Source organism: Larus michahellis, chromosome 1 (genome assembly GCF_964199755.1).
Source record: "Larus michahellis chromosome 1, bLarMic1.1, whole genome shotgun sequence".
Classification (NCBI taxonomy): domain Eukaryota; kingdom Metazoa; phylum Chordata; class Aves; order Charadriiformes; family Laridae; genus Larus; species Larus michahellis.
The window spans coordinates 56,018,822-56,134,598 of NC_133896.1; the positions used below are offsets into that span (position 1 = coordinate 56,018,822).

General features: G+C 42.6%; 1 protein-coding gene across 5 annotated transcripts; it reads right to left on the reverse strand.

The window, feature by feature from the left end:
• Window positions 1-857: 857 nt before the first annotated feature.
• Window positions 858-113,231, reverse strand: GRAP2 (GRB2 related adaptor protein 2). Of its 5 annotated transcripts, XM_074578451.1 has the most exons (9): window positions 43,468-43,524; window positions 42,350-43,150; window positions 16,726-16,828; window positions 13,474-13,565; window positions 10,987-11,106; window positions 9,070-9,238; window positions 7,361-7,492; window positions 5,846-5,965; window positions 858-2,081 (listed from the first exon to the last, which is right to left on the reverse strand). In XM_074578451.1, exons 3-9 carry the CDS (start codon window positions 16,801-16,803, stop codon window positions 1,902-1,904), a joined length of 891 nt encoding a protein of 296 aa, XP_074434552.1. In that variant the 5' UTR covers window positions 16,804-16,828; window positions 42,350-43,150; window positions 43,468-43,524; the 3' UTR covers window positions 858-1,901. The 5 variants fall into 5 exon arrangements, with proteins under 5 accessions (XP_074434552.1, XP_074434534.1, XP_074434559.1 ...); XM_074578433.1 differs by lacking the exons at window positions 42,350-43,150; window positions 43,468-43,524 and adding an exon at window positions 112,778-113,231; XM_074578458.1 differs by lacking the exons at window positions 42,350-43,150; window positions 43,468-43,524 and adding an exon at window positions 35,161-35,205.
• Between the last annotated feature and the right edge of the window lie 2,546 nt (window positions 113,232-115,777).

Below are 115,777 nucleotides of genomic sequence, written 5' to 3' on the forward strand. Positions count from 1 at the left end.
ATTAACCCTCTCTCTTCCGAATTTTATATTACCTTACCAAAAAAAAAAAAAAGTTAAAAAAGAGCGAATCACAACAAAACACTCTTCAAACTGTGGAGTCACTGAGGTTACACCCTCACACCAACCCAATAAAATAAGACAGCTTGTTCCAAAATAAGTCTCATGGACTTCACTTCAAAGGGAGATGGTAAAGGCCCAGAACAGAGCTCTTGCAAGAGAACAGAGCCAAGTCCAGCCCAGGAGGTCATATGGTATCTCTCCATTTCCTGAACCACCCTGGTAGCCAATGGAGATAAGCTCTTAATGTGTCTTTCAAAGTTTTCTATTCTATTTAGAGCTTATATGCCTTATTAATTATTCTCATTTTACTTCAGCCATTAATAATCTGCTTTTGGTGGAGTTTTCTCAAAAATTTGACAATGCTATTACTCTGTCTAGCTGGCAGCTTTATTTAGGCCAGCTACATTGAATTGGTCTTTATTGAGAACCTATTTCCTGGATTATCTTTCTCCCACTGGGACTAACAAAAGATAAGAACATTTTTCTTGCTGGACCTGATTTGTTTTTAGAGTTTTTTCACTTGCCTTTTCTTTCTTTCCCAAGAATGATAAATCATCATTTCCTCGCTGACTGCCGAGGTCCCACATGTTGTGAAAAATTCAGACAGCTTGTTTAGTATCAACTTGCCTGAGCAGCGGTTATGCAGCAGTGTCTCCTTCACAGGGTCTGGATCATTTTTTAATGTGCATTTGGAGTATATTTGTATCGCATCTGGACATTCACTCAGCAATGATTTGAAAACCTATTCATTTATCTTATTTCATCCAAAGGAAACTGGAACAGAGAACAGACTATTTGATGGCCGCAACTTTATTCTCTGCATACTGTGAAGTAATAGCTTAACCTGTTGGATGAGGCATTCACTAGCAAGTCAGCGTTGTGTACACAGTGATCCCGAACACCCCAGTTTCTCAGAGAAAGAACTTCTGCCACCAAACCAGAAAAACCTCTTCTCTTCAACCCCTCCCCAATTCATTTTTATAAAAGGAAGCAGTGAGGAATATCCATGGTTATCTGATCCAGTGGATATTAATTTAGCTGAAGGGCCAGAACTGTTTTAACCAGGATTTCTAACAGAAGTGTAAGTATCTCAGAGAGCAGCTTGAAAATGAGACAAGTTGTTGTTATGGGGTGCAGAAAGAAGAGCAGGAATATCAGAAGAAGCAAAGAAAGTAGCTTCTCACCCTCCCATACCTTCACCACTGGTTTGTTTGTAGAAAAGCTTACAGCATCTTTTCCCTTCGTCTGGTATGTTCATACAGTCCATACCCACAGAAAGTACTAGAGGGGTAAGCCAGAAACTATTCAGAAAAGCCAAGGTTGCCTTGTACTTCAATCTAAAGCCCCCTCACTTTCCTTCCTTACATGAAGGATTAATGTGATTACCAACAATCATTTAATTCACCTGGGTGTTGCTCCTACCTCTGAAAGAAAGGTGAAATACAGCCTGAAGAGACCGTGCTACCAGATCCAAAAGGAATGGGTATGGCTACCTGAATACTGAAGCCTGACTTATCTGAGGTGCATTTCCACAGAACAAACCTAATTGCAGGAAGTTATCCATACTTAGCCAAAGAAGAGACAGGGCAGGGAGGATCCAGCAAGGTCTCAATGAACAGTCCATGATTTTTGCTTCATAGATGTGAAAAATAGGGGAAAAAATTCCTATCCCTTCTAAGGGTTCCCTTTCATACCAACATTTCGAAAGATCAATTGCCAATAAATTAAGACAAAAACAAAAACACCGTATGTCCTGGGGGCAAGGGAAGATGCACTCCCTCTCTGTCCCTGTCACGTCAGAAGAGCAGCTCCAATATGGCCTTCTGGGGCATATGGTGCCCTCACAGAGGCACCGGTGTGACATAGTTGGCAGGGAAGAGACCCAGTTCCCCACGCAGGCGTCCTTTCCACCATGATGGGTTGGAGCTGTCCAGGACCTCTAAGATGTCTCCGCTGCGGAAGCCCAGCTCATCATGCTCCATAGCATCAAAGTCGTATAAGGCACGGACCCATAGCGTTCGCTGGAAAGGAGATAGAAGCAATCAGAGAACAATGAGCCACAAATCTTCCTCCTCTCACCCCTCTTATGCCCCAGTATGTTCACTAAGAGAGGTCAAGCAATGCTGAAATTGAGACAATCTTGCAATTAAACCAGGAAGTGGCCAAGATGCCAGGAAGGAGAGACCAATTTACTGGGACACCCAAGGGATGGTGCTTGGGCTCTCAGCAGCCTCAGTATGTTCATGGGTATTCACACCACAAGGTGAAAAGTCAGACTGAGAGCAGGGCCTTAAGAAATAGCGTTCACATGGCTCTGTCTCCTCCACTCTGTAAGATCAACTGTGATAGCCATGTTTGAGGCCAGTTATGGGAGCACATATGGGAGCACTCCTGCCTGAGCTCCTGCCGGGCTGTACGCTATAAGTGAATGGCTCTATGAAGGTGAGCTGGTGCTGATACAGGTATAGAAATGTGTCCTTGGCCAGCAGGGCACTGAGGGATACATAGAATCATAAAACAGTTTGGGTTGGAAAGGACCTTTAAAGGTCATCTAGTCCAATTCCCCCTGCAATGAGCAGGGACATCTTCAATGAGATCAGGTTGCTCAGAGCTCCGACCAACCTGAAGTTGAACGTTTCCAGGAATGGGGCGTCTACCACCTCCGTGGGCAACCTGTTCCAGTGTTCCACCACCCTCATAATGAAAAATGTCTTCCTTATATCTAGTCTAAATCTACCCTCTTTTACTTAAAAACCATTACCCCTTGTCCTGTTGGTGCAGACCCTACTAAAAAGTTTGTCCTCATCTTTCTTATAAGCCCCCTTTAAGTACTGAAAGGCCACAATAAGGTCCGACTCAGAGCCTTTTCTTCTCCAGGCTGAACAACCCCAACTCTCTCAGCCTTTCTTCATAGGAGAGGTGTTCCATCCATCTGATCATTTTCATAGCCCTCCTATGGACCTGCTCGAACAGGTCCATGTCTTTCCTGTGCTGAGGACTCCAGACCTGGATGCAGTACTCTAGGTGGGGTCTCACCAGAGCGGAGTAGAGGGGCAGAATCACCTCCATCGACCTGCTTCTTTTGCTACAGTCCAGGGTATGGTTGGCTTTCTGGGCTGCAAGTGCACACTGCCAGCTCATGTCCAGCTTCTCATCCATCAGTACCCCCAAGTCCTTCTTGGCAGGGCTGCTCTCAATCCCTTCATCCCCCAGCCTGTATTGATACCAAAGGTTGCCTCAACCCAGATGCAGGACCTTGCACTTGGCTTTGTTGGACGTTGAGGTTCACACGGGCCCAGTTCTCAAGCTTGTCCAGGTCCCTCTGGATGGCATCCCATCCCTCAGGTGTGTCAACTGCAACTCGATACCGCTATGTCACTGATGAAGATATCAAACAGTACTGGTCCCAGTATAGAGCCCCGAGGGACACCAGATGTGGAGGGATCTCCATCTGGACACTGAACTGCTAGACCACTACCCTCTGGATGCGACCATCTAACCAATTCCTCAGCCGCTGAACAGTTCATCCATCAAATCCATATCTCTCCAATTTAGAGAGAAGGATGTTGTGGGGGACCATGTCAAAGGCCTTACAGAAGTCCAGATAGATGACATCCATAGCTCTTCCCCTGTCCACTGATGTAGTCACTCCATCCTAGAAGGCCACTAGGTTGGTCAGGCAGGACTTGCCCTTGGTGAAGCCATGCTGGCTGTCTTGAATCACCTCCCTGTCCTCCGTGTGCCTTAGCGTAGCTGCTGGAAGGATCTGTTCCATGATCTTCCCAGACACAGTAATGAGGCTGACGGGTCAGTAGTTCCTAGGGTCCTCCTTTCTACCCTTTTTAAAAATGGTTACGTTTCCCTTTTTCCAGTCACTACGGACTTCACCTGACTGCCATGACTTTTCAAGTATCATGGAGACTGGCTTGGCAACTGCATCAGCCAGTTCTGTCAGGACTCTGGGATGCATCTCATCAGGTCCCATAGACTTATGTATGTTCACATTCCTCAGGTGGTCATGAACCTTATCTTCTCTTACAGTGGGAAGGACTTTGCTCCCCCAGAGAGCCAGCACACAAGCAAGTCTAGTAAAGATCGTAAAGAATGATATTTGCTCTTTCAGGAACTTCTTTGGACTCTCCCCAAGGTCAGACCCCTAATATCAAAAGGATTTAGGAAATGTTTGGGTTTATCAGTTTATTTTGGGTTTGCACTTTAATGAGCGCTATGGTCCAGTTTTTTTTCTTATGAGAACTTCATTATAAGAGACTTTGCAGTCAATCCCCCATTTTGACTAGAAATCAGATTTTAAAGGACAAAGTATGGGCTTCTTTTCTGGGAAATTGTTGGTACCCACACCATGGGTCATATACAATTTGGGAAGTATGTTTTGTGGGCACAGATGGAGAGGTCTGTTTGAAGACAGACTAACATTTGTTAAATCTTCCATTCAGGGCCCTGATTAGACACGGCTCCTAGTTATTTGGGTGGACATATAGACCTTCCTATAATTGGATTTGGTGGCTTCTAGATCACTCAGAGGGTGTGTCAGGCAAAGGCATGTTTTATTCATTGCCACAGCCCTCTGAGGGATAAAAGCCATTGTATTTTGATCTGGATTATAATAAAGATTTGGGGCTTTTGCCCAAAGGAGACATGACCCCATTTCCCAGTTTGTTCCAAATTTCTTAATCCAATCTGTCCTCTTTCTCTCACACTTGATAAAGTCCTGCTGTCCTTCCCTTCTCTCCTTGGATCTTGGTTCTGTGGTGATTCTGGGCTAAGATGTACATCTCCTCAAGGAAGAGGTGCATGCCTGAGGTCACACTCATAGGAGCTGATAGAGAAATACTTTGGAGTTGTCAGTGGAATCACGGGCTGAGGCAGAGAAAGATACCGTGCTCTATGCAGACATTCACATAGTGGGAATTTGCTGAACAGGTGGGTACTTAAGGTCAACTGCCAGGTATGGATCCAGGTAGGGGAGCAGTCTGACATGTCTGCAGAGACATACCTGGATCCTACCCGCATACACTGTGCTAAGAAGTTCTGACAGATATGGGTGACAGGTAGGTGAGTCCCACTTTGATGGCATAGTGGGTCTGAGAGAATGTGCTAGGTGCAGACAAGTAGAACTGAGTGATGACAGGTCTTCTCAGGACTGAAGCAAAAGGTAGCGGAAGAGACAATGCGACTACAAGTGCATTACAAGACAGACGGAACACTGTAGAATGGCACAGTATTACAAGGCAACTCTCCATAGGACTTAAAAAGAGTACTGTACATCTAGCTGCTGTGCTTAGGAAGGCCTGTCTGTGGTGTCAAAGATACTTGACAGTCCCTTTCATCAGTGGATGTGAAGCCCTTCCAGTTAAAGATCATTAGGTTTTCAGAAATGTCTTCTGCTGGACTGGACCCATGCTTGATCCAAACCCATGGGTGAACTTGGGCTCATTCACAGTGTTCCAGATGCCTATTGTGTTGAGCTCATGCTACATTCCCTCTTCTACTAAGTCTGCATGTTAACCAAGACTGGCATTGAGCACAGTCCTAGAGCTATGCTCATATAACACCATAGTCCGACCCTGAGAGTGCCCCAGAAGCAGATGCAAGTGGCTGGAATAGAGTCTTGAGATTCAGAAATATCTTCCAAGATATGTCCCAACAGGCTTAACATACTATTCCTCATGCAACCTCTGTGCAGGTAACATTGCCCAGAGTGCTTGACCATTTCTAAGAGACCTATTGAGTAGCACAGATGAGGACTTTCAGGTACATCACCTACCGGTGTCTGCTGGTGCAGTGGGTCTGTATGTCTCCGTTGCATAGCTGCTGCACTTCCTTGGCTGTGATCCCTTAGTCCATACAGCCCATCTTTCCTGTCCAGACTCCCACCGTATCTATCCTAGAAAGACAACAGCAAGAGAAAAGTCATGAATATGCCGAGATGTATAAATGAGGGGCTTTAGGAGCCAGTGGTGGCCAGTGAGTCAGGTTTCAACCTTGAAGTAAATAATTTTAGATGTGTGCTTCCAATACAGTCCCTAAGCTGCAGTCCTGCAAGCAATGCCCCTCATGGAAGAAGCGTTAGACTGTTCTATTTTGGATTTTTCTTCTTAGAAGTGGGAAGTTGACTGTCTTCAGCTGTGTTCCACAGCTAGCAAAAGTGGTCAGAGAGGGGCTTTTTTGGCCTCTGGGACTTTGGGAGGAAAAAACTAAGGCTGTTCTAACTCACAGATGAAAAGCCATGCTTGCCAAGGGCAGTTTTGCCTGTCTGGAGTTACTACACCCCAGTGCTGCCCACTCTTTGCTCTTCCTCTGTCCCTGGGGGAATGGCAGTGATGCTAATGCAGTTGACTGTGTACGTGGGGACTCATGACTTCAATTTTTATTTGGGCTGTTCCATGCTGTAAAGGGCAGGGGGTAATTCTGAGAATCCAGTAGTATGATTAACCAAAGAGGAAAGAGACAAAAGCAGGTTCAAAGAAAAGAAGCTGTATGCATCTGAAATCATATCAACACAAATCAGCCCAGACAGAGAGAGGAAACAGCAACATCCAGGGAGCAAGTTCTCGTTTGTCTGCACAGCTGAGAGGTGCTGAGTGTCTTCATCCCTCCAGGCCTTTAGTGCATGCACTAAGCTTTTTTATGATAACGGTGTGACAGAATCTGTTATCATGTTAGCTCAGGTTGGAGCAATGCTTCAGTAACACAGGGTCTGATCAGCTGTGTCAACAAAGGGGAGGAAGAACAACAGCTTGTACTTGCTGTTGCTTGTAAACAGCTCTTGTCCTCTCCGTCTTGCTGCTTCCTTTATTGCACCCACTCTTCCAAAAGCTCCTTTGGTCTCACTTGTGCTTTTGTCAGCCTAAAAGGTTGCTGAGGCTGCCTGAGACTGGAGCACAATTTGCACCTCACCTGTCCTTGCCAGAAAGTGAGTGAACTCAATCTGGCTTTGCAGCTGGAAGACTTACTACATGGACCTACACTCCTATGAGTGTTTCTGCTCCGTATCAAAGCCACTGTACACTGACTTTTGTTTTTTGCTGGTTTGTCAATCAGTCACGGATCACAGAACTAAGTAAAAGCTCACATATTTATTGCACATTGAAAGTGCTCCCCAGGCTGACACCGTCATCGCTGCTACTCCCATACCAAGACCTAACTGACTCTGCCTCCTAAAGCAGGTTCAGGGTGGCAGATTTTTGACAAAGTGACTGCTCACTTGCTACCAAGCAATTAAGGCAAATGGTTTCACGTGCCTGGGCTTGATGTCCCAGCCCCTTGTTCCTGGTAGTACCTGTTGCTGCTGCAGTATGGGGATAGGATGCTCTACATATCTCTTGGATATAGAAGAATGATCTTCTCCAGCTGCTCCACTCAGGTGGAATCCTTCACGGGCCATCCGTTCCAGGCTCCCACCACGCCTCTCCTGATGGAAGAAAGATCACAAAAGTGAAGTCAGGTTTTGCTTCCCACCACATCCTTGACTGAAGCTTAGCAATTGTTGCACACGGATCACTACCACTACCCTTTACCTGGGAGGCTTTTCCAAAGGAAAGCTCTTGCCCCTCTAAACAGAATGACAAATCAGGAATCCCGTTATTTTAGATCTTTGTTATAGCCATTCCTCATCTGAAGAGTGGGTAGTAAGGGGAACTCCTGGGCTGGTGTGAGGACTATCACAGGAGCCAAGCTCTTTTTGGAAATACTGCCCTTAGACTTCATTTGTCTCTGCACTGAAATCTGTATATTACTATCATTCTATCATATGGCTGTAGCATCTAGAAATTTGAATTGTGAACAGAAACCCCGCTGCGATGAGTGCTAAACATACCCTGCTGAGCCCATCACCATAACAAATGTACAAAGTGTTTGCCAAAGCAAACTTGACTCCTGTTCTTTCATTTGCCTGTCTGCATCTTGGAGCAAATGCTGTTCCCTTTCCCTTCCTGCTCACAGTCAGACCAAACAGGTTGTTTTACTGATATACATGCATACAGTCTTCCTTTCTCCTTCCCCAGACAATTCTTTGCTGTGATCTCTCGCAATAGGTCACATAGCCTCTATTTTATACCTTACTAATGCATTTTTAAAGCTCTGCATAAGTGGTCTAGAATGAGACAACAACACAAGACCCTTTTTCAGACTGAAAAATAAATCATCTCTCCTTTGAAACCAGCAAGAATGACCCACATGCAGCCTATAAAACTACTGCTGCAGTGAGCAAGTCACATGTCTTCTGCCTTGCCTCTACCTGCACATCCTGGTAATTTAATACCAGAATCCGTTTCCCAGTAAAGCAGGACTTTTGTTAGTGCAGTGACCAGGCACGTTCACTCCAAGCACTGCGTGTGCAATGCATAGCAGTCTCTATTATGTTATTTGCTTGTTCCCCTGGCACAAAACCAGGGATTCATTGGACTGGGATTCGCCTGCCTTCTCAAACATCTACTACATCTTCCCTCAATGCACAGCTTGTTCCCATATCTGCTATGTTCTTCTCAGCAGTACTTCTCAGTTCCTACCAGTCACTGCTCCTGGTTCTGCTCTTGGTTCCTCCACACTCCTTACTGTCTTTGCTAGGTAACAGAAGACAGACAATTCTGAGCAGACAAACTTTCAACTGTAATAAGTTGTCTCAGACACAACCTACCAGTCAGCTGTGTACCTGCCCTCATGAAATTTAGGCATTTCAATAAGGATGTGCAAGGCATCTTAGAATTGCAGCTCTGGGGCCTTAGCACACCTTTAGCAAAGCATGTCTATGCAGATTTGCAGCACTGCCTATTGCTTTCCAAAACAGAATCAGAAAATTCTGCTCAATTATATAAGTGTACATACCACTGAATCCAATAAAAATCTATGTTGCAGGGCCCACCAGTGTAGCGATGTGACTGGGTTTCCAAGGACAGACTCTCCCCCCAACCCGAAGTCATTCTCATGGGCTAAATTCCTTCCATAGAGAGGATTATTATTGAGAAACTCCTAAGGATAGTTTGTGTTTACCTTCTCCTCTCGGCTGTTGTCCCTCAGGAAGATCTGCTTCTGCCTGGAGATGGAAGCTGTCTTGTAGTAGTCCACCAGCTTGTTTAGCGAGTGGAATTTCTCTGTCCACAAGTAATAGTTACCCTTTGAATCTCTCATCACTTTGAAGTGTTGCACATCATCTTCATGCCTGGATCCAATTGGAAAAGTAAGAGATCATCAACCAGATCACACTTTTACCTTTTTTAAAAAAGTCTTTTCCAGAGGGGTACCAAAGTTTCTTGCTTGGCCAAATCCAGACATCTGGAAAGTAAAGCAGTGGCAGTCCTTCTGTGTACTGGACCTAGGTATGGCTTTGTGTTTCAAAAGACTCATCAACTTAGAAATATGGAGCATCGCAGGGCTCCCCAGTCACAAGGCACTACCAGAATGAAGCACAGGGTTCTAAAGCCTCTCCTTCGAAATAAAGGCCAGAGGAGCTTTCAGGGCCACTAACAGGTGGAGAGCTAATAGCTTTATTCTATAATTTCTATTAGAGACAAAGGTGCAGTTGTAGTCTACCCACTAGCCTCTGCAGGTTCCTGTTAACATCCAGTCTGCATTGACTATAAGAGATGTATTATACCTTTTCACACCACATGCATCACCACTACATACAGACATAGTCACATGAAGCCATACATGAGATTTATAACTGTATAATATCTAGCGTAATAGCATTACTACTGGTCATTATCCCTACACAAAAGAAAAAAAAAAAAGGAAAGAAAAGGAATTACTAGTTGCTGTTGCAAGCCAAATTAACAGTCTCGACCTTCTGCCCCTGCTTGCACCCTGCAACTCCCCTCGCCTTACCTCTTGTCTGATTGGACAATTTCTCTTTGCACCAGATGTGATCTGGTTTTGGTACCCCCCTCCTTGCTCTGTGCAAACCCAGGAACTCAAAACGCTTGTCTTGGAGGCTACATCTGCACAAATAAACTAAACAGGGACCAGGCAGGGACTGAGTGCTATAATCACACAAGCTGTTAAGGTGTTAGCATGGCTTTGGTCTAAACCAAAAAGCCCTTCCCTAGGTAGTGCTGGGCCATGGTTAGGGGGACAGAGCGGACCAGGAACTGTTTGCAGTGAGCTGCTTGAAAACAGCTGTTCTGTTCTGTGGGGTGAAGAAGCTTCAGCCATATGGATCTGAGCTCTGCCACATTGCTTGATCTTAGGGCCAGAGAAGGAACATAACTGTATTTAGTTTATTGGCGTAGATGTAGCCAGAATGTTTTCCTGCATTCCTCTCAGATACTTTTTGAACTCCCTGAATCAGAAAGCGCACACTGCTTGGAAAAGACATTGCCAAGCACTGCTCTAATTTAAAACTGGTTATCAATTATTTGACTGAAAATTGTGAAACCAACCATAATTTAAACAGCTCTGCTTTGAAGCAAACTCTCTGAGAAGGGCTGGGCTACAATAAGTTGCAGCTGGGCTGCAAGCAACTAAAAGCCATTCCTGTCCAATGGCTGTTTAGTGACCTGTGGGAAATAAGTTAACAATGTAATAGTCATCTCTTAATGGGCAGTAGTAGAATTCTTCAGTTCAGTAACCAGAGCTGTCAGGGAAATAAAACAAATAGAAGGCACATGTTTTGTACTGTGGGAGATGTCCCATGTACCACTCTGCTTTGCTGCAGCTCTTTCAGAGAAGCAGGTCACCAAGGAATGCAGCTTTGGAACGGGGCATTCACTGTGTCACTTGAAAAGAGGCAGACACATTTGGGAAGCAGATGCCTTATTTGTTCTTATTCACAACATAGCAGCACTGCCAGTGACTGGCAGCATGCAAACTTCCCAAGAGGCTACGTCACATTAGGAATCCTGTCAAGATGAGGCTAGGGACACCATTAAACAGGAAAAGAAGCAAGAAAATGCTGTGAGAAGCAGATACCTGACAGAGATAGAGAAGTCACCGTGAGAGTTCTGACTGGCTCGGACGATGAAGGAGCCAACTCCTTTGCTCATGAGGATGTTCTCTGCTTCGTGGCGGGATATCCTCTCATCAAACCAGCTGTCAAGTGGGAAAAGTCACGGACGTGAATAAGGAAGGTGAATTAAGGTAAGGAACAAAAAAGTTGAGGGTAGGCAGAACGTGAATAAGCAGGGTGGAGGAAAGACAAAACAAAAGGACCAGAGGAGCCCACATGACTACTCCAAGTGGCCACATACATGCTAAGGTACAGGGTTTTGATGGGTGCAGACCATTTTCTTTGAGCAGTAAAAGCATGTAGATGCAAAGAAAACAATGTAAGTTTTGGCCTGCTGAGAAGCAACACTCATCTGAAACTGTAATTACAGGCATAGTACAGTAAGGTGTTAGTCAATGAAATTTTAAATTACAAATGTGCATGTATATATACATAATTCTCTGACATATATATGAAATTGCTTTTGATAAACTGATTGAAAATTACTGGACTGTGATGGATATATTGCAAGGGACACACATAAATTTTTAGCAGAAGCAAGCCATGAAAGTTTTAGTACTAATAAATTGTTTCCTGCAAGAGTTATAATACCACAAAATTGCAGAAACACAGAATACATAAGCACACTTATGTAAATTTAGCCAGGCATAACAAACAACACTATAAGGCACTGGACAAATAATGAGAAAGTCACCATAAATAGTAAAATAATACAGTGTCAATAAGAATTTTTCAGTAGAGAAAAAAAATCGTGTATACTCATACACATCCACTCCACAGCTAATAAGATCTACAGTCTGCAGTCTTCTGCCTTTACGTAATGCTCAATTGCCTGTACTGCATTATAACTAAGGACCGATAGTTTCACAAGCTCGCTCATTTCCACTTTCGAGTTTTGTTATACTTTTCCTTACCATCATCACATGCACATCACATGCTAATGATACATCACCTATGTGTCATTAGCAAAGGGAAATCAGACTTTAATCAGCATTGATAACCAGTCTCAACAATCACTGTACAAGACAAAGATGGGAAAAAAAGGCCCATCAAAAATAGGAGACAGCTTTTTTCCCTGCATCTGGTTTTAGTATCTGGCCTGAACTGCTTCAAAGTGCAGACCTACTACTTAAAAAAGCGTCAAAGCAGAAATATTTCTTCACAACTCTTGCACAGACAAAGCATGATGAGAAAAATGTGTGTGAAAAAAGAAGCTGCTAGTGTCCCTGCATGATGCCACAGCCCTGTGAAAGAACAAACGAGAACAACTACCTGGGAGATCTCATCCCCCTGAGGCCCAAAAGTACAAGCCCTTATTTGCAGAGCAAACTAATAATGTCCTTCAGCTCAGCCAAGCAGGTTGGTTTATGTCCAAAAAGTCTGGTAAGTGCCACCTTCACAGGGGACAGTGGCATTTATTTGTACCCTCAAAATCCCTATACGCTCCCAGTTTGCCTGCTTAGGGCACCAGTGCGTTACAGCTAGCAGTACTGGGCTTGGTGCATGCTCTGCCTGTTCTCTCCTTGAAAGCTGCAGCGCTTTTTCAAAAGAGAAGACTCAGAGGGGCTTCAGGGAGCATTTCTGCCAACTGAATAGAAAGGCTGTAAAAATGCCGTGCATTGTCATATTTATGGCACGGAGCTGGACAGCACATTTAACATGCATTTTAACACCCATCAATCCTTTCTGAAAGTGCAATGCCATCTAACTCGGTGGGAAGAGAGAAACGAAGGTATGCCTGTCCTCTGACAGATCTATGTTTGGGTGTGCAGTCACGAAACATGGAGAAGGGTGAGCGTGTGTGTGTGTGCCTGCATGTGTGTGGGAGCAGGGCGGCATGTCTGGTCTATCATCTCTGTCAATCCATGAGTAACACAAGCTGTCACGTTTCGCGTAGCATTGCACTGACCTCTAGCGCACCGAGAGGAACTCACACACACTTTGACGGGGGAGGGAACACGGATGGCAGGCTCAGGAAAAGGGAGTTACTGTACTTAAGAGTCGGGGGGCGGGGGGAGGGAATTACATTTTTATAATTCATTTTCAGAGAGATCTCTTGCTCTTCCTTTCGTGCTCAGCCTGTGTCTCTGTTGCCAAGACTTCACATCATGACTATTCTCCTTCTGTCTGAGGAGATCCAAATGCAGTTCCTGCCACATCCCAGCAACATCCCTCTGAGCAACAGTAACAAAGGAGTCACTTGGGAGTGGTAGACAGCACTGAGAACCATTCAGCTCTGAAAGAACAGAGGATGCTTCAGGGTAGAAATAAGGTGCGCTGGCAGAACTTTGTACAGCATTATGGCAATCCTTGCCAGCCTTAAACTGTAGTATGTTATAACCAGTGCTTCCTCTGTCATGTCTTCCTTTATGCGTGCACGCATGCATGCTCTTGCCAGCACTCTGTGGAAACGTGCAATGGTGGCGGCACACAGTTTCTGTGACACTTACGGGGGAACGTGAAAATCAATGAAGTTCTTCGGAACGTAGCCCTCTTGACTTCTGAGTTCAGCCTTGTACCACTCTTCCTGGGAGCTCAAAACCTGCAATGGAGAGATGGATGGAATAAATTTGTCTCCTGAGAAAGGCAAAAGTAGCCAAGATTCTAGAATTTCTTGTAAGAATAGAAGAGAACTCCACACATGCTCTACTTCCCACCCACCGTGCAGCAAGCTTAGTGGCTGATGACCACTTTAGAGCAAACAAAGCAGCAAAGAAGGCCGAGCAGAATTAGAGGGATTGCCTGTTGACTTTATGCCTTCATCTGAATGCCTGTCCAGGTGGCTGGGGATGCCATCTGCATGTCTCTGATGCCTGTGAAATGGAGAAATTCAGCTCTAAAGGACTTAATATGGGTTTAAGGAGTTCTCTGCGCTGCTTTTAATAGTTGGTACTGGAAAAATCTCAGTTTCACAAGGGAGGAAAAAAAAAACATCTGTGAAAACTCCTCTGACAGGTATGGGTATGGAGGGATATACAGCTATATCTCTGTGTGTGTGCGCGTTATGACTGCACAGATGTTACCATGCACTGTCATTTCGCAAGAGATTATTTAGTGGGTTAAGTCTTCAGCTGCCCTGAGCTTTGCCAAGGTAGATAAAAGAAGGAGGCAAAAAGTATTTTAAAGCCACTAATACACTTCAGAGACTATAGGATAGCAGAAAGCCAGCCCACAGCACACACTGGAGCAGCTTCAACTGTGCTCACATTAATGTTGACTGTAATCGTCCTTAGGAACTGCACTGCTGACCAGAGACTGCACTGCTGACCAGGGACTGGCCAAATTCACTGCTCCCTGGCTGACGGCCCCTAATACAGCCCTAAGCTAGAGGAGAGAGGACAGGGATACAACCACATTGTGATTTTACTGCAAATGCTGCCGTCTTTGGTGTTTTGTTTGACATTCCAACTCCTGGGACAGAATTCCGCTTTATGAAATAGTACATGTTTCTGTTCCCTCTGGTTCTGGAGAGGAGCCTGAAAGCACGAGGCATGACAGTTTTAAAAGGAGAAGGCAAGTGGAAAAGACTTAATTTAAAATCTATTGTTAACAATAATAATAGTTGTTTTGTAAGCCAATCTCATATTTTTGGGGGCCTAACACACATTCTAACTGCTTGGTGTCAGCAACAGGATGCTACTGTCTCTGGGGCTGATTCTCCATTGCCTTACCTGCCATGTAGGCCTTTTTTATGCATTTAGATACAGAATGGTTGGGGAACAGAAAGCTGTGGAGTTCCCTGCTTGATAGTCACTGCTTCCCCTATCCCTGGGCGCCCAATTAAGGCTCTTTTTTGCTGCTGTGGACAACCAAAGGGGATGATAACTACACCCTGCTCAGGCTCAGGCCCTGCTCTGTTGGCAGCAAGGTTTCCAGAAAGACCCACCTGCTGGTTCTCAGTGCAGGGCTGGCAGGTTTCTCTCAGTGTGTCATCCTCTCAAAGAAGGATGTAGCGGGGGGGTGAGAGGGTGGATTTCCTCCTGTCACTGCTGGTTGAGGGCCTCATGTTTCCTGTTTTCTAATCTCTACATCAATACTGTTCATCTTATCTCCTTTATAAATCAGAAAAGACAGCCAGCAGGTTGTGCAAGCAGCAGGAGGGGGCTCATGACAGGGTATGAATGTATGTGTGCGTATGCCAGAAGTGAGATGTTACTCAGGTTAATGTACTGTTACTACAGCTTGAGCAGCTAAGGTGTTATTTTGTTTACCTCAAGGACGTTAAAGCAAGAGGCAGTCTGACTTTTCTGGTAGTGAAGTCTCTGTGACAACTAATAATAATACCAATGTGTAGTGTTATTTGACACTTTTCATCAGTAGCTTCCAACGTGCTTTGAAGGAAGCTCTAGCTTAAAACGCTTTTACAGGAAGGGAAATTAAGGAACACAAGGAAAAGTGATCTGGCCAACACCATCACCCCAGCCAGGGACTTGATGAAACCACAGTCTCTTGAGGAAGAAGATATCAGGTAAAGATCATGGGCAGTAAGGGCATGGGGACTACTTGTGACCTAAGGAAGAATTAGGAATGAGAGTGTTCACCTACACTGAAGAGAGGCAGTAATTTCTCCAGAACCTTCTCATAGCTCTCCAGAAAAAAATGGTATTTGGTCTTAATGAGTTCTGGATGCTGTCAGCTGTGTCTAAGCTTCAAGAATTAAAAGACCAATAAAATAAAAAATGGTGGTGATGGAATAGGCAAGGACAAGACCTTGGCTGAGACCTAATAATTGAGTTATTAACTGGAATAGCTGGGACTGTACAGGGAGGCAACGAAGGCTCCCCGGCCAAACAAGGGTTTAGATCCTATTGTTGTACATCATCCCTTTGGACGGTGGAAGAGTTAAGGCCTTAAAGAGGAGTTATACTCAGGCATTTTCAACTGAAACAGAACAGCTATACTAGGGGCTGAGAAGTGGAAAAATAATTAGGGTAGAGCAGCGTGTGACTTCATCTATGGGACTTTGGTAGGGTTAACAAGAACTGTTCTACCATAACACATGCAAATCAACTGTGGTATTGTATACGATCAATGCTCCTTCTGCCGTTCCCCCACTGCTAAATTCCTGCAAGGGTGTATATAATGTTATTAGCCCAAGACCTCTTAAGCGCTTATATTATGGGTGTAACGGACTGTCTCATGGACTTTTCCTCTTCTATTTGCAATTGCCTAAAACCCCTGCAGCAACTAACAGTAATTACTTACAGTGAAAGTTAGATATAAGTTCTATAACGCATGATAACTATCTTTTAAACAGTTTAAGAGCTTGAAATAAGCAAGACAGCAATCTCTCCGTACCACAGTCATCCTGCCTGCCTTTAGACACATCCTAAATGTAGTCACCCTAGACTTCCTATACAGTCAATGAAAACTGACAGGACCCTCAAAATCTGTCCACTGAAGAACTGGATCTCTGTCTCAGCAAAGGTACTTATCCTTCCCTGCTGACTACTGGAGGACTGTAGGACAACTAAATCCATAGTTTATGGACCTAAAATCAAGTGAAGTGGACAGAGACTCAAACAACTTGGAAATTGTTAGTTGACCTATAGCAAGCCCCATGGGAGACGAGTAACCTGCATTTGTATCCTAGTTTCTAGGCATCTGTCTTCATCAGTTTTTTATCAAGGCAAATGGGAGTACAGAAAGATCTGGCAGCACTCTCAGAAACGCTGTTTAGTCAAGCCTGGGCCTGTACTTACCTTCAGCATATCCCCAGCCTGGAAGCTCAACTCATCCTCTCCAGAAGCACTGAAATCAAACTTGGCGATGGCTTCCATATTGTGTCTTGGTGGAAGAGCAAAGCTGGAAGAAATATATGCTTGTCAACGTCTATGAGCTGCTGGGAATGCTGAGTCTAGCCTCTAGAAAGCTTATAAGCAATGCTGTGATTTGTACATGGATGAGCATGCACCAACTACTGGTAGACATTAGTTACTAGACATGGAAAGACATTAGCAGGTAGAAGAGATGGCATGGCCAAGAGGCTATAATTAGCTCAAGTCACCAGTTCGAACAACCCATTGGGCATGCATATTCCAACAGATCTTCTCTGCAGCAATCTCATGGAGAAGTTTGCACATATCACCCAAATACGCTGCTAGCAGGGAAAAAAATTCTGTATAGACCAACCACTACTCTGTCACAGTTCCCAATAAAGCAAGTGACTCTGTCATGCAATAAAAGAATGCATTTGCCCTCTGCAATGACTTACTCTTTATCTCAAGAGCGAGACAAATGGCGGACAAAACAAACAGCCTGCAATAAATATAATTGTTTCTTGGACAGGGGCCACAATGCTGAAGGTTGAAAGAGTCTTTTCTCTGTGATGGCTTAGCATGGGTGACCACAACTTTCAGCTAGGAGAAACTGTTTGCAGAAAGGCTATATTCCCTATTTTGGAGCAGGTAGGGAGTGAAACTGTAGCATTGACAAATTTAAGGCCTGCACTTACCCTACCTCAGTGTGGTAACCCAGGAGCCTGAAACATACCAGACAGCCTGCAAACCAAAGCCTGCTTTTCATCAGCACAGCAGATGTGGCAGGGGAAGTAGCAACATGAGCTTCACTTCTTCACCACTTCCTGCTCATGTAAGTCAGATGTACCCCACCAGGACCACTTCTATAATCAAGAGAGTTACTCATTTCCCATGGCTGGCTCCATGGACCCTGTAGCCCAATGGTGAGGCTGCCCGTGACAAGACAATAGCTAGGCGGTGCCACATTAAGTGCACTGCTGGTAGATGCTCTTGCAGCCCAGCTTGTGAAGACATTCAGACAGCTCCAATATAGAAGAAATTTTTATGGTTACTAAGCTAGGTTCATATGGGAACAATGATCCTGAAGCCAAATGTTCCACTACCTAACTTCACCTCTCACAAATACACCCAGATTTTACAGCTTGAGAAAAACTAGAAAGCCCCAGAAAGAAACCATATGAACAACCCTAGTTAGGGGGCTATTTCTTGTCTCCTGTTAGAACTGAGACAAGAACCCCAAAATATAAAGTGCTGATACTGAGAAAGCTCCAAAATTATGCCACTTCAAAAGCAACAGACTACTGTAACCCTTATTCTCTGCAATACTTGCAAAGCTTCCTCCTTTGACACACAACCCAGGTATTTAACTACCTGTGTAACAAGGATCCAGGACTCAGCTGTGACACAGTGCAACTTGACTCAAACTGCTGAGAATGAGCTGGAAGAAAGACTACAGGGCAAAAATCATAGACAGAGGTAGGGCTGTTGAGACAGCACCAGCGGTAGCCCAGGGATTCAAGAGGAAAAACATCAACATGTAAAGATATAAGATCTCAGAGGGAAAACAAAACTGCAGAAGGTTTAGCTGGAATAGTCAGTCTAGCTGAGGACCAGTCACGAATCATTGGGATCACTGAGTTGAGTTGTCAGTACCATCAGTCCTGACCCAGCTGATGGCAAATGGCAACCGTGGAGGCCAACTCTTCACTCATGACTGATGCCTGCCTCACCAGCAAAGATTATTCGGGTGCCTTTTACACAGGTGAGGAGTATGCTAATCCTTAGCCTAATATTTCATTAAATCCTAGCTAGCCTCCATGTGTGTTAACTGTATAAAGCAGTTATTTATTGGCTAAATTGTGTATTTCCTGCTTGGAGAGTCCCTTTGCACTTGACCAAAGATGCCCGGATAAAGTGATCCGCAAGAGGGGCATCACTGGAGATTAGTTCTGAGATTTGTTACATCTCATTTCTAAGTATAAAAAGATCTTCACATGCTTCCTATTGGATTCTGTTAGCACCCTCTTTTTTTTGATTCTTATAGGTGAATTTGTATTCACGTGACTGACGTCAGCTAGGCAGCACCAAAGTAAATTTTTTAGCAGTCCACAGACATCTCTGCTCATTCAGCATGAACCTGTCCTACAGCAACTGGGGTGGTTTCAGTGCTGGGGCCTCCCATGTAGGCTGGAGTACATAGCTCAGTTGTGATCTCCTATGCACCTGCTCTACCAGCCTGCTGCCTTAGGGTTTTGCCAATATACATCAATACTGAACTATAACATCCTGTGTTTTACCAATGTGCTTCGTTCTCAGTCTTCAGCTTTTCAGCTATTCCAAACATTTTTACCCCCTTTTCTCTCTGCCAACTTACCAATTCTCTTTAATTCTTACTTTGGATACCCTTTGCAGATGCGACTCAGGCCCGATCCGAGAACTGTCCTTTATTCTTGCACTGACATTTTTGGAGCTTCAGTCTATAACCTCCCACAGACAGTGTGAGTCCCTTGCATGCTAACAGAGTGTAGGGGTACTAAATCAGAGGGGAAATTAACCATTGAGGGAACTAGATAAACAACGATACTCTTTCATGGAAGAGAACTGAAGAAAAAGACTACAGGAGAGTTACTTTAATAAGGGATGTTTTTCAGTGTTTTATCTTGCAGCGGTGGGCTGCTGTGGAGACATCAGAGCCAACAGTGCACGCGAATCCTGGAATTCCTAAGTGCAGAGCATTAATCCCAGCTTGAGGAAAAAAACCCCACACTTAAAAACAATAAACTGTTTATATACAAATCCTGTCTTTGATTTTTGTCCCTTAATCACAGAAGGGACAGTGGGGTTCTCTCTGCAGGGGGCAAAGGGGGAGAGAGACTTTCATTTTTCAACATCCGAAATGTTAAAGATGCTATTGGAGATGTGACCCCCTTAAAAGGAGAAGTGTTTGTGAAACAGTTAAAATCTCCTCTCACCTCCTTTTCAATTTCAGCAATCCCAACCTCAGGGAGAGACCAGGAGACAGATACCTCTTCAAACAATCTAACACATGGATTAAATGTGCTTTTCATTGCCAGCGGCTGGATTTAGAAGTGACTCAAATACCATACACAGTGCTGGCTGTGTTGATAGATCAGCAATGCAGTAATGCTGTGGCCTTAAGCTCTTCCCCCACCAACTACTAAAGCAACACCAGCCAATAATCCTGTCTTTGAACTCCAGCCTACCACTTTTCATCACCTGAACTTCAAACCAGTTCTGTTTTTCTGATCCTGTTCCTCCCACCATCTGTAACTCGAGAATCCTCACTCCGCATGGGTCAGTGCTGGGCCCTCATGAAAACTCCCCTGCCAGGGGCCCATTCTTTACCTCTCTGCATGTGCGTGACTTCGAGCACCACCCCACGACACAGAGAGACACGAATTTTTTCATTATTGTCATAACTCACATTTCTCAAGCACCTTTTATCCCAAAGGACAGCGCAGCACTTTGCAGAGAGCCAGATTCCGCTTTTAACTGCCTGGTGCAACTCCCTTAAGCTTTCGAGTAACCGAGGACAATTTTAGACTGTGCATAATGTTCAGTGTGAGAATCACCTTTGTACAGAGTTTAGCATGAAGCCTATGCAATGCTCAAAGGAGGATTTTTCACTTGTGAGTGCGAGTTGACCAGTACCCTCCATTTTGTGCTGGCTCTCTGCATGGAGGTGAATTTTCTCTGTGGTTCCCCATTGTAACGAGGTGTATCCACGGGGCATAAGGCTACTGCAATTCTGTGGGATCGATGCAGCAGAAGATTCATAAAAGGAGAAGTGAAGAGCAGTGGGGCTTTGAGAACACTAGGTAGGTATTTTAGTTTGGCAGAATGCCATTCCCTGAGCAAGAACATCAGCATCTCTCTGTTAATGAAAAGAGCCAAAGCCTAAATCATGTCAGCAAGCAACGTAGTCTGACAGCAGCGTCCCAAAGAGTTTAACATTGTTACCCTACACCAAGTTGGGTCAACATTCAGTAATAACAATGCCAGGGAAATTCACTACCTATGAAGAGTCTACCACTCAGGGACTGCCCAGGCTCAGCCCTGCTCAATCTCACGTATTAACATCACAGAAGGAGGGCATAGTTGCAACAATGTGCCTGCTTAAAGGAGCCATATGAGCAAAAGTTTTTATTTTTATGCCCACAACACGCACAACTCCGGCCTGCAGCTCCATCCAGTGAGGTTTTGCACCAAGATACACAGCGCGAGCTACTGTGTCTTTCTTTGGCTCCGCAAGAACAATCTACCAGATTGACGAGCAACCAGGGACAGAATTCAACCCTGATCATCTGTACAAAAACTCCAGATCACATTTAATCAGAAACAATGGAGAAGGGACCCGTTATCTAGAAGAGCTGTGACAGATAAAAGCTGTGTTTTCACCAGCTAAGCTACATACAAGTGGCATGGGAATATTTCGTTCCAGAAACACAAACCTCTTGCTATGGAGTTAACGGCGCAGTTACACTGACTGTCAGTGATAAGAAGGTAAAATTTATAAGGGAGAACAAGTCACTATAACACTCAGCACTGTCGCATTTAAGTCTTGGCTATCCTGCCATCCAGAGCAATGCATAGCTTGGGCTGAGCCTCTGTGCACAGACTAAATAAGCTTCCTAGGAACCGGATTCACAAATAAACTCTCAGGACTCTATAACCACCAGTTGTTAAGAAACGCCCCAGACTAGGATGGTGCTTAATGTCCCCAGGGAACCTGGGTCTTCTGTGCTACTTCCAGCCATGACAGAGTAGAGCTGTGCAGCACCATGGTAAGCCCGTGCAACAGCAGCCCCAAAGAGAGTAGCACAATACTGCACGATATTGTGAGAGTATAAAATCATGAATCTTTGCTGTGCTGGAAGGGTTGGTGTGGAGGACTACGGTGGGAGGTAAGCACCTCCTTCTGTTTGTCCACCTCCTCCCTCAGTTTCCAGCTGGTGAGATTTGGCTGAGGCACAGGGATTTGTCCTGCAAAAGCACTGCCCTATTGTGGAAGCTGATGAACAAGATGGCACTGGGATCCCATGCTCTTCCCCTACCGCGCAGCACTTGACCTCTCCTTCCAAAACCCCACTTTCCTCCTTAGTACCTTTCCCACACAGCTCCCCCCACTCAAGTCTCAGAGCCACGCTCGCGCCATACCTTGTAGCAGCTCTCCTCTCCTCTGGCACTTTGCTAGAAGGCAGGAGGCGCGTTAACCATCTAAAGGAAGGAAGAGAAGGAAAGCGCAGCCTGTATCAGGCTCCTCCCTGCAGTGACACTGTGCCACATCAGTAACGGGTCCACGTGTGTGGACGAGGACCGTCAGGAGTGGGCATGGGGGACAGAGGCAGAGGCACAGTGTCTGTCACAGGACAGAGTGGGGCACCGACAATTTCCAGTCTCTAATGTTGGAAATATTTGGTACGCTGCATATTTAAAATGGTGGTGTCAGTTCAAAAGGACCTGCCCTTTCCTGCTGCCTCAGCCCAGGCTGGTTTAACAGCTGAATAAAGGAGGGTACTATCCCTCAAAAAGTGCAAGTTCTACCCAAATAAGGAAAACAGAAAAAAACACAGATCTGGTAAGTTAAATGAGAAACCATAATAAGTCCGTTGAAAAGCATATCTTGAGGAACAAGTAGTTGAAGACATAAAAACATGTAATAAAATTATTTTCAAAGACAACAGAAGCAGGAAGCCTGCCAGAGTGTCCGCAGGGCTGACAGATGATTGAGATGTAAAAAGAGTGCTCAAAGAAGATAAGGATGAAGCACAAAAGCTAAATGAATTCTCTGCATCCGTGCATCTTCCGTAGGGATGTAAGGAGGTCCCCATACTGAGGTTTTCTTTGCAGAGAAGAGACAGGGGAACTGTCTCAGGCTGAAGAATTGGAAGAAGAGGTTTTAGGACTGATCAGTAAATGAACAGAGTAAATCTAAGGATTTGATATTTTATAAATCTCAACTGAAATCTAAACTGAAGATGAAATAGTAAAGGCCGAGCAATTAAGCTGTGGCATACAATGTAAGACATAACCCAGCCTTGGTACTAGGAGAAAAAAGCAGCAAACACAATGACAAGGTTTGAAAAGTGTTCTGAGGTGATGCAAGGGGCAGGAGGTTTAACTTCTGTATTCCTGAAATTGGTATAAAGAATAATAATGAAAAAAAAAAAAAGAATTACTGAGCATAAGAGAGAAATGACATAGCAATTGCCCCTCACATAGCTTTTGTAGAAGGAAGTCATACTGCACAAATCTGAGTTCTCTGAAGGAGCTGATGAGCACGTGGATATCGGTGATCACTTGATATAAAACTTGCATTTCTAAATCCTTTCTGATGAAGTTTCTCATCAAAGACTGTTAAAAAACATCCTAAACTCTCAAAGAATGAGAGGGAAGGTCCTATAGAGGATTAATGACTGATAAAAAGTTAGGAAATGATTTGAATGAGCTGTTCAACATACTCATAAATGATCTGGAAAAAAATGAAGACAAAGCTTACTGAAGAGGAAAAAAAATACATCAGGGTAATACAAATTGATCACAAATACTTGCAGATGATTTTCCAAATACTGTTGAAATGCAAGATGAATCTCAGTGATGATGACTGCAAAGTAACGGTCATGGGACTAAACAACCATATGAACACAGCAATGAACTTAAAATTAGCAATTACCACTCAGGAAAGACGCCTTTGAGTTGCTGTGGATAGTTCTATAAAAGTGTCAGTTCAGTGGAAGTCAAAAAGGCAGGTTAGGAAATGACAGGAAAGCAACAGAGAACAAAACAGAAAGCAACATCATGTCACTGTACAAATCCCTAGGCCACCTGTTTTGAGTATTTGCAACTTGAATATGGCAGCTAGTTCTCATCCCTCCATCTCAAAAATGGAGACAGCAGCATTAGAAATATTAAAAAGAAAGTAATTAAGGATGATGAAAGGAATGGAAAGTTTCTGAGCAAGGGAGGACCAAGTTAAACAGACTAGGATCCTTCACCCTAGGAAAAAAGATTACAGAGGGATAAATGCAAAAGCAATGTAGAAAATAATCATGGAAAACGCAAACAGGAATTTTTTATCCATAACATAAGCACTAGGAGCTCATTCTCAAGAGGCCCTAGTGAAAGAAGTTTTGCAGTGTACTTGCCCTGTTCTTACCTTCCTTCCTCAAACTGCTGTTGCTGGGCACAGCACCATGGGCTGCGTGGAACTGTAACCTGACCCGATTCATCCTTTCTTATGAGCCATGGTACTTCACAAAAAATACCACAACGTGCTAGTCTAAGGTAATCACTCCAGCAGCAGGCAGTGGCAGTCCCCCCACACATCACCCTTTGGGTAGGCAATAATCTCCCTGGAATTTAGTTAAAACAGAGGTAGGCTGCAAATTATGAAGTACTCAAACCAGTAGGGGTACAAACAATGAGAATTTCCTCTGAAGAGAATAATCTCCAATATATTTTGCTGAAAAAATAGACAGGTACAGAAAGCAGGGGGCCATAAGAAGAGTACAGCAGCTAGCTCTTGTCACGTTGTGAGAAGTTTTACCTGTGGCTATCACTGTACACATCAGGAATATAAACTTCTGCACAGGCAGGTGAGACATCAATCCTCACCGTCATCTTGGTTTTAAGCTATGTTCATTCTCATGCTCTGTGAATGGCCTGACAGATTACATTACGTTACACATTAGAACGACCTATTTTCTCTGTTTCTACCAAGATGTGGTCTAATGGGCCCCCCAGCAAGAATGCTGCTGTGAACTGTCACTCATGGTTGCTGCCTTACAATGCTACAGAACACTGTCTGGATTCCTGTTAAGTATCCAGAACTATTCCATGATAATATTAAATCTATTTAATGTCAAGCCATAAAAGATGTGGTTTTCTGTACCATAAACAAAATACTCAATAGTGGCAAGCCCCCGACAATGAGAAAGGATAGGAAAAAACTCTCTTTTCTTTCTTTGCCATTTCTATGTACTCCTCCCTTGTCACAGTTATGGTAGCGTGTTAACCTCTTCACCGTGTAGGACACATGCATCACAGCTACATTGAAAAATATGAAGAAACATCCAGATACTTCAGCCATAATTAATGGGAAAAAACCTTATGGGAAGGGTGTTAGACTCTATGCTTCCCTGTTTTAGCCAATCTCTATTAGACAACTGGATAAAGCCCCACCCAGGCAGACAGGTTATTCCACAACTACCTGCTGCAAACTTCTTATGTCATCATCTACTACTGGCACAATCCAGATGGGACAGCTGAACCATGGCTATGATACCGTCTGGGAAGACTGGGATTTAAAAAGCTTGATGCAGATAAACTTACACCTGCTTTTACACTCAGGTGAATGACCCAAAATAGACGTGTCTGCAAACATGTCTGAAAACTGCCTAAGAAAACATTGTCCCACAGAAATTTTAGTGACTTCTTGCTGGGCAAGAAAAAAAACTTTTTCAGGAGAAAAAAAACTTTTTCCATGGCATTTTATTCACTTTAGTTTCTGTCTGAAAAGCATGGGAGCAGCCAGAAAGAAAAGAAAACAAAAGGGAAAGAAAAAAAGGGGGAAAAAAAAAGAAAAGGAAAAAAAGGTTATTTCCAATAAAATGTATAAATCAAATATTTTGCCTACTCTGAATTGTTTGAGATGGTAATATATGAAATATTATGTAGCTAGGTTTTATTTATCCTCAGTGTAAACTACTTCCTCATGTCCTTAATTAGTTTGCCTCCAGAAAGTAACATTGCCAACAAGGGAAACAGAAGTCAAAGTGTGGAAACAAGGGAGATTTCAATTACTACATTTTGCTATAAGTAATAACTCAGCATCTGTGGATTCAGGAGCATCAGGGCTGTAAATCCACATAAAGCTGAATGTTATGAATGGAAGCTGTCTGGTCTTTCCCGATCTCCCATCTATTCCTGTCCCCACATTCAGATATGCTCCACACACTGCAATTCATCCTCTCTCCCCGCTTTGCTTTCTGCAAACAGCTGCTCAGGCTGTCCACACTGACAGGTCATTAGTGGGCAGTTATTTTTTTCAGGACTGAGTGCACAGGAGTGGCAGTGCTATAAAAGCTCTGCAGAGCTCCATGAACTGATCTAGGCAGAGCTCTGTCCCAATTTGCTATGCTTCCTGTTAGCAAAGATTGTCTTGAAAGCTCTGCACCTTGTTGCTCACCTGCAGCAGTCGTGTTTGATCATGTTCTAGGATTTTCAAACAGCTCAGTCAACGGCATCAGCTGCATAGCTATTGCTATACTAGTACTGGTCTTTTCACCGTCACCCCCATAAACCACATTCAGTTTAGCTGGTATGACAACGGCCCACTGTTCTTGCACATGCAGTACAATTATTTCAATTAAAGGTGTGAAGCCATTTCTCTTACAGGAATAAGCTTTAACTGTAAGAGTACCGTTCTAATTCTAGTTGTGCACGCAGTAGGAGAGTGTGCAACTTTAACTGCCCGGTACCATCAATGTAGCACCATTTATTGCAAGGAGATGTGCCTTTAATCCTAAAAAACAGTGTTATTTTGCTATTTGATTCATGGACTCCTTCCCATCATTCTACTAATACATATCCAAAGACACCCCCTACCATTTCAGCTGATGAGCATCTCTGCACTTCTGAGAGATTTTTCTTTGGGACTATATTGCTACGATCCTCTAATTTCCTAAAAAGACTTGATAGTAAATATTTTCTTCAAATCCCTCCAAACCAGCCAACTTTCTCTTCTACATTCCCCACCCCGTAACTCCTGATTACCGAATTATTAGTGTCCCACTAGCAGCTTTTTGTATCTAATCAGTTGGGTTCTCCACCTTCTGCATTTGTAGGGTGATTACACTGAGCCACGTTCATGACATCCCAGATTATCATTTTGACAGCAATTACAAGATCACAAGAACTGAACTGTCACAGAACTGACTGGATTAGCGGAGGAGGAAGGAACAGATTACAACGGAGACAGGGAATTTTTGACTTCTTTTCCTTTACTGCCAAACAATTCTCCTGGATTTCGATATATTTCCTTTAACTGCTGCATTGCTGCCCAAGAGCCCAGACAGAAGTAACTGCTTTATAGCTTTTGCGTTGCCAGCTGCTCTGAGGACACACAGCCAAAGCATGCCTGCTGTGTTGTGTAGTGTTCTGCATCAGATGTTTTCAGCTTGGGCCCATGAACTACTTTTTAAGGATCGGCAGATGAGACAAAAGGAAGATCCATCTCACAGCAATTTGTACCTTCACTGGGAAATCTGGATGAATCTGCAGGACCAAAGAAGGTTGGAGACCACTAGAAAAGATGAGCAGCATGTGCTCCTCATAACAGCACTTTTTCCAAGCCTGTCCTACATTTATCTCACCTAAGAGCTGAAGAGGACCAGTTACTCAGGGCACAAAACCATGGATCCTGCAGCCTGACCTCCTACACCCCCAACAAAGTTGGCACATCTGACTTTATAATACATTGGGCTAATTCTTCTTTACAGTGTTCAAATCCGAAAAAACCAGCCTGGTTAAGACAGAGAGAGAAGCGCTGCTATCGATAGAAAAAGAAGCCTCTTCCCAGTCTTTACAAGTTGTTAGTGTTCTGAATGGATGATAATAAACAAGTAGCAAAATAAGTCCTAGAGGCTATTGCAATGGTATCCTGTGTGTCCCTGAAAGATAAACGACAAAAATACAGGATTCAGACATCTAGGCCATCATGACGATAGCTAATTTTGTCATCCCATTATTAGAATTTGAACTACAGGTAAGCTAAGAAGGGGCTGCATGCCTATCAAGCCAAAATCAACATGGGCTGCGTGAGCTGCTAATTTTCTTCTTTGCTGCGTGCAAGCAGTAGAGGGAGAAAGGAAGCGAGAGAAAGAAAAAGAGACTCTTCTTCAGTGATTTGAAGCCAGTGCTGGAGTGTTCAACAAAACATTCCTTTCCAGGATTTAAATTCTCCCTTTGATAAGCACCTAGTGACTCAGTGGGATTTGCTAAATTTCCATTTGAAGCTAGAGAAAAGTAATCTCACTCTATTTCTTCCCCCTCCCCGCACTACACCCCTCTAATCATGATAAATATATCTAAACATGCCTGATTAAGCCAGAGAGACAATGTGCCCCTAATATGAACTGATCAGGGCTCTGGAGCTGCCGAAGTGAACCTTCTGTCTCTCTATCAGACAGAGCAATAAGGGGTCGGTAATGCAGCTCCATTAACTGCCTCTCACAGAATGAATTTTCCCTGACTGCTCCTAAAGAGCAGACACTTGAGGAATGCCGCCTGATGGGAAGTTGCTTCGAATGGTCTCTTTTGGCACAATTGTCGAGCAGCTCCTTCTCGAGCCCTCCAGACAAACAACTAAAGTATGAAAAATGTAGCCGCTTCCTTCTATGCTACTTTTTAAAAAATCTCCTCATACCTTATCTAGCTAACTGCCTCTCAGTTTTTCTCATCTTTTCTTGGTAAGCTTCAGCACTGGCTGATACGTGTTGTACTGCAAGTGTGTGGTTATCAATCAGAATAACAATCCTGTTCCTGCAGTGCATGTGCATATGTATGCAAGGGGTCTGCTTTTGTGTGCAGGTGGAGCTTGCACTTTGTGGATTCACAGAATTTAGGGCTGTGACAGACCACTATATCAGTATACCATACCAATATATGAACATACCGTATGCATTTAGCATATATGCACTAATATTGGAGGTTTACTGAAGGATAAATTTGATATAAATCAGAACAAGTGCAAGAATGTACATCTCTGAATTTGTTCTGGAATCTATGCATGTTTACATACTTCTCCTTTCATGCAGGTGTAGCCCTCTGTGATCTTTATCCTCTGAGAAGATCTACTCCTAGTAAAAGACTGCAGTCGAGAGGGATCAAGGGGGAGTCAGACCATGTTTAGGCTCTGTGAAATCCTGGGACTACTTATCCCTAAACTGGTCTTTGGTATAACTACAAGTACTTTCAAAGCCTCTGAATCACACCAGCTGTGAACAGCTCCAGAGAACCATTCTGCTAGTAGCCAAGTCGGATGGAGAATTATAGTTCTCAAATTGATCACACAAGAGACTGGGGTGAGGAGTGATGTTACATTTCAGACATGTTTTCTGTCAGGATGGACTTTACAAAAGTCACTTCCAAAGCAAAAGAATCAAAACAGAATCAAGAATCTTATACTATGAGACATGATTAAAAACAACCAACCAACCAACCACAGACCATAAAACCCACTTACAATTAGATCCAGAAACTCCAAGGTGCTTTCCTTGTATTTGGTTATCTAAATATGTGAAAGAATACTCAAGATTCATTATCTCCAGCTTTGACCGTCAGAGAGAGATTTACAAAAAACGTACAGTATCCAACACACTGTTCTGTAAATCTGAGCTCTTGTACTGTAACAAAGAGCAGAGCAATTCTGGTGTTCATGCAGGTCTGCGTAAGAATACACACAGGATGTGCATGAGAATGGTAAATTCTCTTTGTCTATGCGCGATCATGCATTTCACAATGTGAAATGTAAATGTAGAAAATAAATCTGTAAATATTTGTGCTAAAGTAAAAGTAAGTTCACCTTATGTCTTTGGTTCATTTCCATAGCAGTTAAGAAACTCTTCTTTTCATATATAAAACATGAAGGATGCAAGAGAAGGCTATCATTTCTTTATTTCTGGGCACAGCACAACCCAGAGAATTCATTACATTAAGGCATTAATCCAAGCTGGTAAAAATAGTTTTTAATCTTATATTGGACTCTAGTGTATATCAATACATTTGAGTGGGAACAAAATGGTATGAAAATCTGTTAGTATATATTGCTGGGTACATAATATTATGTTTCCAATCAGCTATTGCATGTTTCTTTTGACCGGGCCAGCTGATAAAATTTTGTGTAAAACAGGAAGAAGAGCAAGTGATGAAAATGCTATTTTCCTTGGTATTTTTTTATGTAAGATTAATCCTATCAGCACAGATAATTGTGCAAAATCTGGAACTCTATTACTGAAATTACTTTGTGTGCCAACAGATATGATTTTGCACAGACGTAGAACTACAGTTAGCTCAGTAAGAAAAGGTAATGTTTCTTTGTCCTTTTAACCATAAATGTATTTTTGTACAAAATCGCATCTGACTGAACAAGTTGTGTTTTTTTTCACTGAAAGTTTTGCCTCACTTGTTTTTCCTTATGCATATTTCCTCTCCTCTTGTTCTTTTATGAAAGAATAAAATATAAAAGTCTAGTTCAACATACATTTAAGATATGATAATCTAAACACAAACATGGAAATCTGATAATTAGGTTCTTAGAGCCCTCTTATGTTGGACATGTTATACATAATTTCAGCTCACAGCCACCTGTGTTCTGAGAAGAATATCTGATACATTTTATATACAAAGCTTCACATTTAAGTATGGACAGAGAAATTGAAATGCTGCAACTGGTATCTGCCATGTGATATAATGAGCACTGCTGTGGTACCTTCATTGCATAATGTCACCACTTGCATATTTACCTTCTGAGCCTCTGTGTTGTATTAACTATGTTTTTTTTTCTGCTTAATGGATCTTCACGGCTCAACTTCCATTTAAACACAGAACCCCCTTTACAAGGCCTAAGTGCTACAAAACAGCCTTTCTATAAATTAAAGTCAGCCCATGTGCATCTGCATTTGGGAATGCTTCTGAAAGGGTTTTGAAAGCCATCAATTACAATAATTCATACATTTAAAGATGCAACTCCAACAGTCAATCCAACTTCTCTTCTCGTTATAAGGTAAATGTGAGTGCCAGCTTGTTACTATTCCTAGGGTTTATCTCTGCACAGCAATCGTACCATTTTAAGTAGAAGTGTGGAACATATTTCATGTTTGTCTATGCATTTTTTAATTCACTTGGATTATGATACCTTTGAAATTAAAGTGTAGCAGCAGTTCCTCAATGATTTAACATGTAGACATTTTTACTCTGAAGTAGGAACAACTTGTTCCTGTTTATTTCAATCCAAAATTGTGTTATATCGAATTGGAATGGGTTCTCATCATCTGGAATAAAAATACCCAGGTCATACCCTGAGGTAGGAATATCAGTTACTGAACTAACATGCAGACTAAAACTTAATCAAACACATAAAGTTCCCTATAGGTAGATCAGGCTTGACATCCTACGTTTCCTGTTCTTACAGCGTGGGCACTTGCGTGGCAACGAGGCTAACTGGAACACTGCATCACTGCACAACCTCTGTACACCCTGCAAAAATAATCACAGTCCCACTCCTTCACTGAGCAAGCGATCGATTGCTGCTCTGCAGCAGAGAACTGCACAGCCTTCAGACTATTCAATAGATTGCATGTGGCAAGAAGGGAACACTCTGCAAAGGGTGTGAATGAGTCATTCGACATTTCAGGTTGACTGAAGTCATTCTGCTACATTTATTTCTAATCTTGATGTGCTATCCACGTTTGCATGTTAAGCAGGATGGGAAGAAAGAGATTTAAATTATTTGCTACGATACACACGTGGAAAACAGCAGACTCGGCATGTGTGTGAGAATATGGGATTACATGCATGACTGGGTGAACACCGCATCATGTGAAGTGCCATTTCTACCCTTGTACAGGAGTAGGCATTCTGCATGCAAGTCTGAACACATTTGAGCAAAAGTATGTTTGAACACGTATATCTCTAGGGATCTGATTATAAATGAAAGATGTTCATTTACGGTATGCCTTGATGGAGGAACAGAGGTCCCATGAGCATACTTCAGGTGATGTGCGTGCTGTGTTTTCTTTGGCAAATACAAATCCAAGCAACTGTGAGTGAGGTGGTCTGTGTACACTCGGAGGGTAGGTATGTGTGTTGTATGCATGTGGGTGACAAGGAGCAGCCGGGGGCAGGTGTCAGTTGAAGCTGGAATTTATACATTAGTCAAACATCATCAACAGTGAACACCTACTTAAAGATTTCCATGGAAAGAATACATGGCAACCTCTCAAAGTATGATCTGACCTAACACTATGTTGCTTCACTCTTGGTCATACTTCCAGTTTAAAGCGCAAGTTTATGAAGAGTCTGACTTCTTAAAGCTCACCCTGAAGTCTGTTTGATCCATCCATATTTAGCAACTTTAAGCATTAAGCGATTTTAAAGTACACTCTCCCTCTGAGACTTAGGAGTCTCTGTTCAAGCACTTGGGTTTGAAATTCTGGACGAAGACACTAATTTAGCTCTCATTGCAGAAAAAAACCCAGCTATCAGTATGGAGACAAAGATCCTGGTGAAATGCCACACAGGAAATATTTTCCATGGGTGAAGAGGCAAACATAAAAGATACTTCATGAGATACTCAAGGCTATGTCACAAAGACTCAGTGCTTTACACTGAAGACGGAGAATCTCACTGTGAATATGGAATCAGTGGGCCACACACAAACTAATTCTTGAGGAGATGAAATATCAGTTGGGTGGGGCAAGCAGAGCTCTGCTATCTCGCCTCAAGCTAAAACCAGTCAGGTTTGGTTTTGCATATTGCTAACAATGTGGTTGCATCCAGAGCAACAGACGCGCAGCATATCGCATAGGTAAAAGGCACTACCAAAAAAATAAAAACAATAACACAGATCTTGGCAATGTCCAAATTATTAGGGTTTGCTTAAAGCACTGCAGATCCTCCCCCCCCTTCCACCCCTACCTCTATTCTGCAAGTTATTGATACTCAATTAACCTTGGTGAGTGAATACAGGATGGACATTGTCTCTCCCAGTTTCAGTCATTTTTGCGCAGTGCCACAGTTCGCATACAAACCACTGAATGGCGGTACTTAAATCTCCAAGTAAAATTGCTTTAATGGAAACAAAAGTGCACATTCATGACATTTATATTCATATTAAGTCTCATATGCTTCATTATCTGAAAGCCTAAACATTGGGCCTAGTCTACGCAGATTCTGTCCTAAATAAAGAAGTGAGTGCAATTCTAGTTCGAAAAGTTTAGAGAAAATGTATTCTTACATTTCTTTGGGTGGCAACTGCAGGCATATTATTGCAATTCCAATTTACCCACTGTGCTTGTATTGGCTTTGTACAGAAGATAAAAAGGAATGAGGTGGAAATCCAATTTTTATTAGTGAGTGTACTCCAAGGCACACTTACTGAGGTACATAAAGGTCTAGCAGCCATTGGAAATGGTGATGAGATGAGGGGAGACTCCACACAAAAGGACTCTGTACAACCCATAAGGGTCTTGAGTAGCAGTAGGAACTCTGGATGTGCTGAGGATACCATAGCATAGGTAATCAGGGCAGAGGCACAACATGATCTACAACAGCTACAAATGAGTTCACAGATCCCCTGAGTACTGGCTTTGGTCCCGCCAGCTCACTTAACGGTGAGAGCACAATCGTTTTACCTCGACTTTGTTCTCAGGCTGAGAAATGAGGGTGTACATATTTAAAGAAGCCAGCTGTTGCATTCAACATTACATTATGGTTTATGAGGGGAGGACAACATGCTATTTCTTCCACAACACAGTAAAACATCATGCACAGTTGTTCCTACAGTTATGCTCCAGAATACAGCACTGTCATCTAAGAATCATCTAATGCAAAAGATCTGAAAGCAAAAAAATAAAATAAAATCAGGGAACTGACATCATATTGACAGTCTGTTGGACTGGTTGTTGTGTTTCTATGTTACATCTCTTTTCCTTACCCTTTTATCGTTTTTCCTATTCATAAGGCAAACTACTTGAAGCAAATGCTATTCTTCCATACAGTGCGACTTAACAAAAAACAACAGGTCACAGCTGTTTATACAATCATACAATAATTAGATTAAAAGGGATCTGTGAAGATGATCCAGTTCAAGCCCCTGCTCACAGCAGGGTTAACTTTGAAATTATACAAGATGAGAATGTAACCTGATTTTTCTACAGTGACTACTCTAATGGAACACCACTATTCATTCAGGCAATGATATAAATTATGTGCCTGTCTACATCAAAGACATATGGAAAATCATTTGGGTAGAAGATCTGCATTAAATGATTTGAGATTTCCTTTCAATATGCATTCGTAAGATGATATTGACTTCAGTTCTAGACTCCAGTTACACAGTTGCATATTATCAAAACACACACTAAAATGAGGCTGGCATTACAATAATTTCCTGACTTCTGTGGGCTTAATACCCTCATTACATAACTTTAAAAAAATAATTACTCATAGACTGAATTTAGGAAAAAAAAAAAGGCAAAAGAGGAAAGAAGGAGAAAATTCCAGAATATAAAAAAAAAAAAATTATTTGGTTAGGCACAATGGAAAAAAATTACTAGGCTAGACACTGCAAAATGCTGTATGCCATGTACCTCATGCAGCCTTCAAGAAGATGCTCCTCTTCTACAGTCTGCAGAAGAAAGTTTTGAGAGCTGCAAACTGTAAGAACCGTGCAGTTCTCACCCTTCAAGCTGCATCATGAATGTGGTAAGGGCTCTGCAGTGAGAAACCTACCAATGGCAAGACTTACTTGTCACAAGACTTAAACAAGGCCTGTGCACTGCCACAAGGAGATTTAACCCTTCAAAATAGAGATCAGTGTGATTACTTCTATGATGAATGGGGTGAATTTTATCCAAACTGCATACATCTAAAAACATTTTCAACACTGCAATTCTGCTTCCATATGAAAAAACCAAAACCCTATGCTCACTGCACTTCCACTTTCTATTCCACTATCAGTTTCTTCTACTCCTATCTACTTTACTTGCTATCAGATTTAAGGAACTGCAATGTTCAGACTCATTACTATTGCATATCTTGCTGTATTTGATAATGGTAGGCTGTCTGTCTCTTTTGTCTTGAACATGAGCTTTCCTTATTAGTTCAGCTTTAAAAATATAGTTCTGTTTAATGAAGTGATCATCTTTGCCGAAGAAGCTAATCCCCAGATATCCCCAAAGCGTTCGCTGAATTTTGGGATACTGTTTTCTTGGTTGCTGTGTCTGAAAGTGGTTGGACGTTGCTCATCTCTGCAGCTGGTGAAGGAAGAGGTAGACGCTCAGCCCTTCCAAATCTCAAGTCAATTAGGCGTCTGAGATCGCATAGCAGAAGTTGATACATTCAAAACCACCCCCTTAAAAAATGTCATGCCAGGATTGTTTAGACTGAACAGGAGAACAACGTTTCAAAAGAACATCCTGCTCAAAAGCTAAAAAACCATTTCAAACAAAACAGTGAAACTAAACATACCAAACAGAAACTGTTCAAAACAGCAGTAATTCATTAAGAAAATAACCACTGCTCACCCCAAGAGATTCCCAACATATTTCACAAATCATGAATTAAATTTAGACTCACTTTGTATTTATGGTATCCTGATAGCCGTCATCAGAAGGGGATGCAGGAGCGTTGGGCAGGGGGCACACACTGCTGTAGTTTCTCCCTGGTGTGTTTTAAAGGATTACAGCTGTTCCTTTGGCTTCTCTTTCTAAGACTAACCAGCACTTTAATTAAGAAGCCCTATTATGAGCTCTTTTTTTGCCACAGCTTCCTGAGATTAACACTTCTCTGGACACTTCTGGTACGGGTTAGCTGAGCTGCTAAACCTAAATGTTAAAATACAATGACTGTATCCTTTGACCCCAGCTTTACTCTGGAGAGTACCTCCAGTTGGGCTGCTGCTTTCCCTGAATCTGTATCTATCCCTTCACCAAACAATGAAATCCATCCTCCAGTGCTTTTCAGCAGTGCACAGCAGGTTAGGAGCAGAAGCAACAACTGCCCAATTAAAATCAAAATGTCAGATGGGCAGAAGGCAAACTGAAATCTGCCTGGGCAATCAGGGCAAACACCTTTACGCTTATGCAATTAGCTGAAGGATAACTGATGACCACAGGCAATCAATCTACAGTTGCAAGTCTCACGTGCAAGAAATGTGCTAGGGCATATCATTCAGTATTGACTCAGACAAAAGGGTTTGATTCTCTCTGAGTCACTAACACCGTCTCCTGAAATGCTGAGGGTTTCCTTAGAAATCTCCCCTAAATTACCAGATGAAATAACAAGGTGCTTAGAAGACTCAAAGCAGTAGCTACAAGTATGCTACCATTTCCAGTTTCTCTGCAAGTTATGGTATAGAAAGAACAGTAAAAGCTCTTCAGCTGGCTGGGGAGAGGAAAGGAATCCTTCATTTTAGAGCAGTACCCCTGATGATTTATTACAGGAAGACGGTAATAATACAGATAAAAGCAGGGGTGGGGAGGTCTGAGGCACTACCAAAAAGATAGAAATCAAGCCAGAAAGAGGAACTCTTATGCTAAGTACCAATGGCTACCTGAAGAACCGTACTGAAACAACTGCCCTGGTACAACACCACTGGGAGAACTTCTCATTCAAGCAAGCCTTCATCTTTCCTCCCTTGTACTTCCCACTGTTGATTTACCTTTCTCCTTAGAATGAGAGCCTGCTGAGGCCTGGGTTTTCTTCTGCTATGACTTTGCCTTTACCTCAAGAACTGATGTAGTTTGGTTGTTGGGGTTTTTTTTGTTTGTTTTTCCTTTCTTTTTTAATCAAGACAGCTACCACATAGCAAATTCCCAATGGAATACTATCTTGATGTAGCTGTTTGAGGTACCTTCCAGGCAGGTGTATTATATTTACCACAGCTAGCCACATTGCCATAAAATCACCTGTACTTTCAGTTTCCTGAGATGCCACACTGAGGAATATACCCAGAGTAAACCACTTGAATATTAACGCACTGCTTGTTTTTGGCAATGAAGACATAACCTCCGTCAGTGCAGAGCATCCAGTGTCAACAGTGCCTGAAAGTCAGTTGAAGCCTTTCTGTAAAAGAACTAATTAATAATAAAGCTCAGGATGCTTAAAAAGACGACCCTCAAAAGCCCGGGAGATTTAAGAAAATATTTCTAAACCCATTCTGCAGTTGCAGTTATTAAGGAATGATTAATTTTTACAGACATCATCTTGTGGTTGCTTCAACCCTGTTTCCCACAGTGACCTCAACAGTCAAGGGGAGCAAATCAGAACAGTGTTGAAAAACAGTTAAAAAATCAAAATAAAATTAATTAGTATACACTGTGGAGGTACTTGTCACATCTGTGTACTTACAGCTGATCTGAGTTTTGCATTTAAAATAAGGATTCGGTGGTTTGGCTAGGCTATGTATGAGAAGCATGGCGTACATTAAGAATTACAGCACTAACTGTAAGGGCACATACTGAATTTCCTGAGAAGTTACAAGTAAACCTATTAACTAGTTTGTTAAGTAAAAATATTCTTAAATATGGGTTCTTTAAGAAACTTGACACTTTGGGTTTGATCTTTTTCTTGTTTCTATAGCCTTGATAATGAATTAATTCAGATTTTCATGCTACTTAAGGTTCACAAAAACCTTGCATTGGCAACATATGAAGATTTTTCCAAGTTTTTTTACCTCTACGATATTTCTTACAAAAACCCTTCCTTTCAAAAAAACCCTGGTGTTCAATTTATTCTTTCACACCAGGATTCTTGGTAGACAGCAGAGCCTCCACCATCTTTCAACAGGGACACTCGGCTTCACTTCTGTTGGAAACAGAGGGAAGCAGCTGCTGCTCTGAATGATGAAACTCTAACTGTGAGCAGCAGTATCAGCCCCACTGAGAACTGCCTTGTTGTGATGTCGTGGGAAAGGAAAAATATTTTCTTGAACATCGTTTAAAGCTAATCTGACAACACAAACATTCAGAGGCTTTGATTATTGAATGGGCTTATTACAGCAAAAGGAGATGATAGCATTTAAACCATTTAGGCATGTGGTACAGGTGTAATTACTTAGGATACAGGAGACAGCAATATATGCTATATCAAATCAGTTGGCAAAGGATGCAACTGCTGTACATGGCCCCTGCTGAAGGTAATGACATGATTATGACACCTATATAATTTTCAGCAATGTAATATTGCATGTCTATTCATCCCCTTCTACTAAGAATGTCAAAGTACTTGATGACTTCAATGAATTAAGATTCACCTTCTGTTCAAGATGAGAAAGTATTTTCAGACTAGATTCAGTTCTCTTCGGCAATAGAGTAAACCAGGAGAATTTTTGTTTGGTTTGATGGATTTCATCTCAGAGATCTGTTACATTATTAGGATTATCAAGAAAGTAGAATCCAAGCACATAATGCTTCAATGATGGCATTATTTCTGTCTGTCAGTGTACTGATAATACAGTTTGAAACTTGATAATACAACTTGAAACTGTAAACTAATCATCCCGTTAGAGTTAGAAAGTGCTTGTTCGATCTCTGCATAGAGCTCTGCACGCTTGGTTGACAGATTGTGAGGACACCTTTGTCAGAATTATTATGTTTTGACCATTATGGTTTTTTGTATTTGTAGCGTACTGGAGACAGACTGATAGTCTGATCTAGTACAGCAAATCCCATGTACAGTCAGAGAGAAGGCCTCCAGTATTTTATCTTTATATGCTAAACGCTTCTGCATGAAAAACAATTACCAGCGCACATTCATGCACAGAGACAATTTTAGAAGTTTGTCCACATCCTAAAATAATCCCTGTTTAGATTGCAGGGTTATGGAGTCTTTTTCCTGTGCCAGAACTCAGCTGTACCTTGGAGTGGCTACAACCTGGAAACATGATATTATTTAGGTAGAATAGTTTTTAAAAAATAAACAGGGAATGCCAGAGCTCTAAGGGTTAAAGTATGTACTCTTAAGGATTACTGGGGGATTTGTGATGATGAGATAATAAAAAAAATTGGGGAACTAGAAAGGAAAGTCTAGAGAACACGAGGCATACAGTCAGTGCCTCAGGGAAAAGAATGGCGTGTAATTAGTACCGTACACTGCTCTGAAAAGATAAAGCCATATATAAAAAAGGTTACCGAGTCGGGGAGAGGGAGGGAGGATGAACTTGGAGCTCCAAGAGCGTGGAAAAAAGAGTTTCAGTATGTATTGGTGTATACTGTTCATTTAGGCATTCCAGACATTTTTTGTCTCCTAATATTTTGCAGTACTGACCTGTGATCTTAGTACCAGGATAACGTGTCCATTCTTAGCAAGCTAATTCCTCAAAGGTTAGTATCCCCTGCTTAGATGTTATTTAAATGGTTCTTTAGCATGATTCTCTAATCAGCAGAACAATTAAAAAAATTTAAGGCTACAGGAAGAACTCAGACCTTTCCAAGATCACTTTTTGCATTCTCATTTATTTGAAATCATTCTAGAAACAGCGACTACGCTTCAGAGACAGCTTCCTGGGCTAAAGCTAAAAGAAAAATAAGATGCCTTTTCTCTCATCCAGATTACCCAGCTGGGTAAGCCTGATGGCTGTGGGACAGTAATGACCAAACATCAGAAGTATCTGAGTAAAAGCATCAACTGACTAGAACGGCTATTATCACGGGAATCAGTTTGTACCTTGAAGCATGAAGACTATAGTACATACACCTGTCAGCCTAGCTAATATCACAAAATTCTCTCCACGTTTGTGCAAGTCTCTCCCACCTCTCTCTTTTTAAAAAAGTGCTTATTGGAAATCGTATTTAAAATTAAACTGTCACTATAAAATGCAGAAACAAGACAGCCTTGCCCAGTGATAAAGAAACAAGATCAAGAATCCAGTTTCTAAGTCCAGCTCAGCTAAAGATTTGCTGTGCATCCCTGGGCAAGTCACTTCACCTCTCTGTACTGTAGGATACATCTGAAAAATACAGTGTAGCCGTACATGGAGATATGTAAATGGAATGGGGTACTGAAAGCCATACACCTGCATTCTCGGAAGGCCAGTTCATTTTTGCAGATTGTCAAGTTAGTCAAGCTAGTACAGCTTTAGTGCTTCTGTCATCCCAATGTCCTTACATTCATGTACATGGGCCTGATTAGTTATAAAGCGAGAGCATTCATACTCACCTATCTTAAGGGCAAAATGCCCATCAACAGGCAAAAATGTGTGTACATGTTAAGATGAAATGCTTATATAAGAAACGCAAAGTTACTGTCATATAACCCCTCACGGTAATATAATTCCTTTGCTGCTGCCCAAATGTACAGTGAATGGTGGAAAACTAAGCTGAAAAGACTAAAAAGTCTCCTTCAAGGGAGCTGCAAAATAAAGATTTTTAATAGATATCAAGGGATTTATGGATACCATTTGTGTTGACTGGAATATGGCTTGCAGCCAGCCCTGAGCTTCAGATCAAGTGTGTGATGGTCATTATATTGTGTATAGTGATTTGAGGAACTGAAAGAAGTCAAAATAACTACGCTCCTCTTAAACCAAAACCAGACTCTGGAGAGAAGGGAGAAAAGTAGAGGAAGATGGGGTCTTCTTATATTGTAAAAATTAAAGAAACTAAAATGAGCCCCAAAGACATAGGCATATCAAGTACTGACAGCGATACTTCATTACTGGTAAAACATATGGTATTTTCTCAGTCACAGTAGGTAGGTCATTCTGATTAATACCAGAGACTGAACTTGCCAGTGAGTGTACTTTATGGTATGTATCTTACAGCTTCACTAAGAGGACAATTTCAAGTGAAAATACTGTTAAGGGAAGAAACATAGTGAAGGGAATGAAGATCATTTTCATTATGCCAGGCAGTAAAAATAAACCAAAAGAGACTGCCTACAGCAGTAGTTCCAGACCTGTGGCTTAATAGCAACCTCTTGCCTGCCAAACTTTCAGATATTGCTTGTGGCCACAGAGAGCTGCTGTCAAGCTGCAAATTGATGGGGAGGGCAAAGTATAACATTGTACGGAGGGCATTACACCTTCACTGCTCAAGCCTTTGAATCAGCAAAAATGGAGGGCACTGGTGTACGGTTGCAAGAGTAGAAGGCAAGTGTGGGGGAAAAAGAACAAATTCTGTGTGATTAGGTAAAGGAAGACAAAGTTTGAAGAGAAAAGTGATATATTTTATTAGAGTAATGATTATAACTTATAAAAACCAGACAAGCTTGCAGACATGCTATACCTTCTGCAAACTAATGTAAGAAGGTATAAGAAAGAGAGCAGGACAGACAGCTAACTTGAGCAGCAGAGCCCTGGTTTGCTGGGAGTGGTGCAGAATTATATCTTGTGAAAGACCAATTTTTGTTTTGCCCAGGCAGATCCCTCAGTTGTAACAATTTCAGGAGATGTGTGCGGAAGGTAGAGATGAAAACAACTTCAAAATCCAGACAACAAAACTAAGCTAAGTTTAGATGTGTACATTTCACATTGCCCATCCATCCACTTCCAGGTTATTCTGCTTTCGTGATAAAAATGGGAATGACAGACAGCGCTACATTGTATTTTATCTCTTATTTGTGGGATTGTCAAGTTTGGAAGCAAGAAAGAAACAGAAGTAAGTATCACTAGATAAGAAAGTAAGGGGAATTGCTTCACTCTGACACCAAAAGAATTTTTTCACCAAGCCACTACTAAGGGAACATGTTTTCTCCATGTTTGCCACGGGTCATTTCACCATCGCGTAAAAGCCAGGGTTTATGTCATATTCAGAGACCTGGGTGCACAGGCTAAAGCACAGGCCTCTCTCTCCTTCCGCTTAGAAGTGGATGACCAGCATTGCTAGCTGAATCAGCTAGTCTTCCATGCCAAAACATAGCTGGGCAACTCTTTCTTATCCCAAAACCCTGCTCCTCCTGCCATGCTCATTTGCTAAAAACTCAGTCATTATAAACCGTTCCTCTCCAGACAAATATAAATGTGACAGCTTCTCCCATTGCTACTGAAGACAGTTTAGATTATTATTTTTTCTAAGAAAGTTTTGTGATGACAGCATACTTCTAAATCATGTCTTGGAGACCGATGCCGTTTTTGCTCACAGGTTAACTGCAAGACAAGTCAAGCTTTATGAACTTTCTCTATGTACACAAACACACATGAAACACACGCAGACCTTGCCATACAGCTCTGTAGCACTCCATTATAAAGAAATGTCTTCTAACTATACTGCATATTACAGTTACAATGCATCAAAAAGCTTTACAAGAACATTAAAAAGCAACTGAGGAAAAATTACATTCATGCCTGGCCCCTCGAGACCCCACCACATTCCACAACAGACACTAAAAGGAGGGTGAACGATGCCAGATCTACAGTTGTCAGAAGCATTTTTCTTTCTAGACATCTTGCCCCCATCGGTACAATCACACTCAGTGTCTCAGAGCCACAATACTCTGATCTCTGTCAGAGCAACCTTAAATTTTCTGGAAAATCTGGGTATCTCTTTGCTTTGTGCTTCTGACTGAAAAAAAAAAAATAATTCCCCATTCATTATTTTCTTTGCTCTGTTCCAATAAATACCCTCCTTCTGAGCACAGTCCTGATCCCCCATTGACAAGGAGAAAAACTTGATGGACCTGCAGTGGAAATGAAGACACATTAAATCTTGAGCCTTGCAGCTAAGACCTTACTTGTTTAACTCTACAGAAAATGTGATGCTAATTTAGCCAACACATCTAGCCTTAAAACTTCATAGTGAAAGAAGCAAGCAGTGGAGGAGATCTGTACCTTTGAGGCAGGTGGCTGCACTCTGCTGTTTCAGGATCTGTGTTGAGAAAAAGCAGTGGGGAATAGCACGAGTCTCATAACAAGATTAACGAACTCGCCTCCTGTCTTCAGCACAAGTGCTTAGCAAGGGACGAAGTCTGTGGAGCCATGCGGGATGCGTAAGTCTTCACTGCGGCATCTTCGCCTCTCCCTTGCAAAGCGCAGCCAATCAAGCTGGCAGGGTGCAAACCACAAACCACACAGGGAACTCACAGGCACGGTAGTTTACCGAGCTGGGTGTGGGACTCAGCTTACTGTGGTTTTAGTCTCTTACTGTGAGGGTTACAGCTACTCTAGAACAGTTTCTCTGAATGCACAGCTGTTTGCTGCTCCAGCTGCATGTCATGTGCTGGGGCACCCCATAACCTGCTTAATGCTCAGGTATTTAATGTATCTATCTGGAAAGCACTGGCCCCTTTGGACACAAGTAGGGATCCCCAGGAGCAAGCTGTCAAATGTCTCCTAAAACGTGCCGTCTTCTCTAATACAGAGTGACAGTGGTGGTCATAAGCTATCCGCATTTGAACTTGTGGAGCACCTCTGCTGCCACACATCCCATTTGACATGGCAGAGTCCATGGGTTCATACACACAGTGCACCCACATGTGAAGATGTGCTCGTATCTCTGTGTCCTGGTTCAGGTAGAATACAAAGACCTCCTTGTGCCTGGGTAGGCACAGGCCAAGAGGGAGCTGATGTGAGAAAGAGTCCAGGATTTTACCAGATTCTGCAATTGGTGTGAACCAGAGGTCTGTCTTCAAGCTGTGAGAAAAGAGGTATGAAAATCTGATTATTGTAAGAACACAGAAAAGGCAGATTTGCCTATTTAGTTGTTGCATCAGTTTAGTCACTACCAGGGGTGCATCGCGGGAGGCCGGTGGCCTGGACAGACTGACTGATCTACCCAAAGCAGCGACAATTTGTCTGGCCAACAGCTCTTTCAGAGGGCAAAATATTTATGGGCCACATAAATGCCATAAAAATTTAAAAAAAACCCCTATAATTACGGCTTTCTCCTCAGGTGAGCAAAGGCTGAAAAGCCACTGCTGGGTCACCGCACCAAGCTGTCCCCCTCGTACCTCAGCCGGTGCCTCTTCCCGCCAGCCCCACAGAAAATGGCAGGGGTCTCCCGTCCCCCACGGCAGGGGCTGGCGAGAAAGCTGATTGGGCAATAAGAGGAAGTGGTGGGCTTAGGAAGGTGATTGACAGCAGCCCCTCAGGGACGAGGAAGGCTTGGAAGCAGGGAGGGATGGGGCTTGAAAAGATGATTGACAGCTCCTTTTTGAATGCAAGGACCCTATGGGGGAAGGGAGGGCTGGTTGATAGCATTCTGATTGGAGTAGGAGAGAACGGGGGCGGGTGTTTGCAGGTGACTGGCAGCTGTTTGAATCACCCGGGGAAAAGGTTACACAACAGTCACGGCTGTTCCGGCTTCCTGAGGTAACGGGGAGGAGCGAGAGGGGCCGCGTGAGTCCGCCCGTGTGCCCTCACCTACGTCAACCCCATTGGTAATTAACTCCATACATTAATTACACTGGGGCAAGAGTTACCCGCGCCCCGTGCTCGTCCTGTGCCTGTTTGGGGTCTGGCCCCCCTGAAAGGCTGTTTTCCTGCTGTCTTCCCTGCCCTCAGAGCTCCGGTCCCTCCTCCTGCCTGAGGGCTGCCAGGTGCCAGCAGGGCCCCTGTGGGAGAAGGGACATGGGTGACTGGAAAACTGGTTGCTACTGGAGAGCAAAGGGCCCCTTAGGAAATGGAGCCCTTTGCCCTGGCCCACGGGCTGCCTGGTGCTGTGCCTGCAGCCGTTAGCACCAGGCATTTCAGAGAAAAGTAAAAAGGAGTTGACATCAAGTGAAATTTCTCCCTGCAGCCATCACTCTAAGACCACTTAAAATCATAGCCTAAAAACATAATCTAAATTCTGTCTGGTAGGCGGTAAGCCAGGAAGGGACCATTTGCTGCAGCTGAAATAGATTCATAAATTATCAAGTTCTTGAGTCAGTGAGATCCACACCACCCTGATTTCTTGAAGCCACTTTTCTTGACTTTGTACCAGTTTGAGGATCTGGATGGGATTCCATTTCCTTCAGTGTGGTTCAAATGGTTCGTGCTTTTTCCCTGCTGCTCAAAAGCAGCAGAAAAAAAGTGTTTTAAGTCCTATGTATTGTTGACTTTGAAGGACAAACAGCCAGGTTGCTCAGGTTCAATATGTGTCCCTCAAAAGAGCACAGGTGTTACAAACAGAAATGGCCAAATTTTATTGATAATATTGAAATCTCTAGTATTGATAACAAGTATTCTTAATAATTATTTAGTCCAAAAAGTTACAGAGAAGGATTACTTTGTTTTGTGAATTTCTACTAAATTACTCTCTTGCCATTTTTAATCGTTTAAATACTTCCAATATGAAATGTTCTGATTTTCAGTTTAAAACGGCTCTTTATCTCAAAATTTACTTTGATTTGAATAAAAAGGTAAAACCATCTTAAATAAAAAAAAAAATATTTTGGGGCAAAACACAAGTTTCCATTTGGCCTAAGATAAAATACTCTCAACTATTCAGCCAAAGATATTTTTTGTTTTGCATTAGAGGCATCAATCTTGCAAGTAAACTAAAAATCAGTTATATATGCAGCATTGTAGCACTAATCACACAGAGTTGGCTCAAGAACAGAGGCACAGAATGGAAGAATCAAATGTTAATGTCTTGTCTACTAACACTAAGACCTAAACAGTGTTCAGCTTCATTTATATGACATGATTTGTCTGACATTAACTGACAAACAAAACAAAAGACAGGAAATTAATGCATGGCTATATCCAGGCTTCAGGCCTTCATAGTCTCAATGGCTCAATTTGAATATTATTTAAATGCAAACATCTACCAATTTTATATCCCAGGGTGGGATTTTTTGGTCCTTTTTTGTTTGTTTGTTTGTTTGTTTTTTTCCAGAGGAGAATCTTTTAGGCTAATAGCTTGTTTTGGTGGTGAGTCAATCATATTGTCATATTTTTATCCCTAGCACATCCTAGCTTTTTAGTGTCTTAGGGTACTAGATAAATAACTACATCTGAGCATTTAGAGTATATGATTTGTCAATGTAGAAATCCTGTGTGGTATTACCTACAAAATACTTGTACTGTAATGCCATGTCACTGTAGTACATTCTTTTTACATCTCTGAAATATTCCTGACCTCCTGGAGTGAGTGAGAAGTGTATTGTTCATGTTGTTCTTTTTGTATGTGTATAGAACATCAAGCTGTCACTCTTGAACTTTTCACCATTTACTAAACCCAAAGAAACAGAAGAAAGCACGACATGCCCTGCTTGTTGAGAATGCGCCTCATCAAAATCCTAGACCTACAGAAATCAAACTGAGTGGGGACCCAGCTAAGGAAACCATGGGTACTAAGTTTTCTGTTAAAGCAAATTAGGATTGCAAGAGGTTTTTCTAATCGACTTGTAAAAACAAAGCAAATCATTGCATGCTGCCATATAACCAATGTCACAGTGCAACTCTGACAGAGAGAAACATACAAAGGCAAAAGAGGAATCTCATGATTCAAGTTTTTAATAGCTTCATTGAAACATATGATAAAATCAGTTTCTCTCAGCAGGAGAGAGACAGATAAAAATGGACTCCATTTGAAGTGCAAACAAGAAAGAGACACAGGGAGTTGTAAAACATACAGCACCCTCCTCATAAAGATCCCACTTTCTCTCAGTTCCAAGTGTTTGCAACTGTCTCTCCCTGTGAAATCTTAATTAAACCAATATATTTCCCATCTAAGTCATTTGAAGATGTGAGTAGTTTGATAAAAAGGTTAATTAGCTCTATTCTTAAAAAAAATTAAAAAGGTACCGTTTTGATCTTTTGCTTGAAATTCACGCCTATCCTTGCATTAAAAATATCCCTCAATCTGGTAGCTAGCAGACAGGAGAAGCATGCTCGTAAGTGGGGCTGTGTGGAGGGGGCTCAGATGGAAAACAAACATTTGTTATGAATTTTAATATTTTTACCTTTTTTTTTCTCATAATGTGTATTACAGATTAGCTCCTTTCTTGAGGCTGGGTGTTTGTCAGGGCTTAAAATCAAATTGATACATGATGAAGGCGGTCCCTTCTGTGGTGACTCAGCTGGGAATTGCACAGAAATCTACACAGCCTGATGCTAACTAATAAAAGGAAGAGAGAGGAACAGGAACATCTCATAAAGCTGTGAAATGACAATTCTCAAGCATCATTTAAATCATTTGGAGGCTGCATTCCCTTTTTATGCTATTACTGCATTGACTAAAATGCACCTCCTATGGAGTATACCAGCTGTGAAAGCTGACAGATCCAAGCGGATGAGTCTAGAAACACTGTTGTTACAGTTTAGCAGAGCAATTCACAGACAAATGGAAGCTCTTGTTTTAATTTCTTCACCTCTCTGCTCTTGTTTAGAGCCCTTTGACAATTCTGTAGACAGAAGGGTTGCAATAGATTGACATGAGCCATTTCCTTCCCTTCTCCCTGGTTGAAGATACTGTCCTTTTGCTGTAATGTAACTTTCACTGGGTCTGACATTTGCATTTGGATCTTGTTATAGGTGTGATCAAAATGCTAGCTACGGTAGCACCATAAGTCAACTGAAGCTGTGGTTTAATAATAGAAGATGTTAGGCTATGTTTAAACAAGCCTACTGGAAAAGAAAATCATCCATTTCTGCAGTGTTCTTGGTAGACTTTACATTGAGAAACACCTGAATATAGTGTTTTCAACCTCTAAACATCAAAACACTTAATTATTATGGCATACATTACTGAGTAAAACCAAGCCTTCTAGTTTGGTGTCAAATTGTAGTCTCTCCAAAAGGAGAGGCTAGGCTTGTTCTCTGTATTTTCTCCTTGGGTCTGTCACAGTGGATGTATTTTTTGTTAAGGACAGTTAAATGGGACCAAAAGGTTATTGCAGAAAGCAGTTTTTTCTGTCTTCCAGTTCTGTAATTTTGCTGCTGTGCAATCCCAATGTTGGCTGTTTTACGCAGATGAGAAGTGGAGAACAAGATTATTTCTGTCTCTGCTTCTTTCTCCAGAATTTTGAGTGAATGCTATCATGTTTGAGCTGTTACATTTGCAGAACTGTGCTGAGTTTTCTGATTTGGAGAATAGAATAAGCATCATGAGAAATGTCTGGCATCACTTACTCATTCTAGATGCAAAATAACTTTTTACCTATGGCACTCAGGAGGCACATGAAGAACTTTATGAAAAATTATTCTGAGGGCAAAGGTTTTACTTTTGTCAGGGAAGCAACTTTTAATGATCCTTGGGGCCCCCCAGGTTCACTAATGTGAGAGATCAGTGAGCTTACACACAGTGCAGTTTCTCTTTCCGAGACATGCACCATGGTATGCCACAGGATGAATGACTGTGGAAAGAACTGGAGGCAGGTGTGTAAGTGCCTCACACGGTTGGATTATTTTATCAATAATGTATCAGAGAAAGTCCAACAGGGCCTCTTCAACACGGAGACACTGACGAATTTTCATTATATGGATAACACTGGAACGAATCAAGGATGACTTGAGAAGGCCTCTCATTTCAAATTAGGATGTTTGGGGGGGATTGTTTAAACTAATTGCTCGAGGAAAGAAAGCAAGTAATTACAGTTGCACAAAGAAAGCAGAAAGAGAGTAAGGGAAACCAACTTTTCTGTGTTATTTTCAGAAAAAAATACTTAAAAGTACCAACACCTTTACAAGCAAGAACTTAGGAAAAATTACATCACTGCTGATGTTAGGCTTACGTATCAGTGGAAATGTTTTTGGATAGAAAGACAGATGAGCTGAAATGTCAAAAATTGAAAAGAAATTAGCATCCATTTGGCATTCCTGAAAATTACGGGCTTGTAAATAAGCAAGACAAACTAATATTTCCTGGCCCTAAAATACATATTAAAATAGATTGGTGTTTATATTGCTCTCTCATAGTTATATTTGCCTAGATTAACGAAGGGAATTGCACCAGAGAAGACAGTTCGACAGAATCTGTGTATACAAGTTCCTAGTTATATGAGTACTAATATGAGAATAGGGTAATTAACGTGGCTGCTCAGCGCTGCGATAGCCCAGACAACTTAAGTTACTAAGCAGCACCCCAGGTGTATGCCAGTTAGGAAGCAAGTGCTGAAGCAGTTTCAGCCAGCAGGTTTGCTCATTCTGCAGTTCTGACAGATGCCACTGGCAGAAACAAGTTGGTTTTGAAGCATATGTGATTTTGCCAAGAAATCATACTAAAGATGCCATAATGCTCATAAGAGCACTACAGTAATGTACAGGGTCAGGCAAAAGGCCCATCTGGCCCAGTGTCCTCTAGCTGAGAGTGCCGATAAGATCTATTTACAGCAAATGTGCAGGAAGAAAAGAAACAAAGTGAGCCTCCTCTTAACATTCCTTCCAGAAATTGTTCCTTGCAACAACCTAGGGGCTTGTTGAGACAGAGTTTGTATTTGAACAATTGTATTTAAGAGCCACTTATTTTCTGTAAATTTGTCCATTTATATTTTTGCCCTTCACTACACTGTGGCAATAAATGCCACAATTTACTTAACGCACAGTATGGAGGAATACTTCCTTCTTTTTGTTTAGAACGACTACCTGGTAATTTTGGTGACACAGGTTTGTTACTCTTGAAGAAGTTAGGTTACGCTAACTTAATGGACTTCAAGTCAGTCGTCCAATTAAGTTTACATTTAAAGTAAAGACTCAATGTTTACTGCTTAAACATCTTTGCCACTGACATTTAAGTAACTTTTTCTATTTCATAATTAATCAAATTGGTTGAGAAACTTTGTAGTTCAGGAAATCTGTAAGAGCATATAAAAAATGTTATCTTTATGTTCGATATCATCGCTAGACATTGTTTTTAGCTCTGAACCTGCAAGAAGTTCTTGTTAATTACTGTCTAACATCTTTACAGTGAAAAGAAATGGAAATGCCAATCAATTCACAGTAGAAAATATCCACACTACAAAGACAATTACCTGGTTCATATCAATTATTCCACCTGCTAGCAATCCCTGCAGAGAATCTGAACCTAAGAGTGGCTATGGAAAGTGAACTTCCTATTGTTCATCCTATTGTAGAGTGCTGCTTCTTGCATGTTACTGACACACTGATGAAGGAACAAGAGTCATGTTCTATTCTTGTCCATACGATAATTGGTATCTACTAGATAGAGGAGTTGTGTATTTTATATATTGTCATCTGGCACATTATATGAGAATCCCAATTTTGAAAACTACTTCTTCTAAGGAAAAGAAAGAATGAAGCACAAGCAGAGCACGAGTGTTTTCATTCAAAAAGAAATCAAGGTAGCTCTTGCCTATATTTTCTATATGTTAGACTTTTTAAAAATTAAATGAAACACCTTGGAACTATTATCAGAAATTCAAAGCCAGAGAAACAATCTTCTTTTCCTTCCCACTTCTTCACTGAAAATACAGCACTCTCAGTTAGAACTAGGGTTATTTACATAGGACACAGAATTGCTCATCAAGTCAATTTGCATTCTTTGGAACAAATAGATGGATTACAGTATTATGTGTAAAACTTATTCCTGCTGTAGTGATCCGTGAAATTGCAGTTAATTTTGCTGAAATGGACCATTATAGTTTTAAGTAGAAGTGAAAGAAAATGAGAAAGAAGAGGTAAACTGCTAGGAACTGAACTTCAAATACAAGATTAAATTATTAGTAGGAACGCAGCACTGCTGGGAACAGCATGAGCTGCTAGATGAAGCCACTGACCTGTTGGCTTTCAGACACAACCAAGTATCCACCTTGCCATAGTAAATTAGATGAATTATTGGTAGTGATGGGCCTGTCACATTGCACATTCATGTCCCCAAGTGATGTATGTGAAAGTGAATTCCCGCTGCTACAAGCTCCATACAGCTCCTACTGGCTGTGAGGTGCCAACAGCATGCATCTGTTCTGTGCAACGAAATAATTGCATTGTGACACTTCTATAGTACAGCTGTGCATAATGATTTTCCTTGATTTTATACTGATAGATGAGATAAATTCAAGACTGTTTAATGATTGTACAAAAATCTGGGGGCTATGAGATTAGACTGAGAAAAACTCTAACTGTACCATGAGAATTTGCATTTCAATGCCCTTTTTTTCCTCTCTCAGCAAAAGATGGCATGTGCTTCCATCTCATCACTGCTTAACTTGAAAGTACTATGTGGTTTAATGTGGTTTCAGAACAAGTCAGAAAAAACAACTACCATTTGGTCACTCAGTTCTAAGAGGTGTGTCACTGTCTTAACTAGCTATTGCCCTTCACCTGAGTTTTGATAACTGACAATACATGCAGTCTTACTCCATCCCATTTGTGAAGTAAAATACCTTAACTTCAAAAGCCCTCTGAAAAGCAATTTGAAAGCCCTTTACCTATCAATGATCAGAAGTAACCACCTGAACTACCAGCTGTAACTCCAATTAATTTGTCCGTCAGGTCAGACTATTTAGGACACCCCAGGCCAAAATTCATCAGTGTGACACAATAGGGAGACAAGGGTGTTACCAGATTCAGTGATTGAAAAAATTACCAACAATAGAAACAAGGAATGAAAAAGTAATACAGACAAGGAGATCTTAGTACTGAATTTTCAGGTTTATAATTCTAAATTAGACCTAATCCAGAGGTCTTTCAGGGTCTGCAACCTGTCTGTTGAGGCATTCTATAGCATATGTTAATGTCTCTGCTCAGCATGCCAAAACCAGGAAAAAATCTGCCTTATCTTGCCTTTCCTATGGTTCCTGACAGCATCAGAAGAAGTAATATGACAAACAGGCATCAATATAATTAAAACATAACTAGGTGTTGTACCTATGCTGTCCCCTAAGAGGGCTACTATCGAAGGCTGTTCACCAACATTGTATTTCTTTCAGCTCCTACAAGAATTTCCTCGTTCAAATAAACATCAACCTAAACAGCTCAAGCTTAAATTTTAAGAACATATGTTCTAAAACCTTAGTTAAAAATGAAAATGCTTTCCATGCTAAAAAAGTGCTCACTGTTAAAAATAACTGTTAAAAAAAACATAAAATGCAAAAAGTAAAAACTATAGGTCAATGTTTTTAGAAAAAGGGGAAAATTGAAGCATTTAGGAATAAAGTAATGGGGGTCTGTCATAGTACTCTCTTGTGTAGTCACAAATAGAGTTGTATTATGGGTGTTTAAATCTAGCAAACATTTCTGTGTCTCAGTCTGTGTGTCTGTTTTCTTAGTCACTATTTGGTACAACTTGGGTTTGACCAACAGATTTAATTCAAAACTGGAATGGTGGGGTCTATTGACGGTTAGTCTTAAAATAGCGTGATAGAAAATGCATTGGGATTCCACAACCAGGAAAACAATTGCTTTGGGTGACAACCGAGGTGCCAGTGCAGAACTAGGAAGAGAGCATCACTAGGGGAATAACAAGTAGTCAGTTTAATGGACTCTTGTTCAAACTGTGCAATAGCATTGGGACTGAAAAGTAGAGAGACCAATACCAGAAGAAAAGGCATGCTGTAGAAACTGTAGATTAAATGCTCTGAAAAGGTGGGTAGAGATCAATAGAGTGGTTACAGTAGATTTCTAACACAGCTTTCTTTATGCTTCATCTCAGCTACAGACGTCTTGTATAATTTAGAGACTACTGGTATGCACACAAACTATATAGGATGTATAGGTAAAGGGAGAAATTAATTCTTTAGGGTTTAGGCAGGGTTCAAAAGAGTCCTCCGCTTTCCAGGTGGATCACTACTTTCATAATAAAATGTCAGATCATATTCACTGTGAAATTCACTGTGTATGCTATTGTTAACTAAGTCAGTATGGCTCTGTGCCACAAAACAGAGAAATCGCCCATTGGTAGCACATTTTCAGTTATTTTGGTACAGCTTTTACATATATTGGATATTACAGCGGTCTAAAAAACATCAAGGCTATTTATTCATGAGTAAATAATTCTACATAACATTTAAACTATAAAATGAAAGGAGGGGAAACTTGTGAATAATTAATGTTGCCAGGAGTTAATTTTGTTTAGATAACCTTCTAAAATGCTGTAAATTTCATTTGATCTGAAGCCGCAGTAGGAAACGTCACAAAAGAAGCCAGTGTTTAATATCAGAAAAAAATCTACTCAGAATTTTTGGCTTTTTTTCCTGAGACTTAAATGCCAACTATTGAATACAAAGTTACAGGACATGACTATTCAAGTTGGCATACCGTCCAAACCAACTAAAGTCACTGTGTACAGTCTCTTGCTGCACCTTTCACCCTGACCATCCTAAATATTTCTGCATTTTAGATGCAGTCAGTATAACATAAATGATATCATGTTGTCTAGTTTCGCCAAGAGAAAAACAGAAGTGCTGCAATTTTTGGACAGGGTGACAACAAATCTTGTGTGAAATGACAAACTCATTTCAAACAGACAGAAGATTATATCTGTTTCTGTTGGTGGGGGTGTATGGTCTACCTGCTGCAGCTATCGTGGAGAGAAAGTATATGAAGTCCTTGCTAGGCCTTCCTCTGCAATAACATCTAAGATTTATCTGTGTAGCAAATCCAGGTGCAGGATAGCAGGAGGCAACTCCACGTTTATGTCAGCCATAGCGTATGGTCAGCAGTTGGCAGGCATGCTGTGTTTAGGCATTGTGAGGTCTTCAAACACAGCTTAATGTTGCCATGCCATATGTACTGTAATATCTAATCACCATGGGAGTAGAGTCTAGTGTTTCAGCACAATTTATTTGTTGGCTGATAATAAATCACTCAAAATGCTATACGTTACTAGTATTTTATTTTTTTTTGAACCAAGACAGAGAAAACCACTATAATCTACAGCTTTTCTGCTTTCTATCTCCCAAGCTTGCTTTTTCCTTCCCACCAGACAGGTGACATAGCCTTCTCCCTCTTCCAGAAAACTTAAACATTTTCAGACGAATAGTTTCAGCTGATCTATTTGTCAAATATTTGGAATATTGCATACCTCCCAAGAGAATAAACTTCAGAAATTAATTTTCTATGTGAGATTAACTCATCATGATATAAAAGAAATTCCTAACAGCATATGCTCTTTTCTTTTTTTTTTTTTATTTTTTTTTGCATTTCAATAGTTCCATATTGCAATGTTACCTTCAAACAGACTTGCATGGGAATCACCAGAATCTTTGATATGATTAAATTTTTTTTCCACACTAAATTCTGTTTACAGTTAACTGTGGAAAAAGAATAATCATACCAAAACTAAGAAACTGAAGAATCAAGGTGCCTCCAATGTGCACAAAGAATATGTATCTCTCATTCTTAGCCCCATAACATTTTATTTTCAAAGAAAATTGATGCTGAAAGATACACCTATGTAAACTGTTCACAACAGAGCAAAGGGAGTTTTGGTTTTTTTTGTTATGATTCCTACAACTATGTAGAATAATCCAAATATATTCAAATTTCCAAAGGGAATCATGCCATTCCTTCCTCTCCGCTCCACCTGTGCACTTGTGCAGGAAGTTGTACTCATGTAACCCCAGTGGAGAACGTAATAACTTTTAAAAGGATTAATTGTTTTTTTCCAGTGTAGCTCCATTAATCTCATGGTTGAAGCTCTAGGGAAAACTGGTGAGAATCCATGTTGGGGATGAAGAGAGGAGAAGGGAAGTTGTGAGCTTATCCACTTCAACAACTGCCAACCATTGGATGCATTTAGCTGTAGTACGAAATCACACCCTTTTATGCAACTCTGGGAATGATGAGACACTTTAAAGCGTATGTAAATTGCACTGCATTTGCATCCACTCTAAGAACATTTTATGTTGCCAGGACTATGAGAAAAACTATAATAGTGCAAATAAAAAGTAGACCAAATACATGCACTGTTGAATTCAGTCATCTGTAGCTTTCTTTGATCAACTGCCTCTACGGAAAATGTGCTGGATAAGGGCAATTAGTCTATTTACTGAGAAGTCTTCAAGACAGTGAATTTAAACTTTTTTGATCAGTGGAGCCCTAAAGATTGTACAGTTAAGTCTTACGCAGTCTTACGCACAGAAAAAGTAAGCACAATGACAGTAGTCTTAGTTTTCTGAGCTCTCAGATTCCTTAGAAGCAGATGATGCAATTGGTAGATGCACCTTGAAAATTTGGATGAAAGCCTGAGAACACTTTATTACAAAGAAGTTAATATAGCTAATAAAAGTTGCATCATCTTCCTTCAATGTTCTACAGCAGTTACAATATGGATGTGCAAGTCCTAGCATAAAAAAGCTCATTTAACCACATTGAATGTGGTTGTAAAGACATTGTCATTAGCAGTTGCATAATGAATAAAAGTTTTAGTTATACAGTCTTAGCAATGTATGGTTAAAAAACACAGAGTGTGAAAACTATTAAATAATTAGATTTTTGTTCTTTGTTTTTAAATATTAGAAATTCCAGTTTAATCTCCCCTTGGAGGAATAAAGAGGACTTTTTTCCTTTTGTATGTCAGCTATATCTGTATTTTATCAATGTAAAAGGTTTTAACTTCCTGTAACATAGTTGTTACCATCTTCACTGGCATACAAGTCTTCTAACTTTTCATAAAATGACCACAAATTTGGACAAAAATGACCAAAAATATGGACAAAGCTCAAAACACAGTCTCAGATTTTATTACAAGTAAAGGGTCCTGGCTTTTTTAGGCTGATCTACCATCAGAGATGCCCACAAAGGATTAGCTGAAAATACTTTTATAGCATTCTATATGCCTTTAACCAATCCCAAGGATAAAGGTAGATTTTCTCCACCAAAACCAGAATGATATAGCCCTCTCCATCTGTTCTTGGGGGGGGTAGGGGGGTGGTGTGGTGTGTGGTGTGTGTCTCTCATCAGCTTCTCTCCTTTGGCCATGAATTACATCAACAGCCCTCCCTTATTGCCTTCTTACCCTGATAGAAGATTGGATGGTTTTATGGTTGAGTTGTTACACTGGATACAGGCCTACATTACTATTTCTGTCACAGATTTCCTGTGTAGTCTTGGACAAATAATCTCTTTATTCCTCTGATGGTAAAATGAGGCTAACACATCTCAAACTCATGAGGATGTTCTGAAGATCAGTTGATTAGTCTTTGTGAGATACTCTGATATTAGAGAACAGATGCTTCAAAAAAACCAGTACATATACAGCGATATTTGATTTCTGGTCTTCCACAGCTTTTTTTAAAAAAAGCTTTCCACTTAATAAATCCCAGCTGGATGACTGTTCTTTTTTACTCAGCAGCTCTCACATTAGTTTTCTAAGGTGGAGCCAATTTTCTTGCCTTCTTTTTGGAGCTCTTTACCCTTTGCTGATTTAGTACAACATATCCTTTCCAAACATATTTATTTGCTGCTTTTTATCCTTGCATTCCCAAGTGCCTTATAAATGCATGTCTATAAAAAACTTCAAACAAAGAAATAAGACTGCTGCAGGGATGCCACATAGCAGACAGATAAACAAGCTATTAAATAGTTAGCTATATGGTCCCTTCATGATCATATCGGAACACCTGACATGGGAGGTATGGGAGAAACACCATATATTTTATAGAAACTGCAGGTAGGAGCTTTAATTGTGTATAATGTAACATGATCAGGACACTAAAATTAACCTCCTGTTCTTTTAAGTGTAATTTGGGATAATTAACCACTCCAGGTAATAAGGATGTTGGGTTTTATGTCTCATCCATAGTTGACTGCAAGGTCAGCATCTTCTATGGATGTTGGTGTAATAGAAACTCAGAGAAGTATTCTGCATACTAAATTATCATGGCCCGTTTCAACAAAGTTCTGCTTAGAGACTCCTAGCTGAGAACTAAAAAGGCATGGTCCTAATAGTCTAAGTGAAATATGGAAGTAAGAATCCAAAGTGGATGCACATACAACCTGTGTCAATTTAGGGAATTCTCTATGCTTCTGTACATCTCTCTGATGAACTGGATTCTGCAATGAAGAAGTCTACGAGGGCTTGGTACCTTCTCCAGGAAAGACACTATGATTTAGGACACTGCCTGTATGGAAAAAACTATTAAAATCTTTCATACGGCGTAATTTGAAGTAGCCAACAAAAGAATGCACGTACACTAACAGCAACATCTTTTCATTTTCCTTCTGTATTTTTTCACATGTGTCTTAGGAATAAATATTTTTCTCGGGAAATTGCAATCTTAAAAATCAGTTTTTCAACTGCTCCCTACTCCCTTGTTTTGCTCCATGTGTTATGGGGCATGTGTCTGAGATAATGCAGCAATAATGTTCCTTTTAAAGTAGTAACTAGAAGTGGGGGAGGGGATGCTGATCGTGTTTGCTGGGAATTCACTCATCTGTATAATTTTCACATAAATGAGCAAAACAACCCAGCTTCTTATATTCATGTCTCCCCTGTTAAAAAAGGAAGCGTGTTTCAGACACTGGGGATATAAACACAGAAGGCAGCAGGTGAGAACAGGAGGGCTATGCTGAACTGTGAATCTGTCTGGCTTTGTCAATTATTATAAAGAGTTATAAAATCTGTTAGTATTCAACTCCAGCCATTGGCAGTTGGCATTGCAGTTAATGGACTGAATGATGCCTCAGAGGCATTTTTCTACCCGATTAACTCCAGGAAATTTAACACCTGTGTAAAAAGTACCACCCCTCCCCCCCAATAATTAAAAAAAATTCTCAGCAGAACATTTTTCCCAGGCAGCATCCATGTCACATCAAAACCAGCTTTCTCCAGCACCCAGGCAAACAGCAGCGGCCCAAGAAAGAAAAGTTCTTTGAAAATGCGAAATCACCAGAGGCCTATTTTATAGGTGACAGTGATGTATTTAGAGGGGAAGAGTTGATGGATATCTAACGGATTTATTTTTAATCATCATTCTATTCCCCCACTTTCAAGGTAACTAACAAATAGCAAACAGATGGTGTTACCAGTCAAATACTCCAGATGAGAATGTTATCTCAGGGACAGAGTTGTGGGACCCCAACACCTGAAATGAAGGTAGTGATTTTATCTGTCATCTTTTCCCTCTGGTATAAATGCAGTAAGAACTTTGACTTAACCATGTTTTGCCAAGTGTCTACCATATTCCCAAATACAAGGGACATGGTAGTTTCTTGCCTGGCTTCTACTGACAGGAATCGAACTTCTGTCGCAACAAATGTACAAACTGCCATTTAAAAATTACATTAGAGATACAACTCCACAGTTTGAGAATTAAAGCATTCTCTGGGTCCTCTGTTGGATCTGCAAAGAACGATGTGAAGCTCACAATCCTTCAGGATAGTTTTTGCTGGGACATTGTGGTATCTCAGGGTAGAGTTCATTTTATTTCATATTGTAAAATTGCACTCTGAGATCCCAGTGAGACACCCATTCTGAATTGTGCCACGTACTCACTCACGTTTAATACTGTCTTACATCATGGGTAATCCTGTTTAAATCTACCAGGTGCTACCCAATATGAATAAAAATGTCACAATTTGACTCAGGGACATAGACAGGGGATGAGGCTAGTTGGCTAAATTGGTCTGGCACCTGGGTACCAGTCAGCAGAAACAAAGCCCCCTGGAATGCAAAACGATGCGTAATTTGCAGGACTACATTTATTAATAGTGAATAAATGCATAATAATGTATATCTATAAAATTGCGTGGGTATTCTAGGGCAAAACTCTTAATGCTGCATTGGACTGCTAGTTTCTGCACAAAAAGACTGTTTTAAACTAGTTAATTAGTATCCGGTTATCAATGTCTTACATCTGTCAGGTGTAAGAAATATTTCACCTAGGTAGTTAAAATGTTCACTTTGGAAGCTGTTTTATCCATTACTTACTCAAGGTACATGCATAATGACAGAGTGCTGAAAGATTTCAAAGCATTGAAGAACCGATAGTCTTCAAGGTAAGGTAAACATGCCTGCGCTCTTTATTTTATGTCAGAAATAAGGAAGGGCGCTGGTATGACCTATATTGAAACTGGCAAAAAAAAAAAAATCTATGAAATTATCAAGCAGCAACTCATTCCTTAGAGTTTACAGTAGAGAATACAGACCATGGCTGGATCTGAATTCAGCCGCTGGGTAAATGAGATTTTCAGCAATTGAATTGCAGAGAAGCAGGAGAAAAGAGGAATAAAAAAGGAAGAAAATTCAAACCCAAAAGATTTTTATCTGTCCTCAGAGAAGCACTTTTTAAACAAATTGTAACCGGTTATAACTCTACACTGTATGACTGAGGACATATTCTCCAGCCAAGGCAATTAATTCTTTGTGCGCTCAGGAGGGGAGAAATATGCCCCCAAATATTTTATGACATCTTATGAGGAAATGGAGGGCAGCCTTATCTCTGTCTTATTCCAACCTGCCTGTGATGGTTATTTCAGTGGTCTCTGCGAAGACCTGCTGTAACTGGTTTGCCACCTTCTTGAATACAAATAATTTCTCATAAATTGTGCCCCCTGCTTTTCAAAGAGGTTTGGAAATGATACATTTGTTTTTTTGTTTTAAAAACATTATTATATTATGGCAATATTCCACCATAGTCTTGCCAAGTTTCTTATTAGTATCAGCAGCATCCACCACAATCCAGCTCTTCCCTCTGCTCAGCAAGCTGCCTTCTCAGTGGATGATGAAACTTGGCATGGATAAAGAGTAAATCTTATTAGCGATGCCCACACATGCTGTGCAAGGGCTTGTATGTGATCTATAGTGGTGGAGGAAGACATGAAATCTGATTACAAAAGGGGATTTTGTAAAGGGTTCATCTCTATGGTTGCTCAGTCAGTACAGGCAAAGCTTGCGCATCTCTTTTTTTAAATGATTTAAGATAAAATCTGCTTCAGTCCGTTCTAGTCCGCATAGCCCACAGGAATTTAGGAAAGCAAGGCTTTCCTTTTCCTACCTTTTCATGCTTTGTAATACTAATGTTTAGCATTTGGAAAGTACTTTACTGTTTCAACTCACTGTCTAATTAAATATCACTGTAAGATACTAAGTCCCCTAAAAATGTAACAGTTATTCAGGCATAGTACTGCACAATGAGATCTTATATTTTGCACTTCTGTTCTAAAAATAGGGAACTGCTGTAATTTCTCACAATATGATAGCAGCAGGGAAACACTGACTTTTTAACAGTAATGACGTTAGGTGGTACTCTTCCTGATGCTGGGGGCCTAATTCTTATTGATGGTAGCACTACTGTAAGGCAACATAAAGAGGTTTTTAGGTGTTTGAAGACTACCAGGTAGTTTCATTCCCAATTTTGCATCCTGTGCCATGTTCCCCAGTTGCCTAACCTGCTTGCATGTTAGAACGCTCCTGAGCTCCAGCTGGAACCACATCCAGAAGATCTCATTGTAAGGAAGTCTGAGCACACTTCTGGTGTGATTGCAGACCATACCTAGAGCACCCTATTCTAACGTGTCATGACTGTCCTTCCTGGTATGTCTCAGAACATGCGTGAAATGCTGTCAGCAACAAACAATAAAACCACAATGCTGGCAAATTAAATACCAGCCTTAACATTATGTGGTCATCTATCACAGAATCAAAAAATGATTGAGATTGGAAGGGACCTCTGGGGACCATCTGGTTCAAACCTATGCTCAAGCAGGGCCACCTACAGCTGATTGCCCAGGATCACATCCAGATGGCTTTTGAATATCTTTAAGGTGGGAGACTCCACAACCTCTCTGGGCAACCTGTGCCAGCACTTGGTCACCCTCACAGTAAAAAAGTGTTTTCTGATGTTTAGATGGAGCCTCCTGTGTTTCAGCTTGTGCACATTGCCTCTGATCCTGTTAGCTAAAGGGGTTAGAATAACCTGCAGTGAGTGAGCCAGGTAGGTAGAAGCTAATCCACATATTTCATTCCTGTTTCCAACTGAAGTGAGTAGCACAGGACTATCCCTCACAAAATCTTTGGTTAATTTCAGGGAAACAAAGATGCAAGGCTTGCAGCTCATGGTGAAATGTTCTCAGCACTGTCAGCCACTCCTGGATGCAGGGTTTGGCATTGAACATGTCTTTAATTCCAAAGGTGTAAAGTATTACCTTCAGTCAACTTGACAAGCATTTTTCTTCCAAAATTTAGCCTTCAAACCCACAAATCTCAGCAGCAAGTATCACACAAATCTTTAAAATTGGGCAGTAGCTAGGACCTGCTGCGTTTAACTATCTTTTAACCTTTGCTGAGCTGCTGTTCTTTTAATGACTGCTACCGCTAATTTATTGCCCTTCCCAGCATTATCCATTATTTTTATTAATAATAATTTATTTAATTGCTTCGTCTTGCTTGCATGGTGGAAGATAATATCCATGTCATGGTGATGCAGCACTAACTCTGGGAACCAGCGCTAGTGAAGTCATGGCTGTGTCACAGTGGACAGAATGTTGGCAGGGGCCATGGAACGGAGGAGTCATTGAAACGGCTTGCTTTTCTTGCTTCTCCAGACACCATAAGGGCACGTGACCAAACCATGGCACACTGCTGTCCTCTCCCTGCTTGTTTCACTAAGCTGGAGAGCTGTCAATGCATTACAGGGCAGATACGATAGCCCCTACCTATACTCTGTCATGGTCTCATGGGGAACTGGAAGGTCTCCACAGCCCTGTGCAAAGGGAGCTCTGCACCCTTTCTGCCTGGTTGGCCAAGGACTGGGTCCCACATGAGCTCGTGGCCCAAATCACTGTGGGGTTAGTGACATGGTGGGCCCAGGACAGATGTCTCCTGTCAGTCAGGGAAAGATGGGATGGACAGTCTTGGTGTGAGGCTGGGAGAGACCTGGGCAGGGGGTCGGGGGCTGCCCATGGTGACGGTGGGTGGCTATCCCATTTGTTGATTCTCCTGTCTATTACAGCCTCAGCCCTGCACAGGTACACAACCAGAGCATGGTTGCTCCTTCTCCCTCCTTGGCCATTAAGCTGGAGAGCTGCCAGTGTTCTACAGGACAGATAGGACAGCCCCTACTTACACTCCATTGTGGTCTCACAGAGAGCTGGAAGGTCCCACAGCCCTGGGGAAAGGCAGCTCCACACCTGTTCTCCCCGGTTGGCCGAGGGAGCTCCTGGCAAGATTCTGAGTGCTGTAGTGGCTATGTCATAGTGGGCAGAGCACTGGTAGTGGCCCAAATCATTGTGGGGTTGGTGGCATGGTGGGCCCAGGGCAGGTGTCTCCTTGCTGTCAGGGAAAGGTGGGATGGACGCTTTGGTGTGAGGCTGGGAGAGCCCTGGGCAGGGAGGCAGCGGCTGCTGTGGTGATTTTGTTTGTTGGTTCTCATGTCTATTATAGCCTCAGCCTTGGTCAGGAACACAGGGAGCTCATGGTACACTTCCGTCCTCTCACTCCTCTGTCCCCAAGCTGGAGGGTGTCATGACTTCTTACAAGGACATCTACCTAAGGACTATGGAAACACATATAGCCCTGTTTCTACCCTGTCATTGTCCCACAAGCAGCTGGATGGTGCCAGCAGCTATTGAGAAAGGGAGCTCCACACCGCCCACCTTCTTGGTCTTAAACTTATCTCAAAATAAATTTTCTGATTCATGTACCTATGGGCTGTTTTGTGCTGTCTTTTTTGGGAAACATTTTGGGGCTTTTCCTTTCTCATAAGGATTGCATAAGCCTCAATTTCTTAGGAAGCTGGGCTAAAATAAATTCAGAGCATATTATGTGTCATATCTAAGATTAGAGTCTGTAAGCATGGGTATGTAAAAATTTGCTGCCTGTTTTGAGCAGGTCCTTCAAGCAGTGTAACTGAACCCAATTGGCTCCTTTTGAGCTTGTGAGAATCCCTTTCACATCTAGACTTCATGCCTCTGATGGGCTCTCTAGGATGCAGGAATGAACAAATCTTAGGTTTAGCATCAGAAGAGACAGACCCTGAGCACAGCAGAAGAAAAGCTGAAGGACTTGCTTTGATTTATAGGCACCAAGTGTTACACCCTATAGCAATCAGTTTCACTGTTAGGGCTGAGATCACTTTCTCCTTACCAAAAAAGTGGAAGGAAAAACTTCAAGCGAAACAGCAGAAAATGCTCTATTATGAGCCTACAACACCTAGACTGAAAAGTTTTTTGCTACCATCCTGGTAGGACTGCTGCTGTCACAAGAGCATCCAAACCACTCTGCTCTAGCAAAATAAGCTTTCTTACAAGATGCAGAAGTGCGATGTACTGTGAAGCTGCATGTGAGCACCTGTGCTTTTAAGGATAAGGAACATAACTACATGGCAGCCAGCTGACCTACGTTTACAGCTGAAGACGTAAAGCTGACCCACAGCTAACCTACAAGACAGAAGGAGTGCTAGTTAAACAGCCTGTATCTTTTAAAGCGATAAACCGAGCAGGAGCAGCAGCATGGGGACAGGTTTGTTCTACTGCCTTATGTAAGAAGTAAACCAGTTCAATATAGCACGATGAGCCACTGCTGGCAGGGAAACACAACTACAGAGTAACTCCCACCTCCTCAATATGCCGTGCTGTGGGGAGGAAAGCACACTCTTGGTATGTAGAAGCAAACCCAAGCTTGGGAGTGCTCCCAGCAGCAAGTGAGATGGCAGCGTGGGCTGAGCTGGACAAACCAGGTGAGTGCTGGGGGCGCGATGCAGGCAGTAAGGCTGTGGCAAAGCGCTGCTGTGATTTCACTGACGCCAAGCCCGTGGCATCAAAGCTCACACAAACAGCGACACCCAGCCGCAAACAAATCTTGCTGTGTGAGCATGGATAACCTTCAAAAAACAGCAAGGGGATAAACAGTGCATTTTTAGGGTTGCTAGGCCATGAAGAGAGGAGAGGAGAGGAGAGGAGGAGACAAGAAAAGCCTTCCCCAGGCACAGCGGTGATAATTGAATGAGCATACGGAGAGAATCTCGCACATATGGGACCAGATTTTTAACCCCCACCAAATGAAGTAGCTCAGTTGAGATGAGCACAGTGCTGCTTCACACTGTATGAGGATCTCCCTGTTGGCATAAATTAGCCTTTAGAAAAACAGACTCCCATTTAGTTTGCTCAGTCCTGCCCCAAATACACAGATTTTTTTTAGCTCCCTCCGTGGAGCTGCATGATCATATGACCACTAAAGAGCACATGAGCAATTACTGCTACAGCGGAAAAGGGAAGATGTAAAAGAAAAATTGAAAGTTACTACAAAACAAACATGCATACCCTAAACCTGCCTATGAAAGACAAACCATAACTGTTGATTAAGCCACCTTGCCTATAGTTAGATGACATCACACCAATGTTTCATCCCTGGCAAGCATGAGGGACAGTTCTATACTTTGGAGTTTTGTAAGACAAAACCAGAGCAAGGAAAATAGCTGTGCTGTGCTCAATAAATGTATGCAAATAACCACAGCAGAAAACTATCATTAATAAAGTCCCATTAGAAAAACATCTCCCAGATTACTCAGCATTGCTTCTCTTTCTGTTTTATTTCATTTTTTTTTAGAAATCTAACCATCTTTTTTCAAAACTTCATACAGACAAGACTTATCCTGGGACCAGCAGCTTCTACCTTGCTCAAGATCAGCGTGTCTGGTCTGGTGAGATCAAATGGTGTCAAGGAAGATGAAGTCCAAATCTCCATGAGATATCATTCACTACACTTCAATATAGGAACAGCTGTCTGAGTTCACTGTCAAAATGACATCATTTAGAGAATATAAAAATAATTGTACAAAATCAGACCAAAGGCTCCTCCCTAGTTCAGTATCCTCTGTTCAGCAATAGGAGAACATAAGTACTGTGTTGTACTTATGGTCCAAGAGTGATCTTTTCCTGGAACAACCTTCTACCTTCAAGTTGTGTAATAGCTTGAAGGAACTGAGATAAAGGGTGTATGTAGAGCGTCATGTTCAGTAGCCACAAATGTACTTATCCTCTGAATTTGTTCAGTCTGGTTTTGAACACCTTTCTGCTTGTGGCCTCCTCAAAACCCTGTGGTGCTGACTTTCACAATTATATGCTGTGGGGAAAGCTGTGGCTTTCAGTTTGTATTAAAGCTAATTTATTATAGCTTATACATTCACTGGGTGCCCTTTAGTTCTTGTGTTGTGAGAAATAACAAGTAGACATTTCATATTCACTTTCTCAGCTCCACATATCTTTTATAAATCTGCATAGTATCTCCTGCTTTTTTCCCAAGCTAATGAAGCCATTTAGTACTTCCTCCTGTATAATCCACTTTATACCTCAAATCACACTTGTTCTCCTTCTCTGTAATCTTTGTAGTTCTTTGCAATAGTCAAGGTTGAAAATGCACCAGGAATTCATACAGTAGTACAATGATGCTTTCCATCTTATTCTATTCTTTTCTCAGTAAATCTTAAACATTCCCTTTGTCTTTTTCGCCTCTGTGCAACACCGAGCTGATGTTTTCATAGATCTATACAAGACAACTGTAAGATGTCTTTTGCAAGCCCTAATAACTAATTTAGAACCCATCACAGAGCGGCAAAGAATACTGAGAAGATAAAGATACTTAGGGTCTGAAGGGAGGAGGATTGTGACAACTTTAGCAGATTCAGTGAAAAGTAGCAATGTGGTAATTTCGCAGTAAACTGGATTGATTTCTTGTGAGTCACCTTCCTACGTAGTCTTAGTTGCTATAGAGTAACATGGAGATTTCCTGCATTGTGCACAACGGTAAGGGGACAGGTGAGCACTGGATCTGAATATGGTGGATCAGTCAAACATGGATCCAAATTAAGTGGTTTTGAAGACGTGTTTAAGACTGCAGGGCCTAGAAGAAGAGATGGAAACCACATCCTCATCAGTTTTAAAGGAGGGGACTTGGGAATCTGGGGGCAAACGACCCTTTTTGATAGGTGTACAGTTTTGTATTGTAACGTGGGCCACTGGAGACTGATGTTCCAGACCATTTATGATTGGACTAAAAATTATGAACAAAGGAAGAGGTGGAAGACTAGAGACGAAAAAGAAATCATGGTTGTAAAAGTTTCAAGACAAGATATTCCAACAAGAAATAACACAGAGGACATTTTGGACGAATTGTTTACACCTTATTGTATCTTTAAATACATGCACCAGGTAGGATGACTAATTAACTGTTCTTACTTCTGTAACCAGATTTAAATTTTTCTTGATGATTAATGCATGAAAAGAAGTCTGAAGTATATTTTTCTGGAAAAGCAATATATGAGCAATGCAGAGCATGAGTGAGCAAAATCATAGTGTTGTCTAAACTACTAGCACCAAATCATGAAATACACTTGTTCAAGTATCTTGAAGATACTCATTGATTTAGCATAGAATCCCCCACTTCACCCCACGCAATGCAGGTCTCAGAAAACAAGTTGGGAGAGAAAGAAAAAAGCATATTCAAAACAAATCGTTCAGCTTAAACATTAAATTTTGAAGCAATACATTTCATCCACACAGGGATGGACCTCCAACGTCACCTATGCAGACACTGAATTTTGAAGCAGATCAGGCCTTTTCCTTAATCTCTTTAAAAGGCCTTTGCTTTCTTGCTGGAAACTTTAAAAGTAAATGGCTTGGGAATCTCTCTGTTGATCAGGGCCAGTACTCAAATTTTTCTAGCACTCTCATTCACCTTTGTGATTTGTGTAAATTCCAATATATCTCCTTAGTAACTCTAACTGAAGGTGGCCTCCACACTGAACTGGAATACTGGACCAGAAGAGAAGGTTGTTTTGCCACATATGCTGAATTAGCATTTACAGGCTCATAGTTATTTTAGTGGTAGTGGACATCTCAGAACGGACATGTGTGTGCTGCCTAGATTGAGAGGCAACATGGATATGTGCAGAAACATTAGCTTGGACTTTGTCTTCTCAAGCCTGAAGAGGATGAGATAAGCCATAGTGGACAAACAGGAAGGCTTCAGGCAGGAGAACAGAAATAATGCAAGGAAAGTTTTGGAACAAGAGAGTAATGCAAACACTGACCAGGCAGCTCCAAAAAGAGACTTTCAATAGACATGTACAAGTTTAAGCAAAACAAACTACAGTATTGAACTCAAACCGTTCAGTTGCTGCCAAATGCATCAGCCTAAATGAAGGCAATGCTACTTAATGGACGACAGTGTACTCCACAGCTCTTGACAACCATTTCACTCCTTGACAAGATCTTGGAAAGGAGAACTGAAATTGCAGGAAGATGTCCTTCTGAACATGGGAGATAGCATTGCTATTGATCTTCATTGTTTATTTTTGTAGCTGGCTTTGCAGCTCCTGCATACTTAAAAAGCTCTAAGAATCCTTTTGCTGGCTTCTAAGAATTCATCAGGTCCGAGGGAAGAGTCAGAAGTTTGGATTTAAGATCTAGAGAGTTAAGCAACTACAAACATGCAGCAAATGAAAAATTTAGACATTGGGCAAAATATCGATTAAAAATATCTACTATCCATCACTTTTTATTTCATCAGTTCTTTTGATTGGTTTAACTACAACTGCCCTGCACTAAGACCTTAAAATACAATGCAATTTAGATCCGAAACATTGTTAATTTACCTTCTTGAGCCTTTCATAAAAGTTGCAGTCTCCTTCAGCTTTTTTCCTTCCAGCTGATCCTAACATGATCAGGCATGGCTATTGGAATGGTATGTCTATCAAATGGAGCCTGATTCTCATTTAGAAACAAAACAAAATAGCAAGCCATTGTCTTAATTTGGAATTGAACCTAAACAAATACTTTTAAAGACTCAAGAATGGTCTGTCAGTTTTTCCAGTCATTTTTCATCTTCTCTTCTTTTCTATCTTCTTTTCAATGTGAAACAAAACACAGAAATGTTGAAAGGAATCCTTCCCCCACCCCCCCAGCAATTCTGGTCTAGTTTTTCAAGTCTAAGGAGGGGGGAAAACTTCAGCCAAACATTTGGATGCTTACATGAATTAAACTACCAAGACTTTAAAGTTGTGCCAGCTCTGAGGAGCATAAAGGGATTTGTACTTCTCTGATATGTTCTTTCTTCGTTGTGAGAAAAAGGAGCAAACATGGATGTGAGCTATTCTTTTTTTTGTCTACTTTTCTTATTGTTGTTATAATTGTCTCAAAGAAAGATAAACAAAGACAAGAGAAGTATAAATTTCAGGGCGCTTCCCGAAGAGCTTTGTGTTCAAACTTTCATCCTATGCATCATCAGGCATCTGCTTTCCACTTCTACATGTCTGTGTCTGTTAACCCACCCACATTGCAATCCTATAAGATCATACACATTTATGTCACTCACAGTTACTGCTTCCAGTCATATGTCAATCACAGTCACTCCCTGTCTACCCTGGGTGGCTGTCAATCTGTTATCAGGGTAGAATCATTTTAACCTGCTCTAAGAATTTATGCCTTTCATCATAACTGTAGGACAGAAATATCCTCTGCTAATAAGAGGTGTTAGCACTATAGAAGAATGGTTTGGGTTGGAAGGGACCTTGTCCTGACATACTCAGATGTTATTCAGCATTGTTTCAACTGTGTTTCTTCTCACAATCCTCCTTTAAGCAAGTTACTTTTGTCCTAGTACAGAAAAAAGCCTTAGTTCCCTATTCAACTGCTTTCAGCAGTGCACTGATAAACCCAACCTATTTAAACAACTGGTGTCCTGTTGTAGTTTTTAAGCCTTTTCCATAAAGGGAGATAAATATCTCCAATATTACATTCTTGGATACTAGTTTTGTGTGTTATCAGCCAGTATGCAAGCAGAGAAGCCTGTTATCAGTTTCTGATTTCTGCTTAAAAAAAATCAAACCAACTTCAAGGGGAAGTCAAGTAGAATTTCAGTGTATGAAAACAGACGTGAATTGACTGACTTTACTGTGCCAGTACACACTCATTTCACATCAAGACCTGTCCTACCACTTGGACAGAATTAAGAGATATAAAACCTCTCTCCACATGACCTCAGAAATATTTCACTGACCCGTGCCAAAGTACCCAAACCTAGGCAGGTATCAGGCATGAATTTGCTAAAAAGGGCTATGTCCAAACAGGCTGTATTCCCTTCCTTAAGTACTTGGGATGCCCTGGGTGTTGTTGCACCGTGCTTTCTCCCATTCCAGGTGTGTCTAGCCCTTTTATAGCCTATTACACAATAGTGCCATGCAGCTCATTTAATTTAATCCTTAAGTGCTTTCACACAAAGGATATGATAAAACACAAAGTATTAGAAGCACTATCAACAGAAATAAAACCGTCAACTGGATAAAAGACAGTCCTTCTTAAAACATATTTTTTCAATAAAAGCTATGGAAATGCAATACAAAGATTACTTTTTTTTTTTTTAGAGCAAAGTTTGGTCTAAGCATGAAAGTTGCCCTTCAGTAGATCAGGTCTACTAAACAGGTCCTCTGCTTTGTTTTACAGGTGATTAGAGAAGCCTGTGAGTGCTCTCTGAAGGGTGCTGTTTTCTTGCTGTAACAACACAAAGGAGGAGCAGCTCTAGTTGCAGTAGAAGCATTGGTGATATTACTACCTGCAGCAGGGGAAATATTCTACTCTCCCCTAGCCCCTGTTGCAGAGAAGAGAAACAAACATTCAGGTTTTTTTGGTGTTACATACCTGCTTCTAATAATCCAAATTTCTCATGGCTACACATGCAATCATCTCCTGTCTTAAACATTTTGGCACAAAAATATTGTCACTTGGGCCAACAAGTTCATGACACACCAATACCAGTCAAATAGGTTGCAATTTGTAACCCACTCACCCTTCTTCCTCCTCTAACTTAAAGGGAATGAAAAAAATAATCCTCATAACAATCAGAGTGGCTTGTATATGGACATTCATTCTTCCATTTATCATTTCTGTATTTCTTTTTCATCATGACTTGATAGCGCTCAGTGAAGATGAGCAGATCTCCCCCACTACCACTTTATCATCATCCAGTTTTGCCAGAAGCTCTGTAGATGAATGGTCACCAGTGGTTAACAGTGATGCCTAAAGCAAAAGTATGGTGTTTAAAATGTGCACAGCTTGAATAGGGCATCTATCCTGGTTAACACAGGATCTTCAACTTCCTGAAGTTTGTCAAAATAAGTCTGTTTGAAAGTTATTGCTTAATGAAGTATTAGTACAGAAAGCAAAACAGGTCCTACCCCACAGAATCATAGAATGTGTTGGGTTGGAGGGGACCTTTAAAGGTCACCTAGTCCAACCCTCCTGCAGTAAGCAGGGACATCTTTGGCTAGATCAGATTGCTCGGAGCCTCATCAAGCCTGGCCTTGAATGTCTCCAGGGATGGGGCCTCCACCACCTCTCTGGGCATCCTGTTCCAGCGTCTCACCACCCTCATTGTAAAGAACTTCTTCCTAATGTCTAATCTAAACCTACCTTGCTCTAGTTTAAAACCATTGCCCCTCGTCCTATTGCTACATGCCCTTGCAAACAGCCCCTCCCCAGCTTTCTTGTAGGCCTGGTACTGGAAGGCCCATGTATTATGATATCTATTTAAAAATAAAGTATAGTTCACCAGGAGGAAATGGTATAAACAGGGATTTTGGCAGAGGTTTGGTTTGATTCAGGCAACTATTCACAAGCGCAGATGCACTTTGCATCTGCAGACGTTAACTCCTGCTCCTTGAAATTTCTACCCCATGGTGTTAAAGTCCCACATCATCCCTGTTGCATACAGATTATTAGCCTCTTTGCTTGTTCATAGGGATCCTTTTTCTTTACATTCTCCAGCTTCTCATGTTCAGAAGCATATCATTACATTACCTATCACGAAACAGAGAACAATACAGCTGAGTACCAAACAGCCCCTAGAGACGTTCAGCACTGCAAGGGGGGCATTTTCAAAAGATACTCAAGAGTGGTTTGGGAAGGACATGTAGCAGGGGAACTTTTTTGGAAGCAGACAGGTGTAGGGAGAGAAGAAGACGGGTCAGAAAAACAGAAAGGGGATTTCAGGCCAGGAAGCCTGAAAGCAAAATTCTTAGGTTTATTGAGAAAAAGTTATTGTTAATATTTTTCAGATCCATTTTGCATTGCGCTAGTGTAATGGAAGCAGTCCCTGAAATGGAGTTTTCTGTATATGTATTTCTAACAGCTGACATGAGCTTAAAATATCTTTTTATGTAGGAGCAGTTCAACTTCCCCCCAATATGTTCTGCGCTTTCCTTCCTTCTATTTCACTGGGACTAAAATCAGCTTCTTTGAGGACAGTCCACCTCTTCCTCCTGCTGCCTCATCTCCTGCACCTCCAATGAGAGTCCTCTATAACGTCACCATTGATGTCACTAGCAGAGGGCTAAGACAGTAAATATAAGGTATGGGGTGAAAGAAGAACCAGTAGTGGGAACAAATGAACTATCAAGAAACCAAGAGACTATTTTTGTGGCAATGCTTGTCTCCTTAGAGATGAAAAATGAGGAGGAGTCAGATGAAGGAAATCTCAGTGATTAGAAAGTGAATTGGTTTTAGATATTTTATGCATTCAGTGAGATTTCAGTAATTCTTTACATCCATAATGAAGACATGAAGTAAAAGACATGAAACTGAAGACTTAGTCTAGCTGTAAAATTGTATTTAGGTATGCATATAGGAAACGTATACAGAAGAAAAAATCCTGTTGAATTTTATTCCTTGCCTTTGATTATAAAAACATAGGAGAATGTGTTACTATTAATTGTGCATATAAAGCAGGCCATACAGTTCTTTCTAAAAAGCCTGTGAAAAATCTGGGGGTGGTGGCAATGACAAGAAGGTTCATTTTTACTCCTGGTAATGCAATAGGTCATCACAAAAACTGCTGCAGTAAAAACCAATTAAAGAGCCAAAAGAATAGAAAAAGCTGAATTATACGTAGGACTGCAGTCTCCTTGCATTTATCCTGAAGAGAGAAATAATCATTATATCATATTAGAAAGCCTCAAATAAATTTGAGAGACTCGTACTCCTATGAATATAGGGTCTCTCCCACAAACCTTGAAGTCATGGACACAAACATTTTAACATGGCCTTAGCAAACACCTATGTTAAAATGCAGTGAATTTAATGGGGGAAATTGCCACTCAGTTTTCTATATTGTCGCTGCCCAGTTCTTGTCAATTTGGCTGTATAACATACACATTCTTGCTCTCACCACACGTGTTAAAAGCATAGAACAGAATCTAGCCAGAAGAAGAAATTAAACATAAATAATCTGACAAATTAATAAAGAAGCAAAGCATTAACAGAGCCATCTGCATTAATTATACTTCTCCTCATACCTCTCATGCATCTCAAATTCTATATGTTGTCATCAGTCGGTATTAACTGAACAGCATATCATCAGTCTCATATATTACCAGTTACATTATCAGCATCTAGAAAGCAAACAGCTCTGTATCTAACTGCTAGATACATATTCACTTGGCAGTAATCTCAATTAAATCAAGACATTATCTTCTCTAAACTATTTGTTACTGTCTTTTTGGTGGAGATTGTGACCTGTGCATTTGAACCTTGTAAAACAAAACATACGAATACTTTTCATGTGCTTCTGCATGAAGCCAGCTCATTAGCTTCAGTAGATGATGGTGTTTTGAGACAACTTAGCTAACTTATGAATATCCACACTTGGAATTTGAAAGGGTATTGTTGTGTTCCCCCCCCCTTTTTTTTTTTAACCTAAAAGCTTGCATTTTAGCAGGTTTTATAAATTAGGCTATTGGTCTTGACTTTCTATCCTGATCTTTAGTAAACCTTTTTTCTGTACATTTTGTTCGTTATTACTATTACATTAGGAGAGCAAGGACTGTAGTAAAAGGCCCAGTGACGAGGAAATGCATTTTTTTAAAATAATTACTCATACTTTGGTAGCACCTAGAGACTCCTATGAGGTCTTCATTTTGCTATGAGCAAAACCAGTTTAAAAAACAGTCTTTGAAGAGCTTAATTTTGTTTTGTAAGAAGGCAGCAGCAAATCGTTAAGTGGGGGAAGGGAGCAAGTGACACAATTTTGATTGGCTTAATAAGCATCAGAATTGCCTGCAGCTGCCTGAACTGTTCTTGCCTGAGTTGCATCTTGCCAGCAAATAGTTAATTTCATTTCTAGGAACAAGATCACTGCAAGCGAGGCTACTCCTTTTTCAGTCCAATTTTTCCTGAAGACAGAATGGTGGAAAACTATCAGTGTTCTCAGTTAAAGTCACTCTAGCTTTGCAAAAGCAGCCCCCAATGCTAGTCTTGCTTGTGCAGTCTAGTAAATGCCATGTGTATTTCCTACTTACAAACTCAGTTTCAGAGCTGCTCAGAACCTCAGCTATATCCCTTCAGAACAGAGAAAAGGTATAGTTCAATTTTTAATAAGCAGCAGCAGCCTGAAATTGGTGCAAGCTGCTTAGCTCTAGATAAAGCTACGACAGTTAAACCACAGTTAAAACCCCAAAGAGAGAATGTCTGAGAATCAGGAGCACATCCAAAGACCTGCGGCATTTAATTGACTCTCATGATACACTGTAAGCGAGGTATGACTACAGTCATATGAAGCTTAAGAAATTTTCATTTTGTTTTCTCGATCTTCCTTTTCTTTGAAAACAAAACTAATTTTGTTGTTCACATTTCCCATGCTGGAGGCTTGGCTACCTGCAGTGCATTGCAGTAAAATTCGAGGCTAGCCTCTCTAATGAAACAGAAGACGGGTTATAACTGAGACTGTCGTATTTCCCCGCGGTAACTTTTGAAATGGATCTAGCAGCTTACTCTTGCCTTTCTTTGGCACCAGCTGCAGCCAAAAAGTGCTCCAAAACACAGGTTCTCCTGCCTTAATACTAGAAGAGCCATAGCAGAGCGCTCGAATTTTACTTCCTTTTAAACTGCCCTGCCCCACAAAAAAAGAAAAAGACCGTGGGCACCGCAGTCAGCCCACAGGCATGGTACAGAGATGGCATTTTTTGATTGGTTATGTCTAAAGAGAAGATTTCTCTGCCTCTAATTTTTTTTTTCCAGCATCTTCAGTGATTGCTCTGTAAAAATAGCCCCGAGTCTGCCAGTAGGCATCTCTTTGAAGGGAGGAATAGACTTAAAGCATGGGCCTTGGAATAGAGCTGCAGGGAGAAGTCATTCTCTCAGCTGCATTTATAGATCCAATTTTTTCACGTACCAGGACACTAAAGAAGCAATTCTGTGTTTGAGTATCGGAATTCTACCCACTACAAGTGAGAGCAAGTCACACCTGCAGCCTTTCCTGTAATGTTCTGCTCAGACTTAGCATGGATGAATTATGGTAGTCAGACCACTGGCCTGGTCTTCCAGGCTTTCTCCAAGAGTAGACAAGTGTGATGCTTAAGTGCTGTTCTCTTCAAGGTAGGAAATGACAGTATGATTTTTTTTCCTCTCAGATGTCTAGAGCAACTTGACTACTCTCTGGCTTAAACCAGATTTAGCCACTGAAACTTGTAGTCTAAATGAACCTGCTGTCCTACCATTTTCCCTGACCCGGTTATGCTCTGGTGTCCTATTCTTTTCAAAGCTGTCAGGGATTTGTTAAAAGTTTTGGCTTTATCGGGACAATGTGCGAGATTTGAGTATGTAATGTTTTCTTAATTCATTTTCCCAGCTCATGAGACGTTAAGCGCACTGAAGTCTCTTAGGATGATGCGTATCAAGTTCATTGTCCCTTATCTAAGATGTACCAACGCTGCTCATGGCTTTAGGAGCAAGAAAAAAAAGTTTGAGACACTCAGGCCCTAACTAGCAGGCTGCACTGCAGCAGTGCAGCAATAATAGAACTGCATAAAGCAAAATTATATTGCTTTTAGCTTCCCTATGTTCCCTCACTGGCATCCAGCCCATTGCTAAGCTATGTCAGAAGAATTTCTATGGGTTAGTTTTCCTTGATGTCAGAGTAACAGCTGAGCAATTAATTCTTTTTTACTTCATTCTGGAAATGAAAAAAGGCGAGTAATAAACCCTTCAACTACATTACAGGCAGTTTTTGCAAGCAAAGTAGTCAGATGTATTTCTGTTTAGATAAAACGGAATATATTTCTTCAAAGGTACAGCAATGAAAACAGAAAATAAGTGAGTTTTAAACATTAACTGCCTGACAGTGTAAGCGCAATGAACTGCTCTGCAACTTGCACTACGAAGCATTTAAAGTAATTTCCAGGTACCTTTGAGAGACAGAACTGAGAAAGATTTGTCTAAACAGCCAAACGCTTCTGTCCTCAGTGTCGGGGCCAAAGATGCATTTTCAGATCACATCCACAGCGCTGTGCTTCTCTGAGAAAGACTCTCCTCAGATAACCCTTTTGGTAACCATTTGTCTAAGAAATGTCTAAAATGGCTGTTGGGAAATATTTCACAGCACAAAGACTGAGCCAAGCCTTTGCTTAACGTTAACAGAGCTGCTAAAAGGTACAGATTTGGTCTGCAGAAAGCGTTCCTTCGCCCTGCTGACTCCCTGCGAGCGCCTGGGTGTCTGCATCAGGGTGCGACGCAGGGGGCCCTGAGCCGCTGCCCGGGCAGGGCAAGTTCACCGAGCCCAATATTGCACCGCACAGACGAGCTTGTTCGGATCCAGAAGCAGCACGGTCCCATCCACAGAAAGCTGTCTCAGGGCTCAAGAGCCCAGCTTTTTCGTGCAGTCTCCTATGCACAGCTCCGCCTCTCCTGGGTACGAGCTGGTTCACGCAGCGTGGGGGTGTGAGGAAGCAGTTAGGACAGTAAATTAAATCCAAATGTAAGTACCAGTGAAATTTGTCCCTGTAATATCTGTCTCTGCTTTAATGAATTTTTGCTACACAAACAGCAGGCCATCGGAAGAGGCCTGGCTCCTCAAATACATTTGGTGCCACGGATCATGCCAAGTCACCACTAGCTGAGGGACTTACAATCACGGAGGCTTTAGATCATCGAACATGAATAAATCTTGTTGTCCTCTCTTTATTCCCCCACAATAGGCTGGCATTAGGGTTGTATGAACAATTTTCCCAGCTGTTTCAGCACGCAAAACAAAAGTACTTTCCTTTGTCTGATCCAAACCAAGTTTTTTCAATTAAAAAAAAAAATAATTAGAAAAATGTTCAATCCAAACCAAAATATTTTTTCCTTGTTTCAGGCATCTTCAACCAAAAATAAAGCAAAGGAAGTGAACCTTACCAAATATGTGTATGAAGCAATAGCTTGACAAAAAATGTGAGATGCAGTGTCTTTATCCTCAAAAGGTGCCTTTTTTTTAAGAGAATGCTTTAACTATCTGCTTAGAGAAGATTGCAATGTAACTCTCATCACAATTAACACTGCTCGCTTTGAATTAAACACGTAAGTGTTCGTGACGAACACAGGTATCCCACTTCCCAGGTGAGAGTCTAGCAATTCAGCCCCCGTCTTTGGCTCAATGTCACCTGCAAAGGAGAAAAGCTACAACAGGAAATTTCTGAAACACGTTTATGTGAATCTCATAGAGCCTCTCCCTCATATCCAGGATTTCCTTGTGGGTTTGGCAGGTAGGAAAAGTAGTTTTAGGTCTTCTCGGGTGGAAAAGGGATTTTTCATTTCTTGGATGATCCTGGGTAAAAATGGAAGGAACTAATTTCTTCAAATTCCCTCCCCAGCAAATTCAGTGTTAATTCTCGAGTTGTTTTGAAAAGACTAAATAAATTACTGAACAAGAAGTCACCAAACCTTTATCTCTGTACTAACTAGACAACAAGAAAAGTCACCAAAGAGGAACAGTATCCAGGAACTAACATTTGTAGCGTATAGTGTTGGTAAGATTAATTTCATTACCTGTGGGAAAACCAGTAATTTATGCCAGCAGACATCCACCTTTGTGTTCAAATAACAGGAGTATTGTAAAGAGTAACTTTTATTCCTGGTCACGGATAGGTAGGTCGTGGCAGGCTTCTCTTGCCCGTCACAATACCAGCCACGCTTTGTGGTTGGTTTCAGCGAGTGCTCATCTCTCAGGCAAAAATATATTACTCTTTCTTACTCCTGTGGATTGTGGTCAGTGACATCTGCTTTGTTTGAACATACGGACATCCAGCTTTTTTAGCGCCTGTGATGTGCATACCACCGATCTCCAATGATAACCAGGCTGTTACTAAGACTACCCTTCTGTTCACCTCAAAGAGGTGCGAACAAACTGAATTGTCACTTACTACCTTCAGAACTGGATCCTCTTTATTGTGGTTTCTAACCCTCTGCCTATTAGACAGCTTGGCACGGTCAGGCTGCCAATTCGGGCGGGTAATTTGGGCATAAAACCACTTAGTTCAGCCATCCAGGGAGCCTTGCCTTCGCTCCTTGTTTGTGAGTAAAGAGAAATTGACGGTCTTTGACCTTTTTGTTAGCGCAAAGTGTATTGCTGAAGAACTTCAGCTGTATTGCAATGTGGAGAGTTCATGTTTTTGTTTCTTGGGACCAAAGCAGGGGGCTCTGGGCACCTTCAGAAGTTGACAGGAGTCTCCGCTGAAGCCCTCCCAGTGTTTGTACCTGCGACAACTACAAGAGCTGTTTGAACGTGGTGCCTGCCTTCGGGGCCCACGGGGGGAGCAGCGCTAAGGCAGGAGGTGACGGCAATACAGCAGCTCGAGGGAAGGAGGCAACACTGGTGAGGTCCTTGCCCAGAGAATGGGGGGGCCCCCGCGTGGGCGAGATGGCAGAGTGCTATTTACAAGCACTTTCGCACTGCTGGCTTGTGATAAACAAATGAACCTGCGTTTCTCACGAGTGGGGAGCATGTGAATGTACTTGAAAATAGCATCCGAGGCTTCACGTGCAGCGGGAGGCTGACAACAACTGCCCCAAAGCCGGCCGCAGGCACTCGGGGAGGCTCTGGTAGCATCCCTGCTGTTCACGCGCCCGTTTGCTCCGCAGCTCGCAGAGCAGGGGGTCTGCCCAGCTCCTCTTGAAGCCTAAGAGAAGACATTTTCTAATGAGAGGGGCAAAACATAATTCTTTGGCGGGAGCTCTTGCATCCCTCTGAAACAACTTCGTATTCTCTCTCAGTAATTTGCTTCTTAGTCCTGAAAGAGGATATTGCTTGCAGGACCAATGCCTGCGTATCTTCAGATTATTAGGTATTTTTTCCTGATACCACAAAATACACCTCTCTCCTGCTTTGTTATATACCCCGCATTCTGTTAAAAAGGGTACGCTCATCGCTATAAACACTTTTTTTTTTTTTTTTTACTTTCACTGCCTATTATTGTTGTCAAATGCCCCATTTCGCTGGTTTGTGTGCCTGCCTTTAACTGAAAAAAACACACATCAATCTGATGGCCCACTAATCTTCCACTGCAGCACTGTCCACTGAGTCCCAGAGACCCGCAGTTTTTGTTTGTGCCGAGCACACTGCCAAAATTAAACTCCTGCCAAACCATGGAATTTGTAAGAACCACGGTTGTTGTTCTAAATGCAAGGGATTGTCTTGGCTTTATTTTGCTTTTCACAACATAAATAGCTTTTCATGCGGAGTTTTTTTTTGTGTGGACTCTGCCTTTTATATACTCTCTGATACCTTTTCTTACAGCGTTTTGAATTTTCTAGAAAAGGAATGCCCTGCCTTTTCTTAGCAATGCAACATTAATTTTCTGACTACCTATTGCATATATAAAGAGTGTAACAGATCAGTTTCTGCTCCAGTGCTCAATAGATGTAGATTTAATCCTGTCTAGGTCCCTCTCTCAAACCACATAAAATCAAGCATATCGTCCATAAGCTGCTGTGTGACCTGCCAAACTTCTCTTTGGCAATTTTTTTCCTCTTTCTAACCATTAGTTTTAGTTCTCTACGGGCTCTCTTTTTCTTGGCCTTGAAGCTTTGTTACTGCCTGATTTTTTTTATGAGGGACATCAGGAGTCAGCAAGAAGTAGGCGAAAACATCATTTGCCTCTTCAAACCGTTTGCAGCCTACCCTAGGATCTCCCAGACTTTCCATCTTTGTACAAATGCAATACCTTTCAAATTTCTGTTACATGGTTTCATAACTGAGTTTTACTGTTTGAGCTAACACAAGACTATTTAATACGTCTAGTGCTTCAAAACCGGCTATTGTCAGAAAATAAAAGTCTGTTCTGATTGCCTGCCTTTTTCTGTCATCCATTCCTTGCAGCAACAAAGTTCTGTTTAAGCCCTTTCAAACTGTCTTCCATAATTCCACGGGGGGGGAAATCATCTCAGATGAGGCTTTTAACTGTACCATTTTTCCATCTGGGATATTTTTAAATTTCACTTAACTCCTAGTACTACTGTTGCTCAGCAATCGTTTAAAGTCTAATACGGGTCTGCTTTGTTGAGTCTCTGATTAGAATGGCGTACCCCGAGCTGCTGCGCAAGAAAAGCGACCCAGTTGTTTCAGGTGGCTGGGCCAGAGCTTCTTGACTCACTGCAAAGGCAGGGTTAGAGGGCAGCAGAAAGAACAGCAGAACACCCTGCCGTTCTCCCCCAGCTACTAACCAAATTTTGAATCACCCAAGTCAAATGCACCGAGCCCTAGAACTTCCAGCTTTGTGTGCTGATTAAAACACACCTTTTGTTCCTGTTGAGATTTGCAGGAAAACAAAGCGAGCGGTAGTTAAACTCCGCCAAGTGTCCCCCTCCAAAACCCAGCCCTGGGAGCCTAAAACTAGATGCCTAAATGTTTATACAAAACCAGGAATAAATGGAGCCTGACTTTTTGAGAGCGGTCTGCAGCCAGCTGCTCGCCCTGGTGCGGTCTCCACGCCACGGTCGTCGCTGCAGTGCTGGTCTCAGGCTGCGTCACAGTGTCCTGCACAATCTGCTCCCTCCAATACCGAGACCAGAGCACCCCTTGGCTCCTTCCCTGGGCATACAAAAGGACCGTGCACGCTAGTTCTCACCTGAACACGCAACTGGGACAGGGGTCTGGGCACACAAAGCAGGGTTACAAACCCTGTGGAGCCCACCTGCCTCAGCTTTGGCAAAAATGCTGAATTCAAGCGCCCATCAGCACTCTTGAGAGGCACACATCTTAAAAATCCACAGAAGAATTTAGCACCCCGACTTTAAAGCATTTAATCTTGAATAACCTAGATATTGTCACAGCAGGCCTGCTCCCCTGCTTGTAGAAGGTGACAGCCGCCACCTCCTTTTGAGGACAAAGTTTAGGAGGGTCCTGCACAGGAAACCGTAGCCAGCCCTTCATACAAAATCTGTTTTTCTTTCAGGAGGTTTACAGAGCTTCTTGGAATGGCAGAAGCCTGGCTGATAGCATATTTGCCTGCTTAACTGTCTCTGCTCTTCTCTGATATCAAAGGAAATGAGTGTTTGGGGGCAGGGAGGAGGATGACAGTGGAGGGGGAGAAAGGAAGAAGATGAGTTAAGTGAAAGTGGATGATAAAAGCAGCATTTCCTGGTATCAGGAGAGTTTTGGGTGGGTAGGCCAGCATGTACAATACAGTGATAAAGTACTAGCATGAGAACCAGAGTTCAGTGAAGAATAAGAGCCACCCAGGCCACAGGAGAGGAAAAGGATCCACACCTACAACATTTCTCAGGCAGAGCTCTGCTTTACAGAGGTTATACTCATCAGCTTCACACCAGGTTAGGTTCCAACGTGAGAAAGCCAGAAGGTGTCAGCTAGTGTATACATATTGTTATCTAACTGGAACACCTTTGGAGGTGTTTTCTGCTGAAGCTGTAGCATGAGGGTCCTGAGTGAAAATGCCTACCCAAATTTAAGATGCTTAAAGCTTTTTCAAAATGTATGAATTTGTACAGACATTTCACGTCTTCCCATTACTGGAGGAATATTATTGCCTCATCTTCGTATAAGTGGTGGAAGAAAGAGGAAAAGAGAGAAGAATTAAACACCCGTCTCGGGGTGTCTGGTAGAACATATGCAGTCATTGTCAAAGGACACAACATATCTACCTTTAAATCAATTCATTAAGCAATTCAAATTCCCCACTGTATCAACTGTTTAGTACTACAAGCAATTACTACACTGGCCTTTCTATGATCTCTGAGCTCTATTTCTTTCAGCAACGTAATTATTGAAGGCAAAATTTTTTTCACTTGCACATTCTCAAATCAAGAGATAAATTTAAACTTTTTTTTTTTTTTTAAACTCCCTTGTCATGCTTGCTGACTCTGCTTTGTAATCTTTAATGGGATATGGCATATCAGGCTACTGGAGAAATTGCTCGTAGAGACAATCTCTGAAAAAAATCTAGCTTCCTCAAAGAAAGCTCCGGTTAGCAGTGCATGAAGAACAACGCAGTATATGCCTACAATGAGAAGCCAAAGTAAATTATCCATCAAGAAGGAAATGGTAGTACAGATCTGTCTAAACCGCAGGTGCAGGGACTTACATGACATCAGCTTGTGCAGCCCCAGAATTACATTGCAGCTATTAGAAGAAACTGCAACTCTGGCTCACCTGGAGGAATCCCTCACGTGACAAATCTCCCCCTGCAGACTTCTTTCTCACACTACTAAAGTGCCCTGAATTTGAATGGAGCTCTAAGTCGTGTGCGAACCTGCATTTTGTACCTCAGCAGAGTATGCCATGAGCACAACCGAACCGTGCCAGAGAAGATGCAGTTTTGCTATTGCACTTATGCGTAGACTGAAACGGCATGCCCCAGGCTCGGAGTTGCCAACGGAAGGTCTGAGAAACTCCATGCACTGGGGTCTTCCTCACATCGTCATGATGAGCAACTTGTGTCTCTTAGGATAGCTGTGTTGTCAGAAACCTGCCATGAAAAAGTGACAAAGAGAAACTAGTGAGGGAGGGGAGCCACGTTAACTGACTTTTCCTACCATTTAAAGAAAAGAAGGAAAAAATATTACCATATGCTATATGGCTCTTGGATTTCTGCAGATGGTACCTTCTGTTGCACAGTTGAGAGAAAAATGGATTTTACTCAATTTTTACACGGGTCCTACAAAATTGGCGCACATCCCTTGTATGACAAGTAGATAGGTTTACTCCTCTTTTGAATTTTACACGCTTTCCCTGCGTACCTACCAGCTGCACATTCTGTTCTATACCACGGTGAGACTGCACGATGCTGTGGGGCAGCTGCTGGATGTACGTACGGCTCTTTGGCCTTTTTATGCAAGCAGCTTCCAGTGACTCTTGATGTAGGAGAGTTTTCCACGCAGGCTAGAAATCTCTCTCTACCTTTCCTTCTCCACATGGCTCTGAGCTTGCTAATGATCACATTTAAGACCATTTGGTGCCAGCAGCTAACTTTTAGGGCTGCTCAGTGAATATGCTGTATCAATGTGGGATGAGTGGGTAGAATGTTTTCTACTGTTTTACTTTTTAGGGGAAAATAAGAACTAATCTGGTGTTTTTAACAGTTGTGCTGTCACTGGTATGGCCACAGCGATAACGAATAAATTGTTCAGTCTTGACAAGAGCTTCATCAGCAACGGCAAGATTGCTCATTAGATTTCACAGCATACGCACTTCAACTACATTTGTGCATCTGTGGTACTGTCAACTGTTTGGGATATTTTTTATATATATACACACACACATTTTCTTTGACTTCAAGCTTTGATGCTTGTGGCTTAGTTTATAAACAAACAGGATCCTGAATCTTGACATTTTCCTTCACTGCTAATGCATAATCCTCAGTACTCTGTCTGGGACCTAGTGCGTTGATGAGAGTCGCTCTGTTAAGAGCCACAATATCATCATCAAATGACTTCTTTGCAAGAGTCTGCATAAAATCAATTTTACTGGTTGATTTTAGTTCATTATTTTCAAACTAAGATGGGCAGTTGTTTTCATGCCAAATGTTTCTGTAAATCACCTGTATTATGATGTATTAAAGCATTTATAATTTGATAGTCAGCATTAAGAGCAGCCAGATGACCAACAAAAAGTTTCCGTGTCACTCCACAGTGCATTATATTAATTAGCGAGAACAGGTATTTTGTATTTTTCAGTAATAATGGGTCCACTAAGCCTACAAGAAAGTTTCTGTATTAATTCTGAGTGTCCTGCCTCCAGACTTCTCTCGAGCCACATATGCAATGGCAGCCAATGTTCAGGGCTAACCGTAGATGGACAAAGAAACGTGCCATTTTACAAATGCTTTCAGTGAGGGCCTTGGAATTACCTTCTCAAAGGGCAGAACAAACATGAGAGGCGTGATATCTTCCTCTCATGTCATGAGTCAGAACGTAACATTGAAATATTTTCTCAAAAAAAGTTTCAAGGCTATTGTTTAGAGGAACAGCAGAAAATATTTTCTTCAGGAAATAGTATAAAGCATATTCTGTGATCCCGTGGGTGCACACAATTCTTATAATGAATGTTTTGAGGGGAAAAAACAGCTCTCAATGACTTTCACCATGTCCTGGGATTCAGCTGACCTACAGTCTTTAAGCCAGTTACCAATATGTGGCATAAACGCCACTAAACTTTACAACAGAGTTATTTTTCCTAAAGTTTCTGGACAGGTTCATTGCTTTCTTTCTGATATAAAAAAGAATTCAACCAGCTGTCATCCCTGTTGTCTGACCAAGACTAACTCACTTGTTTGTTTCACAAGATCACAGGATGATGAATCATGAAGAGATGTGAGGCCCGTGTTTAGAAGCTGCAGATTAATTTGCAATAATTTGATCAATTCAGCTCACTTCCTAGAGCACTGATCATAAAATCCCAAAGAATGGGTGCCATGCAAGTGCTTATTCTTATTTTTCTCATACTGAGGTCTTTGCTGATTTAGGCCTCATTTGGAGAGACATGAGGAAATCCCTTTTAAGCAAATCATGCACTATATTAGAACACCGTAATGGCAATACTGGTTCAACAGGTAATGAGAAATAAGGCAATGTGATTCATAAAGGGCGTTTATCATATGGATACTAGATTGCCAGCCCTGTGGAAAGCATCTGTTCTATTGCTGAATTGGGTTAAAGTTTCATTTTTTGGCAGGTGCCATTGCAAGTAAACTTTTTCATAGTTTTGGTGGTCAGGAACTTTAAGCATCCAACCATCCACAGATCCTATCAAAAAGGTTGTCTGAGAACATCTTAATCCATCATGAATGGATAAAGAGTTTTACTTATCTTGACAGTGGCATACTGATACTGGATTATAAAAGCAACCTCAACAGTTATAAAATATTTTTTTTAAATGCAATCAGAATATAAAATCGATGTGTTTTTCAGAAGTGTTCTACCACTCATGTTGTATAGTTATGTTTGATTTATTACTGTTCTTACTGAGCTACTGAGAGTTAGATAAATTTGCTAAGAGATTCCTATCTTCTAAACTATATTTACAATTTTCTCATGACAAAGAGACCCTCATTGTCCTTCTGGACATAAGCTTTGCACAGTGCTGTCCTGTCTCAAATGTAATGAAGCCATCAGGGTCTTCCTGACTGTAACTAAGTTACAAGAAGAGAAGTCTCCGTTCTCTGTAAACACAGTCCATTTGGCAGTAGAATAAGACATTCTAATCAATGAGAATGTAGTTATCTTAAACACAACTGTTTTATCATAGTTTTTTTTATTCAGTAATAAAAGAAAATCCCAGGGAGCGCTAAGTCATTCTCAAGTTCATCAGAATTCACTGAAAATAGCCTTTTTGCTATAGTTTCAGAATGAACCAAGAGTGCTGGCGTGATAAACTGCTCCTATTGCCTTCATGTCACCAGCACTTAATTTTGCCAAATTGATTTATCTCGAGAAAGTGTAACAATTACCTGAACACAATGTTTCCTGTATTGTTATGGATTGCCAAGGCAGGTTGGAAAGTGATGTGTCCCACCGCTGCACCATTTTCAATTTTTATTTTTATTTATTTATTTTTTAAATTTACTCTTTCATCAATATTTACACTTGTAGGTAACTTTTTGGAAGCGGGGCTTTTCTTTAGACCATACAGCAGTCTGAATACACATCAAGCCTTTCTAACTTTGCTGAATTGTACCGTAACTGACAAGACTTACACGATTTCCCTGGATTAGGCAAGGAGATGGCCTTCAAGTAATTTATCTTGCCAAGCCAGAAGATTCAGTGTTCTAAATTACTGAACATGCGGAGGTTTATTGCAATATCCTGTTCTGATGTCAGACAGCAATACCCATTTACCTGCTTATTTTTAAAGAAATTGCACAAAATTCTCTATTGATAGTACTGGCATTAGAACAAGTCAGTAATATGCTGAGGGATAATTATTCATTTTAACCTCATTTAATATATTTTACTTTTCCCCCCGCGGGGGTCAGTATCTCTGGCTGACAGTCTGTCTTGTGGTTTTATTCCAGTCACACATTTCACACCACAAAAACATCTAAGTGATCTTGACATGCATCGGCAGAGAAGACCAAGGAGGAGGCTTGGGTCACTCACAATGCCACCTGGGTTCACTTAGTATTAAGAAATGAGTGCTGTGTAGGGGGAAGGGAGTGATATCGTTATAATATCATACAGTACCATATGGTTTATCAGCAGGTCAGGCTTTATCCTCTGATGATCCTATTCATGATTCAACAACATAGTTTTTTATTACAGTGATCATATTAGTGAGGAAATGAGACTCCTCCAAGTTTAAGATCTTAGAATGCAGAGCCCTTTCTGAATGCACAGAATAAGCATAAAATTAAAATTATAGTGGTGTAAACTCCATATTCTGATCAGTTAAAGTAGCTTAGCCGTTAATATTTACAGATGAGCCACCCCCTCTCACCATTTAAGTACATCAGAAAGACCGTCCTATGAATTCCAATTCCAAATCTCATTTTCCTTGACTGATCCCACACCGGACTAACGAGATGATTGAAACTTTCTTTTTGATAGTTGATGTTCTATTAATAGAAAACAAACTTAGATTTAGCAACTTATGCTTATGCGCAATTTGCTATAGTGATTGCAATTTGATATTCATCACAGTTTCCCTTAAATTATTCTAAAGAACTACCTGATAGCAGACAGTTCTTCCCCAGTTGTGGCATGGCACAGCCGGGGCATTCACTCTCTGTGGGAATGTCAAGCCTTCCTTCTCTATAAATACAAAGGTATTCAACAAGATCTTCAGCTAACATTCTTAAAGAAACTAACCTGCCATGGGATAAAGGTCCTCAAACGATCATGTATCAGGTAAAAGATAGGAAAAAAGAGGTTCTGCAGTAGGAGGAGGCCACAAAAAAAACCCCAGCCATCCCTTAGGAATCTGTATGGGAACATGTCCTGTTCAACATATTCAGAAATGACCTAGAAAAAGAGCATGCCATGTGATGACAAACTTTGAGAAGTATAAATTAATCAGAGCACTAAAGACAAAGATTGTCCACAAAGTGTTGCCAAAATACTGGACAGAAGTGTCATAAAAAGGCAGAGGGGGGGTTACAGTGTAGGTAAAGCACCATTCATCGGAAAAAACAGTAATTTTACGTCCACTGTGATTAGTTTTTGAGATGACAGACACCACTTTGAAGCAAGGTCTTGGTATTGTAAGAGAACTGTGAAAATGTCAGTTCATTGCTCATCAGTGGCCAAAAAGCAAGTGGAATGGCATTGACAAGTTAGGAAAGGAATAGAGACCAAAGTGGATCATCATTATGCAACTGTATACGTTTATGATGCACCCACATTTTTAATATCGTATCACGGTCTGGTCCCCCTGCCCCAAACTTGTCCCTAGAATCATAGCAGAATTGTGAAAGTTAGAGATGGGCATCAGACCCCTAAAAATTATGGGTAAAATAGTAAGAGAGTGGATAGGGAATGACTCGAATACAAGAGCAAAGAAACAAAGGTGACAGATAAAAAAATAAAGAAAATGCTAGCCCTTTAAGTAAGGCATAGTTGAACTGTGGATTTCCTTGCCAAAGGATGTTATGAACACCAGAGATTTACCTAGACGCAAAAAATGACTGAACACATCAATGAGAAAGAATCTATTCAGTATCACCATATCACCTTTGAGAAAGTCCCTGAGCAGTAATCAGGCTGGCTGGTCTGTCTGGTTTGTCAGTTCAGATGTTCCTGGGGCACATACCCATTTGTAGAGTGCATTGAAATGGATGATCATATTTATGCTGAGCCATTTGCACTCCGACCAACATGATTACAACATCCTCCCCCCACCATCTGCGATACATTCCTTTTCTGTGGCAATATTTTCATTCGCCGCCTTGCAGGTGTTGCTTCCTGCCTTTCAGAGACAAACCAAACTACTTCACAAACAGGGGGCTTAAACAGGAAAGGAGATAATGTTGCCTCAGACCCTGCTTCCTGTGTCGCCCTGAAACCTTCTTCCAAGAAACAGTTAGCTACAGGCACTCTGAAAGCCACAAAAACCATCCTGCTTGATCCTTGATTGCCAGTCCCCAAAAGCGTCACAAGTAGCCACCAAAACTCAAAGTCAGTTCTTCTTCCACCCAGTAGCAAAGCTTCTGTGAAGACCACCTACCTTACTTCTACACTCAATGCCTTTCAATCTTTGGGGAACACTATAGTGAGCAATCCTGAAGCCAACAGCTTCCTCTGGGGATAGTGTGCAGGCAGCTGGCGAGTCTCTCTATCCTCCAAGGCCAGGTGAGCTTACGCAGTCCATGCTACACATATTCAGATTTCTTAATTCTCTCCACTCCCAGCCTGCTTCCTAGTGCTTGCTGAGTGCAAATTCCCTGGTAGCTCAGCTAAGCGTGTCAGCCCTTCACGGTTAGTGCATATTATGAGCATCACCCTTTGTGCTGCAGGCAATTCTTACCATCACCCCGGGTGAGTACAATATTGAATGTGCCAAGCTGCTACAACAGAGTTCAGGCTGTCGAGGGTTTAAGTAATCCTTGTAATTTAAGTCATCATTATTAGCAAAGGCTAAAATCTAATAATGAAAACCAGTAACGATCATCTTAAGCAGAGCGTTTCAAAATCGGGCAACACATTTGTGCGTATTCACTTAAATGGTTCTATAGCTCTGGGCAGAGGCTCTGGCTCACCAATCACCAAACCAAAACTCTGCAGTTACTCATACAACATGAGCAGCTTCGTCAGGGACGCAGCAAGCTTTCCCTTCACCCAGTCCCCTCTGCTGCTCCCTTGACCTTGAGGGAATTAAAACCTCACAGTTATTTCTAGGCATTAAACAATTGCTGAAAAAGTTTTCTAGGCAAGTCCATAATTAGAGAGATGTCCTTAGATCGACACGAAAACAAAAATGCATTTCCGTTGTTAGCTAAGCTGAAGAAATGACTCTTGCTTTTGCTTTACCCCACCATAGCATCACTCACTGCTGGGGAATGGCGGTGGCATTCAGAGCACCCATGTGGCTGGAAGAGATGTCACTCTGCCAGATAAATTTTCGCATCCTGTTCTGTAGGATGTGGAAAACGGTTTCAGAGCATCCTAGAGTGACCGACTTCTCTGAAGGTGCTGGAAGATGCACTTTATTCCAATAGAGAGACATTTCTGCCAACAAGAAAATACTAAGCATTTCCAGAATAAAAGAGAAGCCGCTACCATGGAAGTACAGAGCAGAGAAGCTTTTGTTTCAAATAGACTATTGAGAAAAAAAACACATCCTGCTTGGTCACTGGGGCTTGGAAGTATACAGACAGAAAGCCAATATTGCTCGTTGCAAAAAGCTGGTATGCAACAGTTCAGACCTGCCTGTCTCTAAAATATTGTAATAAATTGATTTCTAGTTCGTTAAAATATTAATGTAATTCTCGTAAGCATAACATAATTTAAAAATACTTAGTACAGCGTAAGCAAAACGATTGCATCTTATCTGCATTCTCATGCGAGTTGGACGGGTGTCTAGCTGTGCTCTGGTATCTCGCATCGGCACGTTACCATGTGACAAGCAAACGGCAGATCGTTGCCCACAAGGGCTCTCTGTCATGTCTCCCAGCGAAAAGGAGCCATAAAACTTTCCACAAAGAGACATCAGCGCATTCCTCCACAGGTGGGAAATTATGCCGTTTCCAGACACACTCCTGCATCCCAAAGAAGGAATATACCGAACAGTAATAAATGGCTGCAGGGTTATTTCAAATCAGCATAATTAATTAGCTCAGAGGCTGAACACATCCCCAGCTGGCCCTAGGAAGCAGAGGAAGGATATAAAGGTGGCGTTCCCACTTGTTTAGTTGGTCCTCAGCGTATTCTTGTCGTTGGGTTGCAAGGCAGTGCTCATGGGGACGCTGTGGAAGATAAAACTCGCAGGTGGAGAGGGAGAGAAAAGCGTACATGAATCTTGAAACCAGCAGCTGCTCTGCCTGTAAGTCTGCACCTAGCTATGCTACTGTTTAGTATGCTGCGGGCTGGGTAAGTGCTTTCTGGTACGTAGATCAGGCCAACATCAACCCTGGGACTGTGGCAAGGACAGTGGGGCACTCTGTGTGACACATAAGGCTGCGTTGCACTCGGACTTTGTGAGGATGCTTTTTTCTCTAGGTGAATGGCCGATCTGGGAAACAGAAACCAAATCCCTGTTAAAACTGTAGATACTTTTTCTGACAGTATCCCCTATTTAACTCTCATCCTCTTTCCCTAGTCTGATACCCGCCCCAGGCTTCCCTTCCGAAGAGATGGATGTTTCACTGCTCTCCCATGACAGTCCCTCAATCCCACAGCTGTCACCAGTCAGTGGAGCAGCTCCACCTCCCTCAAATTGCCTACTCCACCCCACGGGTTACAAAATTCAGTCTGAAGGAGCCTGTGAAGTGCAGGGCTAGTTCAAGCTTCACCCTTCCAGAAAAGGAGCCACGTAGCGGGCTGCTGTTTACTGCATACTGTCGCTTTTCTCCCTTCCCCTTCCTTGCGATGGCGCCTGAAAGCTGCAGTAGCAGCAACTGCTGCTACCAGTTTTTGCAGTATGAAGTGACTGCTTTTGAACAAAAAGCCGACCTCATAAATGTATTCTTCATGTCAAAAACCTCAGCTTTAGTTTAGACAAGTTTCTAGTCGATAACTTAAACACATTTTTCCTTTGGATAGGGGAAAACACCTCAAAAGCAATCATCAACAGCTACAGAAGCAGCAGATTAAGTGAATTAAAGAAATACATCTTCATATTTGTAAAGCTTCGGTTGAAGCTTCAAATTCATTTTTAAATGGTTTTGTGAAAAAGTATTTCTCAGTATTTTCTCTTTGACAACTAAATACGATTTTCCTACTTTCCCTTTTGACTTCTCATTTGGTGGGCTGGGTCTTGCCGCAGCTTCCCTCCGCGTGCTTTGAGAAAGTTGCATGAGGAAATGCGTGGAATTTTTTCCATCTTCATCTGCAGATTTGAGCGATCCCAAAACAATGTTTTATATAAATCAGCAGCACTGAGAGTGGGGGAAAGAAATCGTATGGCTTTAAAAAAGATCCTTTTAATCTAAAATAAATACAGCGATGGTCAATCCCATACACTACCTGGAGATTTGAGGTTTGGTACCCACCCCAGCATATAGTTGGATATGAGTCCTTGCTCATTTTAAATTAAACTTTTACAATTACTTTTGATACAGTATACAAAGACCTCCCAGAAAAGCATCATGCCAGACTCATTATTTCCTTATTTTTGTTCCCACATCTCCTGCCCCCACTATTGTCTATTTAAACTGGTCAGGCTTTTAAAATTCACTTGTTTAAGTAGGAATCAGGTCGATAAGTATTTGCATCAGATACGTGTTAGCATACCATTAGCAAATACCTGAAGCAAATAACTGCATTCTCATTTCAGAATGACTATTTCTAGCAGAGTTTTTGGTGGTTAAGACATGTACAGTTTTAGGTGAAGAGTCATTTACCTTTACCTTTGTGTCATTTTCCACCACCTCTGTTGATTCTTAAAATCAAGTCTGTATAGAAAGGGTTCAGCATACTTTTCCAGCTACCCAGTTGTCTGCAAAATACAGCTGCATTTAAACCGGGGCTTTGAGGAGCTGTTTTAAATGTGGCTAATTTATTCTATCCTCACTGCTAATGAGGACTCACAAATTAAACTTTCATTTTATGAAAATCTGGTATATTGTTGATTTCCGTTTCTCCCTTATGTGTATTTTAGATTCAACCATCCCCATGGCATCAGCTTCTTTTTGCATCTTTGTCTTGTCTCCTGATTCAGTTGTTCCAGCAGATAAATCATGCTCTCCTTACTTCTGCCACAAGGTCTTCATGTTTGCCTTCACCTCAGGGGTTCTCCTCTTCCATTTCATTCAAAGAGCTCAAGGACAAGGTCCTAACCTCCAGTTCTTCTTGCCAGAAGAGGAAAATTAAGATTCCATTATCCTGAATCTCATTCTAGATAATTCAGGAGATACTGCTGAAAAAGCAAACAGTTTTGATAGCAGAACTTTTCACATTTCCGGTGGGATTTGGAGGAAGTTTCCTCTACAGAACAGTACTTCTGTGCAGTCTTCTGCTGAAGGCCCATTCTTTATGGTTCCTACACTAAAAGGCATGGTCTTGGAGATGAAAAATGCAGTTCTGGGTCTCCAAGGCAATACAGGTTATTATGGTCCAGGAGCTGCAAATTATTAAGAGGCAGGTGGCAATCACGGTTAACACCATTCAGCACCTGGTCAGATTCTGGACAATGCCCTCCAAGCCTTAAGGATGCCTCTAGTTACTTCTAGTTCTCAGAATGACTACAGTAGGCTCCTTTCCAACTTTGTGCCATTATTCTCTCACAATACACGTCACACAGGCCATCAGATTTCATTTAGAGTGTTCAAGTAATTACAATCGGAAACACAGAGCTGTTCAGTTCTCTTGAAAATAAACTTCTCACATCTTGTCCTTTGCACTTTGCCACTACCAAAACTATCAACATGTCCCCATTGTTCAAGAGTTTAATCCTCAAGAACTCGCTGCGTGTACAAGACAAATATTTGTACAGTCACATCTGCCTGGGTGTTACTTAGCTATCTGCACAGCGTTTGCATCTGTGGGTTGTCTATCTTCTATTCCCCTTCTCATAAACAGAAAAGTAGAATCATAGAATCGCTTTGGTTGGAAGAGACCTTTAAGATCAAGTCCAACTGTTAACCTAGCACTGCCAAGCTACCGCTAAACCATGTCCCTCAGCGCTACGTCTACACGTCTTTTAAATACCTCCAAATAGAGATGTCAATTCAGCTAAGCATCAGGATAGTAGCGGGGAAATACATAAAGGGATAGTAAGAAGGATGCCTATGGGCGGCTATAGGAAATAGCAGGCAGGAGGTGGAAGACTTCGGATCAAAAGCTAAAAAGGACCCAAGTGAAATACCTATGAAGAAGTTTATCGCATTAAGAGGGAAACCACTACCCTAAAACTTGGAAATATTCTGTGCAATACAAAAGCTGGTTTATAATGACTCTGAACAAGTCTCTACTTTTCTAAGTGATGGACTTCCTAAAGCATTATTTTACAATTTGTTTTTCAAACCACAGACTAAATAGACTCTGAAGCACTGTGTTTTACAAACTAAAGCCTCACTGTCCTTCTACAGCAATGAGAAATTTTCCTCCTGGCAGCTTGCCAGCATATGTTCTGCATACCCTTGTAAAAGTTGCCAGTTTCTTCCCTGGCTACAAAGGCAAAACAGAATAGACAAAATTTCCATTCTCCTCAGAGTGAACCAGTTGCAAGGGCAGAGGACGGATGCAGGAGTGGTTGCTGACCGCTCCTAGGAACTGTACAGCACCCAGTGAGCTGTGCAACTGAGCCAAGCAGGTTTTGCTACCCTATCTACCACAGCAATGATAAACTAAAGTAAGTCAATGATAACTAAAATAGATGGTTTCACTTAACCCTGCCAGGACAGTCCAGATACATACACGTGTTTTGAACAATCCCGTGAACTACAGGAACAACTCTGCCTTCAAGTTCTTAAGATGTTCTCACTCTTAGACTATCTCCTGAGCAGACACTTACGACATGGCCTGTGTAGAGACTTAGCCAGAACTTAAGGCATCTCCTCAGACAGGTCGCTAAACACATACAAGCAACGTGACCGTCAGTAAAGCAGAATGCATCCACAGGCACAACAGTGTGCCAAACCACCCAGATCCTTCTTTCCATGACAGGGAGTTTGCAGCAGAGGAAGGAATTTAATCCTGCCAGCAAAGGGTGTCACCAATATGATTCATTCAGGCTGGACGGAGGTGAATGGTTGACTCAGAGACCTCTAAAAATACCCATGCACTGAAGAAAACAGAGGTTGTAATTCATACATGACATCCTTCCTTTTAAGCCAATATTTAGCTGATCAACAAGAGGTAGAGGAAATAAGGGTTTCTGTATACTGCCTAGCAGAGGCGGCACAGGAGAGAAATTCTGAACGCTGGATTTTTTTTTTTTTGTGGTAACCTTGTCTGTGGCAAATCTTCACACGTAAAAAGCCCTCCCTGCATTTTAACCACCACTCCAGTATATGTCACTTAATGTAAAAGTCCTCCTTGCAATTCTGCTGAAAGTATATTTCATTCCCTGCTGTTAACTGTCATATAATATTGCTGAGAGACAACTGAATTTAACCTCAGAAATAGCAAAGTTTCAGCTGTGGCTCAAGTACAACGTGTATAGCTGTTTAAGCACTTTAGTTTTTATTAGGAGAAGGGGTATTGATGTGTAACAAAGAACATTGCAGAAACACAGGACCTTTACAGAGAAGACCTTGCCTCCCACTCTCTCAAAATTTTGTATCAGTTTCAACTGCAAAGTGTCCTTTCAGGTAAACAGCTCTTGTATTACATACAGGTGCCAGCTACACTTCATACAACACGACACTCGGCATGCTGTTTTAGATCACCAGTGGACCAATTATACATTATTCCATACCGAATGAATGGCCTCCCTCTCTAAAGGCTGTTCGATATGCCAGTGCAGCCACGGCTTTTGCTGTGCCCCTTCCAAAACAGCCTGGGAGGCAGAGCTGTGGTGCTTCCCTTGCTCCATCCCAGTGCTGCAGCGTCTGCGGACGTTTACCCGCAGCAGCTCTGGGATGGAGCCGTGCCTCCAGGCTCTTCTGCCCAGAGAGCTCGACCTCTGTGGCTGGTGGTGTCTGCCCACACAGCACTGCCTGCTCCCTTGAAAGGCAAAATGGAGCCTTGAATAGAAAGGGAAGAGAGAGAACAAGAAGGGGTTAAATAGATCTACGTGCCGATATGAAGAGAATTGGCTGATGGCGTTGAGGGCGCTGAAGAATACACATGACAATAGCAGAAGTTCATTGATCGGAGAAGCTGAGAACTGGAAATAGGAGTGGATATGCCAATAATAGACTCAGTGTGGATGATTTCAAGTGGCGGTTTAAACACCGTCTGATAAAGGACTAATGGGAGAATAAGTGACCGGTGAGGTTTGTTTGGAAGGCAGCACGCCGAGAGAGGGAGGATGGATGGGCCCTGATCGTCATGCTTCGGTGAAAGAGACAACTGCTGTTAATCAGAAGCTGTCTGGCATCGATGAATATATTAAAATCCACTGTGGGCACATTGCCTTCCTCCTTCCTTCCACCCAGAGGAGTCACTAGAAAGTTTCTGCTGTGGCTGTTGCTAGCGAGTTGTCTAAAGCTTTTTGCATTTATTAGATATGACCCCTATGGAAGGTTTTTCTGCTGAGAATTTGGCATAACCACAAAGGTGCCTGAAATAAATTCAAGTAACCATCATCAAAAGGGCGGGACACGGGGATCTGATCGTGTATAAGAGATGAAGATGAAGAGCAAACAAGCAAGAAGAAGATTACCCTGATATTAGGCCCCTCTCTTCATTCTCAGTTAAGGTAACGAGCCAGTTGTGGTTGCGCAAAAAAACCCACAGACAGCCTGTTCTTCTGCAGCACACACAGTTTTCCCTTTTTCATCTTAAACTACTGGCAAATATTTTTGTTCAACGTTAATCTTTCTCCATGACCCAATTTCCACCTCCTCCACAATTTAGGATATTTTGGCAGATGCCTGTAATTTTTATGAATTAAAGTAAATGTCAGAAGGAAAGCTGCTCCTCCCATCGCTCTCAAAGAGCTGGAAATAAAACCCCGTGTCCAAGGTTATAAAGCTCAACGCTCCATTTTGGAACATTGCTTAGAACAAGTTCACTTCGCAGCTCCACGTTAAAAAACGTTTCCAGAAGAGTTTCTGAATTCCCTCAAAGCCAATCAAAGAACAACACAAGCTATATCCCAATATTGTTTCTACAAAGGCTCTTCCCATAACAGCTTCAGCCTGCACACTCATTTTACCACCAGTCCCTTAATGTTTTATACTTTTTCAGATAGATTTGTAACTGTAGAAGTCTCGAAACAGAATTTTTAAAGGCAAGCTCGTTGCAAGCTGAACTAACTGTACTGGATTGATACCATACTTCAAGACTGGGTAAGGAAAGAAAACTATTTTGTGGTTGGAGGTGCAAAGGTACAGAAAGAGCTGCAACTTGAGACCCGTTCTTAGGAGTCTGATGGGGTAGAGGTGAACTCTCTCTCATCAGCCCTACTTTTTTTCTTTTTCTAGTTACTCCTCCAGGCCAATTACTGCTCCACAAAATGCAAGGAAAATGGCTTTCCCCAACTGGACAAAAGCCTTGTACTCCTTAACTACTTGTCCTCTTAAATGCAGTGGTTTTCTCCCTATGAATACCTTCTGGGATCCATAGGAGCCCTCTTCTGACACCTGCAAATGATTCCCATGGCCTGACTTCAAGACATTTTTGATATGAGGGAGGAGAAAAGACTTAGCAACAGGGAAAAGAGGAAAAGCAAAAAGAGAGAAACGTTTCCCTAGACAGTGTGATGGGTCAGAAAAAACACAGACACAAGCAAGGATTCCAGCTCTGCAACTCATTTGGGGGGGTTACCTTCCCTTCTGTCCCTCAGCATAATATATGCAGCCCTTGATTTGAAGCTCCCAGAGGAACTGACCACTTTGGGATCCCTCAAGACACTATAGCAGGATAAATTATTACAGCAATGAGATATTATCTTATTCTATGTTTCTGTAGCTTCTATGCATTTCAAAGAACAGAGATCACATTTTAAAATGAAATATATAATTTGAAATTCTCATTTAATTGTGTTGGACTACAACTTCTGAAAAAAATCCAGTGAGTCTGCAATACCGAATGAACATTTCTAGTCTCAAGATTAATTATGTTAATGGCCTAAGCAAAGCTAATCTCCTCTAACTCAGACAAATTAGTGTTTCCATGTGGCTCATTAATCCCTGCCTCTTCATCTGAAGAGGCCATGCTTCATAGGACCAATGTATGCAAAAGAATATGCCAGGAATATCTCAGACTGGAAGTGCTGAGAACAGTAGAAGCATTGCCTGATTTTATCTAGACATCTAAGATAGTGTTTTGTGCTCCCTCCACCTCTCATTTAGTGCCCAATGCCCTCCCCCCCTTTAAAGAAGCCTAGGGTATACCACCAAACACCGTGATCCGCTGCAATCCCATTGACAGTAGAATCTGAAATTAAGGAAAAACCATGTATTGCACATTTTGTCAGAGAAAGCTTCTGCCACCTGGACAGAGGAGGAAGGAACCAAAGCTTCTGCAAATCTAATAACCTTGCCACTGACATTCATTCATTAATAATAGTTAAGAATCATATTGCTGACAGACCTTCACGTATGGTTTCAGTAAAACGGGACAACGGAAGGAATTTCTTCCCAGTCCTTTCAGTCTTTCTTCAGAGGTTGGGCCGTCCGGTCCCTGACAGCTCACCCAGGTACAAACTCCCTGAGAAAGGAGCAGCCCCGCACCGAGCTCAAGTTCGTCTCCAAACAACCACTGCCAACGTTTGACTGGTTATAATCCTCAGCTGTCAGTACCAACGCAAGCAATAAGCACGGATCAGTCAAGGTGCTGCTCTGGATGGTGCCAAATTTACAGCATAATGAAGTTACACTTGTGATAATTTTCAGTACTTGTGTATGATCACACACGAAATCCATGACAAAGCATGGAATTCATTTGTTTGTTGTACCAGGCTTCAGGATCTAGCCTGGGTATCACCTCACTTTCCTCATAATCCCTCCTGATTTAAAATGACTTTACTGCTCTCTCAAGGTATTTGATCCCTGAGGCCTGAAATCCTCAGCGTGGGTGCCACTGCTCACAAATCAATTGCTACTGTCACATATGATATTGATTCCTGCAGTGCAGTGCCTAGGAGCAGCAGACGGAAAAATGCCAATTTCAATTACTAAACAAAACAGAAGATTTATTTGCGATTAGATGACAACAGGAAGATTACCACTAGCTACATTCTGGGGAAGAAAAAAAAGAAAAAAAAGAAAAAAGAAATCAAATGTCCTCACTTCTGCAAAAGATACAGAAATCCATAGAGATACTAGATATATCCAGATACAGTATTTCTTTTTCCACTCTGTTGAAATAATTGATACACATACATATAAATATATACACACTTGGTTGCACCACAACAACATATCCCTCTGAATGCAATTCAGACTAATGAGAGAGAGGTGTGACAGGGTTATTTTCCAGTGCATTCTCTTGAACTCCCCGGTGCTATAGAAATTCTGATGAATTTTAACCAGATCCTTTTAGTGCCTTCTGTCATCGTTGTTGTCCAGGCACCTCATTGGCATCATTGAATTTAGCCTGATAAAACACTCCCATGTGGGAAGTATATCTCATAGTAAACACAGGGAGATGAGTGGAGCTGAAAGAGCAGGTCTAGGATGATGTCCCTTCGCAAAGATAAGAACTATGTCTAGATCTCCAAGCCCCTGACATCACCCTCTCTTGAAGGGCAACCCACACCAGGAGAACCACCCTGATTCCTGGCAAAGAACCAAAGAGCAATTTCTCTTTTTTCCCCTGTTTTGGCCACTGCTCCCGCTGACATTTTCTCAGCCCTAGCACTGCCAGCAACAACGACATTCCCTTCAGAGCCCTGTTTCCTGATGCCCAGGCTCAAAGGACCATGTTACATCTTTCATCACACTCACTGCTGCAGTGAAAGGTCAGTGATCAGCCGACCCGTGGTGACAATGCCTCCCCGGAGAGGGTGACAGCAGCAGCACAGAGAAGAGCAAAGCCTCTCTGCATCTGGTCCAGCCAATGCTATCATCATTACTATCTGCAGGTGTGGCACAGGGCTGTTCAACTTCCTATTTAGAGGTGGGCCCATGCCAACCTCATGAAGTTCAACAAGACCAAGTGCAAGGTTCTCCATCTGGGTCGGGGCAATCCCAAGCACCGATATAGGCTGGGCAACAACTGGCTTGAGAGCAGGCCTGAAGAAAAGGACTTTGGGGTGCTGGTGTATGAGAGGCTCAACATGAACCATCAGTGTGCACCAGCAGCCCAGAAAGCCAATCGTATCCTGGGCTGCATTGGGAGAAGCGTGGCCAGCAGGTCGAGGGAGGTGATTCTCCCCCTCTACTCCACTCTCGTGAGACCCCACCTGGAGTACTGTGTCCAATTCCGGAGCCCCTACTACAAGAAAGATATAGATGTGCTGGAACGTGTCCAGAGAAGGGCCACGAGGATGATCAGAGGGCTCGAGCACCTCTCCTATGAGGACAGACTGAGAGAGTTGGGGTTGTTCAGTCTGGAGGAAAGAAGGCTCCGAGGAGACCTTATAGTGGCCTACCAGTATCTTAAGGGGGCCTACAAGAAAGCTGGTGAGGGACTTTTTAGGGTGTCAGGTAATGGTAGGACTAGAGGGAATGGATCAAAACTAGAGATGGGACGATTCAGATTGGACATTAGGAAGAAGTTCTTCACCATGAGGGTGGTGAGACACGGGAACAGGTTGCCCAGAGAGGTGGTGGAAGCCCCATCCCTGGAAGCTTTTAAGGCCAGGCTGGATGGGACTCTGAGCAACCTGATCTAGTGGGAGGTGTCCCTGCCCATGGCAGGGGGGTTGGAACTAGATGATCTTCAAGGTTCCTTCCAACCCTAACAATTCTATGATGCTGTTTCTCCAGGTTCACCTGAACTGCAGCAGGAGACGTGACTGCAGCACACGCAGGCTATCTCCAGTGGAGGTAGCTGTCACAGGCTGCACAGACATTGGGGTGTGTAGCCAGCTAATGCAGAGGTGGCTGTGCCTCCGTGTTCTCGCTGCATATATTTCCTATCTGTGGTTTAATCTACCTAGGGTACATCTACAAAGGTACAGCTTGACTTCCTCATACTGTGTAGAGAAATCTCAGTTATGTTACAGTGAGCAAACTGATGCAGTACGAGGTGGCGATGCAAGGGACACCGGCGACTCACTGACATCAGTGCACCAACCACTTCCACCAGCAGCAACGCGTGGGCAAGAGGCACGAAGAATTGGCAAGCGCAGTCACTGCCAGAGGGGATGTCCTCTTGGCTCTTGACCCGGTGACATCTGCAGTCCCTGACTTTGTCTCTGTGATCTCCTGTTTCATAAGGGGAGGGGGAGACTGTTCCTGCATCTAAACTGCAGTACTGGGATGCAGGTGGGCAAAACAGTGAGATCCACGGAGGTTGCATGGCATTATTCAGGGAAGCAGACCCACTCAATTTTATGTTTTCTCTTCTTCTGGAAGGGGAGGTAGGGAAAGCAAGACAAAACACGCTTCAGCTCTTACTAAGAGAAAGAGTACTCCAGCCAGCTTTCACACAGGTTCTGCTTCAGCTCAGGGCGCGGCTGCAGGGGATGCAATGCAATGCAGGGCAGGGCAGGGCACGATCTGAGGCACAAGAGATACAGAATACAATCTGGACACCCTCATACTTTCCCATCCTCTACACTCCCCGAATCTATGATTCTAACCCTCTCTCTTCAGTTTAGTCAATATATTTCTGGCTAGAAGCTGACGCATAAGAGGAAAAGCAGATTGATTTCCTGCAGTATGGCTTCCTTTTTTAAAATAACATTGCTTTTTTGGACTAGCAACATCAACGAGGTACACCTGTCAATAACACTTATAAAAAACCCAATATTTTCATGCCATTGCAGATCCTGTGCTGGCCCTTGAAGTGCAACATGAGTTCAAGTTATTTCTGAGACTCTTAAAGCACAAGGAACGTTTTCCTGAATGCATTTTGCTGGAAAATTATGTGCGGGACATTACTTTAGAGATCTAGAGAGGTCTGCATTTAGACTTCCAGTTTTCCTTTTAAGACATCACTGATGTTAATCAAGACTGAATCTTACGTGCAGCAGGGATGCTATTTGCAACTGGAATAGGCCAGATACTGTTCCCAGCGGCAACATCAAAAATATTCCCACTACAGCCTTGGTGCAAAGGACAGAGTGAACCTTTGTCTTCTTTAGAGTCACTACCTCAGGTCCAGCTCTGCAAGGGGCAACGGATCCTGCTTTTAGAAGGGTAATTCCCGCCTTTCTGTAGCTTGAAGTGACTTCATTAAAAAAAGCAAAACACAACACAAAACTAAATTGCATTTGCTTATATGTGTTTTGTTGGGGTTTATTCTACTGTATAAGAGTGTCAGGTTCCCAGGTCAGCTGGTGACATTGCAAAGATGCACAGAGCAGGTTAAGAAGGGATGCAGTCTTGCCACAGGGGACCCTGACCCATGGTTTGTGGAGCATGGCAGACAAGTGATAGACTTCAGATGGCTTTGACTAAGACTTTCTGCATTACGTATGCCACAGGCCCAAGGAAGTTCCATCAAGCCCTAGGTCAATCTAACATCTCTGGTGGGACCCCACATCATCCTCCATATTCTTCTGTATCCCTTTACTTCAAAACTGTAGCTTGTAACTAGCTTTAATCTGCAGAAAGGGCAAGTTGAGTTTGCCCTTCTGGAATTACTCATACTTTGGATCACAAAGAATACTTAAAAACACCCCCATTGCCTTCAGATCAGAATATCCAAGTCAAGCAGGCTAACAGAGAAGAGAGTAAGTTCCTTGATTTTGCAGGAATCAGCAAGAGAAGCCCCAGCTGTTGCCTGAGTGAGCAGTTGTAACCTCCACAAGGCAGTAGGTGAATCCTACAAAGTTCATAAAAAATGCAGCAAGAGTTAAAGCAGCAAAAGTTTCTTAAATAAGCACCTCATCTTGCCAGGACTGTTTTGGCATGCTGCAATCAGCAGGAGCACAGATTGGGTCAGAAGGCTATTTCTTGAATGTAAACTCAAACAGCTTGGCTAAGGGAGCTTACAAACTCCACTGGCTTCTTGGGCAGAGCCCATCAGTCCCCTGTCATGGCAGAAGGACTCAGCCAGAGATCACCAAAATCACAGGCTAGGAGAGCACAGAACTAGTTTGGACCCAAGTGGTTCAGCTGGTGGAATTTAACATTGATTATCTGCAAAAGCGCAGTCCAACTGCCAGCTCTCAACCCAAGCAGTGGGGCTTAGCGCATTTTGGGAACCTCAGTCCTTCTTCCACAGCCCAGCACCACCAGCCTGTGGTGCACCTCTTGGATAGGATCTTTAAGTGGGCTTTGTGCTGTCCAGCCTTTACTCTGTAGAAATCCAAGCAGGTGTGGATCAGAAAAGTTAGATAAGTGCTGGATGCTCTGCAAAATTCTACCTTTACAGTCTGCAGCCAGTGAGTATTGCAAAAATTCAAAGAGGCCTTGCCAAATGCTTAAAAAACATTTCCTAATTTGATCCAAAGTTACACTTTATGTCAGCATATCATCAAGGATTCTTGCAGAATCAGAGTTTCTAGGCCAAGTCTCTTTTGAGATAGAGCCTGGGAAAGAAACATTTGCAAAAAGCAAACAGCACAGTTGATATTAGAGTTTCATTCCAACAAAACAGCTTTAAATTGCCAGAAATATGGTTTCTTGGCCACACATCACACAAACAAACAATCAAGAGAATGGACTTTGTTACCAAGGGAATTTAGAAGGCTTCAAAACTGGATACAAAGCTAGTTAAAATCATTACCCCATAGACATTGCCAATTCTCCATGCTGTATGCGCATGTACGCAAGTTGTGTAGTCACAGGGGCTAACTCGCTGAAGGAAAGTATAAGAAAATATTCCACTTCTGGAGAAATGTTTACTTCAGAGGCACAATATGTTCTCCTGACAAGGCGGGGTTATACTATATATGATTAGGAGTCTCCTTAAACCAAAATTTGGATATTGCAGCTCTTATAAAAATTGGTCTCTGACAACACCAGAGTTATTTAATAGCACTTGGCATAGTAGTAGCACACACAGTATCAGCAAGAGTGTGACAGTCATTGCTAAATAATCTGTATAGCTTTATCAATGAGCAAACATTGCAGATGCACGGGCAGAGAAATCTTTATACAACATGCTTCACATATGTGAGCGTGAATAATATTTTCAAATCCTCTTTCTCTCACCTGTGTCATCTCTTTGTAAGACGGACCTGCCCAATATTGGTGGAAAACCCTTTTACTACGGGAAAAGGCTCCTTTTCTGATAAGCTTTACTTTTAACAGGGTGAGCAATCCTCATTCATAGCACAGTCTGCACTTGTCCCCATCTATACAAGTTTAACTGTTAGACAGGAATTGAACAGTATGTTTTAAGGAGCTGCCACTTTCAAGGTCATATGGCTTCAAGCAAAGTCCATTAGGGAGCCATTTGCAAGGCTGAGTGAATCGGGATTCTTGCCTAAAGACCTGCACATTATCTGTTTGACATACATGCGTTGGCAGGTTCAAGACATACATGATATAGAGGCAAAGTAATCCACTCTTTGCTTTCTAATGTCACTGGGAAACGCTTCATTTAGTGAGACTTGAATCTATTTCTTTTAGCCTAAGGACAACCTGAAGCCAGTGCCTACCTTAGAAGATTAGGATTTATTTTCTGGGACAACGTAGCAAGTATCCTCAGTTCACAGAATCTTCCTGGTAATGACCAGACTTGCTGTAGACCATAGCACTTCGCATTGACAAAACTGATGTTTGCATTGGGAGCCTTGAAGAAGCACTAAGAAGCAAATCACCCGCCTGACCTACAGCTAACCACAAATTAAGAAAAGGTAAAGGGACGTGAAGAAGGATACCGTTCGGTGAAAGACACAGCTTTTCAACAAAAAGGCTCGCTTTCTTAGTAATAACCCTTCTTGGGTGAGTATCATGGGTTGGGATTTAGACTGGGTGAAGATGATGCATTTAGATGTTGTGTTGTTGGGTTGGGTGTTTTTTGGTTTGTTTGGGTTTTGTTGGTTGTTTGCTGGGTTTTTATTAAACTTCAGGCATTACAGGGAAGACTGAAAGCATTCTGCCATGGGTTAAGAGATGCCCTAGTCTGACCTTTACAACCTGACAATTCACTAAGCTGCGTCAAAAAATGAGTCATAATATTTTCAAACGGAAGCTCTCAGTGGCTGTTTCATAGCACCAGTCATCTGACAGCGAGCTGCCCTTGGATCATCACAGGAGATATATTGGCCCATCATTGGCTTAGAGAGCAGTGCCTTAGAATACACCAGAGGTTTATACCTGACCTACCTGGGCAAGTCAGCCAATGCCCTTACACAGAAGATCAATAGCCCTTGGAAATATTACGTTTTCACATTGGAAGACACACTGATCCTATTTGTGTGGTCAGCTGAGCTCACTCAGGGGTGGAATAAGGCAGGAAAAACTCCACCATGATGGCTGGGTGTGTGTCTGAGCCCACTCCTACCAAGCCGTACCGGGAGTCCCGGCACTGCGCTCCCTGGTGCTACCAGCATGGGGAAGCCTCTCTGGCTCAGGCCCCCAAACCGTAATAAAAGGCAGTGCCTGCTTGAGTCCAGAGAGTGAAATGTTTCTGTATTTGTGGGAAGCATTACCCACAGGGAGCATAATCTGCCCACCAGGTGTGCAGTGTCACAGGAGCAAGGGCAATGTTCTTCTGTGTGTCCACCAGCCAAGCAGCACTGTCCGCCCCATATTCAGGAGCTCCCATCTCAAGGGGGTACTGCATGCTACTATGCAGACAATGGTTCTCTAAGCAAAATGAAAAATTCAGTTTCTCCTTTGCCTCGCCCTGCTAGCCTCCTCGCCCCCTCCCTCAGTAATGCAGCAGGACACTCTTTGAAGGCCAGGTGCTTCTTGACAATCCGTGACATGATTTACATCTCCATGGCACATTTCACACTAATGGACGCCAAAGGACACTTCAAACCATCTTTCCTAGAGAAAGTCTTATACCTGAGTTATGATAAAACACTGCAGCATTTAAGTATCGCACAGTAGCCTTATGACAAGGAGCAAAGATGAGTATCAAAGGTAGCTACAAGGGGAATTTTTGTGGGGTGAATGCAGTTTCTCACATTGGTTCTGGTCAGAACATCAGAACCAATATCATCCCCGTGCTTAGAAAGTATGACATGGAGGTCTTAGTATCTACAAGTTTTTATATCTCAGGAGATAGAGTGTTCTGGAACCAAAATCATACAGTGAAACTGGAATTAGTAATAAATCAAAAAGAAATGAGTTCCACTTACTGGGTCAGTCCTTACCACGACCTGTCATAACCTATGGCTTCCCTTCAGCACTCTCTCATCAGGCTCATAATGACTTATGATGAGCTCCCAACCCAGCTCAAGGCAACATGTCTGGATGCAGAGGGCTAATGCTCTGCCGATGTACACTGACAAGATGCCACTGAAGTTGATGAAGCGGTATCAATTCACAACAGCTGAGGATATGTCACATAAGGTAATCAGACTTTAAAAGAAATGCGATGGCAAGAGTCCTAAACATTTTCAAAACGCTGCTGTCAGAACAAATCTCAGAGTACAAAACCCTTCTTTGAGAAGTCCTTAGAGACCCAGATGGGTTGCTGGTTTATTTTATCCTGCCTGGAACACTGTGCACCCATCTCTTCTCCTTTCCAGTTATTATTATTCCTGTACCCTAAAAGCCCCAGTGACAGGAGTCTCTGGTATCACGTCAGCCCCAAAGCTTGACTTAAAATTGGCCAAATAATTTCCTGCGCTTTCTGTCTCCCCCTGCCTTGGTTGCTAAAACTTTAGCTTAAAACATTTATTTTCCATTATTTCTGTGAAATAGGGAGTTTCAAAAGAGATGGAAAAACAACCTGTAAGAGGCAATTAATAAAATATGCCAGCACTCCCAAAATTGTTCAGAACACTTCATTCAACAAAGCGTTGAGACAGAACAACAGCAAAGTTGCTAAATACAAAGTGACAAAGTAAAACCCAGGGAAAGGCAAAATAACAACCTGCATTTCTTAACATCTTTTATCCAAAGTGCTTTGCAGACATATATGCATATTATATAGGGATCATTCATCTAACTCTGAAATATAGCTGGCTTCACATCAGAACTAAGTTACATAACAGCACGTAATAAAACTATATAGCGGAGTCAGAGAGAGGAAAATGAAGAGTAACTGTTCTAGTTGAACTGCAGAACAAATGCCAAGTCAGCAGAATACTACTTTCTCTGGGTGAAATTCAGTGGAACGCTGAGGATTGCATTCAAACTCGTGTGGGAGATGTCACAGCATCACTAACGACTAGGCCTTTGGGTTTACCTCTTAATGAAAGTACAGGACCTCCAGCAGCAAAATGCCTCTACCACAATGCTAGAGAGGGCCCAGGTGTTACCCAGCGAGTCATCACCACTCATTTCTGAATCACCTGCGTTTCCTCAAAGGTCTCCCAGCTGAGTATGAATCAGTGAAGCCCACCCAGTGATCAAGAGCCAGTATGGTCATAACCCTGGCACTAAAACTGCTTCTAACATTTCTGTTAGGCCGGGATCAGTTGGTATGGTTTCTGAGAGAGGTCAGTCAGGCCACAGGATTTGGTTGCTTACTCTAAAGACTGTGGTTGACACCATGATGAAAATGAAGTCCCCCATATGCCAGTGTGATTGCATGGAGCAGGGAGGAATTCTGTTTCTGGCTGTGGACCACACACACTAGCTAGTTAAGGGGCATGATCCCCCCCTAGCTACCGGAGCTTGGAGATTTGCATAGAATTTGCTGGCAGGCCACCACGCTCATCCAGGAACTACAACTTTAATCATTATTATTCATATAGAAACTCACTGTTGCATTCTACATCACAGAGTGCATGTTACAGGCAGGAACTCTGCTGTTAGGTGGCTCTTCATTTTCCTCCTTGCCTGTGAGCGCCCAGCTCTCACTTGTTTGCATCATAACACATTTTACATATTCAAATGACCAGCATTTTATTCAGAAATTTCTGGTGATGGATGCCTGGGGGAGTCAGCTCTCCTCAAAAGCCTTAATTCTCGTTGTTTGCTGTTTCAAACCTCAAAGTGCATGAAGTTGCAATTGGTTCACGCTTGGAAGCTTTCCTTTGCAAGTATAAAGGCTAGAAACACCAATGTAATGCCATCTTTGATACTGCAGAGCCTAAACCTGTTCCTCAGACCAAGGATAATACACCTGCAACAGGGATTTCCTTTCTTTGTCTTACAATACATGGCACTTCTCAATGGTCCGTCACGGCACTGGAATCAGAACTTCTCTTGCAGGTAGTCCCATGCCTCTTTATGCTTCCAGCAGGCTTGGAAGGTGTCAGAAACACAGGAGAGTAGAAATGCAAAGTGTAATTCACCCTTCCTCCCAAATGGCCAGGCAAGCCAGTCTGTGTCCTTTTCCCAGAGAGAGCTGCATAAAAATCTTTAGAGGTGAGAAGCAAATGGGGTACCTGGGCTGGTGTTTTGTCCAAAAAACGGGATCATGACACTCATGGCTGATAAGAAACTGCTGCTGTCTCAGAGCGAGGTGTATCCTCCTGCTGAAGCAATATCACTTTCTGACACCTTCATCTCTGTCCTTGCCTCCTCCAACCTCACAGCACAATTACTAGAAGGCTGCAGGCAAACTTGTCCCTCTTTTCTTTACACAGTCTGTTTCTTTTCCTCATTCACACACATATATCAATAGAGTGACTGTTTTCTGTGGTTAAAATGATATCCCCAGACATTTTAGACCTGTAGCCAAAGCAGATATGCCTAGTCTGAATTCACCTTTGAAGAATAAATAGGAACATGGAAAGGTATTGGAATCAAAGCTATCACAATCAAAGACTGGAAATCTCCAGCTATGTCTTGAGAGACTTGATCTGGAGATAAGAGAGCCCTTCCAATTTAAGGAAGAAAAAGGAGAGTATTGAGCAACTACTGCGTGACTCCTTCACCCCCGAGTCCTCCTATAATTTCTCATCTCCATGTGGCTTTTTTGTTCCTAAAAGCCGCCTCTTTCCAAGCCCTTTACTGTGGCATACGAGCCTGAACACATAAAATACCTCCCCAAACCAGGGAGCTTACTGGGACAGACCCGAGTCAGTCAGTCAGCACCAGCTGATAAGGAATAATTCAATACAGTCTATTCTGCAGTCTCTGGCCCTGGGACACTAATCCAGAGGCTAATAAAGCAGTAATCCCTTGCTGATCTGCAGGCTCCGTTTCCCCTGCTCAGCCCCACGTCATTACTCTCGCCACCCTCAATCTCCCTTCCCTACCTCAATCTCCCTTCCCTCCCTGTTCCCCCACCTTGCACCACCCTTGCTGATGCGACTTCGTTATAGCTGCCTTTCAGGACCCACCTAACGGAGCCGTTCATATTGAGTTATTTCAGCCTCACCTCCTGAATTATTGCTATCCCAAAGCACAGGCTCTTTTGTTTGCTTTTTGAGCTGGTGGGGTCGAGCCTGTCTCAGAAATGCCCCCCAGTGCCCCAGCACAGGAGCTGCTTCTGGTTCCCAGGGAGCTGCTGCGAGATGGTATGGGAGAACCACCACCTCTGAAAAGGGTTTCTCCCCCGCCTCCCCAGGGACGCCAACCTGCCCCGGGAGAGGAGACGTACAAACGAGCCGACGGGAGGTCCTGGTTACAACATGACAGCCCCCATTTACTCTGCCAGCTGCTCATTCATCTGGAACGGGAAGCCGTAAGTCACACCATGGATCAGCCAACCCTCCGGTTCACTTAATCTTCCTATAAACATCGTTGGCAGCCACAAGTAAGGACGGAGCAAGGGAAGGAGACGTGTACCTCCTCAGCAAAGCATAGGGCTGCTGGCCCAGGCCAAGCCCCTCTCCATTTTGGTCTCTCTGCGGCCACCATCAGATGCTACAAGAGAAGGTAAATGATGGAGAAGCACTGATCTTCTGTGTTAGTCTTATCGTGCTCCTAATAAATAGAAACTGGCTGAGGAACTCAAGCATAAAGGTTAGCATGCTATCAATAAATATTATTATTCTGAAACCTCTGGATTTTCTCAGTCCCTTCTCATGTCCAGCCCAAATGCACCTTTCAGAGATCCTGCTTTTGGTGCTGCTCTGGGGCAGGGAGTTAGTTTTGCAGTGTTCTTTCACTTAGCAATGATCTGGACCTTAGTTCCAAGTTTGCCATCTTTTAATTTAATCAGTCGTCCTTTGAATAAGGCACTGTATTTTAGGCATCCCAAAGAGGCTGATATAGGGAGAGCTGAAGTGCTGTTTCTCTCCCACCTTTGAAAAAGCACTCCTGTGGCCCACCACGAGAGTTCACCCCGAGACACGAGAGCCAAAGAGAAAAGAAAAAAGGCAGCTTAAGAGCGTACAGGAAAAGAGATATCAAATGCTCCCAACACCCATCAACTTGTAAGCACAATATACTTGCTTTCAGCAGGTGTCTGAGGATGTGGAACACTTTTACTAACAATGAGTATAAGGGTTGCAGGGTACGTTACTGTGTAGGCTGTCAAGCAGTCCTGAGCTCTCTCCCTTAATTTAGGGGATAAGAAAGGCTTCTCACCTTCCACGTGGATTTAACTTTACTCCAGTTTTCGAAAACAAAGCAGCACTTCAGAGATCTGCGTGCTTCAAATCACAAATAGATTCAGGAAACACAATAGAGCCACCGCGGTCTCCTCAGTTGGTAAAGTGCTACTTAAAGAGGACTAAGAAGCTGACTACAGTCCTCACTTTCCATCTGTCCCTCCTGCATCCCCTTCATCCTCCCCACTCTCCAGATGTCGGGGAAAATGGATGCGTTACAAAGATCAACAGGTTGGGGTGTTTCAGCTACTTTCCTGCTGGCTAAGAAGGAATAGAAACACAAAAGCAAGTACACAAGCCATAAGCACCAGGACTGCCTTAAAGATGTGCGAGACATCTCTCATACCACGTCCACAGTACCTACGTATAAAAATAACAGCAACAATAAAACCCTGTCTCTAAAAAGCCTCCGTCCCTCGGTGAGGCTTTTCAGAGACGTCCATTAGGGGTCACTAACACCCAGTCACAGCAGGAGCCCGGCCCCTGCAGATGAAATCCCAGACACCAGACCTCCAGCCAAAAAAACCTTCACACCCAACCAAGGAGGCGCACCGAACTGAAAACACACACCCTTCTTCACCCTATTGAACGTGAGAAGAAAACCTTAGTGGGGAAAATGTAGCTTAAGAAAAATAGATGCGTGTGCCTTTGCCACAGGTTTGAAGGAGGCAGCCTGGGGAGCCCACCAGCTGCAGGGGCGACCAAACCTTCCCTCGTAGAGATCAGAGCAGCCTCATCCAGCAGCACACTCAGAAGTCATGACTTCTTAGACAAAAAGCAAAGATTTAGGCAGGCAAGCTATGCCCTAAGCATTAAAACTGCCAGGCCATTCAGGGTTTGATTTCAGCTGCCAAGAGAGAAGCTGCAGAAAAGAAACGAGCTGCCAGCCAGGGTGTGGGAACTGGACGCTGCTTCTGCTGCCCTCAGAGAGCCCCGTCCCTGCTGCGCCCACCCACCCGCCCACCCTCCATCCCTCCCTGCAGGGGGAACGATCCCACCACAGCCTCTGTGACACCAGGAGAGAACAACTGTGCTGTGACACTGCGATACAAATGCAGCAGCGTCTGCCCATCCTCGCTGAGGACCCACTGCGGCTCTCAACCCAAGCCCGTCCCCCCGCCATCCCATGAGGGTAAGGACACAACACATCCCTGCTGGCCCAGAGCTCAGTCTAGAAGGAATCTCGGTGACTTAGGTCAACCTAGGAGCATAGGCATCTGACATAAAGGGACATCACAACATCTCGTGGCTCTTGGGGAAAAAACAAAATAAAAATGCCAAAACGCCCTCCCTCCCCACCAGGTTGCCACCAATTTGCTGTGCTCTGTGGCTGATAACCTGCCTATAAACACTGCAATTACATTGGAGCCCAAAGCAGGTGGGCAATTCACCAGCCAGCTGCATCCCTCCCACACACCACTGTTCCCTTCTGTCCCGTAATGAGGAGAATTTGCCACCTCTCATTTCCCTGCCAAGCACACAGGACCCTCATGGCTCCATCCACAGAGCTCCTGGCTACCTGTTGGCCCTCCAGGTGACACAATGGCACTCTTGTGGACAGAACACAAGGGCTGCAATGGAGCCATGGTACTGCATCAATGTCTGAGGATGTAAAAGTCAGGCTGCGACCTCTTCTGACCCCATTGCCCACTTCTCCCTCGGAGAGGCCAAGCCTGTGATGGCAGTCCCTCCGCATGGCCACCTTGCATCTGTCCAACCGCGCCTGCCCTGGTAGTCGCTTCTGTCCTTAAGCACCCGACTAGCTCATTTGAGATTACGGTCACAGGCACAGCATACGTTTGCTGCATCCCTGTCTATATGCTCTTTACAAACCCCCTGGCAGCAAGAGGATGCAGCGCACGGAGGCAGCAGGGGGCCGGAGAGAGGGGAAGGATATTTGAGTGCTGACTGGGCTGTCCTCCTGATGAAGGACAATGACAAGCCAGGATTCATCGTCCGCAGCTGCTCCCTTTTAACTGCTTATGATGAATATTTACAGAAGGGGAAGTGGTGGGGGGGGGCGGGGGAGAAATCATGAAATTATCTGTTATTTTTTTGCAGCAGGTTTTCTTCCAGAGAAGAGGCCAGTCTGACAGCCACCCTGGCTGCCTCCAGCCCTCTGTTTATACTCAGCTGGCAGAGGCACCGAGGGTTTCTATGTACACACACATCTCGCCCACCTCAGTACTGACCTGCAGAAGGCTAAGGGAGGAGATCAGAGAAGTCAGAGGCTGACGAAGACACTGCTCAGTGCTGTATTGATTTTTCTGACCCTGCACCAGCAGATCCAAACTGAAGCCCAAAGCTGTTAGACAGACCACTCCCAAATCTCAGCCCGGTGTTGATGATTTGGTAGGCTGGGCTGGACCCACAGCATAACTGAGCCTGAGAGGCTTAATACCTCCCCTCTAAGGATTGCTACCATCTGACACTTCACTTACTACCAGCCAACCTGCTGCATTAACCAGACTCCCCAGGGGTCATGCAATAAATCTGTCTTTACTTCACTTTCACCTTCACCCCAGGCATTGGCTGCAAGAGGGACCACAGCTTGGTAAGCCTCAGCTCATAGATGACATGTGGCACAGCTGAAGCAGGACTCAGCTAGAAGGGATGCTCAGGAGAAAGAGCCATTTATTTTCCCACCTCAGGAAAGGGAGACAAAAATGTGAGCAAGTTTGTTCCACACCTTCCCTTCTGTCTGAGCTGCGTGTCCCCCTTGCACAGCTCTTTATTCTTTCTTGCTTTGTCAGGTTTTGCACACAGAAGCGTGTTCTTGATCTCCAGGCTACGTTTGCCGACACTTTGAAACAGTCCTCAAGGGGAAAGCTGGGCAGCCTGCTCTGCTGAGCCCTGTGTTTTGGAGAAGATGTAGGTGAGTTTACTTTGTTGAGCAGTCCCACGTGGGCAGCAGGGAGCAGGCCATTTGTTCTGCCCCCAGTGCCTGCCACGATATTTGGGGTTTGGAAGGAAGACAGGCTCCTGCCGGAGGAGCAGGTAAAGCAGCTGCTCTGTTACTTCAGCGCTCCCCAGCTTCTGAGCTAGAAAAGCCTCAGGCCCAAGGATATCTTCTCTCCCGTGAGAGGGTGGCAACAACTCTCCAACAGGCTGAAATACAGCTCCTTCATGCTCCCACCCTTACCTCAAGGCTGAAAAGCAACTCCCCTTGCTCTCTAGTCACCACTGGGCATCGCCCATCTGTTTTTTCCACCTTCTTCCCCAGCTGTGGAGTCCTCTATGAGCACAGACGTTTTGTGCAGCCACTGATGGATTTTGATGGTTGTGGGTGGGAGGGTGGCTGAGCATGAAGAGGACTCTGCTCAGAGGCTCAGTGGCTTGGAAGAGTTTTCCTCAAGGGGAGATTGCGGTAAAAGCCCAGGATGGTCCCTGTCAGCCAGCTTGTTTGCCTTGCTCCTGTCCAAGTGAGCGGGAGAGAGCACTGTCTGCTTGCATTAAAGGGGTTGCACTGCTGATAAGCTGCAAGCAGGCAAAGAGTTCACTCGGGGAAAAACACAAAGCGTGGCAGGGCAGGAGAGACTCTTTTAAAACACTTTTGTCTTTTGATAATCACAGTAATAAGACCTCTGGTAGAAAAATCTATACCTAATAAAAATTTAACAAGTCCAAGGAGATATTCAAGGCTACTGAGACCCACTGGTGAGAACCTGAGACTTACTCACCAGCCCTCAATATGTAAATTTGCAGCGTACCTGAGAGAAGAACATGACCCAAAGCTCCACAGAGTTACAAAAGCATTGCTGCTAGGAGGATCAGATGAAAATTTTTTAATCTGGCGGTGGTAGCAACCACTGACTGTTCTTTCAGGAGGAAAAGGAGGAAAGAGGCAGTTCAGCTATTTTGGAAGAGGCAATTGCAAAAAAACTGCCTGAATCAGTCTTGCAATCACCAAGACTAGTTAGCCTGACTTTCCATGGAAAGCGGTTCCACCAGGAGCTTAAAGCAAATGGGGGGAGGGTAGTTTTGATGAAGGGGTGCAGAGAAAGGCAGGGGCAGCAGGACGGGAGAGGCAGGTGGGAAGCCAGGGAAGCACTTCCTGCACAACACAGAGCAGGCTGAGGGACTGCTCCACTTGGGCTTTTGGGCAGCTGTGTTCAGGGAGACCTTATATCTGTTCCTTGCCAATAAAGAAAGCTGTACCAAGGGCAGGCTTTCTTCCACTATCAGTTACTCATCAACCCCTGCACCCCTGGGCTAGTTGCTCGGGTCTGGAGGCGTCACCGGCTGCTGGAAGGATGTTGGGACATGCTGCCCCTCCTCCTGCAGCAAGCACCACAAAGCTAAACCCCAGCAAAGGGGGAGGCTGGCGGCACAACTCAGGGTACAGGGGAGATGGAGCTGCCACTCGTGCTCAGCATCTCCAGCTCCAAGTCCAGGGCACACAGGATCACAAACACAGATCAACAAATACATAAAGAGTAGCCACAAGGTTTTACTCTGGGCCCCACCAGCCCAGGCATCCCCACCTCTAAACACCGCTAAGGCCATTAACGGGCACAGAGATGCACGCAGGGGATCTGTCCCCTCCCACCCCACTAAAAAACAGTCCCAGCACAGCAATCCCCTTGGCCTGGTCACACACACGTATTGCTGGGGGAAAAAAACCCCAAACCTTACTACTTCTGCTTGAGCACCCATCCCTGAGCTACTCAGAGAATACCATAGGCAGTACAACAGTGCTTTGCAGCCCCAGCAATAGCAGGAGGCAGACGCAGGACCAGGAGACTGCCAGCCCCATCGCCACCCCCACCGCGCAGGCAGACATACAAACTTACCTTTCACTCCTCCCTTCACTAACTGTCTTATCGCCATAGCAACTGTAATCCTAGGTCATGCGGCTAGGAAAAAATAAAAAAAATAAATAAATATACAGCACAAATGAAGATATACACTATCGCCAAACACAGCCTCGGTGGTAGAATCTAATTTTCATTAGAGACGTAACAGTGGTTTTGCATAATTATACATACATTAATGCCCAACATGCTCGTCTTCAGTTAAAATTCATGAATTCAGTTCTAAATAAAAAGCCTTGCTCATTGCAGGTTAATTTTGATTTTTTTTTTTTATAAAGGAGAAAATATTTCTAAATCTCAAGTCATACTTGCACAGCTTTTTCTTAATCCTAAGATTAATAGGGAGAGGAAAACGCAAAGATTAAGGCAGCTTTCAAGTAGAAATATGCTATAAAACATAACGGGAAACTTTGCTACTTTTACAATATGAGGAGTGAGAATGAGCAATAAAAAAATTGGCCAGATGCTGGAGCATACCTGGAATTGAGACCCAAAGGAAAGCATCTTGTGACCTTTCCCTTTGGTGCTTGCGGTGAAAGCGATGCAGCAGCATTATACCGAGAAGCAACGAGCTGCTGCGAGTGACTGAGCACAGGTTTGGCTGGCACCAGAATTTACTACATCGCTTGAGGTCAGCGCTTACAAGCGGAGGTTTGTTTACTCTGATGGCACAGATACGAGATAGCAGCACTAAGGGACAGCCCCAGCCAAGAAAGCCCTGTAAAGCAAAGAATCTCTTCCTCTCTGTCCTTCCTTTTTTTTTATTTGCTCCTACTACCTTCAGGTTCCTTCATTACCTGCTAAATGCAAATGACCTGAACCTGGTACCCTATTCCTCTCTTCGTTGCCAAGTTTCCAGGTGGGCCTTGTCTGAATGATGAGGAGCCCTTGGTGCTGGTTGCACACCGCCTTCCCTGGTCCTGCGTGTGGGGCAAGTGCCTGAAGGGTGGTTATTGTCACTTCAGACAGCAGGGACCTGGGTACGTAGGGGCTTTGGGACATCACAGCGAGCTCTCGCATTGCAAGCAAGCACGCACCTTTAAGGATGTTCACAAAACCCTGACTTGGTGCGTGCTGGGCTTGATATTAAAATAAATGTGGCTTCCTTAGGAGGTGCCTCTTCTTTAGCTGTCTTGACATCCTAGCCAGGGAATAAAGGGAAAAGCTGCTACCTGGGTTTGTCTGCACAGAGGCTTATTTAATTCCTCACTTACAGAAAAGGCCAGGACGACTGGGACAAAAGGGAGAGGAGGGCTGGGCTTGAGGGAAGGGTTTGAGGCCGGAGAAGGGGTGGAGGAAGGAAAAAAGAGAGAGATGGCAAAATGAATGGAAAGGCAGAAGAAGAGATGGAGAAAGGTCTGTCCTAAACAGCAATGGCAATCTCTCGTGGCTGTCAGTCTCCAGCTCCTCTCCTCTCTGCACTGTCATTAGCGCACAGTGGGAGGCTGAGCACAAAGCTGAGATGGCGCAGGGGGAAAAAGCTCCCTTCTCACCCACGTTTCTGGAGAAGGGAGAGGGAATCCACCACCACTGTGTCCAAGCCCAAGTCCACCCTGGAGAGGATGTTTCTCATCCTCCCCTTTGCAGCAGGGAGCCCCGGCTGACATGGACTTTTGGCAGGCATGCACGGTCCAAGTGTGGCCCCTTCACACCACCATATGAGCACCTTCTGCCCCTGCCCATGTGCCTGAGCCCTAGAAATCCATGAGGAAAAGAGAAATAACAGCTTGGTTCAGATGCAGCTGGTCATGGACACCTCTGGCTTGCTTGTGCTCCCTTTGTTCTCCCTTCTCAAGTGGTGGCCCAGACAGAAAAGATGCTTTTTAGGTAGGGCCTGACAGAGGGTCCTGCTGGGCAGGAGCTGGGTGCAAAATGCAGGGAAGACCCACTTTCTCTCCAACTGCTTCCTCCTCCTGCTTGTCCTTCAGACTGGCCCCTTGGCTGGGAAGCAGAAGGTTGAAAATCATAGAATCATAGAACCATAGAATGTGTTGGGTTGGAAGGGACCTTTAAAGGTCATCTAGTCCAACCCCCCTGCAGTAAGCAGGGTCATCTTCAACTAGATCAGGTTGCTCAGAGCCTCATCAAGCCTGGCCTTGAATGTCTCCAGGGATGGGGCCTCCACCACCTCTCTGAGCAAACAATTCCAAAATAAGTTTGTATTTTGTAGCCCATGCTTGGCAAAGCCAGCTCTTCCATAACTGTGCTGTATAGCTGACCTGCATACACAAAGCAACCCTGACCTCCCTAGACCATGCATGCTGGTGAGACGCAGAGTGTTGCAGACTGAACTGTAGGTATGTGAGGGCTGTTTTCCCAGGGTTGCCCACTGCCTAAGAAGGTTACCCAGCCCCCCTGCCTGAACAGAGAGCAGTGGAATTCCTAAAACCTCCAGATAAACAGGTAAAGTGTTCAAATGCCTCTGAGATAATATTTACGGGTGGTAACAGGACAGGCATCAAGATACAGTGGTTGCACATGGAAGGAAAGCTGTCAGTCCTAGTGTTAACTCCCTGTTGCTAAACTGGAGAGAAGGTTCAAAATTTTCTCTGGGCTGGTGGAGGAAACAAAACCAGCAGCTCCTCTGATCTTTGTGTTATCTGCAGTTACCACCTCTGATGGCCACAAAAAAGTGGATCGGCCACAAAAAGGGGAAATGAGACACAGGGGGACTTCAGATGGAGGAATGGAGAGGCAAGGAGTAAGACAGATGTGAGACATGTCTATGTGGCCATCGGTGTTAGAATTGCAGCAGGTGAGGTTGCCCCCAAGTGACTTTCATTTCGTGCCAGCCCGGACACAGGGAGCAGTGAAACTATCCTGGCACAGACCTGTGCTGGTCCTGAGTCCCACGTGCACTTGAGGAGATCATGCTGAAGCCTTCTCCTTCCGCCCCTTCACAAAGGAGTGCCCGGAGTACCTGTGTTGAAGCAAGCTTGAGTTTGTGTCCGCAGGCCCGTGGGCTGAGTGCAGCCCTGC

What these genes read in the sequence shown, in the direction of transcription:
- GRAP2 (XM_074578425.1), bottom strand. An exon ending in GACTTCTCTATCTCTGTCAG is followed by an intron (nt 9,239 to 10,986) that starts GTATCTGCTTCT and finishes AATTGGATCCAG; the next exon opens with GCATGAAGATGATGTGCAAC. An exon ending in CCATACTGCAGCAGCAACAG is followed by an intron (nt 5,966 to 7,360) that starts GTACTACCAGGA and finishes TTGTCTTTCTAG; the next exon opens with GATAGATACGGTGGGAGTCT.